The sequence below is a fragment of the Geotrypetes seraphini genome, chromosome 9 (assembly GCF_902459505.1).
Source record: "Geotrypetes seraphini chromosome 9, aGeoSer1.1, whole genome shotgun sequence".
In the NCBI taxonomy this organism is placed as follows: Eukaryota; Metazoa; Chordata; class Amphibia; order Gymnophiona; family Dermophiidae; genus Geotrypetes; species Geotrypetes seraphini.
In genome coordinates this window covers 170,738,370-170,860,265 of record NC_047092.1, presented here as the reverse complement: position 1 = coordinate 170,860,265, position 121,896 = coordinate 170,738,370, and the positions used below count along the sequence as shown (strand labels likewise).

General features: G+C 42.9%; 2 protein-coding genes across 6 annotated transcripts; both read left to right on the top strand.

Annotated features, from left to right (window-relative positions):
- Window positions 1–2,192: 2,192 nt before the first annotated feature.
- SLC2A2 (solute carrier family 2 member 2) lies at window positions 2,193–75,054 on the top strand. Of its 3 annotated transcripts, none has more exons than XM_033959474.1 (11): window positions 2,193–2,475; window positions 23,644–23,739; window positions 24,600–24,799; window positions 30,184–30,308; window positions 31,761–31,876; window positions 33,418–33,580; window positions 47,246–47,433; window positions 50,541–50,645; window positions 64,825–64,926; window positions 68,952–69,155; window positions 71,502–75,054. In XM_033959474.1, the coding sequence occupies exons 1-11, from the start codon at window positions 2,410–2,412 to the stop codon at window positions 71,703–71,705; spliced, it is 1,569 nt and encodes a 522-aa protein (XP_033815365.1). In that variant the 5' UTR covers window positions 2,193–2,409; the 3' UTR covers window positions 71,706–75,054. The 3 variants fall into 3 exon arrangements, with proteins under 3 accessions (XP_033815365.1, XP_033815367.1, XP_033815366.1); XM_033959476.1 differs by lacking the exon at window positions 2,193–2,475 and adding an exon at window positions 2,860–3,001 and having other exon boundaries at window positions 23,647–23,739; XM_033959475.1 differs by lacking the exon at window positions 2,193–2,475 and adding an exon at window positions 2,860–3,001.
- Window positions 75,055–102,923: 27,869 nt separating this feature from the next.
- Window positions 102,924–120,441, top strand: EIF5A2 (eukaryotic translation initiation factor 5A2). 3 transcript variants are annotated; one of them, XM_033958237.1, is made up of 5 exons: window positions 102,924–103,060; window positions 104,132–104,327; window positions 106,363–106,467; window positions 112,132–112,263; window positions 117,402–120,441. In XM_033958237.1, exons 2-5 carry the CDS (start codon window positions 104,163–104,165, stop codon window positions 117,462–117,464), a joined length of 465 nt encoding a protein of 154 aa, XP_033814128.1. In that variant the 5' UTR covers window positions 102,924–103,060; window positions 104,132–104,162; the 3' UTR covers window positions 117,465–120,441. The 3 variants fall into 3 exon arrangements, with proteins under 3 accessions (XP_033814128.1, XP_033814129.1, XP_033814130.1); XM_033958238.1 differs by lacking the exon at window positions 102,924–103,060 and adding an exon at window positions 103,110–103,245; XM_033958239.1 differs by lacking the exon at window positions 102,924–103,060 and adding an exon at window positions 103,368–103,477.
- The last annotated feature ends 1,455 nt before the right edge of the window (window positions 120,442–121,896 follow it).

The following is a 121,896-nucleotide window of genomic DNA, read 5'->3' as shown; positions in this document are numbered from 1 at the left end:
TTTTGGCCCATACATACATGAGAAGTTGTTGTGGAGTCCGGTGTTTTACAACGGATGTAATGACCCGGGATGCGGGAAACGCTGGTGGCTGGAGTAGCCAAGGCTAGACTGAAATGTGAAGTCAGCAGTTCAAGCTTTGACTTCTATGGCAGAGCAAGATTATTGCACTGAAAAGGAGAAATGTTGAGGCCTTCACCACAGAAAGCTACTTTTCCCAAACATTTGGAAGTGCTAAACTCAAAACTAACTACATTTTGTACGGAATGATAACTAACTTTATTTTACTGACCTTTAAACATACACATCCGGAACGTGCAGCCCGGATGGGGATTACTGCGTCGCATTCTTGCCCGAAATGCAATCAGGCTCACGCATCTTTGAGTCACATGTTTTGGGCCTGCCCCGCAATCCAACAGTTTTGGAGACATCTTGGCCTATATACTACATCGCTTTGGGGAAGGCGATGGCTTCCGCAACCGAGGGCGTTATTTGGATTTTATAATATAGCCTCGCCCAAACCCAGGGGAATGTCAGCATTTATCTCCAGAGCCCTTTTGATGGGAAAAAAAGCCATCCTCACCAACTGGCTCTCCCGTGATCCCCCGTCATATGCACAATGGAGATCCCTAATGATAGTGCACGCAACACTAGAGAGATGCATGGTGGGAGACTTGACTCTTGGCTCGGGTTGCAAATTTTGTCAGGTGTGGGAGCACTTCTGGCAGGACCTCACACCGCGTGCTCGCAGTAGACTTTTGAATCTTTAAGATTTTATTCCCACTCTCAGCTGTTGGACTGGCCATGGATTCTTGGGGAGGGGATGGGAGGGGAACTGATTATATTGTTGAAAATGTTATTTCCTGAATGGTACTACTGTTTGTATTTGCTTTTTACTGCTGGAATAATAAAAAAATCATTTAAACATAAAAAAACATACACATCCGGGGGGGAGGAGTTTGCATTGGAATTGATTGGGGGATTTTTTTAGGTAGTTTCTTGTGGGTATTTAGGTGGGAGGGTGGGGGGAAAGAATTGCTTATTAACATCTGTAAGTTTATTGTGCTTTTCTTGTAATATTATATGTGCATGAATTATTTGCAGGGCCGGATTTTCCTATAGGCTAACTAGGCTTCAGCCTAGGGCCTCAAGATCAAGAGGGGCCTACATTCAAATTGTTAGCAAAATTAAAATTATACTATTCTAAAAACAGTGAACACTAAAACACTGAACCAAAAATAAAGAGAAATTCTACGCTTCGGGATCGGAACCGGCTCCGGCCGCAACGGGGGCACCGACTCGGCTTCTCCCTTTCTTTTTCTCGCCCTGGAAGGAGGATCGGGGAGGGAAAGACGTCAGTCCGGAAACAGCTGGGCAAAGCCCAGCCCCGCGGGGAGAGAGGCAAAACGTGGATCCGTCAGGACAGGGCGGCCCTGACTGGCATCAGGGGGGGGGGGGGTTCAGTGGAAGGGGGATGGGAGGCAGGGGGGCATTGGAGGGGGGTGTGAGGAAGGATTCACTGGGGGCACTATGGACATAGGAAGGGGCAATGTTATGTGTTATGTTTGATTAGTTATTGTTACAAGTACTATATATGGTGCTGAGAATAAATGTCCAAATAAGTGTTCTCGACTTTTTTTTATTTGTTATCCGTGTCACATTTTTTAATAAAGGTTAGTACCAATAACAACATGTTTTATTTAACATATTGATATATATCACAGTAATGATGTATTTTATTATCTCTCATGTAATTTACAAACTTAAAAATGGGAGGTGAAAGGGCCTCATAAGTGGAATAGCCTAGGGCCTCTTTTCATCTAAATCCGGCCCTGATTATTTGCATGCATAATTGTTGTTTGAAAATTTAAAAAGATTTTAAAAAACAAAACAAAACCCTAACTACTCCTTTCTGGACACACTGAAGGAATTTACTTAATATTAGGAGGGCTTGAGCACTCCAGTATACAAAAAAAAGAGCTTGCACCTATGCAAATACTTCGATAGAACCAGGGATTGGCAAGAGGGTAGGAGAAAACAAGAAACCTAGGCAAATCTTTGGGAAAGCGAAAAGCCTGCAAGCCTGGTTAAATTTTTACTATATGTTGTTGTCCTTCAGTAAGTGCAAAGATTAATGTATCAGAGGCAAAGACGAGATTACACACACAGCTTTGTTTTCAGACTTGCCTCACAGGGTCTGGAGCCTCCTTTTTCGCAATTGTTTTGAACGTGTCTGTTTATTAGTCGGGACTTTGGAAGTCGTTTTGCCGTTGTGCGTTAGATTTGTTTTAATGCGTCCTGACCCAGTAGAGAAAAAGAAATGCTTTGATGCAGATGGGCAAATGGAAAAATCAGGTCCCGGGATGTTCTGCATCGTATCCTGGCCGTCCTTGAGATTAACAACGGGGGCGTATGTCGCTTCTTTGGACTGAAATTTCGCAACCTGAAAGCATGGTCAAAGAGATTACATTTATGACAGTATGTGACCTATAAAATCGTTTCTTCTCCTACATCAAGAGATGCAATTAAAAAAAAAAAAAAGTTGCATTGAGACAAGAAGAACCCTTAAGTGGGAAGGGTAAAACGCGGATCTTAACTTCAAGTCCTTCAAAATCTGTTTTTCCCTCCCTAAACTGAGACTAAAAGTGACAAAACTTTTGCCCTGAGGTCCGTGCCACTTTTCGTCTCAGCCTAGGTTCTGGCTCTGGACAGGACACTTTAGCTCTGACGGATCCTAATGCTTTTCCCTCCCTAGGCTGAGACTAAACGTGGCAAAACTTTTGTCCTTTTAATCTCAGCCTAGGGAGGAAGAAGCATTAAGGTCCGTCAGAGCCAGAACCTAGGCTGAGACTAAAAGTGGCACGGACCTCAGATTTGTAAGGACTCCAGGTCCGTGAGGTAGGTCTTGGTTGGGCTCCTCCTCCAGCTATAAGTTGCTCTATCTGGCCTTGCAACAATTCTTGCAGACAAGGGAATGGACAGGAGTAAAATGCACGAAGAGAAGGTACTGATTTATCCATTTGTTGAATTTTATCTGTCATTTGATTTCTATTGATTTGGGCTGATATGTAAACAAAACCTAAATAAAATTGCTCTTGATTTACTAAAACAGTACGAGTCTAATTCGTGGTTGCGTATTTATTTATTTATGGCTTTTTGGCTTACGCGTTTTTTTCAAGGCGAGTTACCTTCCGTAATTTTGGAGGAATATTTTTCTGGAATGGTTTTTCCTTTTTCGGGAAAGGAATGAAAACCTCGTTTGTACAGGATTATTTCAAGATACATTTCCGAAGACCAGTGTTGTCTTTGCAAAGCTTCTCGGGTTTATGTTAACCCTTTTTTTTATTTCAAAGAAGTTTTCTAAAATTTTGGGATATATGTTAACATTTTCAGTTCTTTTTTATTTACAGTTTTTGGACACTTATCTTTCCATTGATTTGGCTAGAATGATTTCATTTGGGTTAAATATGGACTTTTTTTTTCCTCGTTGCTGGTTGAGCTAAGTAATGGAAATCACAGGAAACGACTTTTTAAATCTTATTTTTATTTTGTTATGTGGATCCGTTACCAACAGAGGCTTACCAGGTGGAAGTGGCTGTCTCTGTGTGCTGACTTTGTGTATATGTATTCCTCCTATGGAGCTGAAAATTAAATAAAGGGAACGGACCTCAGGAACCTAAAACCGCACATCCTTAAAAATCCGAGGTCCGCGCCACTTTTGAGGTCCGCGCCACTTTTAGTCTCTGGCTCTGATGGAGCTCTATGACAATTTAACTCTGAGGATCCTAATGCTTTTCCCTCCCTATGCTAGGATCCGTCAGAGTTAAATTGGCATAGAGCTCTGCCAGAGACTAAAAGTGGCACCGACCTCAAAAGTGGCGCGGGCCTCGGATTTTTAAGGATGTGACGTGCAGTTCAGATCCGTGAGGTCCGCGAGGGAGCCGGGGGCCTGAGCTGAGCCGCAGGGAAAGCGAAGGCGGACTTGTCAATGCATGGACCTCGGATTTTTAAGGACGTGCGGTTTTAGATCCAGGGGTCCGTAAGGTCCGTGAGGTCCGCGAGGGAGCCGGGGGCCTGAGCTGAGCCTCAGGGAAAGCGAAGGCGGACTTGTCAATGCACGGACCTCGGACTTTTAAGGACGTGCAGTTTTAGACCCACGAGGTCCGTAAGGTCCATGAGGTCCGCGTTTTACCCCTTCCCTTAAATAAACAACCCCAAACGGGTTCTAGGCTGGCTTGGCTGCTCTATGTAGAACATAAGAAATGGTGTAAAGAATTGTACAGACCTATTCATTTAAATCCAATCATAATAAAGGCTTTAGCTATTAAGTTAATGGATAGGAATAAATATATACATGCAGGGGTCTTTTTAGCACGTCGGACATTTCATCACACGCTAACCCCTGCGGCCGGCTAAACAACTAATGCCTGCTCAATGCAGGCGTTAGCGGGTAGCGTGGCAGGCGGTTTAATGTGCGTTAAACCCCTACCGCAGCTTGATAAAAGGACCCCTCAGTTGGATTTTCCATGTTTCCGCAATGAATATTTATTCAATTTTCTAGACTGTTCTCCCAAGGGAGCTCAGGTTTACATGATTTATTTAGATACTTAAGCATTTTTCCCTGTCTGTCTTGGTGGACTCACAATCTATCTAATGTACCTGGGGCAATTGGAGAGATTAAGTGGCTTGCCCAGGGTCGCAAGGAGCAGTGTAGGTTTGAACCCAGAACCTCAGCTTGCTAAGGCTGTAGCTTTAACCACGGCGCCACATGCATGATATCTATTTGCATATAATGGAAGCAGTGCATGCAAATCAAAGGCATGCCGAGGACCGTGTATGCCCACCCCAGATATACACCATAAAGAGGCTTAGGGCTAGATTCACAAAGCAAACCAATTGTGTACCAATCGGTTTGTGACTCCTTTGTGACCAGATTTCCCTCCGGCCCGATTCACTAACCTGTCCTGCGATCCGCTTCCAATCCGTGCATGCAAATGAGGGGAAACAAGTTTCAAGTTTTATTTCAAGTTTTATTAGTGCTTGATAAACCGCTTATTGAATATCTAAGCGATGTACAATTCAAATAAAATAGAAAGACAAATGCAATGACTTTAAATAAAAACATACTGGGTTAACATACATGAATCGTGAGGATTGTGGGGGGAAAGTTACAATATGTTTGTAGAAGAAAAAAAACATTAAAGGGAAAATAACTCAAGGAAGGGTAAAAGAAGAAAAATAAATAAATAAAATAAAACAAAATTGTAGGATGTCAAACCTAGGGACAAAAAATTCTATGTCTGGGGGTTATATATTAAAAGCATCCTTAAAAAGATAAGTTTTTACAGCTCTTTTAAAAGAAAAGAGGTCCTTTATGTCTCTTATGTACTGTGGCATAGAGTTCCACAAAAGAAGGGCAATAATTGAAAACATGTCTTGTCTTCTAGTTCCAATTATTTTCAGGGATGGAACTGTTAACAGATTGTTAGAAGCTGATCGGAGGGTCCGTGACACGTTGTATGGAATGAGCATTCTAGTAATGAACTGGGGTTCATTATAGGTCATAGATTTGAAAACTAGCAGTAATATTTTGAACGAAATTCGATGGGTAATAGGATGCAAAGTAGACAGGGCCGCGATTCACCAACAAAATTTTTTAAACCGACTGGGCTGGCCGATCAACCAAAGAAGAGACTGCTGGGGACCAGTCGCAAACGTCTTTCCAACTTTCCAGCTCCACTGAAGCCCTGCTCTCTGCACGCCCTGCTCTCTGCTGCCCCGAATCTCTCCTGCCTGCCGCCCCGATGCTCTTCCCCAATCTCTCCTGCTTGCTCTGCCCTGAATCGCCACCCTGCTCTCTCCTGAATCACCATCCTGCTCATTTCTAGATCTCTCCTGCCTGCCGCTCCGAATCTCTCCTGCCCTTCCCCGCACTACGTGCCCGTGGTTGTAACCCGTGGGTTTAAAGCGGGTTAAAATCACGGGCTCGCTGGGCTAAAAAGTTTTTTTAAAAAACAACAAAAAAGTCACGGCTCAGACGGGCATGCGCAGACCATCTACAGATGGTCTGTGCATGCATCGGGATCACACACCAGCGATCCATGCCGGCAGATGGGACGTTCCTCCGATTGCCCCCATCTGCATATTGGAGTTTAAAGAATCCATCGGTCACGTTCGGGCAGGTTTGTGAATCTAGCCCTTAATGTCTGGCTATCTAACATTGGAGATTTAGGAAGCAATAATGCATTTAGCGCTCACTAATTCTTTTAATGAGCGTTAAGGCCATAATGACACTTGATGAATTCCCTCATGTGCCATCTGAGATGGAGAAAAAAATTATGTGTAGTACTGAGCCTTTGGCAATCACTGTTTCATTTTTTTTTAAATACTGGAAAGGGGACAGGTTTAGAACAAACGCTAGGAAGTTCTTTTTCACCCAGAGGGTGGTGGATACATGGAATGTGCTTCCAGAGGCTGTGGTAGACAGGAGCTCTGTACAGGGCTTTAAAGAAGGTTTGGATAGGTTCCTAGAGGACAAAGGGATTGAGGGGTATAGATAGGTGTAGAGATGGGTTATAAGGATAGGAGTAGAGGAAGTTATAGGAATAGGAGTAGAGATAGGTTATAGAGCTAGTCAGGGCCCACTGCTCAGGCAATGGGCCTGATGGGCCGCCGCGGGAGCGGACTGCTGGGTGAGATGGACCTCTGGTCTGCCTCAGCGGAGGCAACTTCTTATGTTCTTATGGATGGTGCAGGATTTTTTATAGCTGAATGTACAATGCTGGCATTTGAATAGCAGCCAACACTGAATATCCAGGTATAGGTCAGTCAGTACTACTTAGCCAGGTACCAGCAATATTCAGACCAATATTCAGATACATTGGAGCCAGCTCTGTGGATGCCAATGGGTTCTGAACACCCCCAATAGTAAATAGGTTTCTCCATTGTATCCAGGGAGAGGAAAGTTGTCTTGTGTTTAGCATCTCCAATAATTTTGAAATATTAGCCCCTTTGCCCAAATAGTTAACTGGTTAAAGTTAGTGCAGACTCTCTTCTGTCCTAACTTTATCCAGGCAAACTGAATATTGCTGCTAACTTGGTAACTTCCAACTGTGCCCAATCTCCCCCCCCTCCCCCCGATCACCCTGGCACTACCCAAATATTCAGTGGATAATGCCACTGAAAATCTGGTTATGGACCCCATCAGTAGAATTTATCTGGGTAGGAGCAAGTCCTAGATAGATAACTCTAACGAGATATCAACCCCTTAGGCCCCCTTTGATCAAGCTGTGTAGGGGTATTTATCGCAGACCACTGGGTAAAAGCTCTGACACTCATAGGAATTCTGAGCATTGGAGCTTTTACTGTAGCGGTCTGCGATTAAAAAAAAAAAATCCCCCAACCAAACAAACCCTTACACAACCTGATCAAAGGAGACCTTAGTTTGCTATCTGTGGCTAGGGTTAGTGAGAGGGTTGTTTGTTTTTCCAGTTTCTTTTCTTGTGCCATCCTGAACTACCCAGACAATTTTACTTGTTTTGTTGAAAAGGCTAGGTGGACAATCCAGTGAAGGAATTAAAAAAATATATACAGTAAAACCTTGGATTGCAAGTCACTGGGCTTGCAAGTGTTTTGCAAGACAAGCAAAACATTTGATTAAATTTTAACTTGATATACAAGCAATGTCTTGCAATACAAGTACATACAGTATACACACATCACTACTGAGCCAATGATTCTTCTCCCTCTGACGCTGCAAGTGCATAGTGACTGTTCTAAACGAGCAAAGTCTTGCAATACGAGTACATATAGTAACTTGTATTAAAGTTTTTGGGTTGTGGAATGAATTGTCTGAGTTTCCATTATTTCCTATGGGGAAATTCGCTTTGATGTACGAGTGCTTTGGATTACAAGCACGCTTCTGGAACGAATTATGCTCGCAGACCAAGGTTTTACTGTATAAGCAAGGAGCTGAGGTGATCATGTGACTGAATGTTGGGGGTAAATGGAGAGGTGCCACAACTGTGAAATGATGGGAAGTACATTCAGATTCAGAAATGTGCATGATATCATACCGATAATATTCTGTTATTTATTCATTTGATTTTCTATACTGGACATAAGGACATAAGCAGGGCTTCTACTGGGTCAGACCAGAGGTCCATCTCGCCCAGCAGTCCACTCGTGCGGCGGTCCATCAGGTCAAGGACCTGCATAGTAATTCTCTATCAGTACCCCTCAATCCCCTTTTCCTTCAGGAAATCAACCAATTCTCTATCTATACCCTTCAATCCCCTTACCCTTCAGGAATTCATCCAAACCCTTCTTGAAACCCTGTAGCGTACTTTGTCGTATCACACCCTCTGGAAGCGCATTCCAGGTGTCCACCACCCTCTGGGTGAAGAAGAACTTCCTAGTATTGGTTCTGAATCTGTCCCCTCTTAACTTTTCCGAATGCCCTCTCGTTCTTGTATTTTTTGAAATTTTGAAGAATCTGTCCCTCTCCACTTTCTCCATGCCCTTCATGATCTTGTAAGTCTCTATCATGTCCCCTCTAAGCCTCCCAAGGGAGCTCAGGTACTCAAGCATTTTTCCCTGGCTGTACTGGCAGGCTCACAATCTATCTAATGTACCTGGAGGCAATGGGGGGATTAAGTCAGTGTTTCTGAAGTCAGTCCTGGAGTACCCCCTTGCCAGTCAGTTTTTCAGGATATCCACAATGAATATGCATAAACTTGATTTGCATGCACTGCCGCCATTCTATTTAAATTTCTTTCATGCATATTCATTGCGGTTATCCTGAAAACCTGACTTGCAAGGGGGTACTCCAGGACCGACTTCAGAAACACTGGATTAAGTGACAGTGTTGGTTTGAACTCACAACCTCAGGGTGCACTCTCCCTTTATGCACAGAAATATAATTGACGGTGGATCAATTCGTTCTTGTTCCACTTACTGTTCTCATTCAAATGTTTTATGTTTAATAAGCATTGCTTCTAATGGCCCTCAGAAACATCACCTGAAACTCGTATCATTCAGTGTGTTAGGCTTTAAGGGCTGTCTCCATATCGGAGCATATTATACAAGCACTAGTATTTTAGCCCGTTACATTAACGGGTGCTAGAATATATGTCTGTGTGTCTTTATTTCTGTCTGTCTCTCCCTCCCGCTGTCTGTCTCTCTCCCTGGCCCCTTTTGTCTGTCTGTCTTTCTGTGTCTCTCCCTGCCCCTGTGTCTTTCTTCTTTTCTTTCTATCTATCTGTCTCTCTCCCTGCCTCCTATGCAGCAACATTTCTCTCCCACCACTTCCCTGTGCAGCAGCCACAGCAGCATTCCCTCCCCCTCCATTTCCCTTCCCTCCACACCACTTCCCTGTGCAGCAGCAGCGATTCCCCTACCCCCCTTTCCCTTCCTGCAGTCTGGCCGGCTCCCTTAGTCCCTTACTGCCCCCCCTTCCCTTCTCGCGGTCCCGACAAACCTTCCGATTCCAGCAGCGTCTGCAGCACTCTATACACGCTGCTTCGGGTCCTTCTACTGCCCAGCAAATCAGGGTAGTAGAAGGCCCCGAAGCAGCTTGTGTAGAGTGCTGCAGACGCTGCTTGAATCGGAAGGTTTCAGGACCCGCTGCCCTTGCCGGACCCGAAGCGAGCTCTGGGGTTTTTTGGATTTTTTACGTGGGCCCAGCCAGAGAAGGAGGAGAAGCCTGGGAGCCAGGAATTAAAGTCTGTTGGGGGAGGGGAGAAGAGCAACTCCTCTCCCTTCCAGCTTCGGTCCGGCCCCCGCTGACATCGCCCTGGCCAGTTCACACTCCGAAGCCGCAGGAGACGGGGCGCTGTACGGCCTCTTCTTTCTGCTCCCGCGAGCATGGGCCGCGCGCATGTGCACTCCTACCCATGGGTCCCTACAACGCACGGAAAACGGGAGCACGCAGGTGGGAGTGCGCATGCGCGCTTAGGGCTTTATTATATTAGATATTTATAAAGTGTCGATTAAAGTTATGTGATGGGAAGCACAAGTTAGAAATATATGTTCTCTGGACCTATGACGATAAGGCACATAAAGCTAAACCACTATGAGATTTATTGAGTGGCGAGTGGTGTCGCTGAGGTCCCGAAGATAATAGTGAAAGTATTGATCAGAACATTTGAAAGATTTGGTATATTTATATTTTCTATATTGAATACTTGAAATATTAAATCATTATCGAATTGGATAGGATATAATTTCAAGTTAAAGTGAGTTAAATATATACATCTGGGGTTGGACTTTATAGGGAAAAAAGAGAGCATGCCCAAGGGTCTGGAAATGGTTTACGGTTAACATAGGGCTCCTTTTACAAAGCCGCGCTAGCGGGGTTAACGCACGTGACTTTTCATCACGCGCTAATCCCTGCGCTGGCCAAAAACTACCACCTGCTCAAGAGGAGGCGGTAGCGGCTAGCGTGTCCGGCGGTTTAGCACGTGCTATTACGCACGTTAAAATGCAAGCGCGCCTTTGTAAAAGGAGCCCATAGTAACATAGTAAATGAGAACAGATAAAAGACCTGAATGGTTCATCCAGTCTGCCCAGCAGTTACACTCATTATAAATTCATGCTTAAATTGAATCATCTTTTTTCTTTGATATTAAGAGTAGCCCGAGAGCTTGTCTCGACAGGCGTATGGTAACACGGGGCTGGGAGGCCCCTGTGTCGCCCGCAAGGCAAGTTGGGGAGAGGGACAGTTGTAGGTGAGAGATAGGATGGTAACAGGGAGGGAGGGGTTCGTGCCAAAAGGCGTGTAAAGGATTGGGGCCAGCAGGATGATTGACGGCACGGGGGAGTTAATATAACTGGGACCTTGGAGGACTCGTTTTTTTCTAGGGTCCTCCAGGGCAGTTATTTCCCCTCACCCGCCCGCCCTTGTGTGGAGGGATATGGTAGCTCGGAAGGGCTACTGGGTGCTGGGGCTCATCCGGCGATGAGCGGTGGGCCGGCTGGGAGCCATGCCTTGGGGGTCAGGTGACCCGGGTTAAAGGGGTATGAGGTCATGCCACCCCTTAGGCTCTTGCTGTTGGTGGCGGGGTCGGGGGCAATATGTTGATTTTTACACTGGGTAGCTTGGGAGGAGCTTGCTGATGTCGTTCAATTGAGGTTCAATGTGTTAATGATGTTAATATATGCAAAGTTAATTTATTTGCTATTGTGGATTAATAAAGAGCTGCGGCGATGTACCATAATACTATGTTTTGTTTTATTACATTACATTACATTAGATTTCTATTCCGCCATTACCTTGCGGTTCAAGGCGGATTACAAAAGATATAAAAATGGGGGTTACAAAAGATATAAAGAATGGGGGTTACAATGGAAGAATAATAGTCATTTCTAGCGTTGTAAAGAGTAGATCATTTGTAGAGAGTTGTAAAGAGTCGATCAATTGTCATTTCTAGAGTTGTTAAGAATAGGTGTGGTTAGGACTGTTTCAGGAATTTCTTGAAGAGTATAGTTTTTATTTCTTTTCTGAAAATTTTGTAGTCTGGGGTGGTTAACAGTAGGTTGGAGATTTGGTTATCCAGTTTTGCGGCTCGAGTGGCTAGGAGGCCATCGTATTGTTTTGTCCGTTTTACTTCCTTGATCAGGGGAGGTGTGAATGGGGAGTGCGTTTTTCTATGTCTGGTTGAGGTTGCTTGGATGAGGCGATTGTTTAGGTAGGCTGGGCTGTTTCCGTTTGGGGTTTTGAATATCATGCAGTAGAATTTAAATAGTATTATTAGTTGGTTGGGTCAGGAGAAAGAGTGGAGTGTGCATGGGTGGCAGCAGGGACTATCCAGATCCCGCTGTTACTGGGTGCTAGACCATAGAAATCTGTCCAGAACTACTGGAGTTACTGTTAAAGCTTGATGCCTTGGGCTCCAACTCCTGGAACTGCCGTCGAAACTCACTCCAGTCTATCCAAACCATTACATCATTTGCAGTTTACAGACTTTGAAAGCCCACCCAGCACCTTTCTCGTGCTCTAAATTACTGGCGTTCCCATCACAGCCCTCCCTGGCCCACCCTAAACTGAGTTGCCATATACGAGGCACAGACCTTGCAAGTCTACCTAGTACCAGCCCTTGTTCATCAATTAATGCCATTCATTTTCTAATTAGAGATCCACTATGTTCATCCCACGCTTTTTTTGAATTCCGTCACTGTTTTCCTTTCCACCACCTCCTTCAGGAGGGCATTCCAGGCATCCACCACCCTCTCCGCGAAAAATAATTTCCTAACGCTACTCCTAAGTCTGCCACCCTGCCACCTCAATTTACGCTCTCTAGTTTTACCATTTTTCCTTCTCTGAAAAAGATTTGGTTCTATATTATATTTGGTTCAAGTATTTAAATGTCTGTATCGTATCACACCTATCCCTCCTTTCCTCTAGAGCAGGGGTGTCAAAGTCTCTCCTCGAGGGCCGCAGTCCAGTCAGGTTTTCGGGATTTCCGCCATGAATATGCATGAGATCTATTTGCATGCACTGCTTTCATTGTATGCTAATAGATCTCATGCATATTCATTGCAGAAATCCTGAAAACCCGACTGGATTGCGGCCCTCGAGGAGGGACTTTGACACCCCTGCTCTAGAGTATACATATTCAGGTCTTCCAGTCTTTTCTTGTGTATCTTTTGGCCCAAACCCCCTACCGTTTTTGTTGCCTTCTTCTGGACAGTTTCAAGACTTCTTATATCCTTCGCCAGATACGGCCTCCAAAACTGAACACAATACTCCAAGTGGGCCCTCACCAACGACTTGTACAGGGGCATCAACACCTCCTTTGATGCCTCTGTACAAGTCGTTGGTGAAGCCCCACCTGGAGTACTGTGCTCAGTTTTGGAGGCCTTATCTGGCACAGGATATAAGAAGACTTGCTATACCGCTAACTAGTGGATCACAGCGCTGTACATGATAATTTAAAAAGGCAGAAAAGAACTACAATAATTATCGACAGAAAGAAAGCAGCATCCAATCAAGGAGCACTCACGCTATAAACTGGGGGTAGGGGGGAGGGATAGGGAGAGGTTAGAGTAGGGTGGGAGAGACAGAGGGAAGGGCAATGGTGGAAGGGCAGTGAAAATAGTAAATATGCCAGCCCAGATTTTTAGTTATTTACATGGGTTCAAATCACCTGTTCAGGACTAACTGGTCGTTTTCGGTGACATTTAACTGGCTAGTGTTGCTGAAAATAACTCGTTAATGCTGAACTGAAAACTGGCTATTTTGGGGGCGGTCTGGGTCAGAGTCGGCACTTGGGTGATTAAGCGCTGATATTCAGCATTTAATTGGCCAAGAGAGCCGCATAAATAGAACCGTATAAAAATCGGTTCTATCTTTACGCAATTCACCACAGCTGATTTAAGTGCTGAAAACTGCACTTAACAGACTCTGTCTAATCCAGCTCCGTGAACCCAGAAATTCAATGCCAGTGCCTGGGCATAGCCTGGCATTGAATTGCCAGGTGTAACGCCAGCAGTGATCAGCAAAACGTTGATCTGCACAAGCTGAGCCCTTTATATTTATCATGCGAGAAAACTCAAAAATGTTAATACAGATGTTTGATAGAAGTAATGCCCTGAGGGGGGAGGGGGGTAATTTTATGATTACATATTGTACAAGGTATTGATTAAATAATAGGAAGGGGTGGGAAAGGTGGGAGATAAGAATATATCATTTGTACTATTGATGATTATTAAGTGATATACTTATTGTTAATCTGTTTTAAAATATTGACACACTTATTGTAAGTTCGAAAATGAATAAAGATTTAATTAAAAAAAAAAAAAGTAATGCCCTGTGTTGCTAAGGAATATCCAAGAATACAGATTTGTATCAAACTCCCTGTCGAGCCCCAATACGCCTCACATTCACTCATCACTGACCTCAGGGCCATCTTTTGGCAGGTGAAAGTGATACATTTGCATCGGGTCTCACATCTGGAGCCCCCCCTCCTCCCCCCCCCCCCCCCCCCGTTTACGAAACCGCAGAAGCGTTTTTTAAGCACAGGCTGGCACGCTGAATGCTTTGCGCTCTCCCGACACTCATAGAGTGCGCTTGGAAGCAGTGCAGAGCATTCAGCCTGCCGGCCGGTGCTAAAAACCGCTTTGCGGTTGTGGAAGATGGGGTGGGGGTGGAAAATCAGATTAATAGATGTGAATGAGTCGCAGTAATTTGAAACTTATGGTGCTGCTTCTGCTCCGGCGCTCTTTCACTAGTTCCATGTCTTACGGAAAGCAGCGAAGATATCACACTAGAGCCAAAGGGGCATCAGCAGAGCCGCAACCAGATTATAGCAGCCGGGACGAACAAGTGAATTTGTTTCCAAGTTTATTATAAGATTTGATAAATCGCTTATTCCATATTCTAAGCGATGTACATCTACAAGTTTACAAAGTTAGGGTATACAATTATTTGTATCTTTATCCCCTCATCTCTCCCACCACTCAGAGCTCTAGTCCTCGCTGCTTTCCCCCCTTGCATTTCTCCCTTCTTCTGGATTATTTAAGGTCACTAAACTCTGCCCTCCTCCCTCCTGCATGTTTAAACTATGGATGTGACTTTGTACTCTGTCTTGAACACTAATTTGCTGGGCAGGTTATTTATAAATCAATTACAATTTTTTTTAACTTTATTGATTTTCAAATATTGACAGTGCAATACACGTGTAACTGAACATATAATAATCAAGAAATGCACTTTGAATTTACAAATATTCAAAAGCAATCATTTCTCCACCCCCCCCCCTTTAATTAAACAAAAATATCAATGCATATAATCTTCCAATAACTTAGTTTTAATTAAAATAGTAGTGCATACCCACCCTGGATGTGTAAGGAAATCAAACAAAAGTTAAAGTTTCAAGTTTATTTAAATTTGATAAATCGCTTATTACATACTAAGCGAGTAACATTAAAATATAAAATAGATCAAGAGTTCATTATACAACTTTAAAAGGGGTTAAAAACAAACTGACAAGACAAACAGACTCAAATACATAAGGGAAAGGAAAAGGAAGAGAAGACAGTTACAATATTGATATTTTTCATAATTGGGAAGAAAAGAAAAACCACATAAGGGAAAAACATATGGAATGGGATTAAGATTGTTAAAAATGGATTATTTAAACATTAAATGCATCTCTAAATAGAAAAGTTTTTAAATTATTTTTGAATCTGCTGAGATCTTTAACTTCTCTTATATGTAAAGGTAAGGCGTTCCAGGTTAAAGGGGCCATTACAGAATATATATTGTGACGTCTGGTTCCAATAATTTTCAAAGAAGGAATCATTAGCAATCCCTGAGATGTAGATCGGAGTGAACGTGTCGTATTGTAAGGAATGAGTAACTGATCTATAAAGAGAAATGACAATTATATAGAAACAATAAAAGATGCCAATGGGCCCCACACCAAATTAAATACATTACTATGCCCCAAGAATTCAGCATTCATTTTTTTTATATTTGTAGCTGGAGCATAAGTTCGCCCACCCGACAGGAAAGTTCTAAAGTTCTTTCTAGCTAAATTATGAGGATCACTGTCATAGGGTGAGAATACCACATAAATGCCAAGAATGTTATAAATAAATGAACAAAGCTTCCTCAAGCAGTGCATGTCAGCTTTTGCCTAACACTTTGTTTGGGAATCCCACAGATGATCAGGTTTTCAAAAGATGTCTACTCTGCATATTCAAATGAATCTCATCATGAGTTCAAATCCCTCTGCAGCCCCCTGTGACCCTGGGCAAGTCACTTAAACACCTCTTTGACCCAGGAACAAAATAAGTACTTGTTTAAAATATGTAAACCACTTTGATTGTAACCACACAGAAAGAAAAACAGTATATCAAGCTCCATCCCCTTTACCTTTTTGCATGTACTATGTGCAAATACATGCACTCTATGTAACATGCATGTGTTCTTGAACCTCTGTCCTAGCTGAGATTATTTCAGAAGGTGTATTTATGATTTATACATGGAAATGCCAACATTTGCATGCATAAACAACATCCACATATAAATAGTGATTTGGGAAAAGCTTCCATTTACATATACATGCCCATAATATGCAGAAGTTGCATGGGGACATATTGGGGTGTGGTTTGGGCATAGACTGGATGGGTCAAAGATCTACGTGTATTTCTCATGCCAGAAAGGAAATGCATGTGTAGGACCTTATATTTCCATGTAGAGATTTACAGATGCTCCCTGGCACATAATTTTCTAACAAGTTCTCATTTTGGCCAGGCCTCTAGAGCAGTGGTTCCCAAAGGGGGTGCTAATGCCCACCGGTGGGCGCTGAGAAGTCTAGGGGGGGGGCATTTTGTGTCCAAGTCATATTGAGGGGGCGTTGAAGACCAGCCGCCACCCTCTTGAGCAATTGGTGAATCCAATGGCCACTGATGGCAGCATGGTCCCAAAGCTTCTCCTCTGATGCAAGCCACCCAGGCGAAAACAGGAAGTGCGTCAGAGGAGAAGCTTTAGGGCAGTCGCGCGGGACTTGGCGAGAACATTGCCGCATCCGGACACCTCAGAAAGAGAAAACTATGAAGAGCGCCCGTGAAGGTGAGGGGAAGGGAGGAAGGTGGCCCGATGAGGGGAAGAAGTTGAGTGGTGCTGAAGGGAAGTGGAGGGAGGGGGGAAGGGTGCTGAAGGGAAGTGAGGAGGGGAGAGAGAAGGAAACAGACACTGAAGGGAAGTATGTACAATATAGTTTACCTAAGGGGGGGGTGCTATCGAATCATTCACTGAAAAAGAGGGTTCTGATTCAAATGCAGTGCCCTGGCCGGAAGGCACCCGGAAGTCGATGCGATGATGTCATGCACGGAGGCCCATTTTGCCATGACCCATTACAGGGATCCAGGAGGTGTAGGGAGAGGATTTAAGATGCTGGCCAGGAGGAGAGTCATCCACGCCGGCTGATTTCCTACAGGACGGGCCTCTCGCTGCAAGAGGCACGTCCTGTAGGCAGGCAGCCAGCGTGGATGACTCTCCTTCTCGCCATTGTATTGCGGCACCCCAGAAATCTCAGGAGGCACATTGGTGTGTCACGGCACACAGTTTGCGATACACTGCTCTAGAGAAAGGGTTAAGGAAGGAATCGATCTCCTATTATTGATTTCTTCCTCTACACTGAAAATAAATAAATAATGTATCCTCTGTAGATAATTAGCATAATTCCCACTTGAAGGTTTGCAAAATGGCTGCCATAGATGTGTGAGGGCCAACATTTCTGTGTGCAAGTTGTAGAATAGCACTTAAAGTATAAGTTGATGCACTTCCTCTGTTGACGTCTTCCACATGCATATTTGTAAAATGGATCCTTCCGTCGCCTTTGCTAGTAAAATACGTGCACTCCTGCAGGTATTTTTGAAAAGGCTCTGCGCTGGCCAGTGGCGTAGCGACGGTGAGAGGTGCTCGGGATGGTGGCGCCCCTCCCTCACCCTCTTCTCTGTCCCTTCCTGCGTGCGCACTCCTGTCCTACCCCCATACCTCTTTGACTTTCCCAGCATGAGCCAACATCGCCAACTTGTTGCCCGCGTCAGCTCTTCCTTTGACGCTACTTCCTAGGCATGGGACCCGGAAGTGACTTCGAGGGAGAGCCAGCGTTGGCTGCTCATGCCGGCGAAGAGCTAGAGGTACGGTGGGGGGAGGGGAGTGAAGGCGCACGCGTGATGGTGGGAAAAGTGGGACGGAATGGGGGAGTAGAGAGGAGGAGGGGGCTGGCGCCCCGATCAGGAAGGTGCCTGGGGCAGATTGTACCCCTCCCCCCTTTACTGGTGTTGGCACTGGAACTGAGAACATCCTGACCTGGACATCTCAATTATGATCTCTACATTCTATGTAAAATGGGGCTCAATGCCTACTTGCAGTTCACACAGAAATATACATGTACTCATATACTAGGGTTACTAGACATCCGGATTTCTCAGGATATGTCCTCCTTTCGAGGACATGTCCGGGGGTCCGGGCGGCTTTTCAAATCCCGGCACTCAGTCTGGGGTTGGAAAAGCTTTGAAGAAATCAGTGTGAGACAGGAGGGCATTCATGCATGCGCAGATTTCCTCCTGCCCAATGAGAGCAGGCAATGGGGTGGGGTGGGGCTGGGGCGGAGCTAGGGCAGGGATGGGTGGAACTGGGTGGACCTGGGGGGTGGGTCTAAGGATCTGAATTTTCCAATTGGAAAATCTGGCAACCCTATTGTATACACGCGTATAAATGTGCATAAAAAACAGAAAATGTTTTGTTGAATTGCCCCCAGGGGGCAGCCTCCATGATTCAACCCTTAAGTCTTCCTTGTAAGGTTAGTCTTTAATATGTTTTGCAAGGTTGAGTTTTTACCGGACTGGACTACTGCAACTCTATCTACCTAAGCCTAACAAAGAAAAACCTTCAAAGACTCCAGCGGATTCAGAATGCCGCTGCTAAGCTAATCTTCGCAAAAAGAAAATTCGACCACGTCTCACCGCTTTTGTCCAAGCTCCACTGGCTTCCGATAATCTCCAGAGTCCACTTCAAATGTGCCTGCCTCACTTTCAAGATCCTACATGGCATCCTCCCTCCCTTCATTCCTCTTTCTTGGAACTCCTCTCACCCCAATTCCACCAGATCCACCCAAAAACTGAAACTTTCCTTTCCCTCTCTAAAAGGCGTCTCCCTTGTAGGAAAACTAGGTTCCTCCCTCCCTTTCAGAATCACTGAGCTCTGGAACAACCTTAACTCCCCTCTTAAGAATTTGAGCTCCCTCCAACTCTTCCGTAAACATCTGAAAACCTGGTTATTCTCAAAAATGTAACTCTTCCTCCCTCTCTGGTTATTCTAGTCCTCTAAATTTTCTCTTCATTTTGCCTCTTCCCTCCACTGGAGTTCCTTTCTACCCTAATTCTTGTTAACCGTGTCGAGCTTTACGAATGTAGAGATGATGCGGTATACAAACCTAAGGTTTAGTTTAGTTTGTTTTGTTGCATCCTAAAAATTTTATAATTTTATTGATGTGTACATCGCTTAGAATTTTGAATAAGCGATCAATCACATTTATAATAAACTTGAAACTTGGCAGTGTATAAAGATCACATCCCATATAGAACTTGTTTGCTGATTTTCTGTTTTTATTTTTGGTGAGCTAACTCTAAGCTTTATTTTCACAACATTTTCACTCACCTTTTTCATTCAGTGTCCGCTCTCATTTTTCATCCTAGTAGAACAATTCAAATAATAAGAGATATTTACATTACATTACTGACTTCTATTCCGCCTGTACCTTGCAGTTCTAAGCGGATTACATCAAAAAGATAACTGGACATTTCCAGGAAGAGGATTACAATTGAAGGCGTTGGGGACTATTCAATTTTGAGGAGAGGTTCCAAAGTGGGAAAATGAAGGGAGCGTCAGAGGGAGCTGGAAGTATACGAGAAGGTTACATAGTGGATGCTGGTTACATTGTTGAGTCATAGAGGAATATTACAGGTAGGGAGAGGGGAGGATAGCGTGGGGGAAAAGAAGGGGGTTAGGACATCTGGATGAATTTTTTGAATAGTAGGGTTTTGATTTCTTTTCGGAAAGCTTTGAGGTCTGTTGTTGCTGTCAGCAGGTTGGTGATGGAGGGGTCCAATTTTGCCGCATGTGTTGCTAGTAGGTTGTCATACATCTTTTTGCGCTTACCGTATTTTCACATAGATAACGCGCACCCGTGTAAAACATACACACGGGTATAGCGCGCGGGAAACCGACATATATGTAAAAAAAAAAATTTATATACCGCGCACACCCGTATACCGCGCATGCTGCCCCGTCTCTCCCGTCGCCACCCGACTCTCCTTTCGCCCGCCCCGACTCTCCTCTGGCCACCCCCGACTCTCCTCTCCCCCTTGAAGTCCTGTCCCCACCCTGAAAGCCTGATGCCCCCCGATGTCCGATTCACCCCCTCGAAGGATCGCTCGCACGCACTCGCACCCCCACCCTGAAGGACCACTTGCACCCCCACAGCCTCCTGACCCCCACCCCTCATCATGTAGAAGCTCCTACCGGTGTCCTGCTGCTTCCTCTTGGCGGTCCCGGCCCTTCTGTGAGCCCTGCGCCTGCGCTGCTTTGTCTTCCGTCAGAGAAAGGGCGGAACCGCCGGAAGATGAAGCAGCGCAGACGCAGGGCTCACAGAAGGGCTGGGACTGCCAAGAGGAAGCAGCAGGACACCGGTAGGAGCTTCTACATGATGAGGGGGGGGGGTCGGGAGGCTGTGGGGGTGCGAGCGGTCCTTCAGGGTAGGGGTGCGGGTGGGAGTGCGTGCGAGTGGTCCTTCGGGGTGGGGGTGTGAGCGGTCCTGCGGGGGGGTAAAGCAGACGTCGGGGGGGGGAACTATGTAAAAAAAAAATTGTAAAACGCGCTCACGCATATAACACGCAAGGTTATGCACGGTTTGTAAAAACCGTGTATAACGCGCGCGTTATATGCGTGAAAATACAGTAGTGCTTTTGAAAGGGGGGTAGGAGAAAGGGGACTGGATTCTCCTCTGTCTGGATGAGAGGTTCCTGTTTAGGCGGTTGTTTAGGTGGGTGGGTGCCGTTCCGTTTAATGTTTTGAATAATAGGCAGTATAGTTTGAATTGGATGCGGGCTTGTTTAGGAAGCCAGTGTGGATCTAGGTAGGCGTTGGTGATGTGGTCAAATTTTCCAAGAGAATAGATCGGTCTGTTTAAGGAAACAGGTTCAAACGGTTGCTTAACTTTTTTTGTCAATTTGATTTCATCACACCAGTAGACATTTCATAGGCCCTAAATTACCGTTAAAAACATAATTAAAAATCAATTTGTACAAATCTATGGATTCATGTGTATTAAGTTTTCCAGCATTCTTGTCTAATCTTACTGAAATCTCAGTATATTTCCTATCATTGTGTGTCTATCAGTATATAGTATTAAGTCAACTCGACTACTGTAACATCGCCTACTTAGCAATCCCCCAAAAGAATATGCGACGATTACAACTAATGCAAAACACTGCGGTCAGACTAATCTTCGGTCTAAAGAAGTTCGATCACGTGACGCCATACTTCAAACAGCTACACTGGCTGCCGATGGAAGCTCGTGTAAAGTTTAAGTTCGCCTGCCTCTGTTTTAAAGTTTTCTACGGTCTAACCCCTAAATACATCACTGACCTCTTCTCCTTCTCAGCCAACAAACACAAGAGAAGCTCCCACTCGCACTTCGTTTCTCCCCCGGTTACAGGATGCAAACTAAAAAAACACCATGAGCATCTTCTCTCACATCAGGCTGCTCTATGGGGTAAAGACCTAGAACAACTCCTATTGCCCACCACTTATGAGCTATTCAGGAAACGCCTCAAAACTCACCTATTCCTGAAATACCTAGACAGCTGACCCACTTCCCTCCTTCCCCTCTCTTGCCCTTTCTCTCCATTGTTCCCACATCCCTTAAGTTAACTCAACTTGTACGTCAACTCAACTTGTACTCCACTAATCTTCTGTAAACCGCATAGAACTTAACGGTATTGCGGTATATAAACTGTTATTATTATTATTATTATTAAAGTAATTTTTACACAAAAAGAATCTTATTTTTGAGAGATTCTTACGAGGCTCCTACTACCGTTTGTTATTTCTATAGCGCTACCAGACACATGCAGCGCTGTACATTGAACAAACAAGAGACGATCCCTGTTTGAAAGAGCTTACAACCTAATTGTGAAAGACACACTGGACATAAATGGTGAATCAATGAATGCAGCTCATGTAGGGAAATACAAAGGGAGAAGCGGGAGAGAGGATCGGGGGCTACAGAGGGAATGACAAACAGATGTGGTGCTTTACAGATTGGTAGGGTTAAGACTGAAATGCAGTTTTGAAAAAGTGGGCCTTCAGCCTGGACTTGAATACCACCAGAGATAGAGCCCATCGTACCGAGTCAGGCAGGTTGTTCCAGGCATACGGCGCAGCAAGGAAGAAGGGACGGAGTCGGGAGTTGGCTGTAGAGGAGAAGGGTACAGATAAGAGAAACATAGAAACGTGATGGCAGATAAAGGCCAAATGGCCCACCTAGTCTGCCCATCCGCAGTAACCATTATCTCTTTCTCTCTCTGAGAGATCCTACACAACAATGGAGTTCCCGGGGTGGAATAGAGAGAGAGAGATTGACGATCTGCAGAGTGAATCCACTTGTGGGTCAGGAGTTTGAACTGTATGCGGAAATGGACAGAGAGCCAATGAAACAACTCAAGGAGGGCAATAACGTTAGTGTAATGACCTTGGTGGAATAATAATAGCTTTATTTATATCCCGTCATACCTATTCAGTTCAAGACGGTTTACAGTGAAGCAGTGAGCAAAGTGGTTACAAGGTATAGATATACAGTATTGCAGCTAACAGTGATTACAAGGTGAGGGAAGATAACATAAGAACATAAGAAGTGCCGCTGCTGGGTCAGACCAGTGGTCCATCATGCCCAGCAGTTCGCTCACGTGGACAAATGGCTTGCTTTCCCATAATCTTCATTACAGTGAGAGGACACTGGATCTTAGGAGCAGGAACAATGGGAAAGTTTCATGGTTTGGACTCTGCTGTGAATTGTCTTCATGCTGGCCATCTGGAAAACCTGGAATAGCTAAGAGAGACAGCATACTTATCCGCAGTCAAACACTAAAGGCCCCTTTTACAAAGCTGCGATAGCCATTCCTGCGCGGCAAGTGCGACACAGTCCATTCCTATGCGCTGTGTTGTAAAAGGAATCCTAAGTTTGTAGCAAATTAAAATACATTTAAAAACACACACATTTAAGTGTACATTGTTGGGATTTTCTTCATTACTTGCTGCAGTTTTTTTGGGGGAAAAAAGTTCTTTGGTTGCGGAGGTGATAATCACAGAGGGCCAGCTCTGTCTCCTCAGCATTGGGATGAAAAGAATTCTACTCATTAGCTTCTAGTTGCTTATTTGTAAACAATGATCACAAAAATATAAGTAACATAATGGTAATACTGGTCAAAGACCAGTGCCCTGACCGAGACCAGCCCTATCAGCATATGGCTTTGTTCAGCAGGAACTTGTCTAATTTTGTCTTGAATCCCTGGAGGGTGTTTTCCCTTATTTGAATCCCTGGAGGGTGTTTCCCCCTATGGCAGACTCCGGAAGAGCGTTCCAGTTTTCTACCACTCTCTGGGTGAAGAAGAACTTCCTTACGTTTGTACGGAATCCATCCCCTAAGAGAACAGGGTTGTAGCTTGTACATGAGTATCTGAGTTTGGGCGGAAAAGAGGGTAGGTGAGAGAGGGGGGATTGGAGAAGTTGGAGGGAGAAGACAGGTTTGAAGGAAGGATTAAGAGGCGTGCAGCAGAATTCGGAACAGATTAAAGGGGAGGGAGGATGTTTTTCCCTTTAAATCATGAGCTAGATTTTGGCAGTGGTGCTTTATATGTATTGATAAAACTTTCCAAAGCAGCAGTGAGGAAGGGAATCTTGAGGAGGTTTTATATTTTATGTTCGTGTATTATGTCACTTGTATCTGTTTTATAACTCTGTATTTTTCCTGTAATATAAAAATAACATTAAATTAATTGAAATTCCAGCATTGGCTTCTGATCTATGTGATTCTGAAGTCTTGTATTCATTCTCTTTTCCTGGTTCTTTTCTAGCAGCTGACGGGCACTTTGATTTTCTCGGTATTCACAGCAGTGCTGGGTTCTTTCCAGTATGGCTATGGCATTGGGGTGATCAATGCTCCTCAAAAGGCAAGTAAATGATGCTATATGTCTGTAAAGAGTCAAACCACCGTATGTCATCTCTGATCTCCCCAGCACAATCCTGCTTTACCTGTCCACATCATTAATCAGGGCTACCTTGTTTAATTTCTTTTTATTCACTGTACACTTTCTCAGTACCATATACGCTCAAATATAAACCGATCCGAATATAAACCGAGGTAATGTTTTTCCCCCAGACAAAGGAGGAAAAAAGGTTGACTCAAGTGCAGTGCCCTGCCCTACCAGGCTCTGCACCCTGTTTCCCCTCCCTGCTCAGTCAGGCTCTGCATCCAGCCCCTCCCTTACTCCCTCGCCTGCCCTTCCAGGATCTGCATCCAGCCCCCTATCTCACTCCCTCCCCTGCCAGTCTCTGCACCCAGCCCCCCTCCTTTCCTGCCCTGAAAAGTTCTGTATCCTGTCAGGTTCCCTCCTGATGTCTTACAGGCCTCCACTGTGCCTGCCGTAACTCCTGATGGTCGAGGGGTGGGCCGGGACAGGAGGGTTTCCTCCTGCCTCCTGTCCCGGCTGACTCTCAGAAGTTTTACCTCCTTTCACCGTCCCCCGCATACCTTACAAATCCCTGGTGGTCCAGCGGTGAACTGCGGCAGGAGCTACTAACTGATTGGCTGCCCCAAGTTCTCACCTCCTGCCCCCCCCTTACTGAGCATAAGAGTACATACTGCCTAGTAAATAGATGTGAATAAGGGCACCCATGCCAATAGCAACATGCTAATTGAGAAATTAGCACATGGTCATTAATGAAGGAAGTAGGGCGTTAGTGGGAGGTGAGGATAAGCAAAATTAAATAAATATGCCAACAATGCCTTTTTGTGTTGTTTTCAATCCAGATAATAGAAGCTCATTACTACCATGTGCTTGGTATTCCTCAACCCATAGTAAGGACCAACATCACAGAAGGAGAAGAAGATGAAGATAATAAAAGTTCTTCTGCTGTCACCCTATACTGGTCCCTGTCGGTATCCATATTTTCCCTTGGAGGGATGGTTTCTTCATTCTTTGTTGGATGGATTGCAGACAGATTGGGAAGGTATGAATCTGAGCTTCTTCAAGGAGGTTATCATAGAAACTAAGCTCTTTGCAATACAAGGACTTTGAGGTCCTTTTACCAAAGTTAGCTGTTACTTCAGTGGCTACTTCCTGCATTAAGGGCCAGATTTTGTATAGTGCAATCAAAGTTGCCTGTGCAAATCGGTGCACACTGCCAATTTGCAGACACAACTAAATTCTTTAACAAGCAAATCAGCGCTGGAAAAGGCAATATTTTTGATAGGTGCCATCGACTCGTGTTCAAGTCCTAGTGACGTGATGAACATCATTAGAGAATGACACGGTGACAAAATTCATCCCAGTTCCCGTCCCCGCGGATAACCGCGGGAAACTATCTTCATGTCATTCTTTAAGGAGTGAGGGAAGAATCAGAGTACGAATGGCCACAACCACTGACCCGCAAGCTTTGCTTTGAAGAATGCTGGTGTAGAAGGACTGAGGTTTAGAATGGCAGTCTCTGGTATTCAGAGCAGATATTGTGATGTCATAACGCCTCATTCCACCAGTGCCTAAGAGCCAATCACATCAGTGATGTCACAATGGCTTCATTATCCTTGGCTCACATAAGAATCAGAGTATGAATGGCCAGAACCACTGACCCGCAAGCTTTGCTTTGAAGAATGCTGGTGTAGAAGGACTGAGGTTGAAATAGACACTAGAAAATGACATGGGATTATTTCCCGCGGTTATCCGCGGGGACGGGAACGGTGATGAATTTGTCACTGTGTCATTCTCTAAACATCATCAAGTTCTCATGGCAGAATACAGAAGTAGATTGCCCGGCCTTTCTTCTGTGCAATAGAAATTTGTCGTTGTTGTCACCGTTGTCGCATCAAGCACGATCCTCCGCCTCCAACACTGCCCACCAACTGCTGCCCAGGTGGGTGGTACGTGGTTGGTCTGACATCTCTACTTAGCATTACCAAACATCCGGATGTTCCCGGACATGTCCTCCTTTTTGGACGGCTTTTCAAAACCCGGCAATTTGTCCAGGTTTTGAAAAGCTTCTTCGAAATTGCATTGGGCAGGAGGACATTCACGCATGGGTGGAACTGGGTCAATTTACTGTATTGATCAAAGCATTAGGACTCCTGAGGTAGGCCTCCTTGCCGAAACACGTCCGTGTCGAGTCTTCCTGGAATAAGGATATTGAGTACCACCTGGTCGCCTTCTCTGTTTTCTTTGAGTGCTGACTTTTTGGGAACCACATTCAAGTTTCCAAGTTTATTTATCGCTTGATATACCACAATGGAGTAACAGCTATGGGGTTTACAACAAATCAATAAAATTAAATGATAGAAAGAAAAGGAACTGCAATGTCATTAGTGAAAGCAAAGAAGAAAGTCATTTAAGATGAAAAAACTGATTTGCGCCTCTATTTCAGTTTTGTCTCCTAGTCTCTTTATCTATACAATCGTTGATCGAAGGCTTCGTTGAACAGAAAGGTTTTTAACGATGTTTTGAAACTTTTGAGATTGTGCTCTGTTCGAATATGGTTTGGAAGGGCGTTCCGAAGTTGTGCACCAACTACTGCGACAGAGCAATCTAGAATTTGAGGGCAACTGTATAACGTGGAGAATGGGCACGGATGTGGCCTTGCAGTTAATGCACTGAACTGTAATTGAGCATGCAGGTCACTTAATGCGACTTCAGTAGTTGGGCATTAAGTGCATCTGGTCATCTATCTATCCAAGCGGCACTCAGTTTGAGATATATACCAAGCTCAGTATATATCTCAAACTCCTCACCTCATAGATGTCCCCAGTAGCAAAATTGCTTGTGCGAAAATGGAAATAGAATGCAAAATGCACTAATTCTTGAGTCTAGCCATTGCATTGAGGTTACCATTTTTTGGGTCTGCAAAAATCCAGACGCATGGCCTCGCCCTGTTCTGCCTCCGGCTCTGCCCCGTTTTGCCCCAGCCTCACCCAGTTCTACCTTTGGCTCCACCCCAGTCTGCCCTAGCCCCTCACAGTTCAGCCCCGCCCCCACAATCCTCCTCTCTTCTTCCTTGACATCATCCGTGCATGCTCAGTTGCCCTGCAGATGTGGCTGGAGTTCATCAGGGCTTTCCAAAACTCAAACAAACTGCTCAGTTTTGGAAAGTCCGTCCAGAACCCCTCCAAACAGTCCTCTAAAAAGAGGGAGGAACACAGGAGGACTATAGGCATTCCTAAAAGTTAAGCACCACTGTTATAGACAATTCGGCACAAGACAGAAGCGCGCGGGAGAAAAAGTAATTTTTAAAGAGCTTCGACGGGGGGTTTGAGGTGACAACCCCCCCCCCACACACACACACTTTATTGGTTAGTGTTCGCGCTGCTGTTGGAGGGGGGCTCGGGGGGTTGGAAACCTTCATTATAGAGAAAACGGAACTTTTTTCTGATTTTTTTCGGGAAAAGTTCCGTTTTTGGTATAATGTGGGGGGTTTCACCCCCACATTATAGAGTTTCACCCCCCACACCCCCCCCCCCGCAATGGCAGTGCGAACACTAACCAATAAAGTGGGGGGGTTGCCACCCCAAACCTCCAGTTGGAGCTCTTTAAAAATTATTTTTTCCCCCGCGCGCTTCTGTCTTGTGCCGAATTGTCAGCACTGGATTGTCAGCACGCTGGCATCTGGCGCACGATTATCCCATCACCTAGAATACGCCCGATCTGCGTACAACATAGGCACAGGTATTTAGGTCTAGTTTATCTTGGCCTAAGTGGGTGAACCTAAATGATGATTCCCTTGCCGCAAATGCAATGAAGCCCTATAAATTCCTATGGATTTCATCACCTTTGCCGTGCGGGAATCTCTAGTTTAGCTTTGTAAAAAGAGCCCTCAGTTGGGTATAATAGTCATTTCTCGTGTGTCAGGATATGCTTTAGAAAATTACCCCCATCCCTCCCCCCTGCCAAAATAGATGTGGAATTATCTTTGATTCAAATTTTATTCCCGAGGAAACATTACAAGTATTTGCAAGGAAATTTTTTTCTTCCTTTGCCATATTTTACTTTCAATTTATTGTATTTACTGGAGATCTGGAACTAAAGACCAAAGAACTAAACAAACACCAGGATAAAATCAAAGGACAGAAGAAAAAATATATGGCACAAAGAAAGGCATCAAAAAAGCGCTATTCTATAAGTCATGCTTAAACTTAGGCCTGGTTTATAGAACAGCACTTATGCTGGGGAAGCACAACTAAATTTGAGCGTGACCATTTGCACCAACAAAAATGGCTGAAAATGCACCAGTGAAAATGCCCACACCTATTTTCTCAGTTACAGCCCCCCAACTTTGGAACTCATTACCTGTCTACCTCAGGGAAGAAACTATATTTTTTCTCTTCAAGGATGCTTTTGATATCTAACAGGTTGGATATTGACTGTTATTAGACATTTTCTCTCACCAAAATCATTAAAATCCTTTTATTTTCCATCTTCGTCTTATCCCCTCCCTCTTGTTTGGACCATAACTGTTTCCTGTCCTATAAATTTTGTACTTATCCCCCATTTGACCTCAGGTTTGTGGGTCAGTCAAGTCTAGTCCGTCTACATGTGGTTTTGACATGTTTCCCTTCTTTTAACATTGTACATCACTTTGAAATTTTGATAAGCGTTTGTATCAAATTTTAAATAAAACTTGAAACTTGCTCAGAAGCCGGATGTGTCTTCTATGGCTCTTATGGGAGATCTGTTACTTGGCTTTGTTGTTCTCGTTCAGCATCAAGTTATGTAAAGCAGCCGTTTCCACCATCTGCCAATTAAAGGGTTAAACTCTGCAAACCAGAATAGCATTTTACAATGCAATCTCATGTCTTCTCAATGGATATGTGATTGCCTCACTTGTAAATTTCTGTTCCTAACGATCTTCTGTAATCAGATTTATACAAGAAAAATAAACTCTGAGCCAGTAACTGCCCAGGGCACAGATATGGAGAGGGAGCAAAAACTGCTCCTAGCCCAGGGGTAGGCAATTCTGTTCCTCGAGAGCCGGAGCCAGGTCAGCTTTTCAGGATATCCACAATAAATATGCATGAGATAGATTTGCATCTCAAGGAGGCAGTGCATGCAAATCCAACTCATACATATTCATGGTGGAGATCCTAAAAACCTGACCTGGCTCCGGCTCTTGAGGACCGGAATTGCCTACCCTTGTCCTAGCCTATGAATTTCCTCTCATTGGCAATGGAAAGTGGAGTGGGGCAGAGGCACCGGTGAACCATTCGCACAGGGCTCAACAGTGCAGTCCAGACCACAAGAAAATAATAGCCGGCTTTACTAAACAAATGCAAAAGTGTCAATAAAATGGGAGAAATCCTATTTCACATCAGTTTCAGTTTACCAAAAGCTGTGCGCTAAGGTTGGCCGCACTTTATTTTCAGTTGGACAGGCTGAAGGAGCTGGAGATTTTGAATTCAGCACTTGATTGCTATCATAAGCCTAGGACTGCGGTGCTCAAACCAGTCCATCAAGGCGGGTTTTCAGGATACCCCCCTTAACACATATGGATTAGATGTGGGCGGTGCATGCAAAAATATTGTGATAAATATAAAAGTCGTCTTTTCTCGATCATGACGGGAATAGCTGTCCAAATGGTTACACATAACTGGAAGAACGACGACAGACTTAATTACACATTTTGGTGGACAAATGTTTGTACCACTTATAAGTATGAGAGAATGAATGCGGAATGTTTAGGATTTAGTAATACATTTAATAAGGTGTGGAACCCATTAACTGCATTTGTGGTATCGCATTAATTGTCATGTATCTTTCCTTTATTAGATTTCCTTGCACACCCGGGGGGGGGGGGAAGGGAAATGTATTCTGGTTATTAAAATTGCTTAACTATAATATGATAATTACATAAGATGTTTTCTTTTATTAGTTATGGGAAAGAGGGGTGGAGAAAAATGTTTATTTTATGTATTAATGATCTATTTAAAGTGCTTTCTTTGTAGTGCAGGGGTGTCAAAGTCCCTCCTCGAGGGCCGCAATCCAGTCAGGTTTTCAGGATTTCCCCAATGAACATGCATGAGATCTATTAGCATACAATGAATCTCATGCATATTCATTGGGGAAATCCTGAAAACCCGACTGGATTGCGGCCCTCGAGGAGGGACTTTGACACCCCTGTTGTAGTGTTTGTGTTTAAATTAATTGTAATGCACTGTCAAAGTTTGAAAATCAATAAAGATTAAAATATATATATATAGTGTGCATTTTCATTATAAACATCCTGAAATCCTGACCAGTTGGAGATCCTAAGGAAAACAAGTAGCCTAGGATGTGCATGTCAAAAGGATGCAAAGTTCCTATTTTCTTCTGTATTAGATTTCAGCTAATCCTTGACGCTCTTGTTCTTCATTTCAGAATTAAAGCCATGTTGGCCGTGAATTCTCTCTCAATTATTAGTGCTCTACTGATGGGGTTGGCCAAATTTGGAGCTTCCCATGCCCTTGTTATTGCTGGTAGATTAATCCTTGGATTTTACTGTGGTATGTAAAAATATATATGTAAATCGTTTTGAAGGTTTGAGATGCAAAAACATGAATTGTCTTGTCAAAGCAGGCGTGCGTGTGTGTATGCCTTTAAGTTGACCACTGATCCAAGGCTGCATGCACAGTGAGGAATCCTCCGTGTGATATTTCAAGGCAGAGTATAGGAGTGGTTTGCCATTGCCTTTTCCTGTGCAGTGTTGGCAGGGCCAGCGTTGAGGAGGAGGGGGGCAAACATTGCAGCTGTCTTGGGCCCCACAGCTACAAGAGGCCCCCGACTGCTGGGCACGATGGACCACTGGTCTGACCCAGCAGCGGCAATTCTTATGTTCTTACCTTCGACTTACTTTCTGTTCTCTCTTCCGCTGTTGCCACAGTGCCGCTGACGGCTTCCCTCCTCCTTCATCAATGACATGGGAAGTTGCATCACGAGGGGAGGAAGTAGCACGCTGTTAGAGCCCTGCGGCATGTGTTAAATTTGTTTATAGGTTGCGGCAGTGGCGGGAGAGAGGGCAGCACGTGAGTTGAAGGGAGGGAAGCCTACCTCGCCTTTCCAAGCCATCGGGAACCCCTCGTAGCTGTGGGGCTCGGGAGGAAGAGAAGAAAATAATTTGACAATGGAGTGAGGGGAAGGGAGATGGGACCGGAGGGGGGCTCCTTACCACTGGTGGCTCACCGAGCACTTTTTGAGCTTCGGGACTGGCAGTGGGACATGTTAGCAGCAGCCCATTCGCTCCAGTAGCGACAGCTTCCTTCCTCTACCAGCAGAACTACTGGGGCAGAGATGGGGAGACAGCTGGAACCCAGACCCCAAAGACAGTTGAGAGGGAGTAGCTGACTTAGGAGAGTTAATGAATATGCATGAGAGGCAAATTGGTCTCATGCATATGAATTGAGCTTACTCCAAATACCAGCCCATGTGGGTGGGCCCTGCAGGGGATGCCAGATGCCAGGGTCATAGCTGTGCTATTCTGCTCTAAAGGTTAATAGATAGAAATACAACATACGTATGTAGACAAAAATTAAATGGAACCCTTAAGAAGCCAGACACTGCACAGAATGCAACACCACAGAAAGAGACACAGTGACTTGCTTCCTCTTGTACTGTGGAAAATATAAAACTGATATATTACAAACAGTACATTGATTAGCGCAGGATTAGCATGTGAGCCATTTCCATCTAGAAAATTTGTGGCGGCAAGCGTTCACATGCTGATGGCCACAAACCAATGGGAAAATTAGCTTGTGGCCATTATTGCAAAAAAAATGGAAAAATCGGCCATTTACCAGCAGCGCTAAAAGTGGCCTTAACACACGGGAAAGACCCACCTTGGGGCTAGGGCAGGCCGCTTTTTAGCACCACTTCATAAAAGGGTCCCTAACATTGGATGGGAATTTTCAGTAGCGACACGTCTCCATTTTCCATATTTCTATGCTTTGTTTATTTCACAGGGCTTTCATCAGGACTCGTCCCCATGTACGTTGGCGAGATATCTCCAACAGCGCTCAGAGGGGCTTTGGGAACAATTCACCAGCTGGCTATAGTCACAGGCATTCTTATCAGCCAGGTAAAACAGCCTTCCAGTTACAGTGCATGCTTCATCGTTATAGCATGGAGCATAGACCATGGCCTGGGAAACTTTGTCATGGTTTAAGTATTTGCCTTGACTTAATATTTAACTGTAGTCAAATGAAGGTTATCCAATTTGATAAAAGATAGGGGGTGAATTTTTTTTTTCATTTTCAATTTTCAAATATCTTTGTTTTACTTCTTAATTATTTCATGTTATATCATTTATTTAACATAAGAACACCAAAATCAATTAAAAATGGTAAAGAACTACAAACCAAAATAAAGAAGCTGAGCCCCCCATTTCTCTCATCTGAATAAAACCCAGGAGAGCCAAAATTTACTACTAATCATTTCTATAGCGTTACTAGACATACATCGAAACACAGAAGAGACAGTCCCTGCTCAAAAGAGCTTACAGTCTAGTCAGGGCCGGATTTTCCTATAGGCTAGCTAGGCTTCAACCTAGGGCCTCAAGATCAAGAGGGGCCTACATTCAATACTTTAGTGAAGTGTTTATAGACTATTGAAAAAAATTTTTGTGACAATATCTTCATTTCGCGGAATTCTAAGTAAGTTCTTAACATATGTTTTAATTTGCATATTTTAAAATGTATATTACGTGCTTTATTTTATATTTTCATGATTATATCATAAATAATAAAATCCTAGAGCGCGCATGCGCTGTTGAAATATCGTTAGTCCTGATGGCGTGAGGTGTGATTCTGTGTCACTCCTCAACGGCGCCTGCGCCAGCGACTCATCAAAATTCAGCCGGGGGTGGGGAATCCGAATTGCACACGTGCTCCAGCTCCGGATTGGATCCCGCTGCTCCTCTCTCCTCTCTCCCCTCCACCCCTTTCCCGGCTCTGGAGGGGAATCAGTCTCAGCCCCGGGTGATGTAGTTTATTATCTCTCATGTAATTTACAAACTTAAAAATGGGAGGTGAAAGGGCCTCATAAGTGGAATAGCCTAGGGCCTCTTTTCATCTAAATCCGGTCCTGAGTCTAGTCAAGACAGACAAACTGGACAAGAAGGTGCATCAATACACAGTGTCCAGGTGGGGAAATTACAGAGGGAATGAGAAGACAGATACTGGTGCTTAGAAGGTGGGTTGGAGTTTGGAATTGAAAACAGCTTCCAAGATAGTGGCTTTGAGTCTGGAATTGAAGACTGCCAGAGATGGAGCTTGATGAACCGAGTCAGGCAGTTTGCTCCAGACATACGGTGCAGCAAAGTAGAAGGGACAGAGTCTGGAGTTGGCTGTAGAGGAGAAGGGTACAGATAAGAAGAGACTTGCCTGATGAGTGGAGTGCGGGGGGAGGGGAAGTGTGAAGAAAGATGGGAGAGGAGCTACAGAGTGAATACACTTGTAGATCAATCTGAATTTCCCTGGATCGTCCCCTATCGCCCCACCACCTTGAATGTATCCTACGTCTGCATGTAACCTCACTTTTCAACACAGGTTCTGAGTCAGTGATATTGAAGTGACACTATTGCCTATATAGGTACCTGTAACTCTCTACTTGTCATTTCAGATTATTGGTCTAAGCTTCCTCCTGGGAAGTGAGCAGTTGTGGCCCCTGTTGCTTGCCCTGTCTGGTGTCCCTGCTGTCCTGCAGATCATTCTGCTGTTCTTCTGTCCAGAAAGCCCAAGATACCTTTTCATTAACCTTGGACAGGAAGATGGAGCTAGAAAAAGTAAGACTCCCCTTCAAGAACTTTTCTGTTTATTTAGAAATGTACAATCTTTCAGGAATTTGCAATACCGTTTTGGTGGTCCTTTGAAATTGAGACTCAGCCCTTTGGTTAATCAGCACTCCAGATAATGTTCTGTGGAAACTAGGGTTACCATATTTTTTTCTTCAAAAAAAAAGAGGATGTCTGGCCCCACCCCATTTTGCCCTTGGCCCCGCCCTGATCTACCCACAGCCCCGCCCTATTCCACCCACAGCCCTGCCCCATTCCAACCTGGCCCCATACAAACTTCGTGTGATGTCATTGCATTGCTTCCACACATGCGCAGATGCGTCTCTGAGCTCAATGGTTTTCAAAACACGGACAGAGTGTTGGGTTTTGAAAACCCATCCAGACGCCTGGATAGTCCTATAAATAGGACATGTCTGGGTTTTCCCTGAGGTGTCAGGTCAAAAGCGCGCTGGGACAAAGGCGCACCCAGACAATTGAGCATTCCATAGGGTTGGGGCTACCACTGAAAAGTTTGTTTTCCTAGTATAGAAAAATTCCTTTATAGAAGGGATGAAGAGTAAGTTCTGATCAGCTGATCTGAGAGTTCATGAGGGACGCAAGGGAATAAGGAACTTATCAAGAAAAGAAGGTTGATGGGAAAGTTTAATTTTAAAAACCAACAAGATGGTTTTGTAGGTAATGTGATGTGTGATGGGAAGCCAGTGGGCTTCTTTCAGGAGAGGTGTGACATGATCGTATTTCCCTAATTTGTATATAAGTTTTATTGCCGTGTTCTGAATTAGCTGAATTACCACCTCCTTTTAAGCAGGTGGTAATTTTTCGGCTAGCGCGCGCTAATGGGGTACGTGCGCTAAAAACACTAGTGCGTCTTTGTAAAAGAAGCCCTAGATGTAAATGTCCACAGATAACAGCTGCTCAAAATGTATCTTCTAAAGAATAGGGATTGTCAGACTGCCAGACGGGTTGCATAACCCTAACTGGCTGCAATCCTCATTAATCCCAATTTTCTTCTTTTTTTTTTTTTTCAATTCTTATTTCTAGTATGTGTTATTCTTACTATCTTATTATCTTATGTTCACATTAATCTTTTGCAGATTATTCATGATATTTGTCATTCAATTTATCAAATGTCTAACAAAATCATAAAACATAACAAGCATTATACACTCATAATTATAAAAACAAAATCATAAAACACAACAAGCATTATACACTCAAAATATAAAATCATTATAGAAAATCATAATACATTCATAATATCAAATTAAAATTAAACCATAAAATGCAGATAAAAACACATGGAAAATGTCTCAATAACAAATAAATTTCTCTATTAAAATAGAGGAACAATAGAAATATATAAGGTAAATGAGACTGCTAGTGAATGAATAGATTTTCTTTAGCATCATATAAATATAGTAGAAAATTACATTACATTACATTACATTAGGGATTTCTATTCCGCCTGTGCCTTGCGGTTCTAGGCGGATTACAATAAAGATGAATCTGGACATTTCCAGTAGATTTACATTACAGGAGAAGAGTAGATTACAAGTAACTGTGAAGAGTTATAATACATTCAACATCGCAGCAGAGATAACATAGCCTCGGATTACAATAAGGAAGATATCTGGGCATTTCCAGTAGAATTACATTACAGGAGAAGTGTTAATTACAGGTAATAGTGAAGAATTACAGTACATTCAATATCACAGGAGATGTTACATAGCAACTGAGTCAATTTATAACTGGTGGAGAATAAGAATTACAATATATTCTAGATTACAAAAGATGTTACATGAGATGAGTCAAGTTTCTTCGGAAGGAGAGTAGCATCATATGCCTATAAGTGGAAGTGTATTTATTGTTCTGATGATTGCATGATGTTGGGTAATTAATGTTGATGATATGGACAGTGGGGGTATTTAGTTTGGGTTGGATAAAGAGATTCTATTCACAAGGAATTGGTTGGGAACTCATTAGATGGCGGTTTATGTTGATGGGAGATATTTTTTGAACAGTAGTGTTTTTATTTCTTTTCGGAACTCTTTTATGTCTGTAATTTCGATCAGTAATTTTGAGATATCGGAGTCAATATTAGCTGCCTGTGTCCCTAGTAGGTTGTCATAAAGTTTCTTACGTCGGGTACCATTGAGAGGAGGGTAGGTGAAAATGTTCTGTGTTCTCCTTCTTCTGGATAAGAGGTAGTAGTGAAAGCGGTTGTTTAGGTAGCTGGGTGCCGCGCCGTGGGTTACTTTGAATAGGAGACAGTAGAGTTTGAATTGTATTCTTGCTTTTATTGGTAGCCAGTGAGATTCTAAGTATGCATTGGTAATGTGGTCGTATTTGCTGAGTGAGTATATGAGTCTGAGGGCTGTGTTCTGGACGGTCTGTAGTTTTTTTATTGTGTTGATTGGGCAAGGTAGGTAAAGGCTGTTGCAGTAGTCTACCATACTTAGTACGAGGGATTGGACAATGATTCTGAATTGGTCTTTATTAAAGAATTTTCTTATTTTTCTCAGATTTCGCATTGTGAAGAATGCTTTTTGGATGGTTTTATGGATTTGTGTTTGCATAGTGCAGCATCTGTCTAGTTGTATTCCCAGGATTTTGAGGGAACTCTGTATTGGGTACTTGATTGAGTTTACTTCCAGTTCAGTTAGGGATGGTTTTTTGTCCTTCTCTAGTAGTAGGAATTTAGTTTTGTCCGTGTTCAGCTTCAACTTATGATTTGTCATCCATTTTTCTACTGTTTCCATTGTAGTTTTCAGGCGTCCTGTGGAGATGGGGTCGTGGATGTCGAATGGAAGGAGGATGGTTATGTCGTCCGCATAGCTGAATGATGTTATGTTTAGGGCATCTAGGGTGCTGCCTAGGGAAGCAATGAATAGGTTGAAAAGTGTGGGAGAGAGGGGAGAGCCTTGTGGCACTCCACAGGGGTTAGACCATGGTTCTGATAGTATTTCTTTTGACTTGACTCTATATGTTCTTGTTTTAAGGAAGCCTTGGAACCAGTTGTGCACTTTACCTGAGATTCCTATTGCGTCTAGAATCTGGAGAAGTATGGAGTGGTCCACTAGATCGAAAGCCGCTGAGAGATCAAGTTGGATGATTAGCAGTCTGTTTCCTTGGCTGAGGTGTCTTCGGGCTATATCTAGTAAAGATACCAGGAGAGTTTCTGTACTGTGGTTAGTTCTGAATCCAGATTGGGATGGATGTAGGATGTTGTGGGCTTCTAGGTACATGGATAGCTGTTGTGCCACTAGACCTTCTATTATTTTGACGTATGTAGGGATAGAAGCGATTGGCCTGTAATTTGACGGGTTATTTATTAGACCTTTGGGGTCTTTCAGTATAGGGGTTATTATGATTTCTCCAAGGTCTGGTGGGAACTGGCCTTCCCTGAGTGTGGTTTGCAACCACAACGTGTAGCTAGCTTTGAAGTTGGTGGAAGCTGTTGCTAGTAGGTATGATGGGCAGTTGTTCAGGTCGCATGAGGACTTGCAGTATTTTTTATATAGCCTGTTTAGTTCTGACCACTGGGTTGTAGGGAAGTTGGTCCAGTACCTGTCTGCTGAGATGGCTACATCTGTTGTGGGTTTTATTAGGATATCTTCTATGTTGTTTTGTGAGTTATTGAATGTTGTTCTGATTGTGGTGATTTTATTTTTGAAGTGATCTGCTAATTGAGAGGCTGTTGGTGTTAGGTTTCCCTGGGTGGCTAGGCATGGTTTGGTATCGGTGAGGTTTCTTACTAGGTTGAAAAGTTTTTTTGTGTCTAATTTGTCAGTGCCAATGAGATTGGAGTAATAGTTTTTTCGTTTTTCCTTCAGTTTGATTTTGTATTGCTTGATTTGGATTTTCCATTCTGTTTTGGTGTTGTCTTGTTTCTGTTTTTTCCATGCCCTTTCTAGTTGTCTACATTTCCTTTTTAGATGTAGGAGATCCGTGTCAAACCATTTGTCTGATTGTCTACATATTTTATTTTTTGATTTTAGTGGTGCTAGTTTGTTCAAGGTCTGTTCGCTGAGAGACCGCCAGGAATTTATGAATTTACTAGGGTTGCTGGAATCTATTGCAGGATCCACTGCTCTCCAGAATGTGGTGGGATCGATTTTCTGTCTGAACATAATGCTTGTTTTGGGAGGAGTGGGTTTATTTTTATTGTGCTCCCATTTGATGGTGAAGTTGTATTTATAGTGGTCTGACCATAGGGTGGGCTGCCAGGCGCCATTGGTGATTTTGATATGTTGTGTGTTGAGATTAGGGGATGAGTATGCTGCAATATCGAGTTGATGACCTTTTTCGTGTGTTGGTTCTGGGTTGAGGATCTGGTACGATAGGATATTGAGGTATGATAGCATTTCTACTACTTGTTTGGAGGTGTGGTCTTCTAGGTGGAGGTTTAAATCTCCGAGGATCAGATTATTTGTAGAGGAAAGAGAGTTCTGGAGGATGAACTCTTCTAGTTCTTGTTTAGTGGTGTTCCATTTTCCTGGGGTGATGTAGCATAGAAGGCAGTTTAGATTTCCTGTCAGTGTGTTATCTGAAAGTTGGCAGGCTAGTAGGTCTAAGTGAGGTGTGGAGTGCTTGGCTAGGACTTTGATGTTGAAGTTGTTTTTTACTATGATTGCTAGCCCTCCTCCTCTTCTGTTGTCTCGGCATACTAATTCAATTTTGTATCCGTTTGGACAAATTTCGATAATGTGAGGGTCTGTGTCTGCTGTGAGCCAGGTTTCAGCAAGGAAGAGGCATCCTAGGTTGTCTTTAATTAGCCAGTCTTTGATTAGTTCTGTCTTTGGGCTTACCGATCTTATATTTAGGTATGAGCATGCTATTGATGTAGTTTTTGTGAGAGGGATATGTGTAGGATCTATATTTGTGAGTATTTTTTGTGATGTCTGTAGTCTTTGTGAGCTTGTCTTGGCATTTGTTGTATGTCTTTTTCCCCAGATTGAGGGTATGCTTGTATGGCTGGATGATGAACAGAGGATTAAGGTTCTTGGGGTTTGGAGTTTTCTGGTTTGTAGGAAGGGTTTGTGTGGTACTGTGATGATTGGGATTGATTGTGTGTGGTATCCTGCTGTTTTCCATTTTTCTGTGAAGAGGGAAAGCAGTAGTAGGGCCAGGATGAGTTTGGGTGTACTTGTATCCATTGTGTGAGTGGTAGAGAGTGGTTGTTGTAGGGTTTGCTGGTACTTTTGAGGGCCTTAGTAGTTAGATTTCTAGTTAGTGTTAAATTGCTATTCTCTCTCACCTCAAGTTAACTTGTGATTGCTGCTTAGGTTAGTGCTGTTAATTTAAATGGCTCTCTTGCTGGGCAGGAGAGGGGCGGAGCAGGGCTCCTACACGCGCCTCGTGCAGGCAGGGCAGGCAAAGGCTCCCGATGGAGCAGTTCTGAGGCCAAGTCCCGGACTCGGGGGAGGGGCGGAGCGGGGCTCACACGCGCACCTCGGCGGCAGGGCAGGCAAAGGCTCCTGATGGAGCGGTTCAGAGGCCAAGTCCCGGACTCGGGGGAGGGGCGGAACGGGACTCACACGCGCACCTCGGCGGCAGGGCAGGCAAAGGCTCCCGATGGAGCGTTTCCGAAGCAAAATCCCGGACTCGGGGGAGGGGCGGAGCGGGGCTCACACGCTCACCTCGTGCTGGCAAGGCAGGCAAAGGCTCCCGATGGAGCGTTTCCGAAACAAAATCCCGGACTAGGGGGAGGGGCGGAGCGGGGCTCACACGCTCACCTCGTGCTGGCAAGGCAGGCAAAGGCTCCCGATGGAGCGTTTCCGAAACAAAATCTCGGACTCGGGGGAGGGGCGGAGCGGGGCTCACACGCTCACCTCGTGCTGGCAAGGCAGGCAAAATCCCATGTGCTGTTTACTTTTCCATCAGTAAAGGGCTGTAAAAGCAAGAAATTTTGTGACCATACTTTAGTATTCCAAGTGGCTTCCCATGATAGAGAATTCGATTGATATTGCTTGGAGCTTGTTCTTATAAACATAAGAACATAAGAATTGCCGCTGCTGGGTCAGACCAGTGGTCCATTGTGCCCGCGGCAGCCCCTAGGTCAAAGACCAGTGACCTAACTGAGACTACTAGCCTTACCTACGTATGTTCTGGTTCAGCAGGAACTTGTTTAACATTGACTTGAATCCCTGGAGGGTGTTTTCCCCTATAACAGCCTCCGGAAGAGCGTTCCAGTTTTCCACCACTCTCTGGGTGAAGAAGAACTTCCTTACTTTCGTACGGAATCTATCCCCTTTTAACTTTAGAGAGTGCCCTCTCGTTCTCCCTACCTTGGAGAGGGTGAACAATCTGTCTCTATCTACCAAATCTATTCCCTTCATTATCTTGAATGTATTGATCATGTCCCCTCTCAGTCTCCTCTTTTCAAGGGAGAAGAGGCCCAGTTTCTCTAATCTCTCGCTGTACGGCAACTCCTCCAGCCCCTTAACCATTTTAATTGCTCTTCTCTGGATCCTTTTGAGTAGTAACATTTCAGAACCCAATTGAAAACTCACCTTTTCTCAAAATGCATGGTCAAATAATTTTTCTGTCATTATCAAAATTGTCTTTAGTTTATAATCTTTTGTGAACTGCGTAGAATGTATGGTTACGCGGTCAAGAAGTATGATGTTATGTTATGTTATGCATGGTGAAAACCCAGAGTTTAATAAAACAAATTCTATAAGACAAGCCAAAAAGGTGCTAATATGAAATGTGTGATTGATACAGAGGTAGAAAGTTCATACCTGATAGTCACAACTCTTTTGATCAACAGAATGGCTAATAACACTCACTTAATGCTGAAACAAAAGGAGACAGAGTCTAAGTCGCAAGTATATAATATAATAACTTACTGTTTACCAGACGTTATGACCTAAAGTACTATGGTCCTACTTTGTCAGATAAAATGACTAAGGTGGTAGATTGCCAAGGAGCAATGCTATAAAATTTAGATAAAATACTCTGAGACCTCAAAACAGTGGGGTAAAATCAGATAAACACAATCATAAAAACACTAGTGTAAAGATAAACGAGCAAGGTTGCAAAATCCAGCTCAAGCCTAGAATCGAACCTAATCTAGCATGGTGACAGTGGTCATGAGATGCATCTTAAATATAAACATTCGTCCTCGCAGTGAATTACATAGTTGTGTTGATTTAGGGCTCCGTCTGTGAAGGCGAGTTAGGGCCTTAACGTGCGGAATGGCGCACGCTAAAATGCCATGCACGCTAGCCACTACCACCTCCTCTTGAGCAGGCGGTAGTTTTTCGGCTAGCGCGCTCTAATCCGGTGCGTGCACTAAAACCGCTAGCGCATCTTTGTAAAAGGAGCCCTTAATATATGAATGAATATTCAAGAAAGGAAAACAACCAGCGTCGGCATAAATGTCAAACCCGTCTTTACTGATAGCTAAAACGGTAATGATAAAATCTCACTAGTAACTAAAAACAGTGACCAGATCGGTCTCAGTTATAATATGCACCACATGATATAAGAGATTTCTCGACAAACTATTTGCATTTCAGGCAGGCTAAATGAATTCTTGGTTATAGAAACATAGAAACATAGAAGATGACGGCAGAAAAGGACTACAGCCCATCAAGTCTGCCCACTCTGCTTACCCACCCCCTGTCTATGCCCTAATGACCCAATTTTCTTATCTTGACCCTCGTAGGGATCCCACATGGGTATCCCATTTATTCTTAAAGTCTGGCACGCTGTCTGCCTCGATCACCTGCACTGGAAGCTTGTTCCAATGATCAACACTCTCTCCTCCTCTCCCTATTGGCTAAGGCTCTTAACATTTGCATCTCCTCTTCCTATAGGCTAAGGCTCTTTACACCTGCATTGTGATGTCATAGAACTTTCTGATTATAGAAACATAGAAACATGATGGCAGATAAAGGCCAAATGACCCATCATAGAAACATAGAAACATAGAAGATGACGGCAGAAAAGGGCTACAGCCCATCAAGTCTGCCCACTCTGCTTACCCACCCCCTGTCTATGCCCTAATGACCCAATTTTCTTATCTTGACCCTCGTAGGGATCCCACATGGGTATCCCATTTATTCTTAAAGTCTGGCACGCTGTCTGCCTCGATCACCTGCACTGGAAGCTTGTTCCAATGATCAACCACTCTCTCTGTGAAGAAATACTTTCTGGTGTCGCCATTAAATTTTCCGCCCCTGAGTTTGAGCGGGTGCCCTCTTGTGGCCGAGGGTCCCTTGAGAAAGAAAATATCATCTTCCACTTCGACACGTCCCATGAGGTACTTAAATGTTTCGATCATGTCTCCCCTCTCCCTACGTTCCTCGAGAGTGTAGAGCTGCAATTTGTTCAGTCTCTCATCGTACGAGAGACCCTTGAGCCCCGAGATCATCCTGGTGGCCGTCCGCTGAACTGATTCAATTCTGCGCACATCATTACTGTAATGTGGCCTTCAGATTACAGTAAAAATGTGCGCAGAATTAAATGTTTCGATCATGTTATGTGCCATTATGTCTCAGGCTTATTCTTGTGTGTCTTTTAGGAAGCTGTTGAAAACTGATCTGCTTGGTTAATTTGTAAACTGATGTTTTAATATGTATATTTTAATCCTGATTGGTGAATTTGTAAATTGATATGTCAATATGTTTATTTTAATTTGATTTTAATGTACTCTTATGTTAATTGTATTTTTTTCACTGATTGTACAGTACTTCACGATGTGAACCGCCTAGAACTATGTGGTGTGGCGGTATATAAGAATAAATTATTATTATTATTATTAAATACGTTACAATTATAAACGTTCTAGCATGCATTAAACTGCATAATTTTGTGAACTAGCAAAATAATATTCATTAAAGAGAGGCAACCGGCCTCGGCAAAATAAAAAAAAAACTTTAAAACCCCCAAACATAAATATAAAATACATCAGTGACTGGGTAAAGTTCCACCAGGAACAAAACTTAGACACGGTGCTCTAAAGAATAATGAACTGACAGTTTGAGTTAGGGCTGTTCTTTTTTTATCCTGTTTCTCCTTTGCTGTTTTGTATTTGTCGGTATCATTTAATGTGTTTTGGTATGTGATCTTTGTTCCCCACTTAGATTTGTGGATAAGCGGGTTCAAAATAATTTTAAATAAATAAATAAAAAGACGCTTTACTTACGGCAGCGCTGTAGATCAAAACCAAAGAGCGTGCCATGCAATGCAGCATTACTGGATGAAAAAATAAACCTAATGAAATGCATAGAGTAGTCCGCATGTGCAAAACGCTTTGCTTGCAGCAACGCTGAAAGTCAAAAATGGAAAACAAACTCGCTCGACAGAACAGAGTTAAAAGGATCTCCTCCTGGCGTCATCCGACTGCTTCAATAAACTTTATCCAAAGATATAAAAAGGACAGAACAAAACCAAAATGGCTGCATAGACAAAGTCGAAAAAAAGTGAAGTAAAATAAATATGTATGCAAATAAAACAGGGAAAAAAAATGTTTTTGCAAACATTGTTAATCAAGGGGATCTTTACTAAGGCGCGCAAGCTGATTTAGCACGCGCTAAGGCCCTGATTCTGCAAAGTGCGTCCCGATTGTAGGCAGCTGTAGGCGTCCTACAGTTGTCTAATCAGCCAATCAGGAGGCACGTTTTCTAAAAAAATGCTCCCCAGGCAGGCCGCCTATATTGAAGGCGCCTCCGGGAGCCTAGGGAGGCCCACAAGCCCATCTAAGCTCGCCTAAGGCTAGGTGGTAGCCTTAGGTGAACCTAGGCGGCCCTGTGTGTTTCCCTAGCAGAGTGGGAGATGCTTACAATGTAAGCTAGCAAAATGCTGGCCTACTTGGTAAGTAGACGCGGCCGCTATACTTTATCGCGGCAAGGGATCTTCCTGCCGCAATTAGTATAACAGCCGCAGCTATAGCCACCAGTCTCCCTAACCCCCCTCCCCCCCGATGTTTGCAGCAGGAGGGTGCCCAACCCCTCTTGCCGAAAGAACCCGCCCCCCCAAAGATCGCCAGCAGGAGGGTACCCAATTCCTCCTGCTGGACCCCTCCAACGACCCCCCCCAAAACAAAATGCCCTAACTACCCTCCCTGGATCCCCCCAATGGCCTCCCCGAAGATGGATGGCAGGAGAGTGCCCAACCCCTCCTGCCGGACCCCTCAACGCCCCCTGAAGATCGCCAGCAGGAGGGTGCCCAACCCCTCCTGCTGGATCTCCCCCCCAACGAACCCTCCACCCCGGAACCCCCCTCAAGCTTACAGCCAAGTTGGCCAGACGGGTCTTCGCACCGTTCGGCCAGCAGGCCCGCCTTTGTCCAAATGAGGCGGGCCCGCCCCTCCCCTGCCCAACCCACAGGATCCTAGGGCCTGATTGGCCCAAGCGCCTAAGGCCCTAGGATCCTGTGGGTTGGGCAGGGGAGGTGCGGGCCCGCCTCATTTGGACAGAGGCGGGCCTGGTGGCCGGACGGTGCGAAGACCCATCCGGCCAACTTGGCGGTAAGCTTGAGGGGGGTTCCGGGGTGTGGGGTTTAATGGGGGGGGGGTCCGGCAAGAGGGGTTGGGTACCCTTCTGCCGGCAATCTTTGGGGGGGCGGGTTTTTTCAGCAGGAGGGGTTGGGCACCCTCCTGCCGCGAACATCGGGGGGGGGGGGGTTGGGGAGCCTGGCAGCTGTAGTTGTGGCCGCTATACTAATCGCGGCAGGGAAATCCCTTGCCATGATAAAGTATAGCAGCCGCGTCTAAACTCTAAACAAAAACCCGATTCTGTAACCGGCGTCTGCAACATGGACGTCGGTTATAGAATCGGGTTTACCTTGGACGGGTATTGTTCCGATTCTGTATAGTACGCCCGGGACAGGCGTCCTATACAGAATCCGAGCTTAAATGCTAATGCATCCATAGAATATAATGGGCGTGTTAGAATTTAGCACACGCTAAATCGGCTAGCACGCCATAGTAAAAGACTCCCCAAATATCCTTACCATACAATGTCTATTTAAGGCAACTTATATTTCAGGGCTTTAGGACTTATGAACTTAACCACATATTGAAAGGTTATAAATTAAGCAGCAAAATTAAGGCAACTTATTATTCAAAGCTTTACATAATGCAATCATAATCACATATTGAAGATTTATGGACGAAAGAGTTTATCAAGAAACAATGATATTTTTATATTGGAAATTGTGCGACAAAACAATGAACCATAGCGATAATACAATAGATTGCATAGTTCAACATAACATATATAATATATTTGCTGATTTATAAATGTATAAAAACGGAATATAATCCTTAACTATGCCTTGGCAGCAACATCACATAATATATACAGCTGTGACAAATGAAGCAAATAATGCAGTAAATGGTGAAACCAGAGGACATAATTTGAGGTTGAGGGGTGGTAGATTCAAGAGCAATGTTAGGAAATTCTACTTTACGGAGAGGGTGGTGGATGCCTGGAGTGCGCTCCCGAGAGAGGTGGTGGAGAGGAAAACGGTGACAGAGTTCAAAGAAACGTGGGATGAACACAGAGGATCTAGAATCAGAAAAGAATAGTAAATATTGAAGGACTAAGGCCGGTACTGGGCAGATTTGCACAATATGTGTCTGTATATGGCCTTTGGTTGAGGATGGGCTGGGGAGGGCTTCAATGGCTGAGAAGGTGTAGATGGACTGGAGTGAGCTTTGATGGAGACTTCAGTAGTTGGAACCTAAGAACAGGACCGGGCAGAGCTTTGGATTCTTGCCCAGAAATAGCTAAGAAGAAAAAATAAATTTTTTAATTGAATCAGGTTGGGCAGACTGGATGGACCATTCGGGTCTTTATCTGCTATCATCTACTATGTTACTATGTTAGGAAGGTTTTTGACGTAAGAAAGTTTACAAAAAAACAGAAAAAAGGAACACAGTAAGATACGTGAGTACAAGGAGATCTTGTTTCTCCGTTGCTGGGCCTGAGTTGTGGAATGCCCTTTCTGGAATTTTCAAATTCTGTGGAAATTTATTGCAGTTCAGAAAATTGTTGAAAACTCATCTTTTTGCACAAGCTTTTTTTTTCCTGAAATGAGAACATTAGACTAAATCGTGGGTGATGTATCTTGGCAACTTTCTCCTCTCTGTTTTTATTGCTTTATTGTGGAAATATGATGTGTTTCATATTGTATATGTTTATTGTGAGCCGCTTTGGTTTAAAGCGGATGATAAATATTTTAAATAAATAAATACATTTCTGTATTGAGACCCCTAGGGGTAATTAATTTTAATTCAAAGATAATTCTCTGTTCTTCATGTAACAACAAAGAGCCCCTCTTCCTCTAATATTAATTACTTTAAACACAAATGCCTCCTTAGTATGCAAATCTATCTCCTGAATATTCATGGTGGATATCCTGAAAACCTGACCTGCCTGTGGCTCTCGAGGACCAGAATTGCCTACTCCTGAGCTAGATCAGAAAGTACTAGATGCACTAAAGTCAGTCTGTAATACCGACTTGATCGCTATTGGCCAATTCTCTGGTTAATTGGCAATCGATGCACTAACAAGTTTGCATGCCTTTTTTGTTTTTTGGGGGAGGAAGGGGGGAGTCTAGGGTATAGTTTAGGGGGAGCTCTGTTGGCATTCCTCCTGCCTTTTTTGGGGGAGGGGAGGGGATGATTTGGGGGGGCCTCCATTGGCAGGAGGTAGTGGGCATCCTTCCTGCCAATTTTCTCTCATGGGGGGAGGAATTCCCAGTACCACGTTCACTGGGGGTCTTTGGGGAGGGCTGTCATCAGTGGTGGGGGATTTATTTTCCACTTTTTTTTTATGGGACAGATATTTTGCATATGTAACATGCAAAATATCTGAGTCATTGGAAAAAAATGAAAACAAAAACCCCAGGCAGACCTGTCGATAACACAGTTACCGACCGGAAAAGAATGACAGGCTTGACCTATCACTAAAACCCCCCCTTTTTTTTTTTTTTTTTTTGGAATAGCCAAGCGATGTTAGTGCATCAATCGCTTGGCTACTTTGCTTGGGGTTTTAGCTAATTTGCATGGCCGGATTGGAGAATGGGCGATCGAGGGGGAAAAACAGGTGGTGAGCCGTTTTGTTGATAAAAGCGATCATCATTGAAGCTGTGAAAACAGGTTTAGCGACGATCGCTGATTTTAGTACATTTAGTCCAAAGTGATTTTCAGGTGTGCGCTTAATCGGTGCACTTCTTAAAGTATGGTATGGGTTCTGTGGGTGCTTGAACACCCCCAATTTTGAGAAAACTTATTGGCTGTCCAGCTAGTTGCAAAAAAAGGAATGCCCGACCCCCTTTATAATGTCCCATCATACTTTTTAAATTTCTTATGGAGTAATGAGTTTTCATTTGAATCCAACTTCTTAGTTTCCAGGGTATTCTTTAAATCCTAACCTAAAATATACCGCAGACTGGTTACTGTTAATTATAGTTGCTGTGATTCATACTTAGAAACCAGGCGCTCAAAACTATACGTATACAGCATTTTTCAACTTTGACCCTGAGCAGGTTCTAGTGAATTCCAGGATTGTGGTTGGCTTCACCGATCTGTCTGTCTGATTTTTAACGAGGGTTATTGCACTTTCAGACAAAAGCGATGAGCAGACCTCTGCTTCGGCTGTAATTAAGAGCACTAAGCATGCTTTGTAACCTGTCCTCTAGACTTGAGAAGGCTTAGAGGAGAATATGACCCCTCCAAGGACATCGCAGAGATGAAGAAAGAAAGAGAAGAGGCAGCGAGTGAAAAGAAGATCTCAATTTTGCAGCTGCTAAAGTCCTCCAATCTCAGGCAGCCGCTCATAATTGCTTTAGTTCTTCACATTTCTCAGCAGTTTTCCGGAATCAATGCAGTAAGTTTCATGTCAAGTTCTTAAAAAAAAAAATTCTCCTCTCACCTTCATTCTTTTAGCTTTCAACTTCATCTTTTTTGACTGTTTGGCCACATTAAGATCATCACATACAATCACATCCAACTTTGGCTCTTCTTTGGTGCACAAAAGTCCTTCACCCCCTAAACCAGAGGTATCAAAGTCCCTCCTCGAGGGCAACAATCCAGTCGGGTTTTCAGGATTTCCCCAATAAATATGCATGAGATCTATTAGCATACAATGAAAGCAGTGCATGCAAATAGAATTCATGCATATTCACTGGGAAAATCCTGAAAACCCGACTGGATTGCTGCCCTCGAGGAGGGACTTTGATACCTCTGGTTTAGGGGGTGAAGGACTTTTGTGCACCAAAGAAGAGCCAAAGTTGGATGTGATTGTATGTGATGATCTTAATGTGGCCAAACAGTCAAAAAAGATGAAGTTGAAAGCTAAAAGAATAAAGGTGAGGCCCTCGAGGAGGGATTTTGACACCCCTGCCCTAAACTGTACCAGTCCCTCAGGTTTTTGCAGCCCAAATGCATGACCCTGTATGTTTTAGCGTTAAATCTCTGCTGTCAAATTCTGAACCATTCCTCAAGCTTCACTAGATCCTTCCTTATGCTATCCACACCATTATGGGCACGCCAAATCCCATCCCCTTCCCCTTTACTTTATCTGAGGTTTTAATTAGGGATGGGCAGCCAAAAACATTTTGTTCCATGGCGTTTACCCATGTCATTTCTGGGAACGATCATTTTATTGGTTTTGTTTGGCCATGTTTTTTTTGTCATAGGAGCAAAGCTGTTGAATAATAATAATAACTTTATTTTGTATACCGCAGTACCACAAACAGTTCAGAGCGGTTTACAGTGTAAGAGACTGTACATTTACAGCGAAGATACAATGAGGACTGTACATATTCAGTAAAGGTGTTTATACTACGAAGAACAATGCAGATTTACCATGCAGGAGACTGTACATATACAGCAGAGATATTTATATAGTGGAAAAAAGCAGTGCGAGAGACTTATAGAGCTAAAATGCAATGCAAGGGACAGAATAATGCGGTGAAGCGGTTTATTATGCAATGATAGATACATATATGGCGAGGATGCAGGGTGGTGAATGTGCATACTTTTTTGTAAAAAGGCTCAAAGGGCCATATTTTATATTTGGTGCCTACAAAATGGGTGCTTAGCTTGATTCTACAAGGTGCACATACCTTCTATAGAATCACTCTTAATGCCGGTGCACAACACATAACTTAGACCAGCTAAAACCAGACCTAAATCCCTACACCTAAGTTGTGTGCATATTGGGGGTATTCTATAACACCCCCCCCCCCTTTTCAAATTCACACACTACAATGGCCCCTGCTTTTGATAGAATTGCATTTTTAATTAGTCCTAATTAGCATCAATTATTACTACTATTTCTACTATTTATCACTTCTATAGCACTGAAAGGCATATTCAGTGCTATACATTTGACATTTAACAGATGGTCCCTGCTCTGAAGAGCTTACAATCTAACTTGGACAGACGGACATGACATATAGGGTTGGGGATCTGGAATCCAAGATGAGAGGAGTTAGGAGTCGAAAGCAGTCTTGAAGAGGTGGGCTTGAACCTGAAGACTGGCAGAGACGGAGCCCGCCATAGGGATTCTGACAGTTTGTTCCAAGCATACGGCGCAGCATGATAGAAGGGACGGAGTCTGGAGCTGGCTGAGGAGGAGAATGGCATTGATAGGAGGAACTTACCAGCTGAGTGGAGCTCACAGGGGTGGGGGGGACCTAATGGGAGATGTGAGGAGAGATAGTGGGGGGAAGGGGGCAGCCGAGTGAATGCATTTGTGGGTCAGTAGGAGGTCAGTAAAGTGTGTTTAGGAGAGGGGTAATGAGAATATAGGGGCTCTCAAGGAATATAAGTTACGCAGCCGAATTCTGGACAGATTGGAGGGAGGAAAAAGATGGCTGAGCGGAAGACCCGAGAGTAGCAAGTTGCAGTAATCTAAGTGTGATGTGATGAAGGTGTGGACATGAGGTGTTACCAGTGGCATAGTAAGGGAGAGGTGGGGGAGGAGGGGCAGTCCGCCCCGGGCTCCATGTTGGTGGGAGTGCCAGCACTCCTCCTGCTGTCTGCCTCCACTGCCTCTTTCCATTCCCCCCCTCCACGCGTGCACCTCCTTCCCGTCCCCCAAACCTCTACTTGAAGCTGCTCTTTGCGGCGGTCAATAATATGCTCTTCGCGACCCCAACAGCTCTCCCGCTGACATCACTTCCAGGTGTTACGCATAGGAAGTGACGTCAGAGGGAGAGCTGACAGGGTCATGCTCAGCCCCGCTACACCACTGCTGGGTATCCTCTTTGCAAATAGTGCACTCTCTCACAAGAGTGTGCACAATTAACAGCAAATGACAAAAAAGGCAGATTTTCATGTTTTCTCTGCTTGCTTTCATTTTGATAACAGCGTGCAAGGACACGGGCTATGTTGTTGACGTTTTCTCTGTTGATACAAACGAATGCCCATTCCTATTATTAATTAGTTTTCTAGCCTAACATAAAGGGCTCCTTATACGAAGCCGCGTTAGCGGTTTAACGCGCTTATTAGCACGCGCTAAACCGCCGGCAGCGCTAGCCGCTACCGCCTCCTCTTGAGCAGGCGGTGGTTTTTCGGCTAGCGCGGGGGTAGCGCGTGATTAAACGTCGCACGCGTTAAAGCCGCTACCGCGGCTTCGTAAAAGGAGCCCAAAATCTTTAACCTCATACCACAAGTGCAGCAGCATCAAGAGTTGTGGTTTTCAACGTGAGCGAATTGTAGCGTTTATGAAAAGGAGAGGCTAAATCCACACCTACAGGAAGGGAAGGCATGACTGGGGCAAGCCTGGCACATTTTCCCATCAAAATTCTGAAAATACATCTCAACGGACCTGAGTTTGCGAAAGCTTTATTTCTATTCTGTGTCTACTCCCACCCTATGCACCTGCTTTTAAAAAAAAAGGAATCGCAGAACAAAATGAACCAGAAAATAAAATGTTACACAGACCTAGTTCCTAGACTCCAGTTAATTATTCATTGTCACTTACAGATCTTTTATTATTCCACGGACATTTTTGCAAAAGCTGGAGTTGGCGAACCAGTTTATGCAACCATCGGAGTGGGTGTGGTGAACACGGTGTTCACCGTGATCTCAGTAAGTACGCAGCTTTTCGTTTTAACTATTGTTTGGTCTCCTGCACAGATGGATTGTATTCAATGGCAAATCATAGAAGTCCAGGTCATGGTTAAAAGTGCTTGAGCAGCTAAATAAACTCACGTAAACCGTTTTGAGCTCTCCTGGGAGAACGGTATAGAAAAACTGAATAAATAAATAAATAATCCATGTCATGGGTGTGGAACAGTGCTTTTTAGCACCAAAGATAAAGTGGCTTGCAGATTAATCTGCGGGCTTATAAGTTTCCAAGTTCCAAGTTTCCAAGTTTAATATGTATTTGATTAATCGCTTTGTCATTCTTCAAAGCGATTTACAAGTAATTAAAATTACAGTAAAAAAGATATATAAAATAAGTAAAGACTGACGGGACACAGACAATTTGACAAGAACTGGAAACAAAAGGATAGGTCGGGGAAGAAATTACAATATATAATTAAAGAGTGGGATACAAAAATGGAAAACACATAAGGAAGGGGTAAAAAATGAAGATGATTTGATATGAGATTGTGGAAAGAAGAAAAGGTTGATTTTAAGACTTATTAAAATTCTTGAAAAGAAAAATTTTCCGTTGGGGTTAAATTGTAAAGGCGTCGTTAAAAAGGAAAGTTTTCAGTTTAATTTTGAATTTTTCTAATGTGAATTCTTCTCGTAAATAACTAGGGAGAGAATTCCAGGTTTGAGGAGCTGTGACTGAAAAAATATACTGCCGGCGCGTATTTATTATTTTTAACGAAGGGATCGTTAATAAATGCTGTTCATCTGATCTTAGAGTTCTGTTAGAAGAGTAAGGGATTAATAATTTATGAATAAAAGCAGGAGTTTTAAAAAGAAGAGATTTAAAAGTGAGCAAGCTAAGTTTGTATAATATTCTGTGGGCCACTGGATGAGCCAGCGAAGATTGGATTGGGGGGGAAGGGTTAATTAATATTAGCAGGAAAATAGAAGAATGGTAGTGGGTTGTTAGGCAGGTTAGGTAAGGGGAGGGGTGTCGAAGTAAGAGGTTTAGAGATAGGTAGGAGGGAGAGTGAGGATTGGCTGGGGAAGGGGCTCTGGGATTGGAGGAATTTTGTGAAGAGAATTTGGCGGGCAGTGGAGCATTAAGGGTGTGAAGGGAGTGTGGGAAGGTTAGGGTTGGTGGGGAAAATTGTCCCGCCCTTCCCGTCCCTCTTTTTGGGGTCCTCTCTTTGGCGGGTTTTGGGGGTTTTTTTGGGTGTGGGTTGGATTGGTCGCAGTTTTGTTGGCGGAAAAAATGCTATGTTGGGGAAACGATGTGTGGCTATGCAACAGATTTGATGACTAATTTTGTAACTGCTCATGTGCGATACTGCCATGGGTGACGGCTGGACTCTGCGGCACCGCGAGTCTTGCTGTAAAGGAATTGGGGAATGGGGGAGAATTTTGGAAGAGGAGCTAGTTCGACACCGAGTAGCTCCAGAATTTTGAGAATAAGCTACACTGTTTTTTGAAAATGTTGATAAGTTGATTTTATTAAGGTTTGTTCTTAATGAAAATAAAGCTGCGGCCCCTTTTTTGCCATTATATCTGAGTTGGTGTATTTATTGTGAACAATCTGAGCGTGGTGCGAATTCCAGTGTTAACAGGACTGGTTTACTACTAGGCGGGTCTAGGTTATTGCCTAGGGTGGCAGCTTATGGGCGGGTGGGGGCCAGTAAAAATGATCTCCGGTCAAAGCAAAACAAAAGATACTGACAGCTATACAAACTCAAACAATTATTTATTTATTTAATTCGCTTTCTATGCCGTTGTTCCCAAAGATCTCAGAACGAGTTGCAGGTTAAACATACCACAAGATTACAATACAAGTTTTTATCCTAACTTTGCACATACTAGGGGTCTGATATTAACATAAAATCATATACAGTTTACAGGTTAGATTTGCCATAGTTACAGTGCAAGATTTTACAATGTAAATTTTCCTTACGTAGCACATACTGGTTCTGGTACCAATATTTCTTTGTAGTCCATGGGTTAGGGGGTTAAGTGTTTTTATTGCTTTTCTAAAGTTGAGGAGTCATTCAAGAGATCTGATCTGGGGTGGCAGTTGATTCCAGTGGCTCGGTATGAAGTGGGAGTAGGACTGTCATTTGGCAGTGTGCAGTCGAAGGGCATTTTATATTACTTTATACACTTCCCCCTCCCCATTCGCGGTTTCGACAATCGCGATTTCACATATTTGTGATTTTTGGGGGAGGGGGAAAAAAAGAAAAAAAAACCCATAGTTTAGCCTTCCCCCTGGTGTCCTGGCCTTACCTGGTGGTCTAGCGGGCTTTCGGGGCAGGAGCGCTCTTCCTAAGCTCCTGCCCCATGTACATCGCCAATAGGAAATGGCTGTGGGGAGTTCCCGTAGTCTCTCGAGACCACCAGGTAAGGCCGGGAAGGCGGGAGGGAGGCGGGGGTGGGTCAGAGCCGGACCAGAAGATATTCACGGTATTTCACCATTCATAATCTGGCTCTGCCTCTATCCCCCGCGAATCTGGAGAGAGAAGTGTATCACTATGGGGCCCATAATCAAAAGTTATAGACGTCCAAAAAGCATCCTAATCGCCAGGACGTCCAAGTGCTGATAAGCAAAACCGTCTTTCTGTATGTCTAGTGAGGTGTTCCATCCTCTGTACGTTCAGAGCTTGAGATGGGCATGGTGGAGGCGTGTTATGGGCGGGCTTTGGGCAGTCTCAAGGGTAGGTTAGACATGGATGTCTTGCAGCGATTATCAAACATTTGGCAAGACATCCTGGACAGAACTTGTTTGGAACTAGACCATGTTTGGAAGGGTCTAAGTGCCACAAAGGTACCCAAACTGACCAGATGGCCAGTGCATGTATCAAGGTAAGACACCCCCATATTCTCCCAGTGTTCACAGACCCCCCTCACACCCACAAACATCAGAATACAAATGCACAACTACTGCAGAATCACCTTTACATCTACCTCAATTCACCCCAGCCCCATCAATCTCTCCCTCCAACCCCTACTCAACCCTTCATCACTCTCTATCAAACTTCTGCAAGGCCCAACATGCCTAATTTCACAAAAAAACTGCTTACTCTCCTCCTCCTCTATCTACTCAGCACAAGAAATTGGATCACCAGAACCTTAGCATTTGAACCCATCCCCACCTACCTTACTTGGAACAGAGCCATCAAACCAATTAGACCACTTCCCCCCTCCAATATCCTCCATGACTACAAGGAATCAGGCCCATTCCCGATCACCGTAATCAACTCCACCCGACACTCCTCCAGACCAACACAAAAAAGAAATAGACTCCTAAAAAATCTACCAAGTACTCAGCCCATCACTCCCTCGGAACACCAAACAATTTTGGGTGCCTATCTGAACATTCGCTCAGCTAGAAACAAAGCCCAACTGATCAAAGATTGGCTAGAAGAAACCCACCTCGATATCCTACTCCTCACCGAAACATGGCTAATTTCCGACCATGACCCCATCATCAGAGACCTACTCCCTCCAAACTACAAAATCATTCCACTATCAAGAAACTTTAGAAGAGGTGGCGGCCTAGCAATAATCCTCCGCGACCACTTCCAGTTCCAAATCCTCGATTCTAAACTGACCAACGCTCTGGAAATACTCTCCTGCAAAATCTCCAAAGCCGACTGCAAAGACAATCTAACTATTACACTATTTTACTCCCCCCCCAGCAAATGGAACCAAGCCAAAGAAGATTTCTATGAATACCTCCTCACAAATTCCGTCGCGGGCACCCACAACCTTCTTGCAGGGGACGTCAATCTACACCTTGAACAGGAAGAGAATTCCAACGTGGCCGATCTCCTCTCCTTCCTAACCTCCCTAGGTTTCTCTAAACCACCCCCTACAAAAACCCATGACAAAGGCCATCACCTAGATCTGATCTCCTTCCTCCCCAACACCACTTCAACCCCCAGCATCAACCTTAAAGAAGAAAACTGGTCCACCACCCCCTGGTCTGATCACCTCCGTTGCAATTTCAAATTACACTGGCTAATAAAACAAACCAAAAAACAACCAAAAACCACCCACAAAGAAAAAACAAAATGGTCTAGAGGCCAACTCAACCCAGAAGAATTCTGGTCCCACTACAACCCAACATCCATCCCAGATCCTGACCCTAACTTCATCTCAGACTGGAACAATTTCAGCAATAAGACCCTAAACGACATTGCTCCACTGAAACTTTACAAGAAAAAACACCGCTCCTCAGCTAAATGGTTCGATGCAGATCTTCTTGCCCTCAAACGTGAAGTACGCAAACTGGAAAGAACCTGGTGCAAAACAGGCACAAACACAGATAGACACTCATGGCGAATTAAAGTCACAGAATACAAAAAAATGATTAAAGAAAAACGACACAAGCACTACTCCCAACTTATCAACACCCCATCCCTAAACACTAATAAACTCTTCAGAATAGTTAACTCCTTAATGGACACCGTCCCACATAAAAGCTCCCCCACTGAACTACCACCCTCCCCAACAAGCCTAGCTGACTACTTCGCCAATAAAATTCTCAACTTGAAAACAACGCTCACAACAACCAGCACTTACCCATATATCCAACCACCCTCTCCAGAAAAGGAGGGCTCACCAGCAGACATGACCTGGTCCCACTTCAATAACCCAGACTGGAACCTATTCCTCAAGCTATACTCAAAATATTCCAAATCCAACTGCCTACTAGATAACTGCCCTCCAACCATCATGAAAACTGCCCCCCTCCCCTTCAAAGCGGAACTCTTCAACTGGATAACCTTGTGCATGACAACCGGCCACTTCCCACTGGAACTTGGACACATCCTCGTATCTCCAATAATTAAAAACCCCAAAGAATCTCCCTCCGTAATCTCCAACTACAGACCCATCGCCAATATTCCTCTCTTCCAAAAAATCATGGAAGGACTGGTCAATCACTACCTCACATCATACCTAGAGAAATTTAACATCCTCCACGAATCCCAGTCTGGATTCCGCACCAATTACAGTACGGAAACCGTTCTAGCCTCACTAACCAATCACCTCCTCCAACTATTCTCACTGGGAAACAGCGCACTGCTACTACAGTTCGACCTCAGCAGTGCCTTCGACCTAGTAGACCACGACATTCTGATTAACTGCCTCGACACCATAGGCATCGCCGGACAAGTACTAACCTGGCTCACAGGCTTCCTAAAAAACCGAACCTACCAAGTCCATAATGACGGAACCTTCTCCCACACATGGAGCAACCCCTGCGGAGTCCCCCAGGGCTCCCCCCTATCCCCGTCACTATTCAATATCTACATGGCATCACTGGGACACATGCTATCGAACCGTAACCTGAAATCCTATATATACGCGGATGACATTACAATCATCATACCCATCACCTCACTGTCAAATGAGACTGAACAATTCATCTCAACTGTCCTCACCATGGTAGAAAACTGGACCACTCGCTTCAAACTGAAACTAAACCCAGAAAAAACCAAGTTCTTCCTTGCAAGTCCCAACCACAAACTAACATCCACCACCCTGCATCTTAATGGCATAACATATCCAATCAACTCTACTATAAAAATCCTCGGAGTCATCTTGGACCGATGCCTCACTTTAGAACAACACACTAACATCCAGGTCAAAAAATGTTTTTCCACCCTGTGGAAACTCCGCTCCATCAAACATTATTTTGATTTTCCCACCTTCAGATTGCTGGTCCAATCCCTAATTCTAAACTCCCTGGATTACTGCAATATCATATATCTGGGCTCTTACAAGAAAACCATTAAACACTACGACTTATTCAGAATACCGCAGTCCGCCTCATCTACGGGCTCAAAAAATCAGACCACATCAGCCCTTTCTACAGGAAACTTCACTGGCTACCGTTCGAAGCAAGGATCATCTTCAAATTCGCCTGCCTCTGCTTCAAAACCCTAACTGGCTCAGCCCCGATATATCTTTCACGCCACTTCACCTTCCCAGGCTCTAACCGTACACGCAATGCACACCTGTTTGCCTACCCCTCCCCAAAAGGATGCATCCACAAAAGATTCTTCGATAAAACCCTCTCTTTCCAAGCTGGCAAATGGAATGACTGCCTGTCCACTCTCATCTCTCTTGCCCCAACTTATCAATCCTTCAGGAAATCTCTAAAAACATACCTCTTTGATAAATTCCTCTAACCCCCGTCCCCCCGACCAAACTAATAATCCCTTGCCTCCCTCCCTACCCTTCCCCTCTCCCCATGCAACAATTATTGGATCTTTTTTTTTTTTTTGTAATTGTCACTGGTTTATGCCATATAATTGTTAACCAATTCTCTGCACCTACATTGTTTAAATCGCTCTGAACTGTTTTTCGATATGCTGTAACCTCGATGTAACTTCGCTATAACTAAGCTGTAACTTCGCTGTAAATGTACAGTCTCTTATCCTGTAAACCGCTCTGAACTGCTTTGTGGTATTGCGGTATAAAAAAATAAAGTTATTATTATTATTATTAGAAGAGCTGCACAGCCTGGAGGGTGGGCTAGTGAACCATAGAGAGGAGGACCCAGACCCATAAGCCACTCTAACCATTACATTCATGGTGGAAAATGTGAACCCACCAAAAAAAAAAACCAAAATCCTACTCTGCTGCCATATAAGTATCACCTGCAGCCATAAGGGCCATTGGGGTTGTAGACAGGTAGGTATAGTGGTTTTTTGGGAGGCTCACCATAACCTATAAGGGAGTTTTGGTGAGATATTTTTGTGGCATCCTTTATGTGAAGTTCACAGCAGTGCCCTCTAAGTGCCCCACTGCTCTGTTGCCATGTCTGGGTGGCCAGTCCATTACAGGACTGGCCCCTCCCACATCCAAATGGTCTTGTTCTAGGCATTGGGGACTTGGACGAAATTGTGGTTGAAAATGTGGTATAAATATCAACGTCCTGGAGGTCTGGGCATCCCAATGGCCTGGACGTCCAGATAGAGGATTTTAAATATAAATTATTTCTAGACGTATTTTGAAAATAGGCATTTTTTTTTTTTTTTAATCTTTATTGATTTTCAAAACTAATACACAGTGCCATAAATTATACAGACATGAATAATCAACATAAGCACTTAAAATCCATAAATAACATTACAGAAGAAAAATATCCCTCCCCTTTCTTCCAACAATTCAATCAAGAAATAAACCAAAAAGATATCCCATCACCCCGCCCTGGTTATATATAAAAATAAACAGTAAATTAAATAAAAACAATTATGTTGAATTAACAAAGGATGTCAACGGCCCCCAGACCAATTTAAATACTTAGCTATTCCCCAACATATCCGTATTCATCTTTTCATATTTGCATCCTAAACAAAAACTGGCCCACCAAAATGAAAAGTTGAGGCGGTCGCTATTTTTCCAATTGCGTGTTATCATTTGCATCGCTATCCCTGTCATCATAAGGAAAAGCCTGCATTTGTAACGATCCATAGGAGGCTTGATATGCAGCAAAGTTCCACATATAATTGTATTTCTTACTACCGACATTGGACGTCTAGCGCCATTTGTCCAAATCAGACTTAGACATATGTTTTGAAAATGCCCCTCCAAGCATTTAAAGAGCTTTTAGCACTTACTTAGGAGCACTGTCTGACACATCTATTTTTAAAAAGCAACTTTATGCCAGCATATAACTTGGATGTCTAATATGCTGCTTGGCTAAGTGTTGATATTTCATAGGTTTTAGTGGGGAGGGTGGTTTGTGAATTTTGCAGGACGATGTATATGTGCACATAGAACAAGGATAACTCAAAGCCTATTCATACACCCACCTCTCAATGGTACTCGACGCAAGAAACTTTACGACAACCTTCTAGCGACACAGGCTGCGAAAATTGACCCAACCGTCTCCAAACTGCTGACCAAAACAACAGACATCAAACTTTTCCGAAAAGAAATCAAAACTCTTCTATCCAAAAAACACCTTCCATCATTCTAACCTACACGCACACGCATACCCTTTCATAAACACCACCCCTATAATATCCCCTAGCCAAATCCTTCAAACCTTCCCCAGAAACCTAAAAATAAAACCTCCATCCGGGATCAGAATATTGCTTCCCTTAACACTATGTAAACAACCTCCATCTGTAACCAGAATATTCCGTCCCTCAACGTTATGTAATAATCTTCCTAATTTGTATGTATTGCTATTGCTATGTAAACTTGTTATGTATATGTTATATACCTGACATGTAAACTCCCTGGAAGTGTCCAGTTTTCACCCAATTTTTGTAATCCGCTTAGAACCGCAAAGCACAGGCGGAATAGAAATCTCTAATGTAATGTAATGTAATAATGTAATGTAATGTTATTGTGATGTGAATGTTTTGGATGTACTCCCATTTAGGTATAGGTTTCAAGTTTCAAGTTTTATTACCATTTGATGAATCGCTTATACAAACTTTCTAAGCGATGAACAACTTAAAAAGCCACTAGTTAGTGGTCCCACAGATAATTGGGTATAAAAGACAACGTACAAAATAAATAAACCGACTAACAATTTTTGCAGTCAGATTAAAGACAGACATGATCAAAGAGGGAAAGGGGCGAAAAGTTACAATTCATTTTATATATTGGAAATTACATAAAAAGGAAAAAACGAGAGGGGAGGGAAAAGGGTTAATATCTGTAACAAAGTATGAAGGGTCCAAAATAAAACATATTAAGTATTAAAAGCGTCTTGAAACAAAAAAGTTTTCAAAAATTTTTTCAAAGAGGTAAGATCTTTTTCATTTCTGATATAATGTGGCAATGAATTCCACAGTTTAGGAGCCATAACAGAAAACATGTCACTTCTTCTTGTGCCCATGATTTTCAAAGAGGGGACCGTTAATAAGTTTAAAGAAGATGACCGAAGAGAGCGAGGGGCATTGTAAGGAATAATCATTCTTGTCATAAATTGCGGTTCATTGAAGGTTAGAACTTTGAATACTAAAAATAATATCTTAAAGTTAATACGGTAGGAAATAGGAAGCCAGTTATAAATGCAATAAATTAATTAATAAATGGTGTGGAGTCGTCTAATGATTAGTGCAGCAGCCTAAGAACCAAGGGGACCAGGTTCAATCCCCACTGCAGCTCCTTGTGACTCTGAGCAAGTCACTTAACCCCCAGTTGCTCCAAGTACAAAATAAGAACTGGGTCAGACCAGTGGTCCATCTAGCCCAGTACCCTGTTTTCACAGTGGCCAAGGTCACAAGTACCTGGAAAAACTCAAATCGTAGCAACATTCCAGAACCCAAAAGAGTATCAAGATTCCATGCAGAATCTCAGAGAGTAGCATGATTCCGGAACCCCAGGGCAAGATTCCATGTCACTGATCCCAGGGCAAGCAGCCTATGGACTTTTCCTCCAGGAACTCGTACAAACCTTTTTTTTTAAAACCAGCTAGGTTAACTGCTCTTACCACATCCTCTGGCAACGTGTTTCAGAACTTAACTATTCTCTGAGCAAAAAAATATTTCCTCCAATTGGTTTTAAGAGTATCTCCTTGTAACTTCTTCGAGTGTCATCTGTCATTTTTGATGGTGAACATAATGCAATTTACTTGTACCTGTTCTATACCACTTGTTTTTATAATATGTAAACCAATTTAATTGTAACCACAGAAAGGCACTATATATCAAATCCTAAAACATATATTAATGCAGAGTTTTAAAAATCTCTTAGGGCTAAATTCTATACAAGTTACCTAAAAAAAAAATTGGTGCTGATAAAAACACTATGCTATAAGCTGTGTGTTCTCATGGTTTCCTTGTTTTACGAGCATATTTCATTATCCTCTTCCTTTACAAAGCCACACTAGCATTTTAGCACCAGCTGTGGCGGTATGGACTCCAATGCTCATAGGAATTTTTTGAGCGTCAGAGTTCCTACTGCCACAGCCGGCACGATAAACACTAGTGCAGCTTTGTAAAAGAGGGGGTTAGAACTTAAGGAAGCAAAAAACCCAACAACCCCAAAACAAACCATCCCCAGAATGAAAATAAGTTGTGAGTACATTTAACATGTCGTCCTGACTAAATTAACCAGACCTTTCTACAGGGTTAGCCTTTGCTTGGCATCCATACTATGCTCTGAACTGCAGTTTCCACATGAGAATTTTCAGTGGCCCAGTACATCATCATGCTCTTTTATCTTTGACGTTTTGAACACAATCACGGATCAATAAGAGCTAATTTAAGTTTTTATCTACTCTTCCATGGCCTAACACTGTTTAAATGCTGATGTGGTGAAACTGGACCTTAACTCTGTAATTCATTACCAACCACTGTTGGGCAATGTTTAAAAAGAGAAGTGAAAAGCAAGCACTGGGACAGACAATAAAACTGATTGGCTATGAAAGTTACAGCGTAGAACCTGCAAGCAATTTCCCTGCATCATTATGGAGGGGAGGGGGTAACTCATTAGAATCACGGCACATATTACAGCTGTACCGAATAGCATTTTTTACTATCCTGCCGAATATGAATAATGAAAGCCATTATTTGGCCGAATATGCATACCACATATAAATAAAGGGCATTGAGCTTTAACATAACAAATTATATAAGAAGCAATGTGAAATCAGAGATGAAGTGTTTCTTTCAGTAGGATTTAGTGCAGTAGAGCCCTGGATTATCGTATTTGAATTTATATCACTATTCAGCCAAATACAAATAATGTATTCAGGGCTGTATCAAATCAAATATGAATATTCAGTCCAATATATATATATATATTTTTATATAAATAGGCATCAGAACAGGGGGAGAGGGGGCCATGGACTCCCCGAAAATTGCCAGTAATATCATAACAGGGCCTGACAGCGATCCTGCAGGGAAAGAAGCGCTTCTTGCAAGGCTGGGAGCGGCATCTTGCTAGCGGCCAGCGTGCCTGCTGGTCAGCATTCTCTGCTGCGTCCCTTCGCCGACATCTACTCCTCCCTTCCCCCCCTCCCGCCGCGTGTCTACCTTTAATTTCTCATAAGTTGGCCCCGGCGTCTTCCCTCCACCGCGGCCACTCCTAGCGGAAACAGGAAGTTGTCAGACAGGGTGGGCTGCGGTGGAGGGAAGACGCTGGGGCCGGCACAAGGTGGCGCTATGCTTTTATGAGAAATTAAAGGTATATGCGTGGTGGGAAGTAGTAGATGTCGGCGAGGGGACACTGCAGAGAGAGTCGACCAGCAGGCACACTGGACAGTAGCAAGGTGCCTCTTCCACTGGAGTGACATTTCAGATTCTGGGGAGAGAGGGCGCATATAGGACTTGGGAGAGGGAGTGAGGGAAGGAAGAGATGTTGGAATCAAATAAGGGCAGGAGGGAGAGATGTGAGAAATGGAGGGAGGGAGGGAGGGAAAGATGTCAGATTTGTGAGGGTCAGGGAGAGATGGTCTTGGAGACGGCAGAGGGGGTAGAAGGAGGACAGGGAGAGATGGATTTGGAGGAGGACAGAGGGAGCATGAGAGGGAGATAAAGGCATGGAGGAAGGCAGGGGGAGGGAGAAATTAATGTGGAGTGGGAAAAATGGGGAGAGGGAGAGATAGATTTGGTGGAGAGAGCAAGATGGGGGGGGAGATGGACAACTCGGGGAGAGCAGAGGAGGGAGAGGTGATATGAGCGGGGAAAGGCGGAGGGGATATGGACTGGGGGCCAGAAGGGGTGAGAGATGCAGATTTGGGAGGAGGGAGTAGAAGGGCAGAAACAAGAAATGTTGGACTTATTGGAGGGAGAGAGAAAGAAAGAGAGGAAAGGAATGCTGGGTTGCAAGGGTGGAGTAAGCAACAAGGAAGGGAGATGCTAGAAATGGTGGATCAATGAGAGAGGGTTGTCAAGGAGATGAGTGAGCAGAATAATGAATATACAAGGGTAGGATTGTGGTAATGGGAAGCAGATAAATGGGAATAGGAGGATCAGAATATGAGATATGGAAATCCTGTTTGTCTCGTCTGTTTAGATTGTAAGCTCTTTTGAGCTGGGACTGTCTTCTTTTGAGCTGGGACTGTTATTATTATTATTATTCTTTGTGACTCTGGACAGCACTGCGTACATCTGGTAGTACTATAGAAATAATTAATAGCAATAGTAGAGATAGAAAGACCTGGTCCTAATTATCCCCCCTTTTACTAAAATAGTAACATAGTAAATGACAGCAGATAAAGACCTGAACGGTCCATGCAGTCTGTCCATTAGTTATATCCTTTAAAAATTCATGATTAAATTAACTTGTCTCTTTGATATTTCTGGATTGTAGACTGTAAAGTCCACCTAGTATTGTCCTAGGTTCCAAATGCTGAAGTTGTAATCTAATCAAACAATTGTGACATCACTGCTGAGGTTGGCTCTTAGGCATTGGTGGAATGAGGCATTATGACATCACAATCTCAGCTCTGGAATGTTGCTACTCTTTGGATTTCTGCCAGGTAACATAGTAACATAGTAAATGACGGCAGATAAAGACCTGAACGGTCCATCCAGTCTGCCCATTAGTTCTACCCATTAAAAACACATGATTAAATTAATTTGTCTCTTCTTTGATATTTCTGTAAAGTCCACCTGGTATGTCCTAGGTTCCAAATGCTGAAGTTGCCATCCAAGCTCTTTCCAGCCTATCCAACCATCCTGTTTCCAGGATATCTACCATAAAGTCTGGCCAGTAACATCCCCATGTTCCAAGTTAGTGGAGTTCCCATTGATGTCCTCCCCAGCCCATCCTACACCAAACCACCACATATGGGACACAGACCATGCAAGTCTGTCCAGTACTGGCCTTAGCTCCTTAATTTACATTCTTTGTTTTCTAATTAGAGATCCTCTATGTTTATCCCACACTTTTTTGAATTCCGTCACCGTTTTTCTCTCCACCACTTCCCTCAGGAGGACATTCCAGGCATCTACCACCCTCTCCGTGAAAAAGAATTTCCTAATATTGCTCCTGAGTCTTCCTCCCTGCAGCCTCAAATTATGCCCTCTAATTTTACCATTTTCTCTTCTCTGGAAAAGATTTGGTTCTATATTAATACCTTATTAAGCCGCGGTAGAGGTTTCTACCACAGTCTGGAGTGCTAAATGCTTTGCTGCTGCTCTGACGCTCATAGAGGGGCATAATCAAAAGAAATGTCTAAGTCCGTTTTGGGCCAAAGTCGCAAGTCGCCCAAAGTCAGACACAAGTTGGACATGGTAATAGGTCCATTTTCGAAAAATATGTCCAACTTTTTTTTTTAATCTTCTAATCGTCCAGACTGCTAAGTCATCCATCTTTATACCCCATTTTCGTCCATAAATTCGTCCAAGTCACAAACGCCTAAAAAAAGACCTTTTGGGTGTGGGAGGGGCCAGAAAAGTGATGGTCTAGACACCCAGATATGGCACCAGAGTAGTGGAGTACCTTACAGGGCACTGCTGTAAACTTCACAAAAAGGGTCCCACATAAACATCTCACTACAGCTCCCTTATAGGTCATGGTGGGCCCCCCAAAACACCCCCAAAATCTACTAGACCCACCTATCTACCACCCCAATAGCCCTTATGGTTGCAGGAGCCACTTATATGGCAATACAAAAATGTTAGGGGAGTTTTGGGGAGGTGCACATTTTTCACTATGAATGCAGTGATTAGAGTGGCTTATGGGCCTGGATCCTCCTGTCCGTGGTTCACTAACCCCCCCCCCCCCCAAAAAAAAAAAAAAAAAAAAAAAAGACCACTTAAGCCACCTCTGTGAAGCTCTACTAGACTTTCCTTTGCCAGGCTTCCAGATGCTGATGTTCTGGAGACAGATATGTAAAGTTGTTAGTATGATTTTTATGGGGGTGGGGGTCAGTGATCACTGGGGCAGTGTGTAGGGTCTGTACGTTGTGTCCCCAGTTCTTATCTGGTCACTTTGGATACCTTCTTGTGACTTAGACCTGGTTTTAGATGGCCTAAGTCACAACGTCCAGGTTCTGTCTAGGCAGTGTTGTAAAACTTTCGGTTATACATGTAGTACAACTAAGTCTAGCAATTAAAAAAAAAAAGACATTTAGACCAAAGGACTTAATGGTTCAAGTTGTATATAGGGTTAAGCCATAATATGTAACTATGTGAAATCATTTCAAAGGTGAACCTGAATTTTTTTTTCTCCATTTTTTTTTTTTTTACAGGTATTCCTCGTGGAGAAAGCAGGAAGACGAGTCCTATTTCTCATTGGTCTGGGTGGTATGTGTATATGCACCATTATCATGACTATTGGGCTTGAGCTGTTGGTGAGTTACAAGAAGCTTATGAAAGCAAATACAAGGAAAGAATACATGTGAAATATTTAAATTATATATTATATATTATATAATACTAGTCTTTAAGCCCGTTACATTAAGGGGTGCTAGAATAGATCTGTCTGTCTGTCTGTGCTTCTTTATCTCTCTCTCCTTGGCCGCTGTCTGTATCCTTCTGTCTCCCCCCCTCCCCCCCCCCCCCCCGAGCAAAGCTGTCTGCCCCCAGGACACACTTCCACCCCAAAGCAGCCCCCTTTCCCTCTCCCTAACTGTCTCTCCATGGTCCTCTTCTGTCGTCCCCCAAGAGCAAAGCTGTCTGTCCCCAGCACACCTCCCCCCAAAGCAGCTCCCTTTCCCTCTCTCTATTTCTCCATGGCCCCTTCTGTCTCCCCCCAGCACACCCCTCCCCCCCCAAAGCAGCTCCCTTTCCCTCTCCCTGTCTCTCCATGGCCCCTTCTGTCTTCCCCCCAGAGCAAAGCTGTCTGTCCCCAGCACACTTCCCCACAAAGCAGCCCCCTTTCCCTCTCCCTGTCTCTCCATGGCCCCTTCTGTCTTCCCCCTGCCCCCCCCGAGCACAGCTATATGTCCCAAGCACACCCCTCCCCCCCAAAGCAGCCCCCTTTCCCTCTTCCTGTCTCTCCATGGCCCCTTCTATCTTCCCCCTCCCCCCTCTGAGCATACCTGTCTGTCCCAAGCACACCCCTCTCCCCAAAGCAGCCCCCTTTCCCTTTCCCCCTGGCCCCCCCTGTATTGGCCCCATTCTTACCCTCCCTCCATCCCGGCATCTTCTGGCCTGCTCCTCTTCAAAGCAGCCTGCGATCGTGGTGGGCGGCTTTAGCGAACCTAGCAGGCCGCTCTCCAACTCGGTAGCACGTTCCCTCTGACGCGATCCCGTGCGTCAGAGGGAGTGTGCTACTGAGGTTGGAGAGCGGCCTGCGAGGTTCTTTAAAGCCGGCCCCGATCGCAGGCTGCTCTGAAGAAGAGGATCAGCTGCGTTGGCGGCGGCAGCGGCGAGTGAGGGCGGGAGGTGACACGGCGAGGACACGGGCAGGGAGAGAGGGCAGGCGGCGAGTGAGGGCGGATTGTGACGCGCCGAGGACAGGTTCTCCTGCTTCATGGCGGTGGGAGGGGCTGCAGGAAGACGTGTGAGTGTGGCGGCAGCGGCAACCCCGACTCCTTCTTCTGTACGGAGGTGGAGAGCGGCTTGCAAGGTTCACTACAGCGGCTGGCGAACCTCAGCAGGCCGCTTTGAAGAGGAGCGGGAGGGAGGAGTCGCTGGTGTCTTCTGCACAGTCACACGCAGGCGCCGTGAGGACTGGCACAGAAGCACACCTCACGCCACCAGGAATCAGGATTTTTCATAAGCGCATGTGAGCTTAGCCTTTTATTATTATTGATTATATAAATACATGTGAACTATATAAATTATATCACAATGGAGACAATGAATTGGATGTTTGGTGTATGTTTACAAATACCTTATGTGCAACCATATTCAATGATAACTTACCCTTCTTTCTCCCCCCATTATTGTAGCTGGATTTTAGCGGGTAGCATATAGCAGCTGACTATAACACATGATGTAGCCAGTTAGTGCTAATAATCAGTGCTGGGATTAGCGGTTAAATAGGATCACATAAATAGCACTACTATCTTTAACTACTAGGAACTTAACCAGTTAGCGCTGAATATTGGCTTAGCCGGTTAAGCTCCAGCAGCCAAAAATGAATCCAGAAGTTCAATGCCGATCAGTGCATATGGTGCAGCAGCAAATTTCTGGGTTCATCGCTGGCAGCGGGCTTTAACTAGGTCTAAGCAACCTCAGGTGCAAATCATGCCTCTGCCTCGCTATGCACCTTTGTACGCGTCAGTGCATTGTGCCTAATGTTTGTTTTTTTGTTGTTTTTTTTCCAAACGTGCTCAGCCATTGGCTAGTTAGGTGGTGCTATAGAGAATCAGGCTCTAAATGTGTTTGTTTTTGTGTAGGTGTTTGTATGTTTTTTGTGTGTGTGTGTATGTATGAGAGAGAGAGATTGAGAGATCAATGTCAGGTGTGTTTATGTGAGAGAGAAGAGCACCTAGTTTAGAAAGGAAGAAAATTCTTCTGCCCTTTTCTTCCTCTTGGTCCACGAGCATCCTCCCCCCTATTATTCCTCTATCCTCAATACTCTCTCCTTTTCCCTCCACAGATTCCCCTCACCTCTGCTATCACTGATCCTTCCTCCTTAGTTCCTTCTCCACAAGAGCATGGCTCTTCCATAAGTCTGTCAAAGGTTTAGTTTAACCTTGACTTTGCACTGTGGGGGAAATTCTATATGAGGCGCCTACATACATAGGCGCCAAACTTAATTAGTAAATTGGCTTCAATTATGAGCTTTAACAAGCTCATAATGGAAAAATAATAAAAATCTTCTTAGGCGCAATTCTACAAAAGATAGGTGCCTATTGCATGGTACCTAGCAGTGCCTAAAACCAAAGAAGGGGTGAAGAAAGATGATGCCGCTAGGTGTAATTCTCGAAAGGACTTAGGTGCCCATAATGTAGGCCTTTTAAACCCTGGCCTATATTATAGGTACCTAAATTTTAATTTTAAGCTAGGTTCTACTAAGCTCGATTCTGTAATGGGCACCTAAGTGAGATTAACATGCGATAGGCGTCTATCTTTTTTTAGACGTCCATTACAGAATCTGGTCCTTTATGCTTATCTTTATGTAAGTAAAATGCTGCTTGTAAACAGAAGTCTCTGTTAAGATTTTGAGGCTATAATTTTGCACTGTATTTTTACTTCTATGTAGCGATAATGCTGCTGATTGTAACCCGCCTCGATCTCCACCTGGAGAGATTTTGGTGGGATTTGACACCATATAACAAATCCCACTTCCTTCTCTTTCTCTCTTCATCTCCAATCCTTCCTTTCTTTATCCCTATCTTCCGTCCAATCCTTCTCACTCTTCCTCCATTTATAATCCTTTCCCTCTTCGCCCCATTCCCCAAATGCCTTCTCTTCCTCCCTCTCCTCAACCATTCCCTGGATCCCATCTCCTTTCCCGTCCAAAGATCTCATCCCCATGCCAATCCCGTTCCTTTCTTCCTTTCACTGATTAGTATTATGCATTCTCCTACCCAAAAAAGTTCATCAAATAAGATGAGAAATGACTTTAGTTCTGTACAGTAAAATACATTTACAATTTGAACTTGTAAATTTATGGAGTTGTGCCACAGAATTGTGGCAGAAACTGCCAAGGCATAACTGCAGTAAACCAGGAGCGCTAACAATAATTTTCTTTTGGGACATTCATGAATGGAGAATGCTCAAAATTAATATCATACTGAAAATGTTTTGCATAACACACTTATAGCAGCATTTTAAAAATAATGACCTTTTTCTAGGAGCTGAAAAAAAAAAAAAAAAAAAGGGCTGGCCCAGTAACTCAGCTGCAGTCCTTGTGGAAGACCTGGATTTCATGTCTAGTCCTTATATGACTGCCTAGAACCACTGACCTGGAATTATTAGGAAAGGGATGGTAAATGAGACTAATGCCTCTGTATCGCTCCATGGTGAGACCTCGCCTTGAGTGTTGCGTTCGGTTATGGTCGCCTTATCTCAAAAAAGAAATAGCGGAACTAGAAAAGGTTCAAAGAAGAGCGACCAAGATGATTGCCAGGTGGCATGCGGTCAGGGATGAGGGTTCACCGCCATGCCCTTTTACTGAAGGGCCAATAGCACTGCTGCACTAGGATGCCCTCTTGTGGTGGCGTATTGCCATGCATGACTGCTAGCACAAAGTAACGACCTCCGGCCTGCTCAGGTTCTTGGTTCTTGTCTCTACTGGAGTTAAGCAGCATGTTGTACACACATTAGAAAGGGCTCATGCTAATGTTGACTGGGCAGTACAACCAGCCCATGTTTAATGCTGCATAGAAAACATAACATACTGCTTTACTGTGGGTTAGCCTAATGATAGGATAAAAATGCATCAGTCGCTCAATTCCATTCGCATTTACTTTCTTCACAGAGCAAGTTTACTTGGACAAGTTATTTGAGCATGGTGGCCATCTTCCTTTTCGTAGCCTTCTTTGAAGTTGGGCCTGGACCAATCCCCTGGTTCATTGTTGCTGAGCTGTTCGGCCAAGGGCCCCGCCCTGCAGCAATGGCAGTCGCTGGGTGCTGCAACTGGACTTGCAACTTCATCATTGGAATGTGTTTCCAGTATGTAGCGGTAAGAGAATTATAGGACAACCTTTCCATTAATGATACATCGAAAATGGCTAGTACAGAATATATTACCCAGGGCTGACTCAACCAGTAGGTAAATAAGGCAGCGGACCTGTTTGGGGGAGGGCAAAGAAAAACTGCAGTTAGAGCAAAAATGAAATAGTCTGTACCACTGCTTCAATCTGCATCTCCAAAATGGCTGGTGGTTTCATCATAACAACGTTCTCATTCCCCACTTTGTTCTGTTGTGGTAACGGTTAAACAAACCAGCACAGTGGAGAAGAGGGGGTGTGCAATTTTATTCAACAAATCAACAATCTTGTGCGATGGCTCGACACACATGTGTTTCGGCCTATGGCCTGCCTCGGAAGCCTTTATTGGTCAACCAAATATGAATGATGAAATCTGGTTAAAAACGCAATGTTTGTCAATGTGGAATTGTGGCGAACATTATGTTTTCACCAGATTTCATCATTCATATTTGGTTGATCAATATAGGCTCCTGAGGCAGGCCATAGCCCGAAACACGTGCGTGTTGAGCCATTGCACAGTTTGTTGATTTGTTGAATACAATTGCACATTCAAAACTAAATATGAAAAACTAATTTGCCACACAAACATGCGATCCACACAGTGCAAATTAATGAAGATGTCTACTTATATGAAGGAATGTGTCTCAGAACACATAGGCTTTCACCCCTAATTTCAGTGGTAACGGTTGTCTTTCATTGATTAAACCTTCATTTTCCTATCTACTCTTACGTAGCTAATTCAATCATTTATTTTGTTCTATCTTACTCTTTTATTGAAATTTTCAAAATCAAACTAAATTTATAAATATTTTTATAAAACTTTTTTAAAACTTTTATTTTTCTTTAATACCAACACCTATTTGATGTCAGATAGTGCCATATTCATATTACTGAATTTTTAGACCAATGCTATAGTCATAATACTGATTTTTATAAGCACAAAGAGTTTGTTACTTATCTCGCCATTCGCTTGAAGACTTATGCTGGTCAATCATCTACTAGGCACTGTTTATAGAATCATGCCTAGTGGTGCCTAAGTGGTCTTTTGGCAGTAGGCGTTGAAACATTAGGCACACTCCCATTTAAGCCAGAGTTTTCTTGGCCTAAATGAGTGGGCCTAGAATCTAGATTAAACCATGCCCAAAATCCACCCCTAACCATACCTATTTGCCTTGAAGTAGTAGGCATCTACCAAGTTAGGCACCTACCAGATAATTAATCTTTTAATGGTTTTTTTTTGTTTTGTTTTTTAATGGCACTCAATTAATGGCACCAATTATGCCAATTAACAAAATTAAGGGCTCCTTTTACTAAACCACAGAAGAGCTTACTGCGGGCCGGTGAGGTAAATGCTCCGATGCTCATTCAATTCCTATGAGTATCGGAATGTTTTACCTTGAGGGCCCGCGGTAAGAAGCTCTTCCGTGGTTTAGTACCACCCAGCGTAGGTTAGGTGCCTAGATAGGCATCTAGATTGGCTAAGCGTGCAAAACTGCAGGCGCCATTTATAGAATCTGAGCCTTACTGCCTACAAAATAGGTGGCACTCGAGGCTCACGTGCTAATGGTGAAATTAGTGTGTGGTCATTAATTCAGAAAATAGGAAAATAACAGCCATTTTCTAGCCACGACAAAAGTCCATAGTCTGCTGTTGAGTCAGACTTGGGACGGTAGCATGGAATGCTGCTATTATTTGGGGTTTTGCCAGGTACTTGTGACTTGGATTGACCTCCGTGAAGACGGGGATATTGGTCTACATGGACCATTGCTCTGACCCAGTAAGGCTATTCTTATGTTCTTATGTGAGCTGAGTTTAAGACAGTCAAGCCATTGTGACATCACTGATAAGGTTGGCTCTTAGGCATTATGATATCACAATCTCAGATCTGGAATGCTGCTACTATTTGGGTTTTTGCCAGGTACTTGTGACTTGGATTGGCCTCGTTGAAGACCGGATACTGGGTTAGATGGACCATTTTTCTGACCCAGTAAGGCTATTCTTATGTTCTTATTCAGGAAAAGCCTATGTAATGGGCATGCTAAGGTCACTTTTGTTGTGGCTTTATTTAAATTATTAAAAGGGCCCCATAGGCCAGTGATGAAACATTAGCCACAATAACAATTGCGCCAAATAAGCAGTATATTTTTGATCTTTTTTATTTCAACTCCACCATTGTGCTTTAATATTAAAAATGTTTAGCGTATGACCTTTTTAACTAAACCGAATATGAAATACATCTTTTTTTTAAATGACACACATTTAAGACACCTTGAGCTAAATAATTAAAGACATTTATCTCTTTGTTTCCTCTCTGACAGAAACTGTGTGGATCCTACGTGTTTATCATCTTTGCTATTCTGCTCTTTATTTTCACCTTATTTACATATTTCAAAGTCCCAGAAACAAAAGGAAAATCCTTTGAGGAAATTTCTGCTGAATTCCGCCGGAGGAGGCAGTCTTCACGAAGAGGCCTTAAAGCTGCAACTGAAATGGAATACCTTGGAAATAGCACAGATGCCTAAACTGTCAGAAGCTTACAGATCATATTTTAAGAAAAACTAAAGTATATACTCATGCATAGAGCAAACAGGGTTTCATTTACATGCCACACTAAGAAATGTTAAGATATGATAATTGGCAAAAATATTTTTTTATCCATTCTAAAATGTGCAAGCTTTATGACACCAGACTTTTACTTCCAATGTCATTGAAGCCCCAGGGAAATGCATCAATGGTTATATGTCTCTTTAGGATTATATTCCTAGGACTTTACATCCAGAAAATACCACAAATATGCAGTATGGAAAAAAGGGATGAAGGTGATGTTACTTATACAGATAGTTCACTACGATGCTTCTGTAAATCTTCAGGGTTGCACTTAAAGTGGGTGTCCCAGATTCCTGTGTCCATCAGTATTGGTCACAGAACAGGAGCTGAAGAAACAGAGATTAAAACTACACTTCTCCCTCCGTATCTACGGTTTCACTTATTCGTGTTTTTTTGGCCGCTGACTCCACCCCCCCAAAAAACATCATCACTAAAGTTTTTTCCTTTTACTGTACAGTACCGAGAAAAAAGTTTATCACTTACCATTAATGTACTGTAACTCTGAAAATCACTGCTTCCGTGCTTTCTTCCACAAATTCACTACTTCCATGTTTCCCAATGGGCACTGAGAAAAACGCTACTTCCCAGCATCCCTAGAGAGAAAAGCTTCTTCCCAGCATGCATGAAATTGCTGGTTGGCTGCCCTGAAATCGCTGCTTGCTTGCCTGCCCTGAAATCGCTGGTTGGCTGCCCTGAAATTGCTGGTTATTCGTGGTTTCAATAGTAAAAACGATGTCATTTTACCAAAACCGTGAATAACATATAAAAAAGTTATTTGTGGTTTTTTCATATTTGCGCCTATTGCCAGAACGCATCCACTGCGAATACGGAGGGAGAAGTCTTAAGCTTATATACCACATCTTCTCTATAAGAATAGAGCTCGACATGGTTTACAGAAGATTAAAGAAAAAAATACAATAAGAATAGGGATAATATAGAAGGAAACGAAGATCACAATTTTGAAAAAAGCCAAGTTTTCAGATGATTACGGAATAGTTGAAGAGAGCCCAGATCACGGAACTGGACAGGAAAATTATTCCAAAGCTCAGTAATTTTGAACAGAAGAGACTTCCCTAGTTTTCCAGTATAGATGGTGCCTTTCAGCATAGGAAAGGATAATTTAAGTTTTTGAGTAGGTCTGGTAGTCTCAGATCTTGTAGAATTCCAAAATAGAGGAAGGAAGGAAGGAAAAATGCCATACAAGATCATAAATGTAAAGCAAGCACATTTGAAATAGACTCTAGAAATAATTGGAAGCCAGTGAAGTTTTAGCAAAAGCGGAGAAACGTGATCGAATTTACTTTTTGCACAGAGAAAGAAGGGGCATTAAGAAACAAAATGCAGAAAGCTCTCTTTGGTGTTTTTGTCTGACAAACATTAACCCCCAAGAAAATGGGAAATGGTTATGTGACTGACCCCAGGGATTTAACCACTTGTTTTATGGCATTTTATTTTTATATTATCGCAACAATAATTTTGGACTGGCGATGTGTAAATAGTTTTGTATTAGAGGCTCTCTCGTGCACTGTGCTTTTCTTTGTCTTCAAAATATAAATTGACCAGAGGCCACCTGAGTTCAATTCCTGGCTCAGGGATTCTGGTCCCAGGGCTGACTGTGGCTATGCGACAGTATTCACAGCAGTGGGGGGGGGGGGGGAAGGGAGAGAGAGGGGGGAACATGCAGGGCTGAATTTAGAGCTCAAGACCAGGGATACGCATTTGTTAGAAAAAATAGGAAATGCTCCAAAATTTCCATTTTCTCCTGTGTAGAAAAGTGCGCAAACTCTTTGCGAAGTGCACACTTATTTCAGTGAGCATGCAGTTGCCAAAATGAAAAAGCAAACCCACCCCCACCCCAACACCAAACATTCGACATGTGAAACCAAACAAAATTGAACATTTTGGAGCTGCACACCAGAAAGAACAGAGGCATGTGGACCTCAGCTGACCAGGTCACTATGGTTGAGGTCAGTTTCAATTAGGGTTGTGCAAGGTTTTTGTTTATGATCTTTGTTATTAAAATATTTCTATACTGCCAATACCAGTATTTCTAGTTGCTCAAGGTAGTTTACCTAATTATATTCATAAAACTAACAAATACACAAAATAAGCAGGACCTTAGCTACATATGTTCACTGTGGGCTCCTTTTACTGAGCTGCGTTAGGGCATTAACGCGCAGAATAGTGCACGCTGAATTACCGTGCACGCTAGACCTTAACACCATTAGTTTTAGCCGCATAGCACACGGTAATATCCTGTGTGCGCTAAGAACGCTAGCGCAGCTTAGTAAAATGAGCACTGTGTGTATATGAGACAGACATGTGGGAAGCCCTGGAGCAGTAACATGGAGTGTTCCTACTCTTTGGGATTCTGGAATCTTGTTACTCTGAGTCTCTGTATGGATTTTGATCCTTTTTGGGGTTCCAGACTGTTGCTACTATTTGGGTTTCTGCCAGGTACTTTGATCTGGATTGACCACTGATGGAACAGCATGCAGGGCTAGATGGACCACTGTCTGTTCATATGTTCTTAGCTAAGGTTTTGTTTAATGTATATAAATCTGTAGTTGAAGTTTCCTATGTCTTTTCATTATAGTTTGCTTCATTCTGGATTTTGTTTACCGTCTCATTTACGTTTTTGTTTACTCTGCCTTTCCATTATGCTTTGTTTTCGGCATTTTAGCATGCATTAAATCCATTCGCTATTGGCACCTGATTTAGGACATGCAGAAAGAAAGCAAAGCATTGCTGTTGTTGTTTTTATGTTGTTTTGGATGAGAAATGACCCAAGATGAAACAACAAATGTTCTTTCCCTAACAAAAACTATGTAAGGATTTCTAGGATCTTCCCTCCAGCACGTCACTCTTTACTTGCAGGTTTGGTAGGTGTCAGGAATTGCAAGGCTCTTTCCAGCAGAGGCTGTCTTCTCATACACAGAGTGTTATATCCAGGACATGAATGGTCTGCATTAGAGAATGACACAGGGACAAATTTGTCCCCGTTTCCGCAGGAACTCAATTGCCCTGTCCCTTCCCAAATTTTGTCGCTGCCCCTGTCCCATTCCTGTAAGCTCTGCCTTAACCGCTCGATACTAGATAGACCATTGTCTGTTCAAGTGATTTTAAAGTGTTTGAGGCTTGTGCAGATGAGGATGGAGCTTAGGCATTGGTGGAATGAGGCATTATGACATCACAATCTGAGTTCTGGAATGTTGCTACTTAGGATTTTAAAGGGTTTGAGGCTTGTGCAGATGAGGATGGAGCTTAGGCATTGGTGGAATGAGGCATTATGACATCACAATCTGAGTCTAGATTGTTGCTACTTAAGATTTTAAAGGGTTTGAGGCTTGTGCAGATGAGGACGGAGCTTGCAGGAATGGGGCAGGGACAGGAAAAGAACTCATGGGGATGGGACAGGAAGAGTTCCCACAAGGAGGGGAAAATTTGTCTCCCTGTCATTCTCTAGTCTGCCTAACATGTGATTCTTTTTAGGACACAATTTACAGGTTTATCCTTTTCAGCTTTGTGTTCGTACTGGACACAACCAAACTATAAATGCACAGAAGTCAAGCCCCCTGAGGCAGGTGCTCATTCTGCCGAAACACAGTCGCAGGTTGGGTCCCGTTAACATTAAGTGGTGCTTTTCAATAAATGTGTCCTTTATCGAGTGAACTGTGAAGGACCAGCCTTCAACCCTACTTTTTTGTTTTCTTCATGGAGTTCTGCTTAGGGACTTTTTTTTTGGTACACCAACATTTGAGCGCAGGACAAAAGCGCTCCAATTGCACGCAGGGATGAATGCGCACTGCCTCCTGAAGCCACTCTGACTGTTCCCATTAGCACTGTGTGTGTGTGACCCCTCCAGTACACTGAGAAATACACTCATGTTGAGGGGGTGTGGGGGTTCCCCCCCCCTCAGAGCGGAAGAGCCGGTGTTAGAGAGGAGAGTGGGGCTTTTTGGTGGATTGGGGAATTCCCACCACACACCCCTCAATGTGAGCGTGAGTATTTCTCAGTGTAGTGGGGGGTTCCCCCCCTCCCCCAGTGCTAACAGGAATAGTCAGAATGGCTTCAGGTGGTGGAGTACATTTGTCCCTGCACGCAATTATTGGCACAGCTTTGTCAGCATGCCAATGTCCAGGAAGCTTTTGATGGGTCACCTTTTTTTCTGACTTTGTCTTCACAGTAGACACAGTCAGGCGCAGGCAACCTCCAGCCTCCATAAACACCAGTCGTCACAAAATCCTAATGAATATGCATGAAATTACTGTGCCTGCAACTCTGTCTCATGTATATTTATTAGAAATTGCCTGAAACCTGAGTGAGTTGTTGCCCACATGGAGCACAAGTTAAGTACCCCAAATAAAATGAATTGTAGCTAAAGTAATTTTCTACAAACTGCTAGTGGCAAATACAAATTTGCCAATACTGGTATCTGAGTGGACACAAATTTCTTGTAAGTGTGGGTGGGGACCAAAGGCGTCAGAACCGGGGAGGCCACAGGGCCCATGGCCTCCCCCCAAATTGGCGGTCGCTGGTTGGTGCCCGCCCTCCCACCTGTTTCCCGGTGTTGTACTTTAAAGCTTCAGGGCAGCTGCCATGCAGCGTCAACGAGCAGGCCTACCCCGGAACCCTTCATTCTGCTTCCGGGGGCAGGCCTGCTCGTTGACGCTGCATGGCAGCTGCATGGCAGCTCCTGCCCCCCTCCCCCAATCAAACAGCGTTTTGCTGCCTATGGGTTGGACACAATAATAGTATACATAGTAACATAGTAGATGATGGCAGATAAAGACCCGAATGGTCCATCCAGTCTGCCCAACCTGATTCAATTTTAATTTTTTTAATTTTTTCTTCTTAGCTATTTCTGGGCAAGAATCCAAAGCTCTACCCGGTACTGTGCTCTACCCGTTAAAACCTACTCCAGTCCATCTACACTCTCCTAGCCATTGAAGCCCTCCCCAGCCTATCCTCAACCAAAAGGCCATATACAGACACATACCATGCAAGTCTGCCCGGTACTGGCTTAGTTCAATATTTACTATTATTTTCTGATTCTAGATCCTCTTTTCATCCCACACCTCCTTGAACTCTGTCACCGCCCTCCCCTCCACCACCTCTCTCAGGAGCGCATTCGTACATTCCCAGTATCCATACTTGTGCAGAAACCTCAAACCTTAACAGGTCATTGATTGGACCAACCAAAAATAGATACTACAGGACCCAAGCTTTCAAGAGCACACTGCTCCGTACTTCAGATGTCATCTTATTTGACAAATGACTGTTGTGTTATTAAAGTGACATCAGACACATGTGGTCTCAAATTCTCATGTGCACCAACCTATTCTATGTTAATCCTTGTAAATGCTATCACATTCTACAACAGTTCCTGACACCTAACTACAAATTTTGGAAGATCTGCCTCACAGCCTTTTGTTTACAAGTGTAATAGCACAAGTTGACTGCAATACCTGCACCCAGCAAATTGCAGCCACAAGTACAAGGGGTCACTCGAAGAAATTGAGAAGGGACAGGTTTAGAACAAATGCGAGGAAGTTCTTTTTTACCCAGAGGGTGGTGGACACATGGAACGCGCTTCCGGAGGTTGTGATAGGCCAGAGCACACTACAGGGTTTCAAGGAAGGTTTAGATAGGTTCCTAAAGGATGAGGGGATTGAGGGTTACAGATAGATGTAGAGGTAGGTTACAGAAATGGTCAGGAACCACTTCACAGGTCACAGACCTGATGGGCCGCCGCGGAAGCGGACCGCTGGGCGCGATGGACCTCTGCTCTGACCCAGTGGTGGCAACTTCTTATGTTCTTATATCATATTGAAAGGAAAGTATTTTTAGTGTTCATTTTGTTGCTGAAAAACTTTGCTGTTGTTCCTAATTTATTATACTTTTTACATGTTAGATTAACTATATTTTTTATGCTTTACTACCCCCCCCAATATTTTAGGGCTCCTTTTACGAAGGCGCTTTAGCAGTTTAACACACGCTAAACCGCCAGCTGCGCTAGCCGCTACCGCCTTCTCTTGAGCAGGCGGTAGTTTTCCGGCTAGCACGGGGGTTATCGCGTGATGAAGAGTTGCGCGCGCTAAAGCCGCTAACGCAGCTTCGTAAAAGGAGCCCTTAATCCTTTAAAAAATTTGCTTAAGATTTAATATCAAACCCATTGTCCATTTATGTTCTGGAGATATTATCTCCAGCTGTTGGAAAAGTATGATAAGGTAACAAAAAACTATATGTTCATAAAGAAATGTTTGGATTGTCGAAATTGGCATCGGACAGGGCTGATTAAAAAGTAATTAGACTGCCTGGGGGTTTCTTTCCAAGAAGTAGGCATGGCAATGCTGTGCTGATTTTTGTGAAGCTCATCTGTTGATGTTTCTGAACCTGCAGGAGGAAGAACTTTGTATGTTTCGTCATGGCAGGTGTGGTAGAGTACGCAGCATGGCTTAATCGTTGCACTACCGTAGGCTGGCCGTAACATTTCAAGAGTTTCATTACTGCTCTTTCCAATTCAATCATGCTTCTGGCATACTCGCACAGACGCGTCTTCCTCATCTGCCATGATGAAACGTAATGAAGTTCTTCCTCTCGCTGTGACCCAACAATGAAGACACTGGCAGTCCAACCGAAGGTTCGGAAATGTCGATGTATGAGCTTCACAAGAACCAACACAGCATCGCAGTGTCTACTTCGTGAAACGAAAAACAAAGGATGTCTCATGATTTTTCAATCAGCCCTTGTACATTCTAGGTCTCAGACTTGTCTAAGCTGTGCCATGACACATGTTCCAGATAAGTAGATGTTTTACACACAGGCATTTTTAGACTTTAAAATATGAACAAAGTATATCAGTGTTAGCATTTTTCATGTATTAACATGGGTTATTGTATTCATAAGAGATGTACAGATCTGAAAATAAATATATTAATATACATTTATCTAAGCTGTTTTTTTTTAACTTCTGTAAACCGCAGTAAGGAAGGTAATCTAGGTTTTAAACCAAATCCAAGCATTTCTCATCATATACTTTTGCATGATCTCTACATGGTCAGTATTGGTTCTACCTTTTTTCATTGTTCCTTAACTTGCCTCATGCTCGAGTAGCCTAATGGTTTGTGCAGTGGGCTGAAGACAAGGAGAACTAAGTTCCATTCCCAGTGCAGCTCCTTGTGATCCTGAGCAAGTCAAGTAACCCTCCAAAAAACTTAGAAACAAGGCGGCAGATAAAGACCAAATGGCCCATCCGCAGCATTCACTATCTCATCCTCTCCCTATTGGCTAAGACTCTTTACACCTGCATTGTGATGTCATAGAATTTTATGGCTATTGAAACATAGTAACATGATGGCAGATAAAGGCCAAATGATCCATCCAGTCTGCCTATCCACAGCATTCACTATCTTCTCCTCTTCCTATTGGCTAAGACTCTTTACACCTGCATTGTGATGTCATAGAATTTTATGGCTATAGAAACATAGTAACATGATGGCAGATAAAGGCCAAATGATCCATACAGTCTGCCTATCCACAGCATTCACTATCTTCTCCTCTCCCTATTGGCTAAGGCTCTTTACACCTGCATTATGATGTCAAAGAACTTTATGGTTATCGAATCATTGTTATTACCAAAAGGTATTCACTCTATTTAACCCACTATCTGAGACTGATTAGGCAGCGCCCTAATACGGAGAAAAGACCTCAGTGTTTCCTAAGAGTTAACTCAGGAAACTACTATGACAATTACTAAGTTGTCATAGAAAGCACATCCTTGGTCATAGAAAAACTCCGTAAGAGTGCAATAAATATTTAAATACTAGTCTTTAAGCCCGTTACATTAACGGGTGCTAGAAAGCAGCCCCCTTTCCCTCTTCCCCTCCAGTTCCTCCCTAACTGTCTCTCCGTAGCCCCCCTTCTGTCTTCCCCCCTAAGCAAAATGATCTGCCTCCCAGCACACCCCTCCCCCTGAAGCAGCCCCCTTTCCCTCTACCTCTCCAATTCCTCCCTGACAGTGTCTCCGTGGTCCCCCTTCTGTCTCCCCTCCCAAGCAAAGCTGTCTGCCTCCCAGCACACCCCTCCCCCCCAAAGCAGACCCCTTTCCCTCTACCCCTCCAATTCCTCCCTGACTGTCTCTCCGTGGCCCCCCCCATTTTGTCTCCCCCCCCAAGCAAAGCTATCTACCTCCCAGCACACCCCTCCCCCAAAGCAGACCCCTTTCCCTCTGGCCCTCCAGTTCCTCCCTGACTGTGTCTCCGTGGCCCCCCCTTCTGTTTCCCCCCTCAAGCAAAGCTGTCTGCCTCCAAGCACACCCCTCCCCCAAAGCAGGCCCCTTTCCCTCTCTCGCTCCAGTTCCTCCCTGTCTCTCTGTGGTCCCCCTTCTGTCTCCCCCACAAGCAAAGCTGTCTGCCTCCAAGCACAGCCCTTCCCCAAAGCAGGCCCCTTTCCCTCTCCAGCTCCAGTTCCTCTCTGTCTCTCTGTGGCCCCCCTTCTGTCTCCCCCACAAGCAAAGCTGTCTGCCTCCAAGCACAGCCCTTCCCCAAAGCAGGCCCCTTTCCCTCTCCAGCTCCAGTTCCTCCCTGTCTCTCCGTGGCCCCCCTTCTGTCTCCCCCCAAGCAAAGCTGTGTGCCTCCAAGCACACCCTTACCCCAAAGCAGGCCCCTTTCCCTCTCCAGCTCCAGTTCCTCCCTGTCTCTCCGTGGCCCCCCTTCTGTCTCTCCCCAAGCAAAGCTGTGTGCCTCCAAGCACACCCTTACCCCAAAGCAGGCCCCTTTCCCTCTCCAGCTCCAGTTCCTCCCTGTCTCTCCGTGGCCCCCCTTCTGTCTCCCCCCAAGCAATGCTGTGTGCCTCCAAGCATACCCTTACCCCAAAGCAGGCCCCTTTCCCTCTTCCTCTTCCTTCTTCCCAGTTCCTCCCTGTCTCTTCGTGGCTCACGCGATTTTCTCTTCTCGCGGTCTGGCCAGCTCCCCTAGTCCTTTGCCGCCGCCGCCACCCCCTTCCCTTCCCGCGGTCGACAAATCTCTTGCCTCCAGCAGCTGCCGCAGCACTGTAAACACGCTGCTTTGCGGCCTCTACTGCCCTGATTTGCTCTTCCGTGTCCCTGATGACGTCATCAGAGAAACGGAAGAGCAAATGAAAACAGCAGAGGCCGCGAAACAGCGTGTTTACAGTTCTGCTGCGGCTGCTGGAGGCAAGAGTTTTGTCGACCGCGGGAAGGGAAGGGGGTGTCAGCGGCGGCAAAGGACTAAGGTAGCCGGCCAGACCGCGAGAAGGGTAGGCTGAGAGGAGCCCGGGACCGTTGCAGAGGCTCGTTGCACAGTGTAAATACAGTTGCTCAGTGTGAGGCTTCCTTCGCTCTTCCGGGTCTGCATTATGACTCCTCAACCGCCATCTAGCGCATGCGCAGTCGTGCGGCCACATCCCGACAGAAAAGGGATCAGGGAACACGTTTCGCTACTGCGCATGCGCGGGCTAGCATTTTATTATTTAAGATATTAGCAAAAATGCTTATAGCAAAAAAGAAGCCCGCACTTATCTCAATATTGTTCTCAGGTGTGGGAAAGATCACCACTGCTCGATGGAACACATTTTCTCAGTGCACAGATTCAGCGTAATGAAAATCTTGTAACTACCATCTTATAACTCCCGACAGGCCCTGTTTTGCAATTGCTGCTGCATCAGGGGAATTACTAAAAAACAAAAGTCATAGTCAGTAGGTATACATGTATTTTTTTAAACATTATACAAAATCAAATTTCAGTATCACTTACATTTGAAAACGAGCTACTGCTTCAAAAATCTTCTTGAACTCTTACGGAGTTTTTCTATGACCAAGGATGTGCTCTCTATGACAACTTAGTAATTGTCATAGTAGTTTCCCGAGTTTGCTCTTAGGGAACACTGAGGTCTTTTCTCCGTATTAGGACCCTGCCTAATCACTCTCAGATAGTGGGTTAAATAGAGTGAATACCTTTTGTTGATATCTTTGATTTGTCTGGTATTCCGCTTGTGTTATTTTTATTTTTTTATAGAAACATTGTAAAATGGTGGCAGATAAAGGCCAAATGGCCCATCCAGTCTGCCCATCCGCAGTAACCATTATCTCTTCCTCTCTCTGAGAGATCCCACGCGCCTATTCCAGGCCCTTCTGAATTCAGACACAGTCTCTGTCTCCACCACCTCTTCCGGGAGACTGTTCCACACATCTACCACCCTTTCTGTAAAAAAGTATTTCCTTAGATTACTCCTGAGCCTGTCACCGTTTAACTTCATCCTATGCCCTCTCAGTCCAGAGCTTCCTTTCAAATGAAAGAGGCATGCCTGTACGCCCACTAGGGACAGAGAGGGAGATGCATAAACTCCAGCGCTCTAGCTCTACAGTGCCAGAAAAACACCAGTCTAAATTTTGCAACTGCTGCTCAATCCCAACAGCATGCAAATTACAAGCAGCTTACTGGTTTGAGCATCGGTCACTAAAGGGTCAGACTTTCCTGGGACATGCCCACAAGAGCTGTGCAGTAGGCACAACTGTTATGTACATGTCCTAGGAAATTCCAACCCAAACCCTAAAGTGGATCTTTGGACCACCCGAGTCTACACGAACTCCCTCAAGCGCCCCCCTCTCTCCCCCCAAAGCCTCGGTGGTCTGGTAGCTGACCCAATTCCACCTTGCTGCCCCTAATACCCTATCCTACTAAACCCCCCCCCCTAAAAAAAAAAACCAACACCAAGATGCCCAAGGTAGTCATGGGGTGGGGACACCAGCTCAAGTTCCTTCTGTCCCACCTGGCCATTTGGGCTGGGACCCCCCCATACCTTGTTTTGAGAGTGGCAGGAGAGATTCCCTGCCGCAATCAGATCAGCAGCCACGTCTATTTGAAATGTAGACCAGCATTTTGCTGGCCTACATTTCAGGTGCCTATTGCGGCCCTAGGGAGACACCTAGGGCTGCCTAAGCTCGCCTAAGGCCATTTCTGGGTGAAACCATGCCCACACCTATAGTACTTTGTGTCTAAGTGTTTTGAAAATGAGTCCCATTGTATCTTATATCACTCTCGACATCTTAGTGCTCTTGCCTCTCTGGCGCCTGAAAGTAAGTTTTAAAGAATTTGAAATGAAAATGGATGGAATCTCTCAATATTAGCATGCAAAATTTTTATCACTTGACTTTAATGGAAACAAGTGACTTGGAATCTGAAAACAAGTTGAATCAAAACTATTTCACTGCATATGCCTAGAGTGGTGAATTACAGTTTAATATATCGCTTTTCAGAGCAAATACAGTTTATAATATTATAAATCAAAGACAGAAAGTAACTCCATCATAATAAGATACTCATAGTACACACAAGACAACAGAGGAAAGCAACTCTATGAATTAAAATCACCTTGTTGGATGATAGCAAAGCCAAATAAAACGTATTTTTGTATACAGCATATGGTAAACTGATTTGAAAATGAATTTTTATTTTCCAAGTTCCTTAAAATATACACTTTAACAGAGAGTGCCTGCAGTGCTAAAACCTCTTTTCCTTCAGTTACTACACCTGAATATATTTTACTGGGAATGTTACAGCTTAATTATTAAAGTGAAGAAAACAAAGTCATTAGGTAACAGATCATTGAACGTTGTACTTTGAAAGGTTATCCAGATCAGTTCCTCATTAATAATGGGAGGAACAGTGCACTGTCAGCAATCCTCCTGTACCCTAATGCACTTAGCCTAGCACCCTGTGAGCCTTTTTCCTGTGTCAGACATAATTGTCTGACACATAACCAGATCCCAGCCTTCTCCTGCATTATTCTGAAATTATTTTTGTAACCCTGCAAATTCAACAATGTCCTTATTTAATTAATCACAAGATTAAGATGATGTCAGAGCTGGAGGGAGGAAAAGCAGGAAGAGATATATTGAAGTTTAACTGGGGAGAGTGATGGCTCAGTGAATTATACTTCCAGGTTGCATAATTTTTTAAACTGTCCCTATAAAACTACAGTTCAGATAAGTATAACAAGCATAGTAATGCTTTATTCCTTTTATGGGACAGTCTAAGAGTATAAGTGATGGTGTCTTTTCTTGGGACATTAGCCTGGCATTAAAACATAAGAATAGTCTTACTGGGTCAGATCAATGGTCCATCACGCCTAGTAGCCCATTCTCACGGTGGCCAATCCAGGTCCAAACCCCAAAGAGTAGCAACATTCCATTATCTCAGAGTAAGCAAGATTCCGGAACCCCAAAGAGAAGCAACATTTCATACAGAATCCCAAGCAATAGCAAGATTCCGGAACCCCAAAGAATAGCAACATTCCATACTAACCGATCCAGGGCAAGCAGTGGCTTCCCCCGTGTCTTTCTCAATAACAGACTATGGACTTTTCCTCCAGGAAATTGTCCAAACCTTTCTTAAAACCAGGTACGCTGGGGGGGCGCTAGAGAGCCCGATGAGATAGGATGCCATAGGCACGAGCTCCGGGGTGCTGAATCGCTGTAAACCCGAGGAAAAGGCTCTATCACCCCAAATTCAGCTACAACTACTCTTTATACCTGGCTCAATATGGCTTCGGGTAAGCAGAACAAACGAAAAAGTGCTGAGCCCTCAACACCCACAAAGAACGGCTCTGAAAAGCTTGATGAAGCTGCTTCGTCTGCCATCTTGGAAGAGCTCCGTTCAAGGAGCTGCTGGTTGAAACGAAGCAGGAAATCACGGAGGTAAAATCAGACATCGCTGCCCTAAACGAGGAATTTGCAGCGGCAAGGTCCAGAGCAGATGCCCTCGATGCTAGGGTCACTGTGACTGAAAACTCCATCCGTCAGTTACACCGGCAATCCGCTCGCATCGCATTGCTAGAGCGCGCGTTGGAAGACTCGGATAACCGCGCACGGAGGAATGGATTCCGACTGCTGGGCCTGGCAGAAGGGCGGGAAGCCTGTGATTTAGTAGACTTCCTAGCAGCGTTATTGCCTCAAATACTTCAGATGAATGATGATATAAAGTTGGAATTCGACAGCGCACATCGTCTCCCGCAGCCTAATAATCTGCATAAAAAATATCCCCGACCCATCCTGGTGACAATGCTGCGGCATCAACAAGTCATGAAGATTATGCAGCACGCTAAGTTGCACGCTCCTATAACATTTGAAGGCAGTAAACTAATCATATTACCTGATCTAACTAAAGAAACTGCAAAAAGAAGAAAGCTTCTACTATCCTACAGACCCCAACTTAAAAATATTGGGGCCCGCTTTGGGATGCTGTATCTTGCCCGTATGAGGGTAACACACAATAATACCACCAAAGATTATTACAGCCCTGCAGAACTTGCTGACTTCATTGAAAGTGTAAAGCCTACCTCCATTGATAAAACCTGAGGTAGCCACATGCCTTCTAAATGATTATGTCAGCTACTTGTCATTTACTGTTCTATACTACTAGTGGTCACTGTTACCTAGATGCACTATTTTCTAAGTACTATGTTCTAATATTTTCTTGTTTCAGGTCGTTTTCCCACTACTCTCCTTAGCCACCGGAGTCCAGCCTACTGAGCCTCTTTTTCTCATCAGTCTTTAGACCCACAGGGGTACTTGCTATGTTTACACTGTTGTTTATGGCTATGCAGTTTATGACATTAATGATACTAAGGCTCAGGACATATGATATTATGCTGCTTATTAGTATTAATGTTATGTTATTTGTTTACTTGCTAACTTATTAAATGTACTGCTGTTATCACTCTCTGACATTATCCTATGTCTATAACATGCTTGTCGCTGAATGTGAAGGGATTTAATAATCCAGTGAAAAGACGCAAAATATTAAACTACACCAACCAATATACCCCAGATGTGGTGTTCTATCAAGAAACTCATCTTTCTACAGCTGAAGCACTCAAAATTGCACCCTCTTGGGCATAGCCACCTCTGGTCTCACCGTCGCTTGGGAAAAAGAATGGAGTTATAATGTTGCTCAGAAGACGCCCTAATTTCACCATAATTTCCTCTTCTTCTGATACAGAGGGACGCTGGATTAAGCTCTCTATCAATATAGCAAATAAATCTCTTCATTTACTTAATATCTATGCTCCTAATCAAGACTGTCCATCCTTTTTTGATTCCTTGGCGCTTGAGATTCTGGGTTGTGGGGATCAACCCTGCATTATAGGCGGAGACTTCAACTTAATACTTAACCCTGATAAAGATAGAAAATCAAGAGCGAGCTATAAAAAATCAAGATCGTGGACGGCACTCCAAGATATGATGTGTCAGTTTAAGTTGTTGGATCCATGGAGACTATTGCACCCTGACGAGAGGGCGTTTACTTTCTTTTCATCGCCTCATTCATTATATTCGCGGATTGACTACTTTCTGGTAAGCCATTCCTTGGTGGCTAAACTGGCATCTGTTGAGCTTCACCAAATATTAATCTCTGACCATGCTTCAATTCTATTGTCACTTCAGGGTATTGTTCCACCTCAGGCTAAATGTATCTGGCGTTTTAATTCTGCCCTGTTGTCAGATCAATTATTTATTGACTGCGTTCGCTCGCATATATTAGAATTCTTTGATATTAACCTGATTGAACAGACTTCTTGGCAAAATACCTGGGATACCTTTAAATCCTATATCAGAGGAATCATTATTTCCTATGCATCTAAAAAACGCAAAATGGACAGAGCGAAACTACAATCACTGCAAGATGAGATAGCTGGTCTTGAAGTGGCTCATTTAGCAAACTGGAGGTAGGCTCCAAAGGGTGGTGGTGAACGGCACCCCCTCCGAAATGACGGAGGTGATTAGTGGAGTACCACAGGGCTCAGTCTTGGGCCCAATCCTATTCAACATCTTTATAAGAGACTTGGCAGAAGGGCTTCGAGGTAAAATAACATTATTCGCCGATGACGCCAAACTGAGTAATGTAGTGGGCAAATGCACAACAGACGAAGATTCAGTGCCCGACAACATGATGCACGACCTACTCCTACTGGAGCGATGGTCTAGGACATGGCAACTAAACTTCAATGCCAAAAAATGCAAAGTTATGCACCTGGGCAGCCAGAATCCATGCAAGTCTTATACCCTTAATGGCGAGATCCTAGCAAAAACGGTAGCAGAACGAGACTTGGGGGTAATCGTCAGTGAGGACATGAAGTCTGCCAATCAAGTGGAGCAGGCTTCGTCCAAGGCAAGACAAATCATGGGCTGCATACGAAGGGGTTTCGTCAGTCGTAAGGCGGAAGTCATTATGCCATTGTATAGATCCATGGTGAGGCCCCACCTGGAGTACTGTGTGCAATTCTGGAGGCCGCATTATCGCAAGGATGTGCTGAGACTGGAGTCAGTGCAAAGAATGGCCACTCGGATGGTCTCGGGACTCAAGGATCTACCATACGAAAAACGGCTTGACAAATTGCAGCTATACTCGCTCGAGGAGCGCAGAGAGAGGGGGGACATGATCGAGACGTTCAAGTATCTTACGGGCCGCATCAAGGCGGAGGAAGATATCTTCTTTTTCAAGGGTCCCACGACAACAAGAGGGCATCCGTTGAAAATCAGGGGCGGGAAACTACGAGGTGACACCAGGAAATTCTTTTTCACTGAAAGAGTGGTTGATCGCTGGAATAGTCTTCCACTACAGGTGATTGAGGCCAGCAGCGTGCCTGATTTTAAGGCCAAATGGGATCGGCACATGGGATCTATTCACAGGGCAAAGGTAGGGGAGGGACATTAAGGTGGGCAGACTAAATGGGCCGTGGGCCCTTATCTGCCGTCTATTTCTATGTTTCTATGTTTCTATGTAAACTTGTCGAATTTGCCTTTGCAAGAACAATTGAGAAAACTAAGGTATGATTACAACATACAACTCAGTAAAACTGCGGCTTCTGAAGTCTTTCTACAGGCTGCACATTACTATGCCACCTCGAATAAAGCTGGGCATCAGCTAGCTGACTATCTAAAGGTAAAGGCGGAAAGAACCTCCATACCGGCACTATGTACCACCGCTGGAGACACATTACTCCACACATCAGAAATCTGTGACTCTTTTCGTTCCTTTTATGTGGATCTTTATTCAACGGACTCCCCTGATGAGAATTCCATAATCGAATTTCTACATGGGCTGGAGGGCCCCAAGTTAGACTTGGAAGAAGTTACGGTCTTAAATGCACCGATACAGTTGGAACATCTGAAAGAGGCCTTATCATCCATGGCCAAGCGCAAATCACCTGGACCAGATGGTCTCACGGTAGAGTTCTATCATGCCTTCCAAGATGTCCTTTTGCCTATTCTGCTGTCTTACCTGCATCTCATCTCTCAAGGCTTTGCTAAAGGTACCTTCACAGAAGCATTGATTATAGTACTGCTAAAGCCTGACAAGGATCCTTTATTGGTCCAAAATTATCGACCCTTGTCCCTTATAAATGTGGACGCTAAAATTTTTGCCAAGGTCCTGGCTGGCAGATTGCAGCTTGTTCTACCTAAAATTATTGGTGCTGACCAGAATGGCTTCATGAAAGGGAGGTTAGCCAGTGATAATACCAGACTCTTCTCCCATATATTATCGTGTGTCCCCTCTACATTGTCATCCTTCGTGAGTATGGCTGTGGATGCCGAGAAGGCGTTCGATCATGTGGAATGGTCATTTATGTTTCGAGTCTTGAGTTGGTTTGGCTTTCCGGAAACCTTTCTTCAAATGCTCAAAGTTCTTTACTCTAATCCAACTACTAGATTACGGATCAACAACGTACTTTCTACTGCATTTACACCAACGAGAGGCACACGACAAGGCTGTCCACTGTCGCCGCTCTTTTTTAACCTGGCCTTGGAACCCCTTCTCATCAGCATTAGATCCACCTCCTTCATTAAGGGTCTGGAAATAGAGGACTTCACGATTAAACTGTCCGCCTATGCGGATGACATCCAAATTTATACCACTGTTGAGTCTCTACCATCTGTCCTACGTTGTATAGAATCTTATTCACATGTGTCGGGATATAAACTCAACTCAACTAAAATAGAGATTATGCCACTTGGTGATTTTTCATGCAGTGATATTATTGCTGATCTTCATCTTAAGTATACTCCCACCAAAATGAAATACCTGGGTGTTTTCTTCGGAACGTCTATAGAAGAGACGCTGTTGTATAATGTTGATTATATTCACCAGATAATACGCTCTACTACCAGCAGATGGTCGCCATTGAAACTATCTTGGTGGGGCCGTCTTGATTCCATAAAGATGGTTCTGGTACCTAAGCTTACATATGTTTTGTCTATGCTACCTTTCCTGCTGCCCGCTTCTGCTTACAAGAAGTTCGAATCTCAGATGGTACAGTTTTTATGGAATAACAAAGTTCCTCGCATAGCCTTGAAGAAGCTGAAATGCTCTAAAGAAAATGGTGGGGTCAATTTCCCTAGCCTCTATGAATACCATCTGGCTTTTCTATGTAGACAAGGCTCATATTGGCTGATGGATTCTTCTGAGATACATGTTCCGACTTGGCTCACCCTGGAATGTAAGTTATTTGATACAAACTACCTACATTATATCTCGTTTGCTACTCCTGACATCCTGATCAAGAAACATCGCATTTTGGCTTTCACTAGGGTGGCTCTACGAGCAGTGGATTGCCTTGCTCCTGTGCAATGGAATACTACCCTACATTCACCCCTTTGGAGAAATCCTCACGTGCAGATTCAGGGTCAATACATCGAATGGAAGTCTTGGCGGAAACATGCTCTCTGGGCTTTTCATCATCTGCTGACTTCTACCGGACTTATTGACTTTAATACACTCTGTTCCTCCTACGGTCTGGAACCTTCCCAACAATACCAATGGCTACAATTGCAACACTCTATTTATTATAGCTTATCTAAAGTCAACCAAGCTTGTGTCAACTGTACCTTCCATACTTGCATGGGCTTCAGCTTTACTCTTCCAATCTGGTCAGGCCTCATATTGGTACAGGTTTCTTCACCATAAGAAGTTTGTGCCTTCTCCTGCTTTATATGATATCTGGGCTTTTGATACCAAATTAGATCTTGATCATACAGTTTGGGTTAATAATTGGTTAATGTCCTTTCGAGCCTTAAAATCTTCTGTTATACAACAAATGGTTCTATATTTATAACATAGGGCTTATTGGACGCCTGTTAAGCTTTTTAAAATGAATGACACTGTATCCGACTGATGTTGGTCTTGTCTTAAGGAAATAGGTATGTTGAGCCACATGATTTACTACTGCCCTCATTTACAACTACTGTGGGAAGAAGTTTGGTCTAAGATTTGTGAGCTGCTTCCTATTACTGATAAGCTGTCCTATGCGATTGTCATATTTGGGTCTAGTGCTTTGCAGGTACATCTAGACAAATATGAAGCCAAATTACTCAAATCTTTATTGTTGTTAATGATAAAAACTATTCTCTCTTGTTGGAAAGATTTTTCCTCCATTAATTTCAATATATGGTGGAATACAGTATGTCTTTACTCCAAGTATGAACATATCGCTGCTGAGAAAACCAATTCCCTCACAATTTTTCGGAAAATATGGTTACCTGTACTAGAGTATTGCAAGGGTGATTGATTACTTAATGTTATGATGACAATAATATAACAGAGTTTTGTAAAGATTGTCCATGTCTGACATGTCATGTATTCACTTACAGTTATTGTTTTCCTTGGTTCTGTTATTTTCTATGAAAACATTAATAAAAAATATTGAACATAAAAAAAACCAGCTACGCTATCCGCTCTTACCACAATCTCTGGTAACGCGTTCCAGAGTTTAACTATTCTCTAAGTGAAAAAAAAATTTCCTCCTATTGGTTTTAAAAGTATTTCCCTATAACTCTGAGTGTCCCCTAGTCTTTGTAATTTTTGACCGAGTGAAAAATCGATCCTCTTGTACCTGTTCTACTCAACTCAGGATTTTGTAGACTTCAATCATATCTCCCCTCAGCTGTCTCTTTTCCAAGCTGAAGATCCCTAACCTTTAACTCTAAGGGGAATCCCCCCTCTCTGCCCAGAAATCTCCTGGTGCACCTGAAAATCACAAATGTAACCATCTATAAACAAACACCAAAAACATATTTGATTGGAGCCGGGGGTCCACCTTAAGTATAAGAATTTCATGAAAACTCAACTTAAAAAAGTAAAATCTGGCTAAAATGGCCCCCACTATTACAGTGACACTCCAGCATTACATGCATTTTGAGCTGTTGCAAATTATTCTTCTAAATCAAGTTGTCCCATATGTCTCTCTTTTAAGTGGTTGGTAAGATTATTTTAGGTAGGTAACTAGTGCCATCTGTGGACAAACCAACGAAGCACAACAGAAGCAAAGGCACCTTTCTTGTCACACAACTGAATGACGTATGAAGGTACTGTGTATGTAGGAATGATAACTAGTAGTAAAAGAACAGGGAAGCTTTATGGATCTCAAGAACAGATACCCTTACTTTTATTCCTATGATTCAAAATCAGTCTATCTTGGTGAATTCCACTATTTCTTCATTAAGAATGGTTGTTGGGAAGAAGGGGAAAATGATAGGCTAGTCTCACCAGACAGCTTGAACATCTCCCAATTTCTGGAATCTTCTAAACATTTGATAACTAAACGTGCTACATTATTGGTAACTTTTAAATCTGAGATGGAAAAACAACAAATTCTTAAATTATACTTTGTAAATAAGAAAGCACTGTTTTGTGGACAACAATTGAATATTTTTCCGGATGTGTCCAGACAGACACAATTTAGGAGAAGGCAATTTCTACAGCTTAAACCTCAAGTTTTGGCTGTGGGAGCTGCATTTTTCCTAAAATTTCCTTGTAACATATGGGAATGATAAATTTGTTTTTGTAGATCCATTACAGTTGGAAAACTTCTTGAAAGATAAACCAGTGCAGAAAGTTTCAGATACTAATTTGGTTGAAGATAAAAAGGGAATCCGAGCAAGAGCCGAGGCTCCTATAGTCGAACCCACCGTCCTATCACTGTTTATGACTTTAGTGCAAAAAGGTTGAACTGAAGGCAATGTGCTCTTTACATGCTATATTTGTTCTCAATGGCAATAAGAGGAAAACCACTCCACTTAAACTTTAAGATGTGTTAACAGGTCCCGACATGGGCCATGTTTCGAGGGTCTGTTTCAAGGAACCCAAAGAGAAATGGAAAGCTTCAAATGCCAGAGAATTGGTGGCTGTGTGATTCTCTGGCATTTGAAGCTTTCCATTTCTCCTTTGGGTTCCTTGAAACAGACCCTCGAAACATGGCCCATGTCGGGACCTGTTAACACATCTTAAAAGTTAAGTGGAGTGGTTTTCCTCTTATTGCCATTGAGAACAAATATAGCATGTAAAGAGCACATTGCCTTCAGTTCAACCTTTTTGCACTAAAGTCATACACAGTGATAGGACGGTGGGTTCGACTATAGGAGCCTCGGCTCTTGGTCGGATTACACAAATTTGAGTGTATGTGAAAATTGTATTATTCTCTTTTTACTAATACTTATATTTAAAATGTATTAATTGACTCATATATTGAGAAGTCTTGGTTTCAGCAATTCATTTGTCAACATTTTTGACCTCTCAGCGTTGAATTTATTGAGAGTATTCACCTCACTATTAGTTATCTTTGAAGATAAAAAGGGACATATTTGATTGAGGCCTATTTTGCCTGCCAGGAATACTCTATTTTGGTTTAATTTGTTTCTCATTATGTAACTAAAGTGTAGTAGTATTTGGCTCCATTAATGTGGACTGGAATTGATGTTCATTTTTGTTTGATTAAATTTATTTTATGCATGACATTGTTTATTTTCCTGTATTTTGTTATCTTTTACTAACAAAAATCAATAAAGTAAAGATAAAAAAAAGAATGGTTGTTGTTGTTGTTAGGTGCCATTGACTTGCGTTCGATTCTTAGTGACTTGATGAATTGCGGATCTAAAAGAAATTGGTTTTGTGCTAGTCCGGAAAGGTCCTCCAGCGTCATCCCCATGGTTGTTTTCAATAAGTCCAGCCTTCTGATTGCAGATCGCCCTCTTCGCCTGGCTCCTTCGATCTTCCCAAACACGATGTCCTTCTCCAGTGATCTCTCTTCTGATGGTGTGACCAAAATAAGACAGCCGTAACTTCATCCTTTGGGCTTCGACTGACATAGCCAGTTTGTTCTCTTCCAGAATCGCTTTGTTAGTTCTTCTGGTGGTCCACGGCACACCTAAAATTCTTCTCCACATCTCACAAATTGTTAAAACTCATTTTGTAACTTGAGTAAAGCAACCAAACTCTTTATTGCATGCATTAGTGATAAGCAGAATTGATTACCGGTACTCTTAACTCCCTGTTGGTGGGTTGCCTACAGTAGCACAGTGTGACACACTTTCTGAACAGTGTTGAAAACCTGTAAGTTCAAAGATTGAATTGAAGATCCTTGTACTAGCACCCAGGGCATTCTAGAAAGGAGTATCAAAAAGGTCTGGATAAGCTCCAGGAGGAAAAGTTCATAGTAAAAAGATCAAAGCTTCATGACGGCCTCCTAGCCACTCAAGCCGCAAAACTGGATACCAGGATCTCTAACCTGCTGATGACCACATCAGACTATAAGACATTCAGAAAAGAAATAAAAACAATACTTTTTAAGAAATTCCTAAATCAGCCCTAACTTCACCTACTATTAACAACGCCAAAATAGACAAAAATCTACCCTCACTACACCAGCAATAACAACTATGCTACTAATGTAACCTCCATTTACACACTTCCTGTAAACTGTATCTATCCTTGCCCGAAATTATCTATTTACTACCCTAATTTATCATCGGTTCCTCCATTGTAACCCAGTTTATAAATCTTTTGTAAGCCGCCTTGAACCGCAAGGTAAGGGCGAAATAGAAATCCCTAATGTAATGTAATAGTCTGCTATTGAGATATACATGGGGGAAACTCCTGATTACCCTGGAATCTGTATCATGGAATGTTGCTGCTATTTGGGTTTTTGCTAGGTATTTGTGACCCGGATTAGCCACAGAAGGAAAACAGGACCATTGGTCTGACCCAGTATGGCTGTTCTTTTATCTGCATTCATTTTGTCCTATCAACTGATGTGAAACTTGATTATTGGATAGGTCCAGCTTATAAAAGTCTGTGTTTGGACTTCTCTCGCTCTGCGGTGTTTAGCTGTATTGCTCCTCAACTTTAAAACTCTTCGCTAACTCTGGTATTTTTACTAAAAGGGCTGCTGCCTTTTTAGTGCAGGAGAAAGTAATGCAGCCCCATGCTACTGTCAACTGCACAGTAAATTCCCTGTTAGCTACTTAAATGGCCCTTGAGTTTTCTAGAAGTCTTCATAAATTACTTTCTTCTGATCTTAAGAACATAAGAATTGCCGCTGCTGGGTCAGACCAGTGGTCCATCATGCCTAGCAGTCCGCTTGCGCGGCGGCCCTTAGGTCAAAGACCAGTGCCCTATTTGAGTCTAGCCTTACCTGCATATGGTCTGGTTCAGCAAGAATTTATCTAACCTTTTCTTGAATCCCTGGAGGGTGCTTTCCCCTATAAAAGCCTCTGGAAGAGCGTTCCAGATTTCTACAACTCTCATGGCTTTCATCTTCAGGAACTCTCCAAGAGATTCACCCAAGGCCGTGTGCAAGTACAATTCAACATAAAGCTTACCATTTTGTTAACAGCATAAACAGTTTCTAAAAAGACCTAATACAGTAAAACAAAAGATGATCAGTTTGAGGATGTGCAGTTCTTTTTTGATGCTGTTTCTTTTTTGAAATGTTGCATTTGTTTGTATTTCTTAGAGTGATTTTGTATGTGATTATTATTCCTCACTTAGATTTGTGGTTATAAATAATTTTAAATAAAATAAAGGGGTCCTTTTATCAAGCTGCGGTAGGGGGTTTAACGCGCATAATACCGCGCGTTAAACTGCCTGCTGCGCTAGCCGCTAACGCCTGCATTGAGCAGGCATTAGTTTTTTAGCCAGCCGTGGGGGTTAGTGCGTGATGAAATGTCTGACGCGCTTTCCCCGCTAGCGCGGCTTGATAATAGGACCCCCAAAGTCTTATAAACAGATATTTAAGGAACCAAACTTAAAATAAACAGTAGCCTGACATGGCCAAGTTTCACCCCCTCCAGGGGCTGCAAGAACTGTTAATAAGCATATTTAAAAAACCATTAAAACCATTAATTGAATAAATAAACAAATAGTACCACAGAAAAACATATAAAGGTAAAAGCACTAAAAATCAAATATAAAACATAAGGGACAAGCATACAACTATATAAAAGTAGATATATCAATGGGCTCAAATCAATGATCTGAAACAATGTCAAAACAGAATTTTGTGTCTGCAAATTGGTACTTAACGAAATAAAATAACACGCTTTTCAGCTACAGTGGCAAAATAATGTTTAAAATTTAGGAAGTTGGCTGGTTGGTTGGATTGAGAACTTTTCAGCCCCCAAGTCATAGATTCTACAAAACAAATAAGAAAAGTCCTTCTAAAAAAATTTACCCTCCCCCCTTTTACTAAACTGTGAGAGCAGTTATTAGCGCAGGGAGCTGCGCTGAATGCTCCGTGCTGCTCCTGACACTCATAGGACCGTCAGAAGCAGAGTGAAGCACTCGGTGTGCCTCCCTGCGCTACAACCCGCTATCGTAGTTTAGGGTTTAAGTAATACTTTTAAAATGGCCATGAATAAATATAAGAACAGCCTTACTAAAAACTATATAACTGAAGCATTATATATATATATATATATATATATATATATACATACACACATACATATATATATGAAGAGAAGTGACGCACTCACATCTGTGCCTAATAAAGGCCCCCTTTTATCAAGCTGCATTTGAGTTTCTTTTATCGCCGGACACCGCGGTAAAAGCTCCGATGCTCATAGAGTTCCTATGATAGATCCTAATGTGGCAATAAAAAAATATAGTACCGCACTAATTGGCATGGATTTGTTAGGCAACATATAGAGAATTGAGCCCTAAGAGCATGATGTATAGTCATTAGTTTTCTGGTCTAGGCCGTCTAAATCTGATTGTGGCTAGCAGTGTACAGAAGTATGGGAACAGCCCGTGTATTTATTGCTTTTAACTGTATTTCTTCCATTGAGATTTGGCTAATATTTTCCTAACACGCCTAACCTGTTCTGCCATAGTTTTGGTTCTAAACTGATCGTGCATAATTTCAAAAGTTTTGAAAATTTCTATCTATTTAGCATTAGACATGTTTTCCAAAATGTTATTGTTGCTTTTCTCCCTTTTTTTTTTTATATCATATGACTTAAATACACATTATATTCACATGGATTTTTGAAGAAAAAAAAAAGGCACTTTGCACAAGGCCTGATTTGATTTGCTTTTTGTTTCTATAGGAGAAATGCTCAATACCTGCGCCCCATATTGAGATAAAGCTTTTCTTTTTCTCACAGCAGTGAAAAGGGAGGATCCCAGGAGAAAAGGTGTAGATATTGCTGACAGGCAGGGTTCACCCAGTCTTACGGCAAAAAACACAGGTCGCAGCTTATTCCCTTGGAGTGCCTCATGGGCTGAGAGATTTTCAGAGAATCAAAGAGTGAACCAGTACAAATTAGAAGGCCCCAAGAAGCAACTCAGGCAGATCTTTAGCTCTAGAAATAAACTTGTTAGTAACTCTAAAAAAACAACAAAAACCAGTGGCTTTCACATGGACCCTTTTAATATATGTCCTAACCCTGAACCATATTATTTAGGGGTCCTTTTATCAAGCTGCGGTAGGGGTTTAACGCTCGTAATACCGCGCATTAAACCACCTGCCGCGCTAGCCGCTAATGCCTGCATTGAGCAGGCGTTAGTTTTTTAGCTGGCCGCGGGGGTTAGTGCGTGATGAAATGTCTGATGCGCTAACCCCGCTAGCGCAGCTTGATAAAAGGACCCCTTAGTCTTCACTGGATGACAGATGTCATTCACTTAAACAGAAATACTCTCTTTATTCATATGCACCTTCCCAATTTTTACCTCAAGAATCCAAAAATGGCACCCAAATTTGCATACAATCCTGATCTCTGAGATGTTATATCCCTATAACTTTAGATCAGTAGTACAAGATTAGATTTTTGTAACTTGTTCTACTTTAGTATTTTTTTCATTTCTAACCCACTTATAACTAAGCAGCTTCCATAATATACATACGATAGTTATCAAATAACATGCAGATCCTGTGCTTTCTTAAAATATTTTCCCTATTTAAAAGCTTTCATAAACAAAGTGGTTTTCAAAACCTTTTAAAATTTTTAAATATTTAAAAGAGATCTCAACGGTCCTGTCAATTTGTTCCACAAAATGACTCCTGCAGCAGAGATCACAGAGGCTCTCAGATTTTCTTAGCGCACGTATACAAAACCATCGACCGACAGACACATCTTCCCTTCAGACCTTAACGCTCTGGGAGGCTGGTAAAGTGACATCACTTGCATCACCACCCCAATTCTCTAACCGGCATCCATGTCACAGGTGCCAGTTAGAGAATCTAATTGCCATTGAGCTGATCGCAGCAAGAGAATCTCCCTGCCGATCAGCTGAGGCAAGAAATCCCACAGCTGTGAAGTCAGCCGGCAGGAGAGATGCCCAGTCCCTCCTGCCGGCATGCCCCCCCTCGAATGTCCCCAGTAGGAGGGATTCCCACTCCCTCCTGCCAGAACCCCACCATCCCCGCGTCAAACATCACAGACCAGAGAGATGCCCAATTCCTCCTGCCCTAAACCCCCTAAAGATATGCCCCCATCCTGACATTCCCAAGCCTATCCAGACTCACCGCTGTACCTATTTCTTGCAGGCTGGCCAGAGGGATGCTTACTCCCTCCGGCTGCAAGGCCCGCCTCCACAGAATGGTGGGCCTTCCCCTTCCCGGTACATCCTGGGATGCAGCGAGGAAGGGCCTAAGGCCCTGATTGGCCCAGGTGCCTAAAGCCCCACCTATAGGAGGGGCCTTAGGCACCTGGGCCAACCGGAATCTTAGGCCTCCCTCCCAGTGCACTCTGGGATGCACTCCCAGTGTAAGCGACCTGCCTCCGGGTTTTTTTTAAAACAAACATGCATCCCAATTGGCTGGTTAGACAGCAGTAGGATGCCTACCACTGCCTACAATCAGGACGCTGTTTATTGAATTTGGTCCTTATTGTAAATAAACATTTTAAGTTCTTCACATTTATCAACAGGTGGTAACTTTAATTTTCCATTAGATCCCTTTTTAAATTGTTCTTCTAATTGCAGACCTGCCAAAATCAACATAAGGAATACTTTTAAATCTCTCATGAAAGAGTATGGATTAACTGATTTATGGAAATGACTTCACCCAACTGATAAAGATTACTCATATTACTCCTCTCTGCATCTAACCTAGTCAAGATTGGACTATTTCTTTAGCTCTAAAGATATAATTTCATACATTCAATCTGCTAAAATACAGGATATTACAGTCTCAGATCATGCAGCCATATCATGCTCATTAAGATGGGACTTATCATCTCCCAAACAATTCATGGAGACTCAATACATCATTATTAGCAGATGATGCCTTCTTGCAACATATTCATAATACTTCAAAAGAACATTTCTGGGCCTTTTCCTGAATTTCTGGGCATTTCCTGCATAAATAATATGACCAAATGCGATCAAAAATATGTCTAACAAGAATTGTTAGTAGCTTATTGAATACAGACCTCTTCATTTGAGTGGATTATTTGATATTTTTTGTATATTGGTTATTCATACCACTCAGTTAGTGATTCCTTAAGATTTGGTACCAATAATATTATACCATCAATAGCTTTCTCTATTGTCTGGAAAGCTTATAAAGCCTGGTGTTCAGAGGTGAAATTATACGCTACACACAATGCATTCCAAAGGAAAAAGCAAAAACAGGAATTACTACAGTTGGAATCTGAAATTCAAACTCTAGAATCTACCATATATTTACAATCACAATACAAAAACTGCCAACATTAGGGATCCTTTTACAAAACTGTGCTAGCGTTTTTTCGCACATACCAGATTAGCGTGGGCTAGCCAGAAATCTACCACCTGCTCAAAAGGAGGCGGTAGCGGCTAGCGCGGCTTTGTAAAAGGAGCCCTTAAATTACGATACAATACTATTTTATTTATTGCATTGGCTCCCTTTCGAATCCAGAGTCCTATTCAAATTTGCCTGCTTCTGCTACAAAACAGTTTTTGGCCTATTACCAAGCTACCTCAATCACCATTTCACTCTGAATCTCACCAACAAGAAATCCCGCAGAACTCAGCTGTTCGTCTTCCCATCCCTAAAATTATGCCACTTCAATAGATTTCTCAACAAAACCTTTGCTTACCAGGCGGCTAAGCTGAACCCTTGGCTTGCCCAAATGATACTCGAGGCCCCCTCTTACCTTAGTTTTAGAAAACTTCTCAAAACGCACCTCTTCCACGAACAGGGCTCTTAATCCCCTTTGCCCCCGGCTTCTCCCCTTTCCCACTCTCCCCGTTCCTTCTGCTCCCTCTCCTCCCCCCCTCCACACTTGGTCTCACTCTCGCTATCGCTTACCAACCCTACCTTCTGTCTTACCATTACCCCTGCTAAATCTAAGTTATAGTTTTCCCCTCGCCCCCCCTCTTCATTGCCTGTAATTTTTTTTTGTTAAAATTCTGTAATTTTGTCAAAATTTTGTAAATCCGTGTATCACCACGGACCTTAATTAATGAATGTGAACCGCCTAGAACTTTTTGGGTATGGCGGTATACAAGAATAAAATTATTATTATTATTATTAAATTATTATTTATTTTCAGTAATCAAGCTTCTACAATATGCTTTAAACCAGTGTTTTTCAACCTTTTTACACCTATGGACCGGCAGAAATAAAATAATTATTCTGTGGACAGGCATTGATCCGTGGATTGACGGTTGAAGAACACTGGGCTAAGTCATGGGCCAGACCCCGCCCATCTCTACCCAATCTCCACCCCAGACCCCGCCCCCATAATAGTACTAATTGCACCTTGCACGTCCCGTGCCTCATCTGGAAGCCTTCCCTCTGACGTTGTAACGTCAGAGAGAAGGCTTCCGGTTCAGGCGCAGGACGCCCGTAGGAGCCGCTGCCTGTGGCTTTGTGCACTGAATCAGTTAGGAAGAGGGAGCTGGCTCGAAGATAACGTTGCATCGATCGCACCGTGGACCGGCGGTTGAAGAACACTGTTTTGGTCCTGATGCACGTGCTGGCCCTGTGGACCGACAGGAAATTTCTGTGGACCGGCACTGGTACATGGATCGGTGGTTGAAGAACACTGCTTTAAACAATGCTCTACATTATATGCTTCTGCAAATAAATCTGGGAAGTTATTGGCTTCATATCTCAAAGGCAAGAAAGTTAAACAAAGAATAACTGCCATAAAAACTTCTAATGTCTCACTATTAACATCATCTGATATTCTCTTTGCGTTCTATTCCTTCTACAACACATTATATAAATCTGAGTCTACAGCAACAATTGAAGGTATTTCTAAATTCTTAAAGTCTATTAAACTGCTCAAACTATCCACTCATTCATGATCTGCAACAACCTATTTCTGATAAAGAGATAGTAGCTGCTATAAAAAAAAGATGGCATTATCTAAAGCACCTAGACCTGATGGACTTCCTGCCGAGTTCTAAAGTTTTCAACACCCTTATAACTCCAAAGATACTTTTGTATTATCAAGATTTAATATCTTATCCATCACTGGAGGCATTTCTAGATTCTATTATTGCTCTACCTAAACCCAAATGTGATCCTCAATTAGTACAAAACTACTGCCCAATCTCTCTGATGAATCTTGATCACAAAATATTTACAAAACTTTTGGTTTCACAACTTGAAAACGTTATATTATCCATTTATCCATTCAGATCAAGCTGGCTCTTTGAAGGGTAGATTTGGATCAGATAATACAAGATTATTCTGCCATTTAATTCACTCTGCCCGGTCAAAGACAAAAGTTTTACTGGCAGCTGCCATTGATGAAGAAAAAGCTTTTGACTATTTATAGAGTGGAATTATTTGTTTCATACTCTATATAATTTTGTTTCCCCGAACCATATATAGTTAATCAAACTATAGTTGCCAATGATGAATTATCAGACCTCCTTATTCTATATAGAGGTACTCGTCAGGGATGCCCCTTGTCTCCTTTATTGTTTAAGTTAGCTTTAGAACCCTTTTTAATTAAAATTAGGAAGTCTTCACAGATTCAAGGAATACGAATTAATGATAAAGAATTCAAATTATCTGCTTATGCAGATGATATCTTATAACAGTGTCTCACAAACTTTTCCGGCCAGCGGCACACTAAAACCAGTGCCCCAGCTGGAAGGCAACCAGAAGTCGACACTATGACATCACGCGCATGCATGACGTCATCACATCAGCATCTGCGCATGTGTGGAGGCCCGTCTGGCTGTGACCCTGCTGTTACAGGGATCCGGGAGGTGCGGGGAGCAGAGGAAAGATGCTGGTCAGGAGGAGAGTCAGCTATGCTGGCTGACTTCCTACAGGACATGCCTCTCGCCGCCAGAGGCACGTCCTGTAGGCAGGCAGCCGGCATGGACAACTCTCCTCCTTGCTAGTGTGTCATGGCACACCAGAAATCCCAGGAGGCACACTGGTGTGCCATGGCACACAGTTTGCGATACACTGTCTTATATCAATCCAACCCACAAAATTATCTAGCAGAACTTACCAATCTTTTTTTCTCATAGCTCTGTCCAGTTATGCCCACCCCCGCCCTAATCCCCCCCAGCTCCCCCCCCCCCCCCGCTGCCTGCTCTTCTCGGGCAGGAAGTTCATGCATATGCGAACCCTACGTGATGACATCACATGTCATTGTGTGTCAGCTGCGCATGCGCAGACTTCCTCCTTGCCCGACACAGCTTTTCAAAACCCAGACAAAGTGCTTGGTTTTGAAAATCCATCCAGACCCCCAGACATGTCCTCAAAAGGAGGTCATGTCTGGGGAAATCCGAACATCTAGTAACCCTAAGCAAGAAGATACCTTGAGCCAGTGGTGCTGTAAGGGGGGGTCCACCCTGGGTGCCATCTTGGTGGGGAGGGGGGGGACCAGCACCCATCCTCCTCTCCAGTCCCCATTCTTTCCTGAAACTCCTCCCCCCCCCCCCCCGCCGTGCACATGAGTCCCTTCCCTCATATCTTTTTAATTATCTTGGCACGAGCAGGATCACGAACTTGCTGCCCGTGTCTGTCAGCTCTCTCCCATGTCACTTCTGGGTCCTGCGCCTCAGAAGTGACATCAGATGGAGAACCGACATGATGCGGGCAGCAAGTTTGTGATGATGCTTGCACCTGGAAAATTAAAGAGATATGGGGGAAGGGGAGCACGCACAGCAAAGTGCTTAGGGTTCAATAGAGCCATTAACAACCAATACAATAAGGGCTCCTTTTACAAAGCCGCGTTAGCGGCTTTATCGCCCGGGACTTTTCATCACGTGCTAACCCCCGCGATAGCGATAGCCTGCTCAAGAGGAGGCGGTAGCGGCTAGCACGGCCGGCAGTTTAGCGCGTGTTAAACCGCTAATGTGGCTTCGTAAAAGGAGCCCTAAGTAACTGGCAAAGCTCTTTCAAGTACGGACTGTCTTCTTTGTGACTCTGTACAGCGCTGCGTACATCTGGTAGCGCTACAGAAATAATTAATAGTAGTAGTGGTACCTAAGCAATTTACCGCTGCTATATCTTATTGCTAACTATTATGCGGTGTATAATTTTTTTTAATAAATTAAATAAATAAATAACTAGGTAACTAAATTGGCCGAGCCCTTTTATGTTATGTATTACCACAAACCCAACCCCCAAAAAATAAGTTACTAAAAAAAAAAAAAGTATATAAATAAAACAGGGCATCATCCACCAATTAGGCTACCCAAATCCTGAGTCAGAAAGTTAATTCCCGGCCTCCAAAACAGCTGAGGCAAGCACTTCACCAACGACGCCCCACGCCCAGCCCCCAAGACGTGCAAAAGCCGAGCGTCGTGACGCGCCACCTCCTCCTCCCAACTTCCCGCCCCACCCTCCGGCCGCGAGCCGACGTCGGCGAGAAGTGACGGCGTGCGCGCCGGAAGCCGAGGAGGCGGCTGGGAAATATTTTCCTTCCCCCCCCCCCCCCCGTAGCTCCGCCCGCCGCCGGGTTGCCGCAGTGAAATTGGGCGCGTATGCGCAGTGACGTTCCTTTTTTTGTTGGAAGGTAAGGGCTGGCATGGCGCGTGGTTCTCTCGGCGATAACTTCCAAAACGCCCTTTAAAATAAATAAATAAATAAAAGCGGGTTGGAGGGGAGCGAAGGGCGGTGCCACCGCCGCATCACGGACACGGGCGGGGGACCGTTGAAGAGCTCGGCCCACCACCACGGACCTTTTGAGCAGGAGCGCGGGTGCGTGCTTGCGCTCTTTTTTTTTTTTTAAGCGGGGGAGTCGTCCGTCAGGGGGTGGGTATTTGGCGCTTTTTTTTTTTTTTTTTACCGTTGCCGGGTGGGGGGAGGGAGGGAAGGAAGGACCAGTCAGTGGAGGCCCTTGTATAAAAGAAGGGGGACGGGCGTCGGTTGCTTTATCGCAGCCTCGATGACGGGCGGAATCCTCGAGGGCCTCCGGCGGCTTCGTTCCTGGGTATGTCCGCGTCGTTGGTTAGGGGGGGAGCTGCAATCCACTTAGGCTTAGAGGGAGAGGGGGGGGTGGCCGAGTGCGTCTCTACGGGCGTCCAGCCATGCTGCGGCCACCGCCTAGCTCGTGCATTTCGCCCACCGTGCGACATGGAGGCCGCTGACCGTCTTTGGCTACGGCTTGGCGCTCTTCCTTCGTTACGGACTGTGGTAGTTTAGGCTCGGCTGGCTGTAATCAGGAACGAAGGCTGGCATGCTCAAGTTTTTCCTTGAATCCGTGATCCTGTACGCTCGTGGGGGGGGAGGAGGGGGTTGGTAGGCCCCGATTTGGAAGAGCCATGACTATGCAAGGATCGTGAATCGCGGTTTCCGTTTCCTGTATCAGGGCTCCGGGTGTTTTTTTTTCTCCCCCCCCCCTTTAGACACGTGTATAGGGCGTGGGCTTGGGAAGGGGGTTGTTTTTCCATGCTAGTTGTATTCGATGGGCCTACAAACGTATGCCTGCAGAGTAGTTTGCACTGTTGAAAAAGGCATCGGTATAGTGTGTACAAAATGCCGTCCCGACTTAAGTGTTGGCAGTAGCCTTTTTTTTTTTTTTTTTTTGTATGTTCAGTGATTTTGCGATAAAATCTACAGTAAACCTCTTTTTAAAATCTTGCAGTACCCCCCTCCCCCTGTAGAAATTTGCGACTATGGCCGATGAGGTTGACTTTACCACTGGAGATGCCGGGGCTTCCGCCACTTTCCCCATGCAGTGTTCTGCTCTGCGCAAGAACGGGTTTGTGGTACTGAAAGGACGTCCCTGCAAGATTGTTGAAATGTCAACCTCTAAAACTGGCAAGCACGGGCATGCCAAGGTAAATATAAAAATGTAGTTTCAAGTTGGCTTAACGTTGTTGCATTTAATGTGGCAGGCCTGAATATTTTGTTACAAGTGATCCAACAGTATTCATTTTTTAGCCATGTTTACATTTTCCAAGCTGCACTTTTCTTCCTCACTTTATAAATCATATTTTTCAGTTGGAGTATAACTTATGCCATCTTTATAAGTGCAGTTATTTTATGCTTACTATTTTCTATGCTTGGTGACAATCCTAGAACCAGAACTAGACACCAGTAAAATCTGCTGTAAGTAAAACTTTCAGCCCTATTATCATTTTCTTTGTTCTGCATACACTTAAATCTGGTTAATCTAGAATGAGCTAGAACTGTTGGTTTGAAAGGTCATGTGTTGTATCTAGTCTGTTTATAACTGATTAGATGTTACTTTTTAAGCTAATTTAGATGTTACTTTTTAAGCTAAGCTCTTTAATACTAACTTGATTTCGCATTGTGTTGTAAACAAAGTATTTTGTGCTATAAGGAGCAAAAGTGAAAATACAGGTCCAAATGGCTTTTTAAAAGCCAAGGAATTTTTTTCACTTACTGTATTTTCTCTATATATTCTCTATATATTCTCTATATTTTCTCTATATTTTCTCTTCCTTTTTCCCTAAATTTGGCACACACGGTACCATGTTTAGGCCATGACTTAGCTCCTAGACTTTTTCTAGCAATTATAACATACATACACTGATACAATAGTTTTAAGATATACTTCAGGTTTTTTTGTTTGTTTTTTTACTGTAGGCACATTAAAAGGTAATGCTGCTCTTTCAGTTCTAGTACACCCTCATATTTTTCATACAGTGTAAGGGAATATAGAGTCAATTCATCCTTAGTTTATGTGCTTCTGTGTGGTAGCAGATTGTCACTCTGAACGCTTTTCCTGTTGATAACAACAAATTGTACAGTGCTTTTAATTATCCACCACTGGCATTAAACCTGCATATTCAGTGCTGGGCCATATTTAGCCACTGGCACTGACATCCAGTTTTATTTTTGGCTGCACAAGGTACCACGCACAAGGACTGCTATCTACATGGCCTGATTTAACTAGTTATTGTACGTGATCAAATGCTGAATATTTGCACCTAACTATATATCCATTGAGTTGGTTTTGTGGCAGGTGCCAACTGCAAATATTCAGCAGAGAAGTCTTACTGAATATTCAGTTTGCTGCAAACAAGCTATTTAACCAATTGGTTGCATTTTCTGGCCAATGATATAGCTTTGAATATCAGCTGAATTATTTTTGGTTAAACAAACCATATGCCTTTAGTTTTTAATTGGCATTCCAATGCCTTTTTAGTAGTACTTAAAGGTAATTTATATTCAAATATGCTAGGCATTTCCATGACCCTAAAGGTCTTTGTCTAACAACTAGAATTGCTAATGGGTAGTAAACTAGGTCCCATTACATAAAATGTGTTTAATGGTATTAGTGTGCACTAATAGGGTAAAATTACTAATATGTGCTACACTAAGTTTGTACATGAAGCAGTGGATAGTTGTGATGTGCCCAAGGTCACAAAACAGTGGGATTGAATGCTGGCCTCCCTGGTTCTGGACACATGGCTTGAACTGTTCATGTTTCAAGTTTAAAAGGACTTGATATACTGCTATATGTTCTCTTGAACAAGTGAATTTGAATAGAATAGCTTAGTCTTTAAATACAATGACTCAGTCTGAACAAATTTACTTTTATAAGTTTAGAAACAAGTAGTTGAACAGGAGGTGGACCTAAGCTACTAAGGTTAAAGGATTAAAAGAGAGAAAGAAATTGAGGCAACTTTTGAGCACTTTGTATCCTGATTAATTTATTACAAATTAACCAGCCTTAACACTTATCTAGAATTTTTTCTTACTGGGAAAAACCTCTACAAAATACCAAATGTCTCATTTTGACACTTGTTTTAGTTAATTCTTTTGTGCATTACTTCAGATATCTTTGGATATAAAGCATATTCATTTTGCTAAATAGAAAAAATGTTTTCCTTGTTGAAATTTTAGGTGCACCTGGTTGGTATTGATATTTTCACTGGTAAGAAATATGAAGATATTTGCCCCTCCACTCATAACATGGATGTTCCAAATATTAAAAGGAATGACTACCAAGTGAGTAAGATGTTTGGGATTTTTTTTTTTTTTTTTTTGAGGGGAGGTTTTTGTTTTTTTGTTTTTTACAACATCCTATTGATTTAGTAGGGCAGAGTAGAGTATGTCAGTACAACAATTTGAATAAGTCAATTCAGCATAAATGGAGCACATAAGGGAGGGGTGACAGTTATACAGTACAAGAGGGAAGAAGCTTTGAGACAGCTTTTGGACATGATCTATTTTCATGCACTGCTTCCATTGAATGCAAATTGATATAGTGCATTTTTATTTGGGAAGGGCTGAGGTTGGATACCCCTGCTCTAAATGAAGTTCAAAATGACTTGGGCTAGCCAGGGATTAAGGAAGATGGGTAAAGACCACAAATGTAAATTCATGGTGCTTCAGACTTTGTTCCTTTTGAACCAGGGCTGTGGAATTGATACTCCAGATCTTTTACTCCTTTATTTTTACTGACTCCTACTATACATGGTAAATCTAAGAAATTTGATTAATTATAGAAACACAAACTATGTACAAAATTAGGATTAATGCCACAAAATATTTTGAAGTTTGAACAAAGACTCAAAATGTTGTCAAATATGCAATACACTATATTCAGTTAATAAGTTTTTCTAAATGTATAAGTAATTTAAGAGTAATAGGCAAAAATGAACAGTTTACATGGAAAGGCTAATATTCAAGGAAAAAAAATAAAACATAGATTACAAAGTAATCTTTATCTTCATGATAACTTGCAAAAATTTTATATTATATCCTGCTCCATTCCATAAATTAGGGAATCCAATAATACATAGGGGACATTCTTAATCTTTGAAGAATTTGTCCTTGGAATTGCCTCTGTCAATTTTCCTTCATGTATTCCCATCTGATCTAATTATTCTCAGAGCAGAGAACAACCTCTCAACTAACGAGTTAATGGTAAAGCAGTAACCACCAAAGCAACATCTCTTAATTTCACGATATAATAGAATGGTTTTTTTGCACTTTTTGATTGATCAAAAAGTTTGACTTAATACAAGTGAGAAATTTAGTTGAAATTTACTTAAATGTTTTGTGGATTTGGAATCCTTTTTGCAAGTTTAATTTAAAATTTGATATACTCTTTAGTTGTTTAAGCAGCATACAAAACTAGAATATAAAATATTAAAATCTATAGGGAGACATAACTAAGGTATAAACAATATCAAACGCTTATATACAAGAGGGAAAGAGGTGAGAAATACAATTTGTAATAGGATAGAAGAACAAAAAGGCCATCACAATAAGGGGGGGTTATGCTTTTCCTTCATTTATTATCTATCTCTAATGGGAGTTATAGATCATATGCATCCTTAAATAAGAATGTTTTTACATTTGTTTTAAACTTCTCAGTGTGAGTCTCTTCCTGTAGATACAGTGGGGAAGAGTTCCAAAGACAAGGGCAGTAACTGAGAAGATCTTTTTTTTCTTGTGGTGTCATAGAAAAGGTTACGTAGTGAGGCAATATTCAGAAGGTATTGATTGCTGGATCGGAGTGTTCTGGGTGAGCAGTAAGGAATGATTATCTAGAGATCCTGGGGAATGTAAAGTTTTCGTTTTAAATGTGAGCAATAAAATTTTATAAGTGATTCTATGGGTAATTGATAGCCAATGTGATTTTATTAGGAGGGGTGTGATGCGATCAAATTTTTTTTTTTTGCTTTTTATATTTTGATAGCTGTATTTTGTATTTGCAATCTCTTATTTCTTTTTAGGATATTCCTTGATACAATGAATTGCAATAGTCAAGTTGTGAGATCACCAGGAAGTGTAGTAGAATGTTAAGAAATGATGGTTCGAGAAGACTGGAGATTGCTGATCATTCTTAATTTGTAGAAACTTTTTTTTACCACTGAGCTTATCTGTGAAATGTTCGTTTGTCATCAACAATATCGCCAAGAATCTGCTGGAGAGTTGAATTAGCATGGATTTAAGACATAGGGGAGACTGGATGTTCATTTTTGCTCCGTGAGAAGATCTCTTGATTTGAATGGGTTTAAGAATAGCATATGGCTGGTTAGCCATTGGCTAATTTTTTCAAGCTTGTCGTTGATAGTCTGATCTTAAAGACCAAAAGGATATTCGAAAGGATGTATTAGTTGGATATCGTCTGCTGATCTTAAAGACCAAAAGGATATTCGAAAGGATGTATTAGTTGGATATCGTCTGCATAGGTATACACGGTGAAGCCTACAAAAGATGTGAAAATATTGAACAGTAGAGAATGGATCCTTGCAGTATATTGCAATTTTGTTTGAAACAGTCTGAAGATTGTCCAGTGTGTACTCTGGAGGTTAAGTTTGAGAGTGATGAAAACCAGTCTATTGTAGTCTCAGTCCTATGAAAGTTCTTTTTTTTTTTTTTTTTTTTTTTAATCTTTATTCATTTTCATATCTTACAACAAGTGTATAATATTTAATCAAAAATTTTTACAAATCACTTGACATTCTTACTTATAATCATTAAAGTATAAAAGAATCCCTCCCCACCCACCCCATCCGTTCTTTTGTTTATTAGAAATTGATGATTTACGGTGTCAAAGGCAGCTAAGAGATCTAGTGATACTAGTAGAACAGTTTTCCTTTGGTCTAAGAAATTAAGAATTGATGAGACTTATCAAAGAATGATCAGTTGAATATTTTCTAAATCCAGTTCGATTCGGGTGGAAGATGTTTGTTTGTTTTCTATGAAATCGGAAAGCTGATTAAATACTATTTTTTTCAGTGCGTTTTGCCAAGAAGGGGAGGTTAGATATTGGATGATAGTTGAAGAATTGTGATTTTTGATCAACAGATAAATTATTGCTAATTTCTAGTTGTCTGGTAGTATTCCTGACTGTTTTTGATCATTCTGTGGATGAATGTCAGAAGATGAAGAAGTAGTGTTTTAAGATTATTGGAATACAGTCGAGGGAGGATCTTTTTTGTATTTATGCTTTGTACATTTCCTTCTGATTTATCCAAATCAAGTTCATCCTTAGTGTAGAGCTGCCATGTCTTCAGCAGCCATAAGATCTTCCTCCTAACATTCCCTCAATCCGTTTATCCTAACTGCTGTCTTACAGAGCGCCTTTCCCTTAATTCAGTTTGTTTGCAGAATCCAGTGTATTTGTTCTAATTGTGCTTCATTTTACTGAAGCAGAAATGCCATCTGAAAAGAACCCTCCTTTTTGGGACAGGCTCCTTTTCAAATGAGGACTCTAGATATATTTTTGATCACTGTAGATGGGTGACGGCAACTCTTCAATTGTCACCTGAATCTGCCGACTTTCACATCACTTGAGGATTGGCCATGCTCATAAAGAGGTTTCAGGTCAAGCAAGCACCAAACCATTAAGTAGGTACTGCCCCAGTGTATGGTTTAATCAGTTGCCCCTTTTCTGTTTAATTTCTTCAAAATGGAATCAACGTTAGTAGTTCTGTGGTGAATTTGGAGCGTTTTAGAGCTGCTTGTATCTGCTTCAAAATCATCCTTTTGTTCTGCTTCAACTTCAGCTTGTTCCTCAGTTGAGAAGCTTACTCTTCTATTTCGAGCATTCCTATATCTCTGAAGTGTTCATTTTAGCTGTTCATTTTTATTGCATGCATTAAATGTACTTGGTATGTTTTTAAGCATGTCGATTTCCATAAACATAAGAATTGCCGCTTCTGGGTCAGACCAGTGGTCCATCGTGCCCAGCAGTCCGCTCACGTGGCGGCCCTTAGATCAGAGACCAGTGCCCTAACTGTGACTAGCCTTACCTGCATACGTTCTGGTTCATCAAGAAGTTGTTTAACTTTGTCTTGAATCCCTGGAGGGTGGTTTCCCCTATAACAACCTCCGGATCAGCGTTCCAGTTTTCTACCACTCTCTGGGTGGGTGAAGAAGAACTTCCTTTCGTTTGTACAAAATGTATCCCCTTTTAACTTTAGAGAGTGCCCTCTCGGTCTCTCTACCTTGGAGAGGGTGAACAACCTGTCTATCTACTAAGTATTCACTTCATTATCTTGAATGTTTCGATCATGTCCCCTCGTTTCAATGGAGAAAAGGCCTAGTTTCTCTAAATCTCTCACTGTACGGCAACTCCTCCAGCCCCTTAACCATTTTAATGGCTCTTCTCTGGACCCTTTTGAGTAGTGCTGGATGCAGTATTACAGGTGAGGGCATACCATGTCCCGGTACAGCAGCATGATAACCTTCTCGGATCTGTTTGTGATCCCCTTCTTAATCATTTCTAGCATTCTGTTCACCCTTTTTGCCGCCGCTGCACATTGTACGGACAGCTTCATTGACTTGTCAACCAGTACTCCCAAGTCTCTTTCCGGGGGGGGGGGGGTGTCTCCAAGTACTGCACCGGACATCCTGTATTCGTATGTAAGATTTTTGTTACCAACATGCATCACCTAACACTTATCCACATTAAACCTCATTTGCCATGTCGCGGCCCATTTTTCATGCATGTTGGTCACGTTGCAGGTCTTCACAATACTCCTGCGTTTTCACTACTCTGAATAACTTTGTATCGTCTGCAAATTTAATCACCTCACTCGTCGTACCAATTTCCAGGTCGTTTATAAATACAGTGGAACCTTGGTTTGCGAGTAACCCAGTTTGCGAGTGTTTTGCAAGACGAGCAAAACACTCCAGCAAACCTTAACTCGCAAAATGAGTACTGTCCCGCTAAACAAGCACCCTCCCCCCCTGCTTGAACCAGCATTGTACCCCTGCCCGCAAACGCCCTCCCTTCTCCTTGAGAACCACATCGCACCACCGTGCTGGAATCGGCATCCGCCCAACCCCAGCTTCTAAATGGACCATGAAGATTAGGACAGGTTCCTGTCAGTGCCCCTCCCCCCCAAAAAAGGCTTCTGGCTCTCGTTTTCTTATATATATAAAATTTCAACTCAAAAAAGCCTTTACAAACAGTTGGGCTTTCATCTGCAACATGGCAGAGGAACACCCGGGAGATAGAAGGCCGCGAAGCAGCCTGTGTAGATTGCTGCTGACGCTGTTATAAGGTATTCCTGTCTCGCAGTCCGGATGGGAGGGAGAGATGGGTCAGCGGGGGGGATAGAAAGATACTACATGGAGGGAAGGGAGGGATAGAAGCTGCAAGGGTTCTGCTGCACAGGGGTATGGGAGGGAGGGAGATACTGCACAAGGGGATGGATGAGAGGGGAGGGAAGATGCACATGTGGAGGGGAGAGAGGAAATAGGAAGAATTGGGGTGGAGGAGAGGAAGGGAAAGATGATCATTACATAAAAAAAATAAGACTTACCCAAAAATAAGACCTAGTGCCTTTTTTGGGCCCCAAATAAATATGGCAGTGTCTTATTTGGGGGGGAAACACGGTGGCTGCAGAGTTAATCAGCATCTGTAATGCCCTCATTTTCACTTTTGCAGCTCCCAAATGAGTTACAATAATCTACTCTGCTCAAGATCAATGCCTGCTCCACACTTCGAAAATATTTGCCAACATAGGCTTCAATCTAGACAACATCTTTAACTGCATATATACCACCTGTATTGTTGGCAGATACTTGCTACCACACTGAGCCTACTGCTGAACCACAGATTTGAGGGGGGGGGGTTGGAAAGAGCACTCTTAAGAGCATCATGTACTAAACAGTGGTCTGTTTTTTGTGTTTTTTGTATATTTATAGCTTATTGATATTAATGAGAGATACATGTCCCTTCTGACTGAAAATGGTGAAGTTCGTGATGATCTCAAACTGCCAGAAGGTGAACTGGGGAAGGAAATAGAATTAAAACATGATGCTGGTGATGAGATGCTGGTAAGTTAAATATGTTGGTAGGACAAGCATGGTAGTGATAGAATTACAGCCTTGGTCATCTATAGGCAACAGTTGAGTAAATGTTTACTTTGAACATGGATCACGTTATGGTGTATACCATAATTTCCCAACTCAGACCTAGAGTAACCCCTTGTCAGTTAAATTTTCAGGATATCCACAATGAATAGTGAGTTATTTATGTAATTGCCTCTATTGTATGCTTTTTCGTGTGTGTTGATGTAGATACCTTGACTAACAAGGTGGTACTCCAAGTCTGACTTGAAAAAAGCACTGGTATATAAGACCCAGTGGAAGGAGCGTCGTAAAAAAAAATATAAGACAGATCAAATTGGCAGAAAGAGTGCACTTTTGTTCTGTAGTGTAATATCAATCAGGATAACTTGCAGGAAACAAAACAGTTGAAATTTCTTTGGTAGAAATTCATGTGATGGCATATTCCCATTGCTACTCTTCAACTATTAGAATAAAGAAATTTAAAAATATTAGAAAAGCTTATAAAATTGGAAATGGCAATGTTAATCTCAGTGTTTGGGTAAATGTCTTACCTCATCAGGACATGCTAAGGCATTGTTCTTCATGCAAGGCTGATGGGCTACTAGTAGACCCTCATTGATCTTAGTGTGGCTCCATGACTTTCTGCAGAAAATAATCTCTTCCACCTTTTACTCGCTTGTCACTAGGATTAATCTAAACATAATGCTCAGAATAGTGACTTTTTATGCTCTCCCTGCTGGCCAGTTGGCTGAGCTGGCAGGAAGTCCAGATATATATATATATATATATATATATATATATATATATATATATATATATATATATATATATATATATATATATATATATATATATATATAATCTGTGCCTAGCAATTGCTCTTCTGAGCAGGTGACAGGCACAGTTCTTCCGCCTTTTACTCCGCTAGAATAATGCACATATCATTTGCATGCTATTTGTGAGCATCAGTTGGGGGAAAAATTGCTCTCGCCATCATAACCTTTACTGAGGCATTGGAGCCTGGGAGACTTGGTTGGACCTAAATCACATTTCTCCTTTCAAGTTCTTGGTATTGCCAATGAATGGTTAGCAAAGCCAGTGGACAGGTGGTCTGAAGATCCAAAATTCATACTGCTGAGCAGTTTGTCAACACAGTGAAGGTGGTTAACCACATGGCCAAGTGAGATATTAAGCTGATAACTGGCATCAACACAGGCCAAGTGTGGTGTGAGGCCTTGTTGCAAGGAGTTGATTAACATTGCAGGCTTTATCTCAAGAAGATAGTGAATACTTGTAAGAAATTTGCTCCATTAATCAAAAATAGCAAATTTTAAGAAACGGAGCTTTATGAAATGAGTGGCTTTGAGTGATCCCAGGATGGGCTTTAAAACACTTCTTTAAAATTCATGGGAAAAACTTTCAATTTGCAGTTTTTCCAACTGGATTTTTCTGGACAACCCTATGGTGAAGAACTTTTTGTGCACGAAAGAGCAGGACTTGGGGTTTAATAGTATGTTATCTTAAGGTGGCTGTACAAGTTGAAAAGATGACAGCGAAAGCTAGAAGTATGCTAGGGTGCATAGGGAGAGACACTGTCTGAATTCAAGAAAGCATGGGACAGGCACAGGAGATCTCTTAGGAAGAGGAGATGCTAGATGGGCAGACTGGATGGGCTGTTGGCCTTTATCTACTGTCATGTTTCTGTATCCCTTGAAAAAATGTCATCCATTTCTCAGATGATCAAGTGGGAACTCTGGACCACTTGACATAGAATGACCCCTGTAGTACTAGTATGCAATTGTAAATTGCTTTGGCTGTACCAAAGTGTCATATCAAGAACCAAACAGCATAAGTAGATCTTCTGCTTCTCTATAATAAGGAATGGGTCCTGCTTGGTGTTCATGAACTAGATGTGATGCTAGCTTCATAGGACCCCCCCCCCTTTTTTTTTTTTTTTTTTACTCCAAACAGCTTGGTACATTTTATTTTTTAATGCCTGTTTAAAACTTGACCTTGGTAGATGCTGGAAATAACCTTTATGGTCTGTTGGTAGTACTATGCTTTATTTGGAACATTCTGTCCATTGATCAGTAAGAATGTTGTCATGCAGCTCCATAGCCTTAAATGCAAACCAAGGTTTCCAACTCATAGTTTTCACTTCACACCTAAGCCCATTTTACACAAAATAAGTATAAACATCTTGCTTTCACAGTTGTATGGGGTAGAGAATATTGTCCTGCTTCACTCATGTTTTTCTGCCAGTGCTTTAGTCAAGGAGGCAGGGGAGGCAAATCCAAGTTTTCTTTTGATCTGAGATGCTGGAAATGCTTTTTGTACCTGCAACTCAAGAATAAAATGTGGTTTGAACAGGCTGTGAAAACAGCAGTTTCTCAAAGTTCTTGAACTTCACTGCAGTCAGATTTTCAGGAATATTGTCCATAGTTGGTCATGTTTTCAAGATGCACATTTTTGGAAGCCTTGAAGTACAAATTAGGCTACGGGGAAAGGGTCCCCCCCTCCCCTGTGTTTTTACAGTTGCTTAAAGGACAGAATTGCTAGGGAGCAAGCTCAGTTGAAGTAGCTCTTGTGTAGATAAATACGACTGGTACAGGTCTTTACTGATGACTCCAAAGCCAATCAAGGTGTTTAGTTATTTACAGAATGAATACTTTTTGTAAAAAAAAATTAAATCACAGTGCATTACTAGTTGCAGTTTTAGGAGGAATTTGGGAGGTCCTGGACTAGTGCTCCTATCCACTTAAAAATGTGCTACTTATATTCCTTAATGATTGTTCAAGTTCTTTACCCTTTGTCCAGGGACATCCAATGAGGTGACTCTTGTGTGAGGCTGACTAGCTATCCCAGTCCAACTGGTACCACAGTTCTCCAAATCTGTAAATAGTGGTTCTAAGGCACAGTTTAAAAATAAGCCCCTGAAATCAAGTGTGCCAGATCCACTTTGTTGCAATGGGAGACATTGGCCAGCTAAGTTGGAAAGTATACATTTTCAGAAAAAATAAGGCATGTCTGAATTGGTTTTAGTCTGTATGTAGGTATGGACGTGGCTTGATCCTTCTTTGGCTAAGTCTTTAGACCGGTGTCTCTCAAACTTTCTCGAGCCGGGGCACACTAAAGGTAGTGGCCAAGGCTTGAGGCACCCAGAAGTGCACGGATGTCGCTGTGATGACATCGCGCATATGCATGACATCACATTGACTTCCGCACATGTGCAGAGGCCCTCCATATGGGCCCTGAGACGCCAGTAGGGGGTGCCAGCAGGAAAGGACTATAGAGGAGGAGAGGCACTGGCGCCAGCTGATTGCCTACAGCAGTGTTTCTCAACTACTTCAAGCTAAGTACCCCCTAAGTCTAACAAATATCAACTGAGTACCCCAACCACAGACCTCCCTAGGCCCACCCAAGCTCTGCCCCAGATCCCATACCCTTAACTAATTGTAATGCAATTTTTTCCATTCATTTTCATATGCACATCAGATATAAATTCTCAAAACTGACACATTTCATTCACTATATTGAAAATAAAATCATTTTACCTACCAGCGATCTTCTGCAGGCTGCTATAATTAGCTTTAAAGGTGAGACCGGGAGGCCAGGGGGAAAGCCAGAGGACGCTAGAAAGAACGGGGAAACATGCAGGCCTTGGCGAATCGGGCAACACTGGCATTGTACCGCATAGAGAAGTCAGCTGGCAGGCGCCTCACTTCCTGCTCAGTATGCCGAGGCATGGTTTGAGAGATACTGCTTTAGACCATCTAAAATAATAATACTCTTAGCGCACCTGCGTACTTCAATTTTTGTGGCTCCGTGCATCCATCATTCTGTGGTCGGCAGAGAAATGTTGCAGTGTGTGGCGCGTGTGCAGCGCGTGCGCACATTGGGAGCAGACATCGGGGAGAGAAGGAGGCGGCGGCGACCAAGCTACGGAGCTAGGGGAGGGAAGGCCACAACTACTGCCGCTCTGTGGTCACACAGCCTTCTCTGCCTCCACTCTCCCCTCTGGGTGAATTTCCGGGTCGAGGATGAGGATTTGTTGGAGGCTGGTGGCGCTACCACAGAGGGAGTGGGATGGGCTGGGGGGCGCAGGCAGAGAACGGGAGAGAGGGAAGGAAAGAGACAAGACAGTGGCCAAGGAGAGAGAGAGAAAGAGATAGAAAGAGACAGCGGCCAAGGAGAGAGAGAGAAAGAGATAGAAAGACAGACAGCGGCCAAAGAGAGAGAGAGAAAGACACACAGGCAGCAGCCAAGGAGAGAGAGAAAAAGACAAACATACACAGACAACAGCCAAGGAGAGAAAGAGATAGAGAGACAGACAGCAGCCAATGAGAGAGAGAGAGAGAGAGACAGACACACAGCGGCCAATGAGAGAAAGAGGAAAAAAAAGGCACAAACAGCGGCCAAGGAGAAATAGAGAGAGAGAGATAGAAACATACACAAACAGCAGCCAAGGAGAGAAAGAGATAGAAAGACAGACACATAGACAATGGCCAAGGAGATAGACAGCAGCCAATGAGAGAGAAAGAGACAAAGGCACATATACAATGGCCAAGGAGAAAGAGATAGAAACATACACAGAGCAGCCAAGGAGAGAGAGAAAGAAAGAAACAGAAAGACAGACACACAGCTGCCAACGAGAAAGAGACAGAAAGACAGATACACACAGACAGCAGCCAAGGAGAGAGAGAGAGACAGAAGGACAGACAGACAGCGGCCAAGGAGAGAGAGAGAGAGAGACAGAAAGACACAGACAATGGTCAAGGAGAGAAACAGAAAGAAAAATAGACAGCCGCCAAAGAGAGAGAGAGAGACAAAGAAAGACAGACAGACACATCTATTCTAGCACCTGTTAATGTAACGGGCTTAAAGACTAGTAGAGACTATAAATCTGCATAGCTGAAATAATGCAAAGTAGACATGGCCCACTTTGCTCCGAAGGGCTCAACTGACTAACTGACATGAATTTGCAAACTAGGTCTAATTATAGATAAGTTGGCATTTGAGCTTGTCAACACTGCTGTGATTGAATGATTTAATATTATGGAAAATATAAATTTTCATAAGTAACAGCCAATGGAGATTACATAACATGTGTTTGTGTTTTCCAGATTTCAGTCCTGTGTGCAATGCATGAAGAATGTGCTGTAGCCATCAAGGCCATGACCAAATAAGCAGGGATCACCAAGCTCGAGCTGACTGCTCAGGTCCAAACAAACCATAGATCTAAAATTTGGTTCTGATTGTCACCAAAGCTATGGCCTTTGCAAACAACCTCATTTCTTTTTGAATGGTGTCAAAATTGTGCTGGATTCTGGATTAATCTTACAAGTTAACTGGCAAGTTTCAAAATCACTGAGGTTCTGAATTCTTTTTAGTAGTCTTACTCATGACATTCCTTTAGTTTGTGGGTCCAAGAAACCCTATCTTTAGTCAGGTTTTTTTTTTTTTTTTTGGTTTGTGTTTTTTTTTTTTTTTTTTTTTTTGCTTGAGCGTATCTGTTTATATTATGGACAGATGAGATCAGGCTTTTAGTTAACTTAGTAAACTGCACCAGAAGTTTAAAATGGTTTTACTTAAAGTACCATATTAAGATGTTTTGAATTACACACAATCTGATATGCTATTAACTTATAGAGCCAATTTAAATGATATACCAAGCAAAATTCTTGGACTGAAACTCAAGTGACTTTAACATGCCAGTTGGTTTGCTCCCTTCCTCCCCCTCCCCATAAATTTTGGCCATGTGCAGCTCACTGTTACCTCTTTCACTATGCCAGTTTGACATAAGCTTTTATTAAGCAACATCAAAAGCCTGCCTGTGTGTTATACAGACACTGTCATGGGTTGGTGCTGCATAGATTTAAAAAAAGGGCACAGAAGGGGGAGTTCGCTACAGATTTTCACTCGAGGCCTTTGTTATCAGACAAAAAATAATAAAAATAGAAAAATACAGTTCGGTTGCTTTTTCTTTTTTGTATTTATCTTAAAATATTAAAAGGAGTAAAGAACTTCCCAGGAATTTATTTGCGGTGCTTCCGGTGTTTTTTTGAATTGCAGATATTTGGTTTCTAATTTTGGTTATGACTTCTGGACACTTTTAGAAACAGAATGTAACAATTTGGGGGAGGGGGTGTATTGTGTGTTTTGTTCTTAAAGTGTCATCGTTGAGGTTATTGCAAGTTCATTTAAGTTTCAAATATAGACTTGGAGACATCAAGATGTAAGATTAACTTATGATTTTCTTGTAGATTTGTCAGTTACATTACTATGTAAGAGCCATTGGTTTAAGAACTGTAGCATATGTTTTAAAAGTTAATTTCTGGGGAGGGGGAAGAGACTGGATGACTTGGATTGGCAGTCTTAACTGTTAGGCAGCCAGTTCAAATTGGTTATGACCAAAGTTACTGAAGTTACTGCTATCTGAAAAGGGTTCAGTGGCCTTTAGAAATGAGTTGCTGGGCTGTTGGTTCCTACTGGATGAGTATGCACAGGACTGAAAAACACTCACTTGAGTGCAAATTGGACAGGCTCTAAAGACAGTAGGTATAAACATAGGTCAATTCAGTTACCTCTGTCTTCAGGGTATGGTGTAGACACATTGGTAGTGCAATGGGGGAGGAGGAACTTTGCACTGCCACTGTATGCAGTACCTGTTATGTGGATTAATAAAACGACTTCAGTGCTGTTAAATCGGCACACTAACATGCACTAAATTCACTTATGAAAATACATTTCCTCATTTTACTATTGATGAAACAAGTCAGAAAACTGGTCCACTAACATGCCTTTGTGCATCTCGGAATTAAAAGTTGACAGGAAAGTAATTTTTGTAATTGCAGAACTAAGAACAATTGCACATAATTTTCAGAAAATTACTTGTATCTTTTTAGAGCCTATAAATCTGTCTTCTGAATGTTAATTATGGGCAGCAATATTTTTTGTGTAATTTTTTTTTGCAGAACTTAGTGTTTTCTTAGCACATCCATAGTTGAAAATTACTGTAACCTCTGAAATAACACTTGCATAGTATTACCCATAGGATTATGTGAATGAGCACATCTGCAATTTCACATCTTTACTCTGAAAACAGCAATATGAGCATATTGTAGAATTCATATTTGGCAACAAACACTGGTCACTGAATAGATAACAGCTAAGAACGCTATATCCATTGTCAGACTTTATAACAGCATGGTTTTGTTCGTGCTGTGAAGTTCATATACAAACTAATTTGCTCTTATGCAATAAATCTACTTATTAAAACTAAATACCATCCCACTGCTAGTAGTCTGAGTCTGTTGCAAGACTTGCATTGTTTCTCTAGTATACCTTTTTATTTGCTTTATGCATGAACTGAACTTTTAAAGCACAGTGAACCCAACTTATCTTCAACATTACTTCTGTAATACCTTTTGTCTGTTTATAGGTACTTTTTTACCTGTTTAATCATGCAGTTTGTAATGAGTACCAACAGAAGGTAGGCCAAGTTTATATACAGTATAATGATAGTGTTCTAATCCAGTGTTTCTCAACTAGGTCCTGGAGTACCCCCTTGCCAGTCAGGTTTTCAGGATATCCACAATGAATATGCATAAAAGAAATTTGCATATCATGGAGGCAGTGTATGCAAATCAAGTTTATGCAGATTCAATGTGGATATCCTGAAAACCTGACTGGCAAGGGGGTACTCGGGACCGAGTTGAGAAACACTGTTCTAATCCATGAAAACATTGGAAATGCAGAGAAGTTCTTATGTGAAAAGTAGTGTAGCTTTTTAATTTGATGGAAGGGAAACTTGAAAAATGTCCCTCTGTTTAAAGTTATCCCAGTTCCTGTAGAAGTGTTTTTACATAACTAAGACTGTAGCCATGTTGGTCCAAGGAAAAGCTCTAAAAGATTTAGGTGAAGAGGAGGACCAACATGACTACACATGATACATTGCACGGATGCTATTGTTCAAAGGGATCAAAACCTAGAGCAGATATCGGTGTGAATGTATATTTAAAAGGCACAATTAAGAGTTTGCTAAAATTTGAAATGCTGATATTAACATTTTAAGTTGAAAGAATTTCTGCCTTATTCGCTCAGTATTTTGTGAAGCTACACATACAACTGGACTTTAATAAAAAGAATGTATGTGTGTCTTGATAACTTTGTGCGTCCTCTTGTTTTTAATACACATATTGTCAAGTATAATTTTAACATTGTACATGACCAAACGTGTTGGTTGTATGCCGTCATCTACAGTGTTCTCTATGTAATTCTCAAAGAAAAGTGGTTGGAATCCTGGATAGAAACTGCTGTTGGGTAGATGTACACTGTTCTGCATGTCCAAGTTGGGTAAAAGTGGTCCATTTTCTAAAAATTGATAGTCTACTAGCTGGCTTGTATCATCCTTCGTTGCGGCTCAGCTAGCCTGTGCCAACCTCTTAGTTAGGCTTATATACAGAATGCCTGTCTATACGATTCTATAAAGGCTTCTATTTTAAAATTGCTATTTAGCTGCAAATTGGTAAGACATAACCACCAAAATGCTCGTTTTTAAAATGTCAGTGGTTAAATTTGTTTCTAGATATAAAAACATGTTGGTGCTGAATATTTATATAATTAGGAATAAGTTCCTGGTCACTGCTGAACAAATACCAGTTGTCGGTAGTTTGTAGGCACCATGTCATTGCTGTGCCCTTCTGGCTGGCAGGAATAGTGTCAACTTCTCACTTAGTTGGGGGACATCATTTTACATAGAAACATGAAAAATGACAACAGATAAAGGCCATGTGGCCCATCCTCACCTTGAAGTGGTTCTTTGTACCAGACCTGTTCAGGTGTACCTGTGGGCTTGCACGTAGTATATACAATAATTTTTTTTTTTTTTTTAAACTTGGGTATGTTGGTACCATGTGTAGAGGTCTGCAGCTTTGAAGGAAAGTGGTAATGAAATGAATTGCCTGCTGTAGCCTCTGTAAATGTAAGATTGGTCCATAACCATATCATTTTAGTAAGAACCCTAAGCATAAAGGGTACAAGATGGATATTTCAAATTTATGACTAGCTTGAAATTCAAGTTTGGGTTGCTTTTATGTGATCACTGTAAATGTAATTTCTGGCAAGCTTCTCAAGCTGTTTTGATCAAGATATTCATACCCTTGTATTGCTTCAGTATCATCTGGAAAATGAGTATTTTGATTAAGATGACACTTGGTTATGGCTCTGGAAAGCATACTTCAGAAAGTACCTGAGTAACCATGATCAGCAGTTACTGCAATTTTCCTAAACATCTTGCAGCACAATTTTGTCAGTTAATGCTGCAAGTGTTTACCTTTTTGATGCCTTAACAGGCTTTCATTTCTAAACTGGGGTGCTTTTTTTTTTTGGGGGGGGAGCTTATTACCAAATCTAGATTTATTTTCTGAAAACTGTGTCCCAGAATAGCATGTATAAAAGCAACAAATATTCCTGCTTTGGAAAACTGCTCCAGAACTGTAAAATGAATACTATGTTCAGAAGCTGGGTAGATTACCATGGTTATCTGAAGCTTGAAGAGATTCAGAAAACAAATGAGAACTGATTTGGAAAATTAATGTTTTATAGAGTAATGTTAGA

Bases quoted from the DNA above. Each gene is read 5' to 3' on its own strand.
- SLC2A2 (XM_033959474.1), top strand. From the start codon at position 2,410: ATGTCGCTTCTTTGGACTGAAATTTCGCAACCTGAAAGCATGGTCAAA. The intron at 30,309-31,760 runs GTATGTAAAAAT...TTTATTTCACAG, and splicing joins AATCCTTGGATTTTACTGTG to GGCTTTCATCAGGACTCGTC. The intron at 69,156-71,501 runs GTAAGAGAATTA...CCTCTCTGACAG, and splicing joins TGTGTTTCCAGTATGTAGCG to AAACTGTGTGGATCCTACGT.
- EIF5A2 (XM_033958237.1), top strand. From the start codon at position 104,163: ATGGCCGATGAGGTTGACTTTACCACTGGAGATGCCGGGGCTTCCGCC. The intron at 104,328-106,362 runs GTAAATATAAAA...TTGAAATTTTAG, and splicing joins GCAAGCACGGGCATGCCAAG to GTGCACCTGGTTGGTATTGA. The intron at 106,468-112,131 runs GTGAGTAAGATG...GTATATTTATAG, and splicing joins TTAAAAGGAATGACTACCAA to CTTATTGATATTAATGAGAG.